The 142,305-nt window shown below is 37.9% G+C and overlaps 3 protein-coding genes, 2 long non-coding RNA genes and 1 pseudogene across 7 annotated transcripts; 4 read left to right on the top strand and 2 right to left on the bottom strand.

The window, feature by feature from the left end:
* Positions 1 to 9,545: 9,545 nt before the first annotated feature.
* On the top strand, positions 9,546 to 11,028 carry LOC149783836 (uncharacterized). The gene is made up of 2 exons (XM_089932919.1): positions 9,546 to 10,207; positions 10,431 to 11,028. The coding sequence occupies exons 1-2, from the start codon at positions 9,546 to 9,548 to the stop codon at positions 11,026 to 11,028; spliced, it is 1,260 nt and encodes a 419-aa protein (XP_089789045.1).
* A 449-nt stretch (positions 11,029 to 11,477) lies between these two features.
* On the top strand, positions 11,478 to 12,235 carry LOC149783837 (uncharacterized; annotated as a pseudogene).
* A 6,166-nt stretch (positions 12,236 to 18,401) lies between these two features.
* On the bottom strand, positions 18,402 to 18,851 carry LOC149783838 (general transcription factor II-I repeat domain-containing protein 2B-like). The gene has a single exon (XM_089932920.1). It carries the CDS (start codon positions 18,849 to 18,851, stop codon positions 18,402 to 18,404), a length of 450 nt encoding a protein of 149 aa, XP_089789046.1.
* Positions 18,852 to 41,172: 22,321 nt separating this feature from the next.
* LOC149783839 (uncharacterized) lies at positions 41,173 to 46,196 on the top strand. Its single transcript, XM_089932045.1, has one exon. It carries the CDS (start codon positions 42,037 to 42,039, stop codon positions 44,005 to 44,007), a length of 1,971 nt encoding a protein of 656 aa, XP_089788171.1. The 5' UTR covers positions 41,173 to 42,036; the 3' UTR covers positions 44,008 to 46,196.
* A 2,890-nt stretch (positions 46,197 to 49,086) lies between these two features.
* LOC149783840 (uncharacterized) lies at positions 49,087 to 95,711 on the bottom strand. Of its 3 annotated transcripts, XR_016413691.1 has the most exons (6): positions 95,612 to 95,711; positions 92,552 to 92,704; positions 66,755 to 66,908; positions 59,253 to 60,429; positions 51,506 to 51,571; positions 49,087 to 51,278 (listed from the first exon to the last, which is right to left on the bottom strand). It is a non-coding gene; the product is annotated as an uncharacterized LOC149783840 (long non-coding RNA). The 3 variants fall into 3 exon arrangements; XR_016413690.1 differs by lacking the exon at positions 92,552 to 92,704; XR_016413689.1 differs by lacking the exons at positions 92,552 to 92,704; positions 95,612 to 95,711 and having other exon boundaries at positions 66,755 to 67,195.
* A 46-nt stretch (positions 95,712 to 95,757) lies between these two features.
* On the top strand, positions 95,758 to 109,307 carry LOC149783841 (uncharacterized). Its single transcript, XR_016414075.1, has 2 exons — positions 95,758 to 95,870; positions 107,973 to 109,307. It is a non-coding gene; the product is annotated as an uncharacterized LOC149783841 (long non-coding RNA).
* Positions 109,308 to 142,305: the final 32,998 nt, after the last annotated feature.

A 142,305-nucleotide genomic window follows, 5' to 3' on the forward strand; every position in this document is an offset into this window, starting at 1 on the left:
CTCGCAGAAGCAATACGATTCTTTCAACATATGCAAAACAAATATAAAAAGTACATATATTCTTGTGAATGTGTGCATTACTTTGAAAGAGTCAAATAAAAACACATATTCCACCAAATAGAACATTATATCATCTCTAAATAACCCAAGTATATCCAAGGTCAATTGCAATTACAGAAATAATTAAATCTAAACTAAGCGCATACTGATGTTGTGCAATATATTTATGAGTTTAGAAAAGCATGTGTGATGGCAACACTAATCATTATTTTAACTCTCCAACATTAGCTCATAAAGTTAGTTCATCTCTAGGTATAATAAAAATTATTAACATATTATGATATGTTCCAGATGATTCAGAATGGAACATATACAACGTAAAAGTATCCATATTCCGCACATATGTGATGAAGCAATTCACGAATAATGTAACGATGGTAAAGTCAAATTTTTGTAAACATATGGTGAATACAAGTCTAAAGTCCTTCAGCATCTGCCTATACATTATCAAATGATATCAATGTGCTGTGTGTCATAATAACGCGTTTTAGAGTTTCGGGTGGAAAATGCGAACAAATTAAATGCGTGGAAAGAGATATAGTACATATACTGAAAGATAATTTATTGGTTTTATTTTACAAGTTGATTACAAGCTTGAAACAAAAGAATCAAATGAAAAGAATCTTAGTTAAAATATCTGAAGATGAAAGAGTCCACAGGATTTTTCTTTCACTACGAGAACGATAATGGATGATGATTTGGTTTCACCAAGAATGAAAAATAATCGAATTAACCGAGCCAATGTTCAGAGTTTACGAACGTGCTTTATCAACGTGACTGGTCTGTTGATTATGCTATAAGAAACAGAATTATACAACAGCAAACTATAAAACAACAACAAGTGTGTGATGATCGAGCCCAGTCAGAAGCTCAATACTCGGCTGTCGAATAGCAGAGAGCAAGTGTGAATGTCTTGAGTGTCGGAGTACTAGCGCCCAAGGTTGAGCCAGTCAGTTTGCGGAGTAGGTTGTTTCGAGTGCTAAGTTTCGCTGCAGTTTTCTTTAGGTGGTTGTAGAATGTAATTGATCTGTTCAGAGTCACACCAAGGTATGTTAGCGTCAGGTCGTGTTTTATTTGCTGCCCATTGAGGGGGATGCAAAGCTCACAGTTCACCTTTGCATTGTTAAAGTGGAAGACGCTGGAGGCTGTCTTTTCTGCGCTTGGCTGTAGACGCCATTTCTTGAAGAAGTCCGTCATATCCTCCATGTCCTTGTTCACTACCCACTCAAGCTCAGTAAATGAGCGACTTTGAGTTCCGAGAGCAATGTCATCTGCATACATGAACTGACACGATTGTGTTACATGTAAGTCATTGATATGGAAATTGAACAAACTTGGCGAGAAAACAGACCCTTATGGGAATCCATTACTCAGACGTCTCCACGAGCTGCTGGATATTTGAGACAAGTGAACTGTTCCTTCGCAACAGGCGCTTCAGAGTGCACATCAACAATAGCTGCTATTGTTGATGTGCACTCTGAAGCGCCTGTTGCAAAGGAACAGTTCACTTGTCTCAAATATCCAGCGCGGCAATACTCTGGATATTTTCAACAGCAGCCGTGCATGCCAGACCGTGTCTTATTCCGCTGTTAGATCCAGAAAAAACAACTCAAGTTTTCAGGTTCCTCTGAAACCCGTTTTCAACAAATGTACTCACAGCAAGTTACTTGATTGCGAGTTCTACGGCCATGCTTGAAGCCTTCCTGCTCAACAAACATGATATTCTCCAAGTCAGGAGACCTTGGAAAATCAAGCCCAGTACCTTAGAACAGACTGAAAGCAAGGAGATAGGCCGATAACTCGCCGCATTGTAAGGATCTTTGCCAGGCTTTGGAACCGCAATAATCTTTGCCTGGCGCCACACAATCGGCATCCACTTTTCCCTAACAACCCTGGTGTAAGAAGCGGCAAGCCATTCCTTTGCCTTTGGGCCAATGTGTTTCAGGAACTCAATCAGAATGTTGTCGTATCCTGCTGCTTTGTCTGGTTTGATGCTGCATAGCACCGTTTCAAGTTATGTTGTTGTAAATGCCTTTGGATTATCTTGATCTAGTTCATCTTACTTCCAACGATAGTATTGTCGCCACTCATCTCGTACTTGACGTCGGGGCCATTTCATGGCAGACATCACAAACAATGATAGCAAATTTTTAATTTAAAAAAAATACATTTTTTCTACCTGTGCAACATGGGCATGCATTCATAAACTACAGGTATCCCATTTTCCATAAATAGCATATGATCACAGTCCGTTAAATGAGGTAAAATGTTTAATTGTGTTACCTCAATGTTCCCTATGAAATTTAATTATTTTAGCGCAGGATTTAATTGCATCAATCAAGATTCTTGGTAATCCCCTTCTTTGCATGATAGTGGTGCCCCTGGTGGGCAAAACTCATTATTCTCCTGACATTGATGTTTATTTGTTTGCTGGATGCTGTAAGCAGAAGAAAAAAAGATTTTACTACAGGTTATCAATTAAAGAGTGCTGCAGCAAACATCTAGCAAATTCAGAAAAGGGCATCATGCTGCTATTAATTCTGGCATGTAATAAGGCCACAATTAGTATGAATACATTTTTAGTATAAATTACAGTATAGCTTGATTTTGTAAACCAATAAGTCCCTTTTCTGCAAGCAAGAACCACACTCAACTCACATCTGTGAGCTTTGTGACCAGGCCCCAGTTTCATCAAATTTTGTATTATCTTTGTTATTATACTTCAGAAAATATCAGCATTCTTATAAAAACTTGAGACTGAAAAATATGCAAAATCATCCTGTGGTTTTAAACAGAAATATAAGCCTGGAAAACAATTTTAGTCTTAAGAAAAAGAGGTGCAGAGTTCCTCAAATTTAATTAATCTTCAGATTATGCTAAAAGATTAAAGCAAGGCTTTATATGAAGAAATTAAGATGGTATGATTATCAATACACAAGCAGTATGTGTAGTGATCAGACCACAAGTTTAAATGTATAGAGGTCAATAAACAAACAATGTGTGTATTGGTTAATACATAAGCAGTATGTGTAGTGGTCAATACACAAGCAATGTGTAGTGATCAATATGAAATCAGTGTGAAATGGTCAGTACACAAGCAATATATGTAGTGGTCAATACACAAGCAGCAAGTGTAGTGGATAATAAGTAATAAATATTGGGCAATGTAACAAGAGAAGAAATGACTGGAGACTGATTTGTGAAAGAAATAATATGGAATTTCCATAGCATATGTCAGTCATAGAGCTGATGATCCTACTAAATCCTTGTCAGTAAGGCAGTCAACATTCCATAGTTCCGAATTCCAAGTAGGTCAATGACGTCTTTCTAGATCTGTCAGCTTGATGTAACCTTTACTTTTTTAAAATTAACATGGTGGCAGCTATCATCTCATCTGCTATAATCAACATTCAAAGTGACAAAATTGATATCTAATAACATTTAACTTAATACGGCTTATGAAAACTAGGATCAATGCCAAACTCAGATAAGAAAATATCCAAAATTACTCATAGCAATCATAGATTTTCTGCCATTCATTTTGATGAATTGCTTCATCTTTCAATGCTAATTCAGGGCCCTCAGCTGCACTGATTTCAGACTGGTCAATATGCATTTGTTTTTTAATTGTAGCATACACAAAAAAGGCAAAGATCACTCAGACTGAACTGCTTTTGTTGGGCAAGCATTCTAGTAGACTTTGATAAAATAAATACAGTTAATTGTAAATGGTCCAATAGTTATTGTAAATAGTCAAATACTTGATTGTAAAAGGTCCAATAGTTTTTTGTACATGGTCCAATATTTGATTGTAAATGGTCCAATAGTTGATTGCAAATGGTCCAATAGATGCTTGTAAATGGTCCAATAGTTGTTTGTAAATGGTCGAATAGTCAATTGTAAATGGTCCAATAGTTGATTGTAAATGGTCCAATAGTTGATTGTAAATAGTCCAATAGTTGATTGTAAATAGTCCAATAGTTGTTTGTAAATGGTCCAATAGTTGTTTGTAAATAGTCCAGTATAGTTGATTGCAAATAGTCCAATAGTTGATTGTAAATAGTCCAATAGTTGATTGTAAATGGTCCAATAGTTGATGGTAAATGGTCCAATACCATGTTGTTTAAGCTAAGTTTTGAGCAATAAGCATGACATACCTTCATAGAAAGAAATGTAGGATCTATTTTACAAAATGTGAACTTGAAAAAGATAAAAATGCTTGGCCCCTTTCTGTACGGACACACAGAGGTTTAAAATTGATTTAGCTGTGAGTTGTTTTATTATGATGATGATGGACACTCCTCCAGCAGCACTATCAGCATTTCCTGAAAAGTTGTTGTATTTAAAAATTTGGTTTCTTTTCACATAACTTTTTCATTTTCTATTATTATAAAATTACATACAGTACAAATACACCATGTAGTATTTTATATAAATGCATACATTAAAAAAGTACACCATATATTACTATGTAAGTCATACAGTACTAATGCACCATATATTGTTATATAAGTACATACAATACAAATACACCATATACTGGTACTATATAAATACATACTGTACAAATACACCATTTTGTACTATATAAGTACACAGCATATACAGTACAAATACACCAAATAGCATTATGTACGTATATACAGTACAAATACATGTTATAGCACTACATAAGTAAAACCTATATAAATACACCATATAATACTAAATAAATACATACAGTACAAATAGGCAATATAGTACTATATAAGTACACAGTACAAATCCACCATTCAGCATTATGTAAGTATATACAGTACAAATACACCATTTAGCACTATGTAAGTATATACAGTACAAATACACCATTTAGCACTATGTAAGTATATACAGTACAAATACACCATATAGCACTATGTAAGTATATACCGTACAAATACTCCATTTAGCACTATGTAAGTATATGCAGTACAAATACACCATATAGTACTATGTAAGTATATACCGTACAAATCCACCATTTAGCACTATGTAAGTATATACAGTACAAATACACCATATAGTACTATGTAAGTATATACCGTACAAATCCACCATTTAGCACTATGTAAGTATATACAGTACAAATGCACCATAGAGCACAATGTAAGTATATACAATACAAAAAATCCATATAGCACTAAGTACACACAGTACAAATACACTGTATAGTACTGTATATATAAATATATACAATACACATAGGCAATATAAAGTAAAACCCGTCTTGAGAGACCACTGCTATGAGAGACCGCCTGTCTTGAGAGACCAGATTCTCCATGTACAGATTTAGAGATTATATAGTGTTATAAACTGTTATGAGAGACCACCTGTTATGAGAGACCATTATGTTTTGGCAGAAGGGGTGGTCTTTCAAGACAGGTTCCACTGTAGTACTATATAAGTACACAGTACAAATACACCATACAGCACTATTTAAGTACACAGTACAAATACACCATATAGCACTATGTAAGTATATACAGTACAAATACACTGTATAGTACAGTGGATCCCCGCTATAACGCGATAATTGGGGTCCACAAAATTGGATCGCGTTAATGCGGGGTTTTGCAGTATTTTACTTTTTTAAGATAACAACTCATTGGCACATATACATGTATTCATGTCTACGGTATATGATGAATAGGGTATCAACACCGTTTACTATCGTGCCGTCGTGGCATTCAGTTCATCTATAATGCATGTAATTCCACTGAAAAATTGCACACAGATTTACAATATTCATATTTTTTCCCCTAACCATTGTATCTGAATTAAACGTCTAATATATAGCATAAACATAGTATCAACACCGTTTACTTGCTGTCTGATATCGTACCGTCGGGGTTTGAAATTAATCCATAAAATATGTAATTCCATTGCAAAAATTGCATACATATTTAAACTATTCAATAATTTTGTCACACATCATTATGTGTCTGAATTCAATGGAAAAAATTAACAGCAAAATTAGGTTAAGAAAGACGAAGCACGTGTACGGTTCATTACAGGATATATGAACGGTGTCTGTACAAATTTCATACTGCTAAAATTTTCTCATGCGTTTCCTTGTACATTTATCCATTGCAAATTTCCAATAATTATCGCTTGTACGCCTATTCTTTTGAACGACTACAACAGAATAAGTACAAATCAACACATGCTTTCAGCGTACATGTAACTTTTACTTCAGATTTTGTCAATATCGAAAGAAACGTGTGATAACTGCTGTACTAATCATGGTGCAAAAAGCAGAGAATGATTTGCATTTGTGAACTTGCTTTTCCATAATGGTAAAATATTTTTATAAAAAAATAGGAAATTAATAACTTGTTCATAAGCCAAACCCATGTACATGAAAAACCAGAGAACTAAGTGTAGTAGGCCTGCAAACGTCACGAGTTACTTTTATATATTTCTTTTAAACCTGAACGCATGTACAATTTCATACCCTTTCAATTTCCAGCTAATAAAGCGGACATTATTTACTGGTCAACTGATTGCGTCTAATAACACCACCAAACCCAACAAACATGCTGGAGGCTTTTTTTTTTTACTGGATCAGTAATAAGTAACATTTCCGATAATGTTTATTTTTGGCATAACACTTTAAGAACCTGGTAATATTGTTAAATTTCAGAAGCTACGCCACGATCGTATTATATTAAAATTTATACGCAAACTCTTCCCCCAAAATGATAATAAACATTTTACACCCTATTTCAGGAACCACGCCACGATCATATTAAATTGGAATCCATACGCGATCTCCTTTCCATAATGATACTAATAAAAAAATTAAAACTAACTAACAAACAATTAAATTAAGTCAAATATACAGTATTTACAGTACCAATATATGACATAACACCATATAAGTGCATACAGTACAAATATATAACCTAATACTATATAAGTACATATACATGACAATACCATATAAGTATATACAGTAAAACTAGAGGACATAATACCACATAAATACAGTACAAATACATGACATAATACCATATAAGTACATACAGTACAAATACATGACGGGGTCCCGAGTGGCCGAATGGTCTAAAGTGCTCTCCGTTACAGATCACTGCCATCTCACCTCTGTCTGCGTGGGTTTGAGTCTTGGATTCGGCTAATGTGGGTATGTGAGAAAGCTTGCCAGTTGCTTCTTGTGGGTCAGTGGTTCTTTCTGGGGTTTTCCCGGGTTCTTCCTCCATCATTAATACTGGCCGCCAATTATAGCCTATCGTGTGCTGAAAAATGGCATTAAACCCTACAACAACAAATACATGACATAATAACATTAAAGTACACAGAGTACAAATACATGACATAATACCATATAAGTACATACAGTACAAATACATGACATAATACCATATAAATACATACAGTACAAATACATGACATAATACCATATAAGTATATACAGTAAAAGGAGGTTAAAGCTGTCCAATTAAGTACGGTTAGTATGACCGAGTGACTTCATTACACAAATGGAACTATAAATAGAAAAATGTAAATAATTCCTATACAAATCACTTATATTAAATTTGATTTTGCTTTTGTATCATTATTCAAGAACAAATCTTAATACACTTATCTTCCAGAGCATTATGCTAAAAATATGTCTATTTCTGTGCGTATTTCGGTATTTTTCGGCTTTCTGAGTGTATTCGGTGTTTCTAGTAACCCCTTACAATTCATCTAAAGTCATACATGTAGTATATAATAATAGTATGGTGTAGTACAATTATAGTATGATTATATAGTATGATTGTTATTTTCTACACGAAAAGCAATTTTTAGATAAATAGTGAGCAACAATACGAGGAACTGTGTTTTCGTGGTGATTTTCTGCAGCATACCGTAACCCTTACAACTTCGTCGAAAATATTAACCAAAGATTTGGCGTAATTGGGAGAATGGTCAAACGTTCCTTTTAGGGAACCATCCCTTTTTTCCGTAAGAAGTCAAACTTATCAGTACATATATTAAATTTAGTAATATTTCAACTTTCAGTAAATAAAACTGATTTGACTAAAGTCTATTTCAGATAAATGACTGGGTAAGTTTTGCATATCGTTCAATCACATATAAAAATTGCTGGATATGTAATTTAATAAGTAAAATCATTACGTGAAAATTATTTTCTTACCATTATCAAAATGGCAGCTTTAATTACATAAAATATGGATTTAAATAAAGTTGAATTGCCTCTATTTTCATCTAGTTCCGTACCATTTTATGTATTTGAAATAGTGTAATTGAGATTTTAGTTTTCTACCCAAGTTTGATTTTTTTTCACTGCATTATTCACCAGGGTGTAAGTATGATCAGATGAAATGATAATTTAAATTATTTTGAGTCTAAAATATCGATACATATTGCATTTGTTATTGTTGAGCGAGATTACATTACTTTTGTAATAAACTGAAGAACCTAAATTCGGTGTTTAGTTTTTCAATTACTTTCAGGATATGTATGGACATACACACATTCGTTTGTAAATAATATAATTATAAATTATTGCATACATTCACAATGTTGACAGTCACATATACACACGCTACCGAAAGACATCACAATATACCCCACCCCTATCGACACAGGGCTATAATTAGTCAAATACTTCAGCAGCAAAGAAACAACAGAAATGGTTGATACAAATGAATACCAAACTCTTCAAGTAAACAATTGTATGCTAATCTGCTTTATGCAGATTCATAGTAGCCCAGATGGCTCTCGTCCGATTTAAGGATGTGTCTATCATTAATGTAATTAAAATTCATATACTAGACTCAAAGTGCCGTGTTTCTTAAATTTTACAGCTGCAATCAGCATTCAAGAATTTGGATTAATCTATAAATACGGTCTTTAGAGTGGCACCATGTTCACACACCCGGGTCCAAGAACCATCAAGTTTCCTTGCGGAGACTGCAACAAAGCCTGTAAATGGACGACACCTTGTGTGTGCTGTGACTCGTGCGAAGTATGGTATCATCAAGAGTGTATGGGTATGCCAGATGCCGTTTTCAAAACCCTCCACAGTGTAAGCTGGGATTGTACTCAGTGTGGTTTGCCAAACTTTTCCACTGGAATATTTGACACTTTTATCTTCGATACCAGTAATAGTTACCAATGCCTTAGTGAGAGTACCCAAGCAGACAGTGAGATAAGTTTTAACAACCCAACTGCTACTTCATCTCCACACAAGCAGAGAAGCACCTCTACAACACATGGTCCCAATGGAATTAGAACTGACTTACCCATGAGAATCCTAGTAATTAATTGTCAATCTATAAAGGGGCCTGGAAAGAAGGGACTACTAAGCAATATGATCTCCTCTACCAAAGCCACCATTGTTATTGGTACGAAATCATGGCTAGACAGCAGCATAAATTGATCTGAAGTATTCCCAGCAAACTTCAGGTCCTATCGCAAAGATCGCCCAGGGGGATCCCATGGGGGGAGGGGTATTTGTCCTATTATCAGACCAGTATTCCAGTTGCGAACCAGAAGAACTTAAGGCAGATAATAACTTTGAGTTAGTTTGGGCCAAAATCAAGGTTAAAGGGGCATCAGACCTATACGTTGGTGCCTTCTACAAACCTCCATCCTCAACCGAACCAAACTACTTAGATCAGCTTCACACCTGTCTTACCAGAATCCCACGAGGTGCGCATGTATGGCTAGGAGGAGACTTCAACCTGGCAGATATTGACTGGGAGAATGAGTGTCCACTACCACAAGCCACAAACAATGCCCAATGCCAACATCTACTAAATATCATAAAGGACTCATTCCTGGAACAGGTTGTAGATGCAGCAACACGTGTAACTGAATTTACTTCAAATCTGCTTGACCTGTTCTTCACAAACAACAAAGCACTAATCAACAAGTGTGATGTCATACCAGGAATTGCTGACCATGAAGCAGTTTACATAGAGTCCAGCCTACGACAAAAGAAAGCGAAGAAAGCAGCTCGTAAAGTCTTCCAATACAGGAATGCAGACTATGGCCAGTTACGTGAAGAATTTAAGTCATTACAAGAATCTTTCTTACGTGAAACAGATAACCTTTCTGCAAATGACACATGGAAAATATTTGAGGAGAACATCAAACGGTTAATAGATAAATTTATATCATCTAAGACCTTATCTGGAAACAAAACAAAAAACCTTGGATAGACAAATCCATAAGAGCCCAACACAGAAGACGGAACAAATTGTTTGCAAGACAAAAAACAACAGGAAAAACAAAAGATCGGAAACTATACAAAGAAGCAAAAGCAAGATCACAACGCTTAGAACGGCAGGCTTACTGGAGATATATTGAAAACTTGATAGAGTCGGTAACCCACATCAAGAACAACAACCAAACAAGCAGAAGAGATTTTGGAACTACATTAAGTCCTTACGTAGAGACAGCTGTGGTGTGGCACCACTCAAGGAACACGGGAAACTACATTCAGAGGCATCCGACAAGGTTAACATACTGAATCGTCAATACCAGTCAGTCTTCACACAAGGGGATAAGAGTTATCTACCAAGCCTACATGGAGATCGTTACCCACCAATGCCTGACATTCAAGTTACTGTAGAAGGTGTATACAGCTTGTTGCGGCAAATTAACCCACAGAAAGCTACAGGACCAGACATTATTCCAGCAAGGATCCTGAAAGATCTAGCAGAAGAGTGTGCACCATACCTGAGTTATATTTACCAGAAGTGCCTCTCAACAGGTCATGTCCCTGATGTCTGGAAAACAGCAAACGTTACAGCTATCTTCAAAAATGGAGACAGATTCAAGGCCAGCAATTATAGACCGGTCTCCCTTACATGTATCTGCTGCAAAATGCTTGAACACATCATAGTCAGCAAAATGATGCAACATCTAGATCGCTACAACATTCTAACAGACTGCCAGCATGGTTTCCGTGCCTGACGAAGCTGTGAAACACAGCTCATAACCCTAGTGGATGAGCTCGCCAAATCCTTAGACAGAGGAAAGCAATATGACCTTGCAATCCTTGACTTCAGTAAGGCTTTCGATCGTGTCCCCCATGAAAGACTCCTCAGTAAGTTGGACCACTATGGCATCAGGGGTAACACACAGAAATGGATCAGAGATTTCCTATCAGACAGATCGCAGAGAGTTATAGTAGATGGAGCAACATCAGACCCAGCACCAGTTGTTAGTGGGGTACCTCAGGGGAGTGTTTTGGGTCCCATACACTTCCTGGTGTTCATCAATGATCTACCTGCAAGCGTCAAATCCAACACAAGACTTTTGCAGATGACTGTATAGTCTACCGGGAAATAAATGTCTCCAAGGACTGTGAGATCCTTCAAGAAGACCTGAACCAACTGGCCCTCTGGGAAAGAACTTGGGGTATGTCGTTCCATCCAGAAAACTGCAGCATCCTAAGAGTTTACAGGAAAAAATCAGCAATCTTGTCCGAATATACTCTTAAGGGGCACAAGTTAGCCAATGAGCAGGCAACAAAATATTGTCTAGAGACCTCTCTTGGAAAAGACACATAGACAAGATAATGAAAAAAGGGAACAGTAACCTTGGTTTCCTGCGCCGCAACCTCCAAATCAACAATGAAGAAGTAAAACGTGCGGCATATTTCACTCTGGTTCTACCAGGTCTTGAGTATTGCTCGACTGTGTGGAACACACATAGTAAAGATCTAACAAATAAGATAGAGATGGTTCAGAGGAGAGCGGCTAGGTTTACCACAAATAAATATCGTAACACTAGCAGTGTCAGTGCAATGCTCAACCATCTCCAGTGGGAATCACTCGAATCCAGGCGAACCAAGGCCCAGCTAACCATGATGTACAAGATTGCAAACAACCTAGTGGACATACCAGCAGACAAATACCTGACCCTGGCATATAGCCAAACTAGGGCAAACCACAGGAAAAAGTTCCAATTAAAGTCAGCATCGACAAATTGTTTCAAGTTCAGCTTCTTCCCATGTACAATAGGGACTTGGAACAAATTACCATCAATAATTGCAGAAGCTCCTGACTTGGTATCTCACAAGCAGGAGCTTTCCAAAATCACATTCTAATGAACTAGTCAGCTACAAGCAAGACCTAGTGATTCTCAGGGCTATGCCGGTTGAGGTTCCATATCTCATTGCCGCTACGGTAGCCGAATTGGTCTGAGTATGAAGGGACGAAAACGTACACTGACACACTTTTACTTATCTCTGCCTTTCCTCTCATTACTCTTCTGACTGTCATATCACTCCCATCTTTACTTTATCTTTGACCACGTACCACCCGTTTATTAATAGTCAAGTGTGACTGTGTCAACGTATTTATAGATATATAGATAGAAAGATAGATATGTATAATCACATATTAAAATGTCATACACTTGCAAGATCTCGGTCATTAAAGTATATATGTCAAGGCTAAACGAAACTAAATCTAAAATATGAACCACCACCGAATGCAAGATCACCATGACAAGATGTCTGGTTATTCGTCATTATCAAAGAGTTATTACAGTTTGATGATATGACCGTGTATTTCATCATTGATCATCATAAATACGTCTATCATAAATATGTGTCTCATAAATATGGCCTCCAGAGAGGTAGCATGGTCGGTTAATCATGGTATAATGATACCTCACTATTATTATTGGTGGTTCTGATTTCTTATCAAACTTGTCAAGATCTAGATTATATAAGCTTATACCTCAAAGGTTGATCAAAAACTTGACTTTCATAGTTTAAGAATAGGCCCAAGTAAACACGATATCACTCATTTATTCGCCGAACTTCAGAGTTAACCATTTCACTAAATAGTCTTACATTGTAGCATTGGAAGAAAATAACCTGTGCAATATGTCACCCAATTCTAATATCATGTCTTATGTTACCTGTTTTACTATATTCTGCACATTATATCAATCTCATATGAGCTCCTGATCGTATAAGCCTATACTCAATCCAAATCATATAAATGATATTGATGCCAGAATTGTTGCAAACTTAGCCAGTCAGATGCAATGGCGTCTTATTATTATGTGTATATATATCCCAGTCTTGAACTTTTCAACATCTAGACGATATAAGCTTATATTTCATGTTTGATCAAAATCAGATCAGAAATGCGGATTCCACAATATCAGCCGATGAGACAGAAGATACTCTAACTGGTAGTTGTGGACCTTGAACATTACTGAAATTATCTGCGCTCTTTATGATATAACATTTTATTCAATCGTATCAGAAATACTGTTTCCAGAATGGCAAAAAGCACAGCCAATCAGATTCAAGATAACCTCATTAAGATGTATGTATCTTAATCCTTATCGCATTTGTCCATAAATTTGGTGATATAAGTATATATTCCAAGTTTTTGCCATATCATTTCAGAAATACAGAATCCAGAATCAAAGACAGCCAGTCAGATGTAGGGCAGCCTCATTATCAAAGTGCCAAGGGATATTGGTCATATAAGTATACACTGAAAGACTGATCAAACACGGATCAGATATATGGCCTTTAGAATGGTATCAAATTCACTCAATCAGATACATTATCATTTCGTTATTATAAATATATTTCACTCTAATTCGTGCTCTTCCGATATATTGATGCTACAATCCTACATTTCAAGTTTGATCATGATCAGGACCAAAATATGGCTTACATAGTGAAAACAACCAAATGTTCATGATTGATGCACGATATATGATGCACATATAGACATACAATAAGCTCATGTATCGCCAAGACAAGTCGAATGGACAGCTAATGAGATGGAAGATTGCCTGCTTAATATTTTTGAATTTTGTTTATTATGGAATTCGTCCTAGCTGATGATACGGAGATTTTCCAATCTGGCCTAAAATCATTGTTCCAGAATGCAAACAAGCCCAGCAAAATAGATGTAGCATCACATCAATAATACGCATGAATCTTGCTCTTACACGAGTCCATATCATACGTTAGACTCACTTGGCCTTACTTTCGGATAATGAATGGATGATATACACGGGATCAAATCATAAGATAGACTCACTTGGCCTTACATACGGATAATGAATGGATGACATACACGGTCCATATCATAAAATATACTCACTTGGCCTTTCATACGGATAATGAATGGATAACATGCACGAGTCCATATCAGAAGCTATACTCACTGGGTCTTACATACGAATAATGAATGGTTGACATACACGGGTCCATATCAGAAGCTAGACTCACTGGGCATCATATGCGGATAATGAATGGATAACATACACGAATCCATATCAGAAGCTAGACTCAACTGGCCTAACAGTGAATTTGTCAATATGTGCATCTTCAAGGAATGAACAAAGTTGTACTGATGATTATTCTGTGTGCCTGATGGAATGATGGACATGTGGATTCCTATATATCCTATCTACCGCCTCCACAGAGGCTGGGGTATAACAAGTCGAATAAATAGAGGAGATGGACATAAGGATGGACATATGGATTCCTATATATCCTATATACTGCCTCCACAGAGGCTGGGTTATAACTAGTCGAATAAATAGAAAGGATGACATGAAGGATGGACATGTGGATTCATATATATATATATCATATATACTGCCTCCACAGAGGTTAGGGTATAACTAGCAATAAGTAGATATGATTAGTGACAAGTAGAATATGTCACAGAATTAGGCAAAAAATTAATTGGTTTTGCCTTAGAACTATTTGACTATTTTTCGTTGTACATGAGTACAACGTTATCTAGGGTGAATAAGTGTTTTTTTTTCCAGGTAAGCGACTGTATTAACATGTACCTCGCCAGAAATTACTTGCGACGAGGGACATTAAAACATGATATGCACGGGTATTTTACCCTGACTATTGCTCAATCTCCTATGGATTTAAGGAAGATCAATTTCTAACCAACACACTGGTCGTTTTTTATTACGTCAAGGAGTGTACGCTCTCCATTATTCTCCAGTCATAGGGGTAAGTGTTAAATTTATATTTCTTTTGATATGCGAAACTTATTCGGTTTGTAATGTCTTATCGCGTAATAATGTATTTATTACAGCGCAGATTTGAACTTTGAGTTACAAGTCGCTATTAGAGGTTAATGTAGTAGCATATATCAAGAGATTTTACATAAACTATTATGACCAGTTTGGTTTAATTGTAGCTGACTGTGACTATGACTAGAGCTGACTAGAGTTGACTAGATCTGTCTAGAGCTATCTGAAGCTGTTTAAAGCTGTCTGTAGTTTGCAGAGTATTTAGGGCTGCGTGCTGTCGATACGTATGGGTGTATGTACGTATGCCTGTACATGTGGTGGAGCCACGGACGAAAGGCGTAGCTAATTAGAGGGTGCTGTATGCTGTCTGTACGTGTGTATACGTATGACTGTACATGTGATGGATCCATAAAGGGTGCCATCGGCCGATAAGAGTGTGTACCAACCCAATGAATCGTACGAATGTACAAGGGTCTAGAAGCATACGTTTGGTTCAACTGTTATTCCAATTGGGCGCATTGTTATGTTCATAATATTATTTTGAATCTTAGTTGTGTTCCAAGAGATTAAGTGAATATTTGAAACACATTTGAATATCATAAGATTATTTTGAATCTTCATCGGAGTCCATATTTGAGATGATGTGAATCTCTCTTGTAGTGTATAATATTACTTGAAACTTATCTGCAGTCGATGAGGTTTCTTGGATCTATTTCATATTGAATTCATATTCTTGGTTTAGTTTCAATGTGTTAATGTTTGTGTAGAGTGATTGGGTCAATCGTATGTTGAGAGCGTGAGAGAATCATTGTATTTTATATCATATATTTTTCTTGATTAATTCATTTCATAAACTTCCATCTTTCACACATTGTGTTTGTCTTATTCATTTAGTCCAAAAACCCACTCGGTTTCTATTCTGAGACAAGGTAGAATATAAATCTTCAAGCAAACAAAGTTTTTGTTAACATTCTTTATCTGACCTATTCGATTCAAGTTGGACTTCCATGCTCGTTTCCTGGTAGCCCAGTGGACAAGCGTGTATTTTAAAACTTGTCTGACCCTGGATCTATTTGTCACGAGTGTAACTAAACACTAAAAACATCAAGACCAGTAAATAATTATGTGAAAGCAATGTGCAACCTGACAAGACATTTCGCTTATGAAAGTAAGAACTTCCAGGAACATCTAAGATCTGCATATAAGCTGTAATTTTTCAACTGGAGAGGAAATATTAAGAAGTATGCATGTTTAGAATTATATGCATGTTTCATACTGTATTCTCCCGCCCCCCTTCTCCGATGTCTGACTTGAGATTATACAAAAATTTAAGATTGAGTCCATTGCAGACACTGGAAACGTGATATTCTCAAGTGTGATAACTGACCAAGCTGCTTTGCACACACACAAACAAGGATAACAAAATAAGACACAACTGACACGTGCAAATGGCACACTGATAAGTTAAATGTGGAAATGAAATATTACTAACTGATAAGCGTAATGTGACTGCAAGTGATGCTTTGAAGACAGTATAATATCCTAGACTAATCGAACTAGGATCCCCATGGAGTAAATGAAAGCAACAATCTATTTGAACCATATTGTTGTTAGTTTCCTTTGAGTGGCTGTAGTTTGCTTTACACCTGCTACTTTCAATGTTGCCCCACACCCCACCACTAGTCATGCACAGGAAGGGGAAAAACTACATATCATCATAGACAAAAATACATACTGCAGAGAAGGGTACACTATACATTTATTGCAACACATGTTTTTGTCTTGTGTGAAGGTGCAAAAGATAGTTCAATGTCAAAAACCAGTCTAATGATAAAGCAGACAGTCTATCATCCTCTGATAAGACGTGATTCTATTATAGAACAGTGTGGACAGTTTTGAGAGAAGGGGCGGTGAAGTAATAATGAAGATTGTATAATGCGTGCTGAAAATGTATGACAGCAGCATTACGGTATATTTGTAGTAGCATGGAAATTGTAAAGGATTCGTCTTCACACCCTAATAGTAATAATGTTTACTTTTTTTAAAGACAGATAAAAATTGCATTTTGCACATAGTGTCATGCCAAATATGGAACAAATATTTGCCTTGCGTGTTTGGGAATTAGCACAGTGGTAATATTTATAATCCCAATCGAAATATACAGGAATAGAATTGTTATCACGGAGTATGTGATTACATTATTGCATGAAACCTGAATTCAATTCAAATGAAAGATCCCTTCTCCTCCTTAATATTTTTAATTGGACAAAAATTTGAAGGACTGTGGTAATAACGTGCCAATATAAATAAAGTCTCTTGAATGATGTGTCGCCTGCATTGCCTGTAGAGTACATAACCCGGAAACATATGAAAGCCAGTTGAGCAAAAAATGTAAGTCGCAACAAACACATTTAGTTTTTTATCAGTGTGAACATGAGGTAAATGCACACATGAAATTGCATGACCACGCATGGCACAGTCTCTAGAAATGTACATTTTTCTATTTACATCATATTTGTCTCTGGTACAAAATTCTGATATTATGAGAACTTTTCTTTATGAAAATATGAATGACAAGCTAACAAGGAACTATTCTTTTACTTTAGATAATAATAACAGCATATAATACACGTATAGACTAAGGTCACAATTATCAGTTTTAGATCAATGCCGAAGACTGTTCTCCCAGTCTGTGTAGAGCAGTGGTTCCCAAGCTTTTCAAGCAGAGGGCCATATCTACTATTTTTGGTAATTAAGCGGGCCACAACGTTATAAAATTATAAATGTTTATCAATGTTTATAAAATAATAAAATTCGTGTAATATCATTCTTAAATTTATCAACTATCAGCAACCAAATTCTAAAACTTTAAAAGCAGTCAGTGTCAGTCCTACCCTACAGTCATTTTCGGTTTTAAATCAAATGTTCATTTAACAATTTTAAATCAGTTTCGAAAACCGATATTAATATAATTAATTTACAATTGAAACTGTTCTTCACAACCAGTTACTGAAGTTCATATGCCAGTTTATCAATATCTGGGCACAAAGCTGTCGTGCCCAAAGAAAGGTTACTGTCAGTGAGTCTGGAACGTTGCTTGGTTTTTTTATAATTGTCATTGCGGAAAATGACTGCTCGCATCTGTAAGTCGAAACAAAACGACAAAAATATATCTCTGTGCGAATGAACGCAAGCGTTCAAATTGTTCGACAGGCAATAGTCGCCAGAATGAGATCATATGATCAGCTGAGGGTGAAGCAGGCAGCTCCAGGAATTTGCATTTCAGTACAGAATTGCATTTCAAATCAATTACTTCCTGCTGAAGGTTTTGCTGTAATTGGCAGATCTTGAAATACGAACGGATTTATGAAGAGGGCAACATTATCCTCCTCTGTTGTCAGCTCTTGAAATCTCGACTGAAAGGTATCCAGAAGACTTTCCACTTTAACCTTGTACTGTAACAGATCAAATTTCTTTTCCACCACAAGTGTCTTCATAGTTGGAAACGCCTCTAAAGTCCCTTCTGTCAGCTGTCTGATAAACAGGTGCAGTTTCATTTTAAATGCAGAAATGTCGTCGTACAAATTTGTGAACAGTTTGTCTTTTCCCTGAAGCCTCGCATTTAAAGAGCTTAAATGAGACGTGATGTCCACCAAAAATGCCAGGTCATTAAGCCAGTCATCACTCTGCAGACATTCCCGTTCTGTAGGCAATTCATCTATTTCAGACAAAAACAGATAGACAATATTTTTCATTGCCCAGAAACGTGACAGCACTTTCCCTTTCAACAGCCATCTGACTTCGCAGTGTATAAGTAGTACACCGTATTCCTCGTTCAGGGCTGATAGAAACTGTCTGAACTCACGCCTGTTCTGCGCCTTGCTTCAAATTTTGTTTACACATTTCAGAACAACATCCATGATATGTTTCAGATTTAATGTCTTTCCACACAGTGCTTCCAGGTGAATGATACAATGATATTTTAATACAGTGCGGTCAAGAAACTGTTCCAATAACGCCAGACATTTATATTTTTTACCCGTCAAAGCCGGAGCACCGTCGGTGCATAAGCTATCCAATTTTGTCCATTCTATGTTGTTTTTCTCTACACACAACTTCAGAGTTTCAAACCCTTTCAATTCCTTTGGTAGTCGCATGCATCGATTCAAGTCCTAGAAGTTCTTCAATGACTTCAGACCTTTTACGTCTATTTTTAAACCAGAGCGGGAATACTGCATTACACTGACTGCATACAGTTGTCTTTGAAATGAGAGGATGTACACGTTTATAAAGAACATATACCTATAACGAACAAATGGAAACACAATCATTTTATTATTCGTTTTGCAAATGCTATTTCCAGCACTTAGAGTCGGAAAAGATGGTGATTTACATCGTGCAAGATTCGGGAATTCACAGAATAAATGCAACTTTAAAGAATTTTTAGGAACAAGTTTGCACATAAACTTCGATGAAAAAGGAGTCAAAGTAAGTATTTTCCAACCTTTTCATTGTTTAAAATAACTCTATATGACTATACTCTCTCTCTCTCTCTCTCTCTCTCTCTCTCTCTCTCTCTCTCTCTCATCCTACTCCTCCTCCTTGATGGGAGCAATAAAGAAATTCAAAAACGTATAGAAACATTTTAACGAATAAAATAACGTTATATGAATATTTGTTCATATATACCATTTAAGGAAAGCTAGTCACATTATTACATTGACTTTTATAAGTTGACAAAAATTGGCGAAAATCACACGTTTCGGAGCCAGTAACTTCAGTTTGGTACAACGCAGAAAAGGCAAAGATGGCTTGATGGATAGTAAAATATCTCAGGAGTAAAACAATCCATACAGAGAGGGTCCTATGTCAGAACGGGTCATGGTGGTAATCTAAGGTATTTTGTCACTCTGTATGATTTTTTCCTTTACATTATTGTTTTCTTTTTCAACATCAAGGTCGCGTCGAACACCTGTGAAGAAAAATCATTGTTATTAATGCAATTTAGATAGAATGAAGAAAGAGAGAAATGAATGAATAACATTGTTTTTAAAATATCTGAATCGTTATTATTCCCGGAATTTTTCTAATATACTAATGAAGGAAATAATATAGCGCACTCTAGAAATGGGGTCTAATTGCTCACGCGTAGCGATACGTCGGCAGGTACGGTGCAACAGGAGTAGTGAATGGGGCCACCCTAGGGACAATGGGAATTACCATTAAAAACACCCCTGGGCCACTCTGGGGACTATGTAAATTTAACATGGGGAAAATTGCTGGGCCACTCTAGGGACAAGGGGAATTGAACATGGGGAATAGAGTTTAGGCTTGTCTAGGGACAATGGGAATTTAACATGGGGAATAGAGTTTGGGCCTGTCTAGGGACTATGTAAATTTAACATGGGCGATATTGTCGTGCCACTCTAGGGACAAGGGGAATTGAACAGGGGAATAGAGTTTGGGCTTGTCTAGGGACAAGGGGAATTTAACATGGGAGAAAAAAACTACTTAAGGGACAAGGGGAATTTAACATGGTTTTTTTTTTTAAAAAATAAAAAAAAAATGGGCTAGGCAATTGAAAGTCAAGATCTTTTCGAGACCTATGAGTGGCCCTGAAAAGGGCCTTTGGGTTTCTTCTTCTAATTTCTTCTATTTCTCTACCAGCTTCTTATTTTCTGTCCTACACTTTTCTATTCTTTTCTTTCTTTTTTTCCTCCTTTTTCTTCTTTTTCTCTTCTTTCTGCTTTTCCTCCTCTTCTTTCTTCCTCTTCTCATTTTCTTCTTCTTTTTCAATTTTTTCCTTCCATGCTCTCATCCTTATCCTTTCCTCTTCATCCTCCTTCTCCTCCTTCTCCTCCTTTATTTCTTTCAACAGATCACTGACGATTTCCTTTAGTTTTCGTAAGTTGTTAATCTCCATCTTCACTCGATGGGGACTATAAGAATAGTGATCCTCGTTTAGCCTAACTAACATTTGCTCCATCATACCCAAATTGTCCAGGACGTCTTGCAATGTTTTCATTTTATCATGGTGGTTCGAAGCCATCTTCTTTTTCATTCTTTGCAGAATGGTGTGAATGACGAACTTTGTGGGTTCTTATAGTTAAAGTGCGGACGTGAAGGAAAACATCCCACTAAGACACAAAATTTATATTACCTAGATCATTACTTAAAGCGCGCAGACGTGAAGGAAAACATCCCCTACTTTTCTCATCTCATATTATCTACTATTCACATACGCGAAGCAGTAATAAACAAACCCAAAATCTACCATTCACACACGGAAAGCATTAAAATCAAACCCAAATCTACTATCCACACAAACCAACTTAAGCTCTTACAAAACCAAATAATCTACTATCCACACAAACGTACGTGAGCGCTTACAAACACAAACACATACACTCACACTAGGAAGAAAAGAGTCAGTGTTTATATTCACACTACTCTACATACACACATTGGCAAATAGATTACTATATCTTTTCTAAAGGTTTGGGTAGCCCTGAAAAGGGCTGTTTTTTTTTCAAGAACTCCAGGGCACCTGGTTAATGATGGCACCTTCCAGGCCTGGCACCATACACACATCTCCGACTCTAATCTCCTTTCACTCTTCTTTTGACTGGGAGCGCAGAGGGAGGATGATTGGCTTCAGCACCCCAATCCTCTGTCTCTGGAATTTTATACAACATCCTCTCTCCTATTTTCTTTTCCTCCTCTTCTCTCGGTCTTCTCTCCTCCTCTTGTTTCTTTATCCTTGCCTCTTCTACTATGGCCTCTGCAGCCAGCTCATTCACTATACGCCTGGCATATTCCAGGTGCATCTGGAGTTCTAGAAGCTTTACAATTCTTGTATTCATTGTCTTGCTATTAACAGGTCGACGATGGGTAGCCCAACTGACGATTAGTTTTTAATTTATACTAAAAGCGCGGACGTGAAGGAAAACATCCCCTAAAGCAAAATTTATTTTATCTAGATCATAACCAAACAACGCGCTTATCTAAAAGAAACACTCACTCACTTTTTTTTTTACTACCCATTACTATTTAAAAAATTTCATTAATAATATACTATCCACATACGCGGAGCAGCAATAAACAAACCCCAAATCTACTATTCCCACACGTCAAACATAAAATAACATTATCTACTATCCACACAAACGTACCTGAGTGCTTACAAACACTAACACATACAGTTACACCAGAAAAGAGTCAGTGTTTATATTCACACTACTCTTCATATACACATTGGCAAATCGATTGTTATTTCTTTTCTAGAGATTGGGGTAGCCCTGAAAAGGGCTGTTTTTTGTGTGCGAAGTTGAAGCTAGGGCGATCTTTTATATTCTAAGAATGCGACGTCCTCTGACGATAGACTTTCTGACGATAGGTCTGCTTCTTCGGAAAGAGAAGAAGAACTCTTTGGTGTCGATACGACAATCGACAAAGCCTCTGTCAGGTTCAGGTTGCTGCTGCTGCTGCTGCTGTTGTTGTTGCTGTTGCTGCTCTCTCTGCTGTTTCTGAAGTCTGTACTTCTCTGTCCATTCTTCTTTCTCCCTGTTCACTTCTTCTCTGAAGAGCTCTTCTATCAGGTCTTCAGTGACTTTTAACATTCTCACATTCTCTATCTCTTCTGGCTTCGGTATCAGACTGTGTCTGACCCTATGCAAATTCACGTAGGCTTCGTTTAGCTTAGCTAGTTTGGAGCACATCTTCGTAGGCGGATGAGTCGACAATGGATGGTTAGACTGGAAAATACCCCGGTTTTTAAAGTCAAAGCGCGGACGTGAAGGAAAACATCCCTACACGGTTTTAGAGTCGGAACGTTCAATGAGTGTCATGAGAGGGATAGTAAGAAGTCAAAGAGCATGAATCAACATTCTTATAGCCAAACAAAAAGACAAAGGCATTTTTTTTTCAAAACAACATTTTTTATTCAAAATCACTTAACACTAACAAACAACACTAACATTTTTAACAATAATCTAACAATATAACATCAAACTTTTTTTTCTTCAAATGACAAACATTTTTTTCCAACTAATACATTATTTTGGACAAGGCTGACAACGTTGTGAATGAAATTGTGATTTCCACTGTTGCAAGTCATTAGGCCATTGATGGACACTACGTTTCCTAGCTTGAGACAAAAGATAAGCATAATGGTCACAAAACCATTGATCTACTTTCACATCGTTTCTAGAAGAAGAACGAGGATTAAAATGAGTCACTAAATGTTCTAAGGAATAGCCCAGGCTGCGATGATGCAGAAAATACACACAATATTGTCCACACACCAAGGAATCTGTGCCTTGTAATTTCACATTATTGAGTCGGGTGGTCTGAGCATTTCTTCTCATAAAGTCAATGATATCGTCTTCCAAAGGAGGCAACCCATACGAATCGAAATATTCCACACATCCTTCTTGAGGAAAGTAGACGGCTACCCAGTGGGTTCCTGGGAGATGACTGTCGTCCGTGTTGATCACATAAGCTAGATGGTATTGAGGTTTTCGATGAGGGAGTTCATCTTTAGCACAGACGACAGGATTCCAAGAAGCCGTGTACGAGCTGTGGTTCAAAAGGTAATAAGGTTCCCAGGTATCCATTGATTTGTGTGTTTTTTTCTTCACAGGTAATGATAAGTGATCAATTCGATCCTGACTTTTTGCTTGAAAATGTCTGACAAGTAAAAGGCGTTTAGCTCCGACTTCTTACTCTGGTCCAAGAGAGATTCGATGCGACGGCACTCCAGAGACGTTAATGGAGGAGAAGAATGTTTATCCAGGCCTTTATACCACTCTTTCAACACGAATTCTATTTCGATGTGATCCCAAGCTTTGTCCAGATATTCGTCCAATTTTTCTTCTTGACTTAACATCAGACATTTGTCGTGTTGAATTTGACTGGGATGATCGTTGTGACATCCATAACACTCTTCATTGGTCAATTCTTTCATTATATCTGCGAGGAATGTAGCAAAACAGGAGACTAAATGGGCTTCTTGTTCTGGCCATCTCGACTTCATCATGATAACTTCTTCGTCATTGTCTTGAGATTCTTCTTCCCCGGTCTCCTCACATTCCATCTTCAAAGTTTCTCCACTAGGTAAAGAGGGATAACAGTCTTCCATGGCTTCTAATAGTCTAGAATGACTTCTCTCAAACTGTTGATTTCTATGGTATTGTCAAATTCTGCATACAGGAGGACGTTCACTGTGTGATCTGGAGGTGGATTTGCAAACTGAATTCCACACGAATCTGACCGGATTTTATAGGGTGGAAATGTCCCTCGTCGCTGCCTTGGTCTGGAGTGAAATCAAAACCCACAAAGTATAGCCTCCTGCATAATTGTCGCACGTAATACCGTGACTGGTGTTGGTTCCTAACTGTCCCGTGGCTTCGTACAGGGACAAGTACGATCTCAAATAATTCTTTGCGACACCAAAGTTAGGCTCAAAGGGTCGGGTACACAAGGTCTTGCCGTCGCGACTGACTTCGATCTTGGACACATTGTAATGTTGAAACTCAAAAGGATTTTGATCGTGGGTTCCGTTGAAGGCTGAATTCCTGACGATAACAACAATCAAACGCTTGGGTAACTGTCCTTGGAACAGATGATCTTCGATCATAGATCGCTGTCCAGCGGGAATGGTGAACGTTTTCACTTCTACGCGTCGTATCGGATACTTGGCGGTCGTTCTGCTTAACGTGTGACTGACGTCGTTTCCCACTTTAGGCAACACTTCCACACGACGCACGTAAAGTCGGGCTTCTTGAATGATAGTTTTGTATTCATTGGCATGGGCCATCAAATGGAAAGCGGCACTGCTACGATTCAGTCTCAGACGGATATCCACCCCGTTGAGCAAATACTTTTCTTGTAACCACATGTCCAAATGCAAACGATCCATCAGTTCTAAACTTCGCCCTTGCAGAATTTTCTTACGACGGTCGTTAAACCCCACATTGTGAGGATTGTCATCTTCTGTTAGGACTGTGTCGTTAAACGTGGCTACACCTGCCGTGTCAGGTTTCCATACCACGCAAGCATCCAGATGAGTATTCTTGGCTTCTTTTCCGTACGTCAAGAGATTTTCCAGGTAGGCACGATATGGGTAAGTATCCATGCTGCTGCTGACCAGTTTGTTATTCAAGTACAAGTCCATTTCGCTGAACAATGAAAACATGAAATTGTTGACAGGAGCTACTCTAGCATCGACTCCTGGATTGGTGTTGTCCGTTTTGATCACTTTCACTTTCAAGTACAGGTAACTGCTATTCAGATCGATGTAATCTTCGGGTTGTCCTTTGATTTCAAACTCGATGGGAGCGAAATCCGTCAAAGAGGAGACGGGATGAAATTCTACCCACTGGGATTCTTGAATGGTCATCATGGTGGGGGGCATGGCAAACAGATCCAGTTCCGACTTGGAACAGGCGCAAGACTCTCGGTGCATCATTTTTTTCTGTTTTTTCAATAATCGAAAACGTCTAAGTCTCGAACGGTTTTTCTTTTCTTTGCCTTTCTAGCTTTAGACGTGTGAAGTCTGGTGAAAGGGTGTTTTCTTCGTCGTCTCTTTCTGCCTTGTCTTTGCTGAATGCCTGATTCGGTAGCGTGCAGGGCATTTATAGGTGTTTCTCGTCGGCCCAAAAGGTTTTTACCCGTTTGCAACAAGACATTTTTGCCTGCCCTCATGAAGGCTTCTTTGGGGTTTTGTTTGTCGATGATGACATTTTGGAGAAATTCTTAGCCTTGCGTCAATGCCGCATCTTTCAAGGCGTGCAATCCGCATGTCACCATCGGTTTCAACACCGGGGCCACCGAACGAAAGGAAGATTTTAACATGTCTCCTAAACCGTGTCCTCGCTGTTGAGCAACCCCTCGGTACACTGGATACATGACTTACTTACTTACGAGTCGTGAGAGAACCGTTTTCGAAAATGGAGTTTCACCGTGACTTTTCCTTTGGTGAATGGAATATTTTGTCCCAGATCTTTTATAGCAATGTTGACCGTGTCCAAATACGACTTACTGACAGGTAAATAGTGAGGATGTACAAATTCGCGGTGAACGTGGTCAGTGTTTCCACCTTCCTCGTCAGCGGTCGTGGCAGAATCCACTTTGAAAGGAATGACACGCAGTAACGGCACAGTGGTGTGTCCCACCACGTTATACTCCACCACATCGGAGTACACAAACATCAAATTCAGTCCTTGGTTTAGTTCTACCGGGGCACGAAATAACTTGCTAAAAGACTCGTTGTCGTAAATGATTGGTAATTCTTTTTTCTTGATCATGGCCATTGTAATGTCCATGTCGCCGCCCAACATGTCAAATAATTCAGGACAAAATAAAATGGACACGATTTTACTCCCGTCAAATTTTATCAAGAAGCGATGAGCTGCTTTGTGGTATTCCATGGTGACACTTTTTTTGACACTTTCCAAAACTGTCATAAACACGACATTAAACCTGGAGGCTATGGTGCTCACCTAATGTTGACCACTAAAATAATAGCCTGGGGGAATGAACAAGTGATTGGTGGTGTACTTTTGATTTTTTGTGCCAGGGGTTTTCTTGTCATATTTGCCATAGGTATCCAAGTACTGTTGCAATGGTTCGTCATGAACTTCCGCATCAAAAAAATTTTGATTGGGAAGGACATTGAGGACTTGGGTCGGGTGAATGATTTCTACTAAAGCCACTTCCCAATGGGCTTCGTGATCTAATTGGATGGCCTGAGGTAATTTGGCCGTGTCACAGCACAACGTGTTGTTGGGAAACACCTCTATGGAACTGTCACTGGGTAAGGTTAAGTAAAATTGGTTGTTATTGTTCATAATTCCAGAGTTCTGTGGCTGTCCGAGGGGTTACTGGACGTCAGAGGAGTGTCTCCGCCCAAAATGGGGTTGTTATTTTTATTGGAGTGGTGACTAACGCTGGCACTGGACACAAGGTTCCCGTGGTTCCCGTTCGAGGTGAACTTCAGGGAGGGATTAAGAAGCAGGTAACCGATGCAACTGCTCAATAAAATGGTCCACAATTGTTTGTCTCCTTGTTGCAAACTCAAATTGGAAATGGCTGCCCCGATGACACAATACACCACAAAGATTTGGCAGAAAAAGACGATTTGCGTTTTAGGCACACGTTCTCCACACCACACCGTCAAGGGTTGTTTCTGTAAATCTTGCAGAGAAGAACTGGGTGAAGGCATGGTCGACGTAGCTGCGTCTGTGTGAAAGGGCATGATGGTCACTTCTTTTTATAGTCGATGACTTGCGAAGCGTCGATCCAAGAATCAAAACTGGGCGGATATCCTTTCCAACGTACTTTGATTTCTTTGACACGTCGTTTGCCCACTTTACGGGTTCTGCGTTCGAGAATGCTTTCGATGTCGTACACGTCGTCTTCTTTTTTGGTGACACGTTGTAACTCGGGCAAATAAAACGTTCCTTTGAGCACTTCTCCGTTCATGTCTTCCAATTTATAGACGGCAGGATGACGACCATGCACCCGTCCAGTTACAAGAAACAATTCGGTGGTCCAGTTAGGTACGTAACCTTTGTCGAAAGTGCGTTTGGTTTTGCCAATGCGTACCCAATCTCCCACGTCCAACACTCCACTTTTCTTGGGGACAGCCCTCGTCGGGGACGCACCAAACAGGCGCTCAAACACCAGCACTTCGTTTTCGGGAGTCACTTCTTGCGGGGCACGTCCAATGCTTCGATGGTAAGATTGGTTGTACGCTTGCACCAGGTGTGGTAAGATGTCGATGTACTTCAGAGTGTGGTGATGCGTAAAATATTTCCACATGCGTTCTTTCAAAGTGCGTTGAAAACGTTCCACGATGCTGGCTTTGGTTTCAGGATTCTCGGTGGCAAAAAAGTGAATGTCACGTTTCTTTAATTCTTTTTGGAAAGCTTGGTTCAGAAATTCGGTGCCTTTGTCCGTTTGCCATCGAAGAGGGTGACGACCGCTTTGTTTCAACACCCGTTGCAGGGCTCGCACTAACTCTCTGCTCGATTTGGAAGTCAAGGGCACGACCCAGGCAAATTTGGAAAAGACGTCGATGACACAAAACAAATATTTGTACCCACGATTGTAGCTGGCCAAATGAGAGACATCGGCTAAATCGGCTTGCCATTGATGATCGATGCCTTCCACTCTGTTGCGACTTCTGGAAAACTTGCATCGAATGGGTTTGTGTAAAGTGTAGGTAGCTTGTTCTTGTAACCATCGTTGTACTTGAGGTATACGGCGACTTTTCAGTCGAGTTTTGGCAGCACAATACAATTTTTGAACTCCTGCGTAACCTGCAGGATGGGAGGGATCGTAGTAAATGCTGGCTAAGACTTTTTCCATTTGTTGGTTTGTGTGTTAATAAGGCACCCACTCTTGGAAGATGCTACTCTTTTTCTCTTGGGGTACTTTCTTGGATTGTAATGCTTTGCGTGTGCGGCCGGCAATAGGTGTCGAGGAGGAGGAGGAGGATATCTGAACAGGGGATATTTTTTCTTGTTTCACTTCTGTCTTCACCTTCTTTTTCTCTTCTGATGAAGAAGGGGTGGTCATCATCTTTTTAATCCATCCAATTCTGGAGGTAGGTGGTGTTGTTAACTTGCGTACTTTTTCTGGTGGAGTTTGAAACCCTTCCTCTTCTTCTCCTTTTTCTGTCTTGGTCACCGGTAGTGGTGGTAGTGGTACTGGTGATGGTGCTGGACTTTTCATCAAGGTCTTAAAATCTTTCAGAGTGGGTAGATCTGTTTCGTCTAAAGCTTTCTGGTGAAAGAGTTGCAGTCGTTGCAAGAGTTGACCGTACTTTTGCGATTTTTCTGTTTCGGACAAATCTTGGCGATCCATCAAGGACTGCAATTCGTGTTGTAACTGGGACATTTCGCTCAAATTGGGATTGGGAGGTAAATGTGGGGTGCGTTGTTCTTGCCAACGATGGTATTCCATCCATCGTTTGTAAGGTACTAAAGCTAGTTTTCGTCCTTCCATGGGATGTCAGGGGTCGATTCTGAGATCTTAGGACTTCAGAGGGCCTTTTTATCTTGCTCCCATCAGTCCTCCCAAGATGGTTCCCAAGACTCCTTTCAGCAATGGGCCTAGCAAGAGGGGTAAAATTCCTCCACGTTGGACCAACATCTTCTTTTTTTGACGAAGGGGGGTTTTCTTTTGAACCATTTGGCGAAGAACGTGACGATGTTTGCTTAAGCATTGTTTCTGGTGTTTGGACAAAGGGATCGTGCCTTTCAAGACGTTCAAACAACATTCGCACACGGTATCGATGACCTCTTTGGAGGCTGATTGAATGAGTTTTTTTCGTAGGGGTGGAGAAGCTTTGGAAAGGACAGATAACATGTCCCCATGTTTGACTAAACGAGGAGGCAGCCCTTTCCTTTTCTTTCCTTGGGTTTTAGAAGAGGGATGTTTTCTGGAGGGTGACATCTTTGAGTCTTCAGCACCAAAAACACTGATACCCCTACTTAGTCACAGACCTTTTTTATACTGGAACGCGTCGCCACTGATTGTCTTTACGTCGTATCAACTTCAGGACAGGCATGACACGTCGTGCAGGGGTACGCAACGACAATTCCAGTAAACTTTGTAACATGCCCGATCTCTCTTGGACTTTGATTTTGGGAGAAGGTACTTTGTCAGCAGCGGCCACTGCCGCTAAATTGGAGGGTCCTGCGACTGGGGAAGTTCTTGGGGTCATCAACGGAGACGTGCTTGGTGTGATCAACGTCTCCAAGTACTTTTCAGTTCTTGGTGTCATCAACGGAGAAGTGACTGAACCTGAGGCTACCGGAGACGCAGTCACCGTCGTGACAGGTCGTGGTTTGCGAGTGTAATGTTGCGTCCTAGTTGAAGTGCCCCTCTTGCGACTAGTTTTCTTCTGTGGGCTTTTCTTTTTCTGGGGACTTTTTCTCTGTTTCTTTTTCTGGGGGCTTCTTTTCTTTTTGCGGGGTGGTGTCTGGTAAGAGGAGGGTCCCGCCACTGGAGAAGTTCTTGGAGACACGTTTCTCCTTGGGGACCTGGTCTTGCCACCGTGGCTCTTTTTCTTCTTCTTCGAGCTTCGTTTGACTTCTTTTTTCTTGGGAAGAACTTTGGGAGCATTAGGATCCCATCTTAAGAGAGAGCGAATGATGACCCCTCCTAGAGTACCGCTCCCTCCAGGTTTCAAAATGATTTGTTTTCTGGTTTGAATGTCGATGCGGGGATCGGCCAGTTGGGTCAAAGCGACTTTGTTTCGATCAAAAAAGCGTTTGGTTTGATGAGGAATCTGAATGATCCCTTGGAGTAATTGACGTGCCGTCACCGTGAACCATCGTAAGACTTCTCTGAGACTAAATTCTAAGACACGAGCTCGTATTTGGGGACTTTTTTCTCGACTGATGCCATACAAGGCACGAATCAATTTGACTGGAATATGTGACTGAAGGGACGTTATGTTCAAACTGTGTAAGACAGACGAAAAGTGTCTGAGGTTTTTATAGATTTTTCTTTTTTTTTTTGGAGTGAAATTAAGTCGAGGACGGAGACGTGTACAGGACAGGCCCTCCGTCTTGGCATCAGTGGTGAAACAAGTGGGTACGAAATCGCAAACCATCGGGGGTCGTAGGTTTCAAATCGACGAGTAAATAGGCGTGTGGTGTTTGGGTGGCATCGTCGTACGCCTGAGTCAGCCAAGGCGTTCCTAACTGTTTGGCTAAGACTTGCACTTGCGATTGATCTCGAGGGCTTTTAAACAAGACCACGTAATGCGCATTGAGACTGATGGTGCGATGGGCTTTACTTTGTTCAAACAAATTTTGGGTGATGTAAACGACACTGGCATTACGATGATGCCCTTTGCGCGTGAACCACAGTTTAATTTTTTCTTCGTCTTCTCCTAACATGTCGTCGAAAATGACCAAATGGGTTTGACGGGAGTCAGAGACGATGCCGTCGTCTTCTTTAGGAATGCCTTCCACAAACACGATGGAATCGCCTTGACTTTCTCGCAAGAGGCTGTACGCCGATTGCCACTCTTTGTAACACCACACGATGCGTTGAGGTGGACGATCGATCAAATGATGTTTATGTTCGATCAAACGTTTGACGAATTCGGTTTTGCCTGAACCGCTAAGTCCGGCAATGAGCATGTTAAAGGGATGGCGAAGATACAAAGCCTCCCAACTGGCACGATCTAAGTGTTCATCGATGACTTTGACAGTGGAGGAAGAGGGAGCAGAGAGAGCAGAGGTAGCCATAGTGTTAGGAATGTCACTTGTGACACGAAAACAAACAAGACAAGAGTTTATATACTTTTTTCAGGACACGTTTATTGAATGTTTTAAACATGAACACGAAAGACAAAAATACATAAAGGCCAAAGGTCTAAGTACAACGATAAAAGGCACATGATAACCATCAACGTGGAATAAAAACAAGTGTTTGTACAACATGTTTTGTGTAATGTTCTGACCAGTTCTATAGGGGGTAAGGTCACACAAGTGTCCTCCCGAAAGGGTGTTTCAGGCATGTCCACGACAGTCCTGTCCTGGGTGACGGGTTCTTCTTCTGGCACCGTCACTAACACAGGTTGAAAAGTAATATTTTTCTTTGAACGTTGAAAGGAAGGATCACAACTCTCGTGTATACTGGGCCACTTCTTGGGTCCAAGCCTCAAAATCCCATTTTTTCCAGGCACGGACATCTGTCCAGTGGGGGTGTAAGTCACAAGCTACACAGACATCGTCATACACGTCTTGGGTAGCTAAAAGTTGACGAATCTTTTTTTCCCGTAGAGGTCGAGAAGTATCCAGATGAAAACGCAAGGCTTTGAGCAAAACGAGTCTCTCGTGAACATTTAAAGGCACCACTTTCATGTTGAATGGGGTGGTAAATACTGTTCGTAAAGGGTCCATAAGGAATCGGCTGGTAACGAAATCCCAGAAAACAAGTCACTAAGACACACACTATGCGTCGTCCCAAATTGAACAGATACAGTTCTCGTAATAATTGATGGTAATGATCCACGGTTTGAATATGGTCATAGAGTTCCTTCCACGGAATCTGTTCAATCACTTGTGACATAAGCCGTGGCATGGATTCCTGATTTTATAGTCTCTTTATTTCGGAAGCAATAAAGGTACTTTCTAACTAGACATCTTCGTTCTCCAGTGGGGAATCTAAATCTTGCATACTGTAACCTACACTTCAGAGTTTGTTTAGATGTTTCGTCTTCCGCTAAGCAGATTCCACGTAAAATATGTTGGTAATCCTTTAACTCGTCTTCTTCAATGCGTTGCTCTAGGTGAATCTCGAAGTAACCAAAATGATGAACATTTAGTTCATTCACTAACTGAAAGTGTTGAACAAGGTCTGACCACTGAAACAATTTCTCACGAATCATTCCTCTTATACCATTCAGACACCAGTGGTTAAAGATCTGGTGACGTAACGGATGCAATTGTTCTTCACGTTTGACTTGTATTTTGACCAGCTCTCGGTAAATGCGTTCTCTCAACTCCACAGGCAAAGCACGAATGTTCTCTTGAAAAGCATCCATGAATAGGTCAGTCCGTACAATTCAAAATCTTCTCCTAGAGCAAAACTAATCCACATAGTGAGTAATTTCTGACCACTGCCATTCAGGGTAACGTCCAAGAATGTCATTGAACTCTTTTGATGTAAACGGTTTAGAGTAATATAATAGGATGAATGCACCCTTGACCCAGAGAAATCTAAATCATTGATTGACTTCTTTCACTTTCCTCTTGTGAATTTCTCGGCACCAAAGTTCTACAGTCACCCATTGAGATTTCACTCTGGCAAGCCCCTGACAAACTTGCTTGTAAATCTTCTCTTGCAGTTCTTTAGGTAATGATTCAATATCGTTTTTCAAATGGAGTTTAAATACTGGTCTCGGTGATGTCCAACATTTGACTCCTAACCAGTCTGGTTTCTTCTTCTTCGAGGACATGGTAAGTTACTTCAATGTCTCGCTCCCACTAAGGGTAAGTAATGACAATTCGGTGAACAACGAGCATGTTCTAGGTAGGCCGAATCTTGTGGTTCCATGTGGTGAAGTGACACACCGCAACTAAAGCACCTGACTTTATCCCTTTCGCCCAAGTAGAAAAATCCGGCTCTGGCTAATTCTTCAGGGGTCGGTCCTCCCAGATATTTAGGCCATTTTCCTTTGAACGATTGAAGACGATTTTCAAAGTCGCAGTATTCCTACAAACGCACAGGAAACGAATATTCGTCTTTCACAGGTTCGTTTCGATGAGGGTTGGGTGACATGGACAGGAGTTTGCTCAGGGCTGGATGACATCCGTGGGGGGGGGGTAGACTTGAAGGCGGACATTCACCTTTCAAACGAAAGCCAGTAAAGTGTCCAAGAGGACAAGCGGCATCGCTTTCGCATCCCTCAGGTTTGACACGCACAGCATCACTTTCCATGATAGGGGTAGTGAGAACAAAGTTTCCATGATGCTTTACGGCATCACTAAGGTCACAACGTACAGCATCGTTCCCATCGCAAGGCTCACAGTCGCAATCCACTTCAGAAGCCCCACACTTGAATTGTGCTTTTCTGAACTTGTTTTGTGTTTCTCTGAAACTATTCATGTTGTTCGCTTGGTCTTGGTAGTCACAATGAACTATCGATCTTGCCTAGGGTTCCTTTTTATATACAGACCAATACCGACGTGTCCATACGGTAAGGTGAAATGATTGGGAAGTCGCACTCGCTTCTGGTACACGATTTGATAGACTTTTTCCAAGGGTCGACTGACGATGTGGTGAGTGGGTAAACGTACAGTCTTGTTGGGTTGATAGGTGGTCACTTTAAAGTGTTCATCTTCTCTAGACTGCAAGGCTTCTTTCAATACCCCAAAGTTCACCACTCGACTGGTACGATAATTCAGAGTCAGTCCTTTCACTTTGCACTTCGTGTGCACTTCTCCTTGTTTGTCCCGGTATTCGTAGCCGTAATTTTTAGGACCGCCACTGACGAAACTTAGAATCTTGTCGTCGGGGTGCTCATCTGTCCAGGCTCCTAAACGGGCTCCTTCGATGTCAGGGTGCTGTTGACTCGGGGGATGGATGTAAATGCAACTGTCCGTGTCAAAGTACAGGACACGTTCCCCTAACAGTTCTAAAGCTTCGAAAAGTTTTAAACGAGCATGAGCTGTCACGTAAGCCGCAATGATGACATTTCCAAAGGGGTCGTCTTCTACAAAGTCCAGATCTTCTTCGTAATTGATCAAGATCAAAATCTCGCGAACGACGTCCACCTGTTTGATGAATTTGGTTTTGTCGTGAATCATCTGGAAGTAGCGGGAAGGTTCTGTCAAATACTCAGTCTTGGGTAAACACGGAGGTTGTGCCATTTTACCCCACACGCAATTTAAGATAACTTTGGCAAACGATCGCCTGCCTTCGTTTTTCTCGATGTGATCTAAAGTGATACCTTCTTGTGCCCAGTATTTCTCTTTGAATGTCTTTTGGTCTTCAGGAGTGTGACACCAGGAAGGATAGCCACTGGCTTCTTGCTTCAGTTTCAAAAAGGCATCCACGTAGTCGGCGAAAATGCCTTTCTGCGTGGGGTCACCCTTGTGGTATTGTTGTGTCTTGGGAAAGTGGCAAATTTCGTACACTTCTAACAGTTGGTATCCCATGTCCAGAGCTTTGAACAATTCTACGCTGACACACGTCCCCGTCAAGGCACGTTCTTCCTGGGTGTGCTGACAAGGCTGGTCTTGGTTGCACGTTTCGGCACAAGTACGGCACAAAGGAAACATCAGTTTCCCTTGACAATGGTGAGGTAACACGGGATGGCACAAGTCGGTGGGAGGCAAAACTTTGCACTTGATCAAACCTTCGTATTGTCGAATGTTTTTCAGGTCGATGTGTTCCGTTAACAATTGTGGGTGCCCTGCAGGAAAGCGACAATATTTGCATACGTAGGGATACAGCGAACACACGTCCAAGCATTTGATTTCTTCTCCTTTCTCTTCGTCGGCTTGGTACAGTAAACAGGTGGCATTGGTCCTTCCTCCGTACAAACTATCCCTCGGGTTCAGGGGGTCCATGAACTGGTAACTTTCCACGAGGCGTTTAAATTCGGGATCAGTTTTCAAAAGGTGATCGTATTCGTGCTCCCACATTTCAACCACTTGGTATCCTTCCTGTTCTAACTTTAGACGTCGCTGACAAGTGGCCTGGTACAAGTCTTCCATGGTAAAAACTGATTTTTAGTGCCACGGTCAGGGTAACAGACGGGCATCCGTGAAATAAGCAACCGTTAAACTCGTACACAATCTTCGGGTTTTCTAAGTCCCAGCCATCGACCGAATGCGTTCCAATGGTCTTTTCGCCCCCTCCGTTGCGGGCATGATGAATCCATTTGTCTTCCTTGTCGCACAAGTAATGTAACCAGCGTAGGGCTTTGACCGAGTATTGACGTTTGACATAGTTGGTCGTTTGAGGACTGATGACAGCCACGGTGTTTTCAGGCATGAATCGTTGTCGGTAGACTAAGGAACACGCTTTGGCAATGGTGCAAGCTTCTTTCAAAGGATCGACCCCTCCGTGTTCCATGAACAGTTCTCGAAATTTTCCACAGCATTGTCGTAAAATGTCCACGTCGGAACGACAATACTTTAACATTTCTTCCTGAAAGTCGAAAGGGTCCGAGGCATGGACCTGGTACCAAGCGTAGAAAGCTTCTCGTTGTTCGGTACGCATGTTGTCAGGGTCGTAACAGTGAGCCTCAGGTAAATGGGGTAGAACGGCGTGTTGATTGGCTTCCGTATTGAAAAAGTGAGGAAAATACCCTTTAGCCATTTCTGTCATTCCAAATGTTTTAAGCATTCGGCTCAAAGGCATGGCCAAGTAGCTCATCGAATCTTTAAACTGTACTTGTCCCACTTGCATGAAAATTATTTTGGCTCCGTTCAAAGTGACTTTAGGACGCTCGGTGCCTTGTTCCGTATAGTATCTCAAAAGAAACTGTCCATCGTATCCAGAGAAATTGTGAGCCATCAGCGTGGCATGACGATGACAATCTCCGTAACGTTCGATGTCCTCTTGGCTCCACGTCTTGTCGATGGGGTCTAAGACCCATCGGGCGAAATCGGCTAGCGTGTTCGGTCCCCGAAAGATTTTTTCTCGCCCTCCGGGAATTTTACTGCAGTGAGGGCAATGACTGAAGATAGGTTCTTGAATGCACTTCTCGCACGCTCGATGAGGCACGCAGAAATTAGGAATGTGAATACCGGTCTCTTGCATGCATTCGAAATCGGAAAAGATGAAATTGCCTTTCTTCTTGTGTCCATCCTCTTTCTCTGGTTGGGATTGGTATTTTTGCACGTAGCATTGGTGTTCCAAGTCCACGATGTGGTGTCAAATGTGACATCTTTTCTTTCCTGAACATACGTGTGCCTTGGCACTATTGGTACGTATCCCTTGGCCACACGTAGGGCACAATCTTAGCAGTTGGCAAGCACATTTCTTCTGTGAACCTTGCGTCTTCAAATGTTGTTGGTAACAGGCAGGGCTGACAAACGTGCGCTGACAAGTTGAACAATGCACTGGTTCTTGCCCTTCGTTCAGACAGGGTGGAGAGGCCAAACATCCTGAGCATTTCGATCCACAATGCTTGTGTTGTTCTCGATTGTTATAACCATAGTCACATTTCTCACAATAATATCTGTATCATAGGAATCCAGTGATACTGGTAATGGTATCGAAATGTTCATCGTGATAATAGACATGAATGTATTTTCCGTCCTTAAAGTCTTGGCCTGGAAACAACAGAGGTCCGCGCACTTCTTGTGGGTACACTTTCAAGGTGTAGCGTGCAGCTAGGGCATCTTGCAATTTTTGCATCTCAGGAATGCCACAGGGTTTGTCTTTGGGCAAGTCGGTTTGTTGCAACAGGAGTTATGCTTCGTTTCGTTGTTTGGCTCGGTCCCATTTTCGAATGTTCTCCCAGGCTCTTTTCCATTCTACCGTGTCGTTTTTGTCGACATAGGTTCGTCCCACCACGGTAGCCCTGGCTAAACACATCTGGTCTTGAGTGTTGTTAATTCGGACGAGACTTGTTTTGGTGCTGAGAAGCTCGTCCACCAATAACATCTTTTTGCGTCCAGTCCCTTGAGGAGGAGAGACGTGGGTCATGTCCAGTGTGGCTTTTCCATCGGTGATGTCAAACTGGTCATTGGATTGTTGCACATGTTGAATTTTGTCCATGACTTTGGAAGCGGTCAATTCTGCAGGGGTACTAAACTCGATCCAAACAGGGGATTTCAAACCGTCGTGTTGTATGGAAAGTCTCAAGCGATCGTCTTCTTTGGGTTGACATTGTCGCTCGAGTGTGGTGAGCAAAGAATCCCACATGTCGGTGATGAACCCTTCTGCTTTCTCTAACGGTACTTCGGACTTGAAATCTTTAAACTTCACCGTGTATTTGTAAGCCGTGGTACTAAATTTTCTAGAGGGTCGCTTTTCCGTCTCTTGAATGAAATAGTAGTTTTCAGGGTTGACTAAGGGTGGTGAACTTTGTTTAGAGGGTTTGGATTCTGGTTCACTCATGTCCTCTTCAAAATCACTGGCATGAATTTGTACCAAGACTTCAGCCCTGGTACGAGGCGATAGATCACGTTTCTGCCTCTTACTTTCTTCTTCTTTCTTCTTGAATGAATTGGATCGTTTCATCTTGATAGCAAAACGTCAAATGATTAAAGTTTAAACACCATGGACTAATTTATAGTCATGGCAGACCAGCGTATATAAAAGGGTGTGTGTCTTGTCCTTTCACTATTCATTTCACTCTCAAACCGAGCACAACGATGGAAGAGACTACACAAATGGAACGTTTCATCAGAGCTTTGCGAGGGGTCATTAGAAAATTCTCTTCGGACCAGCCGACAGACTACTCTCCTTCCCTGCAGGATAAAAGTCAAGATACTTGCTATATCTGCCAGAAGAAAGGGCATTGGTCTTCAGAGTGTCCAGACCGTCAAAAAAGAAAAAAAGGGGTTAGAAAAGACACAAGTCAAGATACCTGTTATTATTGTCAAGAAAAAGGACATTGGTCTCCAGATTGCCCAAAAAAGAAACAAGAGCAGTCAGAAGACGAGAGGGATTCTTCAGAGGAAAAAAGAGGAGAAGAAAAGGAGGAAGAAAGCAGACAGGTGAAGAAAAAGAAACAGGAGAAGAAAAGAAGAAGGGAAGAAAGTGAGGAGGAAAAGACTGTGAGGGTGAAGAAATTCAAAAAACAGAGAGACTAAACAATGAGACAGAAGAAGTCTATGAACTTTTTAAAGTGCTCTGTTGTGAATTGTGAATTGGATTGTAAATATTTATAAAAGAATAAATTAGGTATAAAAAGGTAAGTGTCTTTGTTTTTTTATTTTAAAATAAGAACGTACACTCACACACTCATACACAAGTACTATAGGGGTAAAATGGGTTGTTTTCTTTAGTTTGAATGGATGTTGGCAAATGAAAGTCTATCTCTTTTCGAGAGACGTGGGTGGCCCTTTTTTGGTGTAGGGGTGAGTTTAAGCAATCAACTTTATCTGTCTTAAGCCTTTGCCACGGCCAAGGCCTACTTCTGGACTGCGTACTGTTGATGATGATGATGATTTGGTTGAAATCACTAAGGGTGGCACGGTAGGCTTAGTCACAGGGTTGGAGTGTTTAGCTCGGGAAGGTCGTATTCTCTTCGGTCGTAATAAAGAAGTCTGATACATTTGTTTCAGACTTCTTAACTCCGCTAAAATGTATAACAGTACCGTGACCGTTTGATTTTCACACCCTTGTTTCTTTGCTGCTGCTTCTTCTTGTTATTTTTTTTCTTACCTCTTCTTCTTGCTGTTGTTGCTGTAGGAGAAAAGCTTGTTCCGCTTCCTTTTGCTGTTGTATAAATTTCTCCAATTCTTCTTTCTGTCTCTGTCTAAAATTCTCCACGTGCGGTAATGAAGGAGACGAAAGTTCCGGAACAAATTCTTGCGAGGTAAGAAAATCCACAAAATCCCAATTCACCTCTTTTGAAAGTAAGTCAGGGTTCCCTTCGGCGGTCTCCAATGCTGGTGCACCACCATTTATCGTTTTCTGAGTTTCCGTCATGTTTAAAAACTGTCACATGGATTGACTACACACAGGCGCTAGCGAATCTATATAGACCACGTGACGTCACAGACTGCTCTCTTCCGATTGGACGTGGGCTGACTGAATTTTGTAACGCGTGTTTGGATTGGTCAATGAACTCAATCCGTTTCAATCCTTCCTCTACCTATAAATAAGCGCAGTTCACTGTATTGATTCACCTGTTCTCGGCGCCTCAACATGTGGACCGACGTTCAATCTTCAACCCTTGTATCTTCGATGATGTTCAGGACGAACATACCGATGTATGTCCGATCCAAGTGGACAGTTGTCCACAGGACAGACACCAGTCTGTGGATGCGAAGAGTATATGTGGAGCGTCAAGGATGTCTCAAAAGAGCCCTGATTTACGGTACTGCAGTCAGGCGCAGCCTAAGGACAAGAAGAAGACCAATGCAGTGCCCTTTATGTTAATATATCTTAATATTAACATAAAACCCAAAGGCCCTTTTCAGGGCCACTCATAGGTCTCGAAAAGATGTTGACTTTCAATTGCCTAGCCCATTTTTTTTTAAATCCCATGTTAAATTCCCCTTGTCCCTAAAGTAGTATTTTTTTCCCATGTTAAATTCCCCTTGTCCCTAGACAAGCCCAAACTCTATTCCCCTGTTCAATTCCCCTTGTCCCTAGAGTGGCACGACAATATCGCCCATGTTAAATTTACATAGTCCCTAGACAGGCCCAAACTCTATTCCCCATGTTAAATTCCCATTGTCCCTAGACAAGCCCAAACTCTATTCCCCATGTTCAATTCCCCTTGTCCCTAGATTGGCCCAGCAATTTTCCCCATGTTAAATTTACATAGTCTCCAGAGTGGCCCAGGGGTGTTTTTAATGGTAATTCCCATTGTCCCTAGGGTGGCCCCATTCACTACTAACAGGGAAAACAACGACAATGATACATAGACAGCAAAATTCAAGAATTTTTTAATATTTAGTGATTAGCACGAATGTGAATACATAAGTTAATATGAGAACCTAAAAATTTTAATAAAAATTAATCAGTGTAAATACCTTGTCTGATCAAGCCAGCGCTTATATCTTATTTCTAGTTTCAAGTTGCTTAAATGTAGCATTTGCTCTTAAATTTCCCATACCAGACCATGTTCAAAGGTCATGTTTTGGTATGAAAAAGAAATGTATGTGCATATTTAATGCAGAATAGGGTGATTTATACATCGAATAATACAATAAGGCACATAGTTGTGATATTTACAAGAAATGTTTTCCCCATAAAAACGGGGGCAGAAAATGGCCCTTATTCAATATAGTCCTTTTTTCTGAATGAACTAAAACAGATGTTTCGTGGACTGCCACATATCAGCTGCTTTGGCACATTCTGCGTTGATACAATGTTTCGGATTTAGGCTAGCTACAGTATACAACAGACGCAAGAAAAGGTTCTTACAAATAACATACAAGTGACAAGTCATATACTGTCTTCTTTAGCTGGTGATAAGAATGGCAAAAAAATATACTTACAGTTTTACATCCTTAATTTCCTCAAAATGTACTTTCTTAATTCTGCAAATCCAAATTACATGAGCCATGTCATAGGTTCTCAATCTTGATTACACATTTCGAAATTGTACTGTAATTTCGATGACAAGTGCAATTACATCCTACTTACTGCACTCAAATTGAAATAAGCATTAAATTCCATAGCGTCTTTTTGATAATTGCTGTTGAAAGACTTTATATTTTCCACAAATTATGATTTCAAACATTCAAAGACAGAACAGAAACACATTTGCAGATGTCAACACGTTTCTCCCTAGCTTCTTCAATCCCATGTATTTCATGTGGAATTGTCACATATAAATCCAGTCCATAACCACGAAATTTCGTAGAATCGAAAAAAAAAATTCTATTAATTCCAGATCAAAGGGAAAAGTTGTTGCAATGCACATATTCACAATATGACTAAAAAATTTCAATTTTAACAAGAAACGCCATTTTCTTTCGAAAGTTATGTCGAGCGCTCGACTAAGTTCAAATTTATCTGGGCGGAGTTATGTGCGCTGTAATAATGTTGTGTAACGATGAATATGCGCTTGTGTATTTAGTTTGGAATACGGCATACATTCATTTACGTTGTTTCCTGTAGTGTATTTCGCTTATTTAATTAAGCCTTAAGTAGAATATAAAAAATGAGCATATAATAAAAAGGTTGCTGCATTTGTATGGGAAAATATGAACTCGTTTTGATCGTGCAGTATTCCATCCAAAAAACTTGTTCATATTTTCCCATACAAATGCAGTAACCTATAACTATTCTTTAGAGGCATTTATGCATACCTGTGAGTGGAATATGTGACTCACTGCACGCTGATTTCTTTAAAACTGCTGGATAAACTGTAACATGAACTTCATCATGAACTCATCTTTGAAGCTGTAATCGATTACGGTGTGATAGTGTTAGACACACTGGACAGTTCAGTACTGATAATCAATGCAGATAATGTATGGGGATAATTGCTAGAGTTTATTTTGCTTAAAAAGCAACATAATAAAGATATAGATTGGGTCCTCTACAACATATCTTTTGGAACAGTGAGGAAGGTAAACTCGGAAGATCTGGAGCACATCTAAACTTAGTCGTCACTGACAAATCGAGCATGCCTATGTTCAACAGGTTCAAACTAGGAAGTAGCAACAAACGTTATTCAAGCGAAGAGGTATTTATAAATTTGTTTTCCAAATATTTTCATGCAGGAGAACATTTAGATATTTTCCAACCAGGGGGTTATAATACGGTTTAATGTTAAAGATGGCGGCTGCTAAAATAGAGACTGACGAGGGACCTTGTTGTCCAATTTGTTTGGAACAGTTCAACATACCCAGACAGCTGCCGTGCGCCCACTCTTTTTGTGAGAAATGTTTACAATCTCACATAACAACTGAGGCTGCCAAGCATGAGAAGCTGAGATATGTTAAGTGTCCAGTATGTAGAAATTCTGCGAGTCCCTCCATTAAGGATAGACCGACAAGTGAATGGGCTTCCCTATTTCCTGTCAACACAGTCTTACAGTCAATATTGCCAGCAAAATCGAAAGTAGATCGTTTGTGTGACGCTTGTAAGAATGAGGGTGTCGATGCCCCGGCTGAAGGGTTTTGTGTAGTGTGCAAAGAGGCCATGTGTGGAGATTGTTTGAAAGTACATAGGAAGCAGAAAATATCAAAGGATCATTCCATTATTAGTGTGGATGAATTAGCTTGTAACCCAAGAAATGTGATGAAACTAGCAGAAGGCTTTACATGTTCAGAGCATCATGGAGAAGACATAAAATACTATTGCAAAGATCACAGCGTTCCTTGCTGTGGAACGTGCTTCTTCGATAGCCATAAAATTTGTTCCAAAGTGATAGACTTAAAAAACGAACTCCCTGCTCTACTATGTAACAGCAATCCAGAACAAATAATTGCAGATATGAAGAAAATCGAGATGCATTTAAATAGGTTTATGGAGATTAATGAGGCCTGTGTTAATACTCTTGAGCCCCAAGTTAACAGGATGAGCGACCAAATCAGTGACTTCAGAAAGAAAATCAATTCAATTCTAGACGAGTTAGAGAAGTGTGTGAAGATGGAGGGAAACCGAATTTACAAAGAAGAGGTTATCAGGAAACAGGACGAAAATCATCAGTGTTTGTCACTAATGCATTCTGTGAGAAATTCTCACTACCTCCTTGAAACAGTAAATAAATATGGGAGCAATTTGCAAAAATTTCTTACAGTGGAAACGATGAGGTCTCAGTTATATTTCTATTGCCATCTTGTCAGAGAAAAATACGAGAAAACTAACACATTATCAGTAACAGTGCAATTCTCTCCTAGGATACAATCCATTTTCTCCAAGTCTTTGTCTGAATTGGGGAAGGTTGTGACCACCACCAGCTCCAACACTCTGCCCCTAACATGTTTGCAGAGGCCAACAAAGGACTGTCAGGTGGAGAGAGTTGATGTAATTGATATTAAAGTCCATACTGGTAATACCCCATTGTATACTGGTGTCACGCTTCTCCCTGGAGACAGAGTAATGCTTGCTGATCACTTTAATAGCCAATGCATTCTACTAAGCTCTTCCTATCAGTTCATCACAAGTTATACACTAACAGGTATTCCGTGGAATATATGTGTACTGGATGACCAGGAGGTGGCTGTGTCATTGTATAATCATAATACTATCCTGATCCTGTCAGTGATTGGTGATGTCATCAGGCCAGTCAGAACGATAACAACCAAATATAATTCTGATGGAATAGCAGCTGCTGGGAAAGGGGAGATGGTTGTGAATGGTTACTGTGGTAATGACAAGAGTCAATGGAGTTTGATCAGCTTGAGAGGAGATGTAAAGTGTACTCATCAGTATGACTCTCTAGATTACTACTTAAACTATGTAGCTCTGAATAACACGAAAACACGAGTGTATGTTAGTGTGTATGGTATGCATTCACTTCTCTGTTTTGACCTGGATGGTAGAAAGCAGTTTACTTACAGTCCTGACAATCTCAGATGCCCCTGTGGAGTAGCTGTGGACATTTATGACAACATCTATGTTATTGGAAACAGTTCTAACAACATTCATCAGCTATCTCCAGATGGTTCTGCCATACAGGTCATAAGTTCAGGGGTCCCGAAATCGCTGTGGGCAATTTGCATTCACAAGAGTATCTTAATCATCACGAATGATTCAGAGAAAACAAAACTACACATTTATCAGCTGAAATAAAATTATACGGGTCACTATAGTGCCCCATTCTTGTAAAGTTACATAAACAGTATGAAAAATGTACATCATAGTTATTTGGTAAAACAATCCATTTAAATATGTAAATAAATGCTGAGTAAATTTTTAGTGTTACATTCTTGTAAAAATATACATGTGTGCCATTTTAAAACAATGCATAATGAATATCTGATGTACAAAGCAATCAGTTTTAAAAGGAAAATAAATGCTGAGGACATTTTTAATCATTTGAAACATTGTTGCACTTACTTCCATATGAAGGACATTCAATGTGTAGGCTGTTATATTGTGTAAATATGGCTGACAGTATTGCTGATTGTTATTATTATTATTATTAATGGTAGACTATTCAAAAAATCTTGTCTGAAAATGAATGTTATCTCGTGTTTCTTAAGTTAAATGAATAAAATAGAGAATTGACAAATCAAGTATTTTAATTTGATGACTGTTTATACATATTTACATGAATTAAATTAGGGGCCATCAATTTAGTACATACGCAAAAATCTAGCAGAGCTTGACCCCTTCCCCCCTCCTGTACGCATGCATACTTTTTTAAACACACACTCACCTGCACATGTACGCTTGGCACACCCCCACCCCGAATTATATAGAACGGCCTATATTTAAACCACGCAGAAACGATCAAGAATTAAAAATATTAACGTGTTTAATCAAACATAGTCCACCGACGTTTATGTCTGGCTGCATCAAAGAAATAAGCTGCATAACTTTAGAAAGTTTGTCTAGTGTCCGCTAAAATTTAAACTCCAAGACCGCTCCAGTGGCCTAGTGGTTTTGATCCCCAGCTGAGTCATAGCAAAGACTTACAAAAATGGTACTAACAGATGTCTCACTTGGAGCTCAGCATTAAAAGGTTAGTGTTAGGACTGGTCGGCCTGGCGTCAGGATAATGACTGGGTGGGACATCATACTTCATGTCTGCGGCATAACGCCCCAGTGCTAGACATCACTATAAACTGTCACACTGCATATATCGTAGGGATATGACTGAAAACTTGTTAAAGCTACGTTAAAAATCCAAATCTCACACACACACTCAAACTCCGACTGAAACCAGTCGAACAGGTTACATATTAAACAAATTATTATCAAGGTTTCACACACACACACACCCATTTATATGCATACGTACAGTATCAATAGACCTCCCCCCATACGCAAGTTTATGCATTTGGGTCAACCCCCTCTCCCCCTCCATGCGTACGTACTAAGTGGATGGCCCCTTACTGGATTAGTGTGCATGATTTACAAGTCAAGTGTGTTTATGGACAAATAAAATTTCTCACTATGATTCTAAAAAGTAATCAATAGCGATTAAAATTTGCAGTTAATTTTAATCTGGTGATTGAGATATTGAGATATATTCAGATGTCTGGAATGTATTATTATTAACCAACAACCTTGCAGATATGCAGAGTTTAACATTATATCCATGAATTGTTGATTTGAAAAGAAAACACAGTTCAGAGAACGACCTGCACACTCTTTAAGTACTTCCAGTCCTGGTGACTAAGCTTTCCTTATGTCAGCATTATAAGGATTTACTGGTTTCATAATAGTAAACAGTATAGTTGCCACGAAAGATAAGTAATAGAAAGGGAAAATAAGAATTGGTATATATATATATATATTTTGAATATGAAGGCAATTTTAGTATTACATTTCTCTAAAGACAAAAACATCATGTAGAAAATGTCTATCAATCTTTAATGGAACAAGTGAAATCTATTTATAATGATTAACATGTTTAGAATTGTTTTTATTATTTGTTGCATTTACTTAAATGGTATAAGTATTATATATGTAGACTTTAAAATTGTGAGTAAATCACTTGCAAGGCTTAATACTGCTACTGCTGATTATTATTGTTATTATTATTAGTATTATTATCCTGATGGTGCTGATCACTATGTTAATTATTATTGATTATTACTATGTTAATTATTGGTACATACTATTAACCAGGAGTATGAAACAATTACTTCAAAACATAGGCATCCCAAAATAGAAATTATTATCATGAGGATATTTAGAATGTCCAATGTATATAGTGTTAACATTGAGTATAATGCAATGAACTAGACTTTATAAAATCTTCAGTATTTTAAATATTAGGGAATCTAGAAATAAAGCATGTCTTGCCTTCATTGCTTTTTTTTTCTTTCATCTTCATTTTGAGTCTCATCAGCATTTATCTGTTAATCACTATGTGTCTGACTGTTTGTCTCAGTCTCTCTCCATGTAATTGTGTAAGCGCAATATAAAAATGGGCAAAGCAGATACCAGATGCATTTAGTAGCATTATAGTTGAAGTATGATTTGACACTTTCAAATCTGGCACACATGACACAAATATTTCATGTAATTAACTACATGTACTTATATACTTATAGTTTAAAGTTTATTCACATATTGTTATAAGTCATATAAAACATTCGATCAGTGTTTATAGGCAATATATACATGTACATATGTATGAATTTATGAATGTGTAGGTTTTTGGTTCATCCAGGGGGGTTTCCAGGTTCTTCCTGCACTGTTTATACTAGCCACCATTTATATCCTTCATGTACTGAAAACATGGTGTTAAACCCTACAATAGCAACAAAAGCAACAACTTTTTGTTGAAGTCAGTGACCTTGACCTTTACACCCAAATCTATAAAAAAAACAATCACCTTATCCCTAATGTAAGATATTCAAAAACTTTAACAGAACTAATCTTCATATGTAGAAATCATTTTTCTTTTTTGAGAAATGTGGAATTGATGTTTATGTTTTGGTTAGAAATTCAATAGGGTTCTTCCATTCACCAAACAAAAGCCAGCCACAAAGTTTGGTAAGCGATGATGGATATTTCTGTTACTGGTTTTAATGGCACTTTAACATTATATTGACTATATCATGACAAGTAAAATGCCCTTCCCGTGTCAGGCTAGCCCAGTCAAGATTACCTTGGATTACAAATCTGATGCCATGGCAACTGAGTTATTATGACAATACTTCAACTTACTATGCAGAAACCAAGTGTCTTTTCCAGTTAGGGACACTAACCTTTGACCTTTTCACCCCAATTTTAATTTTTTATTATAATATGTTTATTTGGTACAAGTTAATACTAAAGTTGTAATCTGCATTACAGATATAATAAATGCAGGGTAGACTTCCATTACAAGATGTTATAGATTTAACATTACTTGTAACTTAAGAGTATGTAATTGCTATGTCACGGATTTAACATTACTTGTAACCTAAGTGTGTGTAATAGCCATGTCATGGATTTAACATTACTTCTAAGTGTATATAATGGCCATGTCATGGATTTAACATTATTTGTAACTTAAGTGTATATAATGGCCATGTCATGGATTTAACATGAATTCTAATGTGAGTGTATATAATGGCTATGTCATGGATTTAACATTATTTGTAACCTGTGTGTATGTAATTCTTATGAACTCTTCCATATCAAGATTTTTATAAGAGGTGGAGAAGATAAAAAGGATTTAAAATCACACTTTAGTTTTAAAAGTGAACGCCTTGAAACCTTATTATCTTAGAAAACAAAGAAAAAGGAAAGATATCCAAAAATCTCAATTTGTGGAAGAAAGTTTTGTATGTTCTGTAAAACTGAAGCCAGATTTCTGATTTTTTTTTAGCCAGACCTTCAAGCCTCCAACATAGAACTGTTGACATTCTGTAACTAGAAAATAATGAACTTAGAATTCCATCCTGGATTTGTTGAAATTCTGTAACTAAATAATAACAAACTTAGAATTCCAGCCAGGAGACAGGTACACTTAGAGTTTGGCATGACTAGCCAATTATTCATATTCATAGAACGCCCTTCTCCCCATCCTTCTAGCCTTCTGTTGAAGGTAAAGTAGTCTGTGGCATTGAGGAACAAACTGACCTCTCCTCCACTCACCAACAAGGATCCTCTACTCTAATGGCAGGGGATGTAACAAACACAAAATATATGCCAGTATCTGGGCTGCCACTTTAATTGCTAAATATTAAGTCCCATTTTGATATGACCTCAACTACTGCAAAACCTGAAAAAATAATATTTTATATCATATTTAACTACTGATATCTTGCACTCAAACATAAACAGTGTCAACACATACCTGCATTATCACACCTCTAAAACAGGGTATATGATCTTTGTTGTAGTTACGATCTTATGCAAGCAGTATAGACTCTGATCCAACAATAATATACACCTGGCAATTTGTTCAAATTAGAAATATAAAAATAAGAACACAATCTGCTGTGCCAACACAATTAGCTATGAAGTCTGCATTCTGTTTAGTGTTATGTGGATAATACTAACTTGGTAACACTTTTCTGGACAAGAAAAGTGTCAAGATAACATGGATATGCAATTTAAGGGAAGAAAGAAATTAAAGACAGGGAACATAACTCTGTTCTGGACTAGAAATGTGTTACAGTATAATGGATACCTCTAACAACATGATACAGTTGAAGGGTAAAGTGCCAAGTTAAAAACCTGCCATAAATCTGTTCCAGATTGGAAATATGTCCTAATTGTGGAAGCTCCCACCAAAATGATTGAATTGAATAGAAAAAATGCCAAGTTAAATAGGGGCTATAACTCTGTTCTGGCCTAAAAATGAGTCCTAATATTGTGATGCCCCTGCTAATATGATGCAATGGAAGGGCACTGTGCCAAGCTAAACAGGGGCCATAACTCTGCTTGGGACTATAAATGTGTCAAACAACAAAATGTGCTGTAAAGCAATTAAAATTGAATTAAAATCAAATCTGACATAGATGTTTGTAGATATTAACTTCTAAATACAGAAATGGGAAGTTAAATTCAGAAAAACACATGCACTGGGCCTTAAAACTTTCACTTTTGTCTCACTGGTCCAGGACCAGTAGAACCCTAAATTACTTAGGTCTGTATTAGCCAAAGACCTGTCCAACCACAAAGTCTGACGTGCAAATATTTTCTACAGTGCATTACAATAATAAAACAGGAAAAATAACAAAATTAATGCAAACTCAGTCAACTAATTTATTATTTATTAAGTCCTAGAAATATTTTACTAAACATCATGGTCAGTGGTTCTTCCCAGGATTTTCCAGGGTTCTTCCTCCACCACTTATACTGGCTGCCATGTATAGCCTATCTTCTGCTGACAAATGGCACTAAACCCTACAACAGACACAACTTAACATCATAATTTTAAATTTTCAAATTTCATGATTAATACATCTATTGTTGGATCCTCTTTGAATCTCAGTTATGAAGTTAGCTAAAACTTCAAATCTAAATTTTCCAAAAGTAAAAGATATCAAACACCCGAACAAAATAGAACACATTTTCCACTTAAAACTCATTATAATTATTTCTTCTTATTCTCCTGATGCCAAATTACCCACCCCACGCACAAAAAAATGTAGGGAAAAATATTGTTAGTTGGGTAACCTGAACCACACAATTGTTTATTTGGCCTAAAGTTTTTATATGTTCAGCACAAGTTTCAACCATCTAGTACATTACCCTGAAAATGGTAATTTTACCAGTAAAACAAAACAGGATGATGTGCAAATTAAAAAAAGAATGCACTATGAATGCAAATCTAATGAAAAATGATGCGAACCAAATGATGATTACACTTTGAAGAACATGGAGTGCAAATGCAAATTACAGAAAAATACTTAAAAATCATAAATGGAAGAAAACAGGAATGGTTTTCATAAAACATTTAAAAATTATTTTAAAAGCTTTTACCAAAATTCCATGGTTTGAGGCCCTTTACCATGATAATCATGGTAAAGATTATTTACAATGGCAGGCAATGTTCAAACTAGACTCTATAAAAAGTCTTCTGTTGAAAACCTCATACCAATATGACTTTCCTTTTAGGATTGGCAAAATGAAGATTTTCAAAATGGTTGTCATGGCAGCCATATATCAAATCAGATAGGCACCATTTTCATTCAAGACCAACAAGATATCATATTTTTATATGGCCTTCCATTTAGAAGGAGTAATGAATACATGATTCTCAAGAGGGCTGCCATGGTGGCCTCAATGAATGTGTGACATGCACTATTTTCACTTATTGCCATCTAAACATCATGAAGTCTACTAAGTTTACTGACTATAGACATGATCCAGGAAATTGCAATCTCTTCATGCAAATTTGTGATAACCCTGTGCAAACCGATATTGTGCAAGCTAGCATTTGGAATCTTGTGGCAAGCTTGCACTAGCCTGATCTGAATAAACTGCCGAGCCTTGTGTACTGCAAACTTGCGCAAACTACATAACATAAATATTACAATCTTGCACAAAGCCTAAATTATGCAAACAACAAGTTTTCACTGAAAAACAAGCTTGTGTATGTCATAGTTAAGTAGAATACAAGCTTAATTTGTGCAAGCTATTACATTCAGCACAAGCTTAGGTCCATTGCTATACAAATATTCCATGCAAAATTAACATTACATACAGACCATTCAAGAATACTCTTTATAAAGGAGGTTATATGTGATATAAATCTGAAATAAATGGAAAACATTACAACCATTTCTTAAGTAGAATTATTTACAAATGTACAACTATTTTGAAGTGCATTCTTTCAAGTAAAAAGTTTATAGAACTTTGTTAAGAAAATTAAATTCTTCATGGAGAATTAAATTAGTAACGAAACTGTAAAACTCAAATAATATACACATTCTCTCACTGGTTTACAAAACCCATTTTGAATCACCATTCAATCTGCAAAGGTGCTACAAACATTTTTCATTGACACTTAAGCGAATCTCTTTCAGTTTCACATTTTTTATTGATGACATTGTTGAACATGGCATCAGTCTGGCAATGTTTGCCATTTGGTTTATTGTAAATGCACAGAATATACTGCTTCACAGCAGACAAAACTACAGCTGGCAGTGGAATTGATGCTTTGTCATCATTCATTTTATGTGCAGACTTTGCACCAAGTGTGCTAGATCTTGCAAGCAATTCTCTGGTGAAAAACGTATCCAGAAGAACAATAACACTTTTCCTATGGTTTCCAAATGCTCTAGGCTTGGCTTGGGACTACTGGGCCTGAATTAGATAAACATCAAAATCTGCCACAAGCTTGATCTTGGGATTTCAAATGCTTTATGATTGGCTTGGGACAACTGGGCTTGGATTAGATAGACATCAAATTCTGCCACAAGCTTGATCTTGGGATTTCCATTGCTCTGAAAAATAAGAGATGTAATAAAATGTAAACTTAATAATTGCAAAATAAATCACAAGATTTTTACTTTACTTTAACATGTAATGAAAAAATTACAAAGTTGTATATAAACTTTGGCCTGTCAGTTTTAAAGATGATTATACCAGTAGCATCGCATTCTATAATTTCATTTGTTACATTGATTTAATTTAACTAAGGTATTACAATTATTGCATTTGTATGTTTCACCTTGTACCATCTCAGCCTGCAGTTGTTGCCTGTCTTTCATCTTTTTTTCAAGATCTTTCTTCGACTCTAAATGAAACAAAAGAATCTTATATCATCAACAATGAAAGTCATTCATTTCTTCTACTCTTGTTAGTATTGTTTTCTGGGTAACAGATATGGTCATAAACTGTCAACACAATTATGTACTGGAATATTTGGGTCTGCACTTTTTACACTTTGCTTATTGTGACATGGTGAAATAATATCCTGGCAATATTGTACTGACTAGAAATGTGTGCACAAGATATTCATGCACACAACAATGCCAAGTCAACAGGGGCCATTAACTCAGTACAATGCAGCTGGAAAACAATTAAAATCAAGGGGCCCTGAGTGCCTGATTGGTCTGAGACACTAGTCTTTACAGCTCATAAAAGGGCTCATTGTATATATTGATAATATAAGCCTATTTACTAAGTTTGATCATAAATGGATCGGAAATAATCACCAGTGTTCTCAGCCAATCATATCCAGTATCACATCTTCAATAATTGCGGATACAAGTCATGTCACAGATTGTCATGATTTAAATCATCTTACATGCTGATGTTGTAGAGTCTGAGATATGAATCTATGCAGACAGAGGTGACATGTGTGAGTGATCTATAAAGTCGAGTACCTTAGACAACTCGGCTCTTGCTCTTTATGAAACAGGTCAAAATTTTGATCATAAACCATATAGTCCAGGTCTCATCAATGTCAGATGATACACCATATAGTCTTGGTCTCATCAATGTCAGATCATACACCATATAGTCCAAGTCTCATCAATGACAGATCACACACCATATAGTCCAGGTCTCATCAATGACAGATCACACACCATATAGTCCAGGTCTCATCAATGTCAGATCACACACCATATAGTCCAGGTCTCATCAATGACAGATCACACACCATATAGTCCAGGTCTCATCAATGTCAGATCACACACCATATAGTCCAGGTCTCATCAATGACAGATCATACACCATATAGTCCAAGCCTCATCAATGTCAGATCATACACCATATAGTCCAAGTCTCATCAATGTCAGATCATACACCATATACATGTATAGTCCAGGTCTCATCAATGTCAGATCATACACCATATAGTCTAGGTCTCATCAATGTCAGATCATACACCATACAGTCCAAGTCTCATCAATGTCAGATCACACACCATATAGTCCAGGTCTCATCAATGTCAGATCACACACCATATAGTCCAGGTTTCATCAATGACAGATCACACACCATATAGTCCAGGTCTCATCAATGACAGATCACACACCATATAGTCCAGGTCTCATCAATGACAGATCACACACCATATAGTCCAAGTCTCATCAATGACAGATCACACACCATATAGTCCAGGTCTCATCAATGACAGATCACACACCATATAGTCCAGGTCTCATCAATGTCAGATCACACACCATATAGTCCAGGTCTCATCAATGACAGATCATACACCATATAGTCCAAGCCTCATCAATGTCAGATCATACACCATATAGTCCAAGCCTCATCAATGTCAGATCATACACCATATAGTCCAAGTCTCATCAATGTCAGATCATACACCATATACATGTATAGTCCAGGTCTCATCAATGTCAGATCATACACCATATAGTCTAGGTCTCATCAATGTCAGATCATACACCATACAGTCCAAGTCTCATCAATGTCAGATCACACACCATATAGTCCAGGTCTCATCAATGACAGATCACACACCATATAGTCCAGGTCTCATCAATGACAGATCACACACCATATAGTCCAGGTCTCATCAATGACAGATCACACACCATATAGTCCAAGTCTCATCAATAACAGATCACACACCATATAGTCCAGGTCTCATCAATGTCAGATCATACACCATATAGTCCAGGTCTCATCAATGTCAGATCATACACCATAAAGTCCAGGTCTCATCAACGTCAGATCATACACCATACAGTCCAGGTCTCATCAATGTCAGATCAGAAATAATCTTCCAGAGTGGCAAAATGCTCAGCTAATCAAATAAAATTTTATCACATTGTGTGTGGATCTCACTTCTGCTTGAATCTATGTAAGGTCCCAATAATATAAGCTTATATTCCAAGTTTGATCAAAAGTTGAAAACAATTGGCCTCTATAGTGGTAACAAGAGACCCAAGTAGACCTGATATCATTCAACTTCTTACACAACAAATGAACATTTCACTAACCAGGCTTATGTACACATCATATATAAGCAATCTTCCTAATTTTACATCATGCTGAGTTTACTTTTTCTGATTTTTACTGAATTCATGTGAGATCTGTATTAAAGAAGCCTATATTAAAAGTTTGATTAAAACAATCTGACTGGAAATATAGCATTCAAGGTGGTAACGAGTTCAATCAGTTAAAAGCAAGATCAAATCATTATTATACAAAGATCTCACTCACATTTGTACTATTCTGGGATATTGACAATACAAGTCTATATTCAAACTGAACTGAACTAAAAGACATGGCCACCATTGTGGCAGCTAACAAGTGTTGATAGCTTTTTTTCTTTTGTGGGATTTAATCTCATTTTTCAGCACAAGATATGCTACTTATGTCAGCTAGTACATTTAGTGGTAGAAGAACCCAGGAATACCTTGGAATGAACCACCAACTCATAGGAAGTTACTGGCATTAGCTTTTTCACATATCCAAAAAAATTCAACCCAAGATGCACACAGACAGATAGAGGTCTATAAAGACAAGCACCATTTACCGGTACCACTCAATCATCTGGAATGCCAGATGTTGACGGAGAAACAATGGTATCACTGACATACAGCAAACATATTACCATAACCTGACTTATTGCTAGGTGCACTAGTTAGCACAGGAAATCAATTACAAAGCCATCTCATCTATATGCTTGGATCTCACTCATTATGAAACTCATCTGAGATCAAGATATAATCAAATATTCCAAGCTGATCAAACCTGAATCAAATATAATGTTTTCCAGAATGGTAACAAGCTCCAACCAGATGCAAGATCAAACCATTAATACAACTGAAACCATAAAAAGTAAATATCTCATAATTGCATATCCCGTAGCTCTTCCCAATGACTGCATATAAAGATTGCATGCTACTAATCCCACCTCCCACCCCTAAGACAGTGAACTTAGGGTCAGATTGCAAACTCTGTAACACACATTAATGTTTCTTCTTGCAATGACTGCATACATGTATATAAAGCTAGGTGAGACACTTCTGCACATTTGACCTTCAATCACCCCACATGAGGGGCTCCAAATGCAAGAAGCAATGAAGCCTCCCCTCTCCCCTGCCTACATCAGAGCTCTGGGTAATTAACAGATTCATATATCTTTTGCAGACAATTTGACTAATAATGTTACTTTTAAATGAGTATAAATTATGCAAAACAATTTAAATTTTAGCATTTTGGCAAAACTTGTCAATGTATTGTGACCTTCCATAATCCTATATGTAACCTTTTATATGGTGCTAAATAGCCTAACAGTACTGGTGTGCTGCAGAAATACAATCAATCAATCAACCTTCCATGTTCACAGTATATGTCCATGTTATATGATGGTTTATTTAATCATTATACAGTAAATTATGGTGTCAGTTAAAATTCAAGATTTTACTTGTACATTTTATGCTCTACAACTGTGAGAACCCTCTCTCATAGTCTTATAATCAAATGCATCTTGAAGTAGTCCTGGTCACTAGGCTGCTTGATATATTCATAGAGGCATGGTTACCATCTAGATGATTAAGACTCAGACCTTTAGTACAACTTATATTTACCTATGCTTAGAAAATACCCAATTTATTCTATTATTATTATTATTATTATTAATTTTATTATTATTATTATTATATAAAAATCTGAGAAGTTGTGACTGATGGAAGGATGGACAAGCTCCTTCACCACACTGTAGTACATTTCTATAAGAATCCTATTTAAATTCCTATAGGAAATTGATAGGATTCCTGTGATAATTTTCTATGGTTAGCCTATAAGTAATTTATATGCAAATTAGAAGTAATATTCCAGGAAATTTATATATTAGTATAAGATTCCTTTATGATCCCTATAGGATTTCTTGAAGATTCCTATAGGATTTCTGTATTTTCAAGTAGCAATTTAGTAAATGTAATTGAGATCCCAGTAGATAGTAAAATCCTGTAAAATATAATATCCACAAATATGTCAGGAGTAATAATTGCTGGTATGGGACAGGATTTCAACATTTTAAACCACATTGTTCATTATTAGCAGAAAGTACATCTAACACTTAATACCAATTATGGTTTAAAAACTTCTGATACAGCATTAAAATGCATGACTACAAAAAACATTTTTGTTAGTTTTGTTACTTTTAATCCATAACCAATCTTCACTTATTCTATTGTCATTCATTCTGGAATTCGCAATGATTAAACAGAGTATGATTGCAGCTGCTTTATACAATTGTTAATTTCCCTGAGTCTGCAATTTTTTCATCATCATCTTTCTCATGACCACACATTTTTCATTGACCTATTTTTGGCTGTTTTGATAAAAACTAAGAGAGGTTGGTTCACTCTGAAGTACTGAAGTATCTATTCAACTCCTACAGGTTTTGGTGACTGAAAAATCCAGAGGGATGTTGTAATAATATTCATAATAGTAACAGTCATCTTTCTTTGTGTAGGAGTTTGAACACTACTGTGAATGTATGAAGGACTGTGCCACTTGCTCCAGGGTGGTACAATGAATCAGTACCCTGACAAAGTTCTTTCACAGAGTTAATGAAGGTCTTTGTGCCAGGAAGCCTCGTTGCTCAAAGCAGTCCTTTAACCAGTGTTCACTTTGTGAGAAGGTAATTGTATGTGTTGCCAATTGGCCTTCTCTAATTCTGCAATTTCCTCGTCTCTCAAAAAACCCACTCAAAATGTGCTATATAAATTGTATTCCCTTAAAAAACCTTACATTAAAATTCTTACTGCATCGTACTGTAAAAGTGACTGCTTTGTTTTGCTATAGTACCTTTAGTCTGGGCATAACAGGAAAAAACATGTAGTCACAGAACATGCATAACCCATCATGGTGCTTGAAAATTTACTTAGTAGCACAACCTAACCAAGGTATAACAGAATAACAAGGGTAACACTACATGCCCCTATTACAGTTGTAGTGGGGCATGAAAACCTAACCAAGGTATGACAGATGGCAAGGGTAACACTACATACCCCTATTACTATTGGCACTATTTTTCTTTGGACCAACTAGATATAATTGCTGTCAAATTGGCACTAGTTTTACTTTGGACTAACTAGATATAATATAATGGCTGTCAAATTGGCACTATTTTTACTTTGGACCAACTAGAAATCATATAATGGCTGTCAAATTGGCACTGTTTTTACTTTGGTCCAACTAGATATAATATAATGGTTGTCAAATTGGCACTATTTTTACTTTGGTCCAACTAGATATAATATAATGGTTGTCAAATGCACTATTTTTGCTCTGGACCAACTAGACATCATAAGAACTCTTCTGATAAAAGGTCCATATCATTGTGACTTATGTTCATGCAGAGTATCAATAACACGATTTTCAAGATGGATGCTGTGGTGGCCATATTGGATGTCAGATCACCATTATTATTGAAGGCTAACAAGATATCATGAGAAGCCTTTTATTGAAAACCCCATGTTGATATGACCAGCCATTCTGAAGACATGGCGATAATATTTTCAAGATGACTGCTGAAAACTCAGATGGGGTTTGTGGTGGAGATAAGGGGATGTTGACCACAGTATGTATGAAATAAAGTCAATTTTACTATGTCTCAAAGCATACTTTGCTAGATCCTATCCAACAATACCACAGATCCTATCCAACAGTTCCACAGATCCTATCCAACAATACCATAGAGCCTATCCAAGGGTACTACAGATCCTATCAAAAAGTACCACAGATCCTATCCAACAATACCACAGATCTTATCCAACAGTACCACAGATCCTATCAAAGAGTACTAGAGATCCTATCAAACAGTACCACAGATCCTATCCAACTATCCAACAGTACCATAGATCCTATCCAACAGTACCACAGATAAGATGTAAGCTGAGCCTGCAAAACTGCACTCAACTAATAAGTAGGAATTAGAATAATATTACTTATAGGCGTGTTGCTATTTTCTTTTATAACATTGATGTAATGTTATACATATAATAATTCTAATGTAATATAAGCTTCAGTGTAAGTTAAAGCTAAGAAAACAACATTATGTACATTTCCTGAGTGGGACAATTAAATTAAATACTAATAATATTTAAAAGGTATAACAAACCTGATACTTAAGTAAAAAAACTGAAAAATTCACATATATATATTTGTGTGTGAATGTGTGTTGATGTATATATGTATCTGTGTGTATTTAATGTATGTGTGTTTGTTGTGCAATATGTCCTTGATATGTAGTGTCCACTTAGACAGATTTTTGTATTTCCCTAATCACATGTATTTTGTGCCTTTTTTACATCAGACATAAGGCTTTACTAAATTTAGTGATAGTCTCTCACTCATAAAATCTGTATGAATTAGACCAAAATGCAGTCATGAGGAAAATTCAAAACATTACCTAAACTAGATTTACATAACTCCAAAGTTGAGATATCATATGTGAGTAGGAATTTCTGGCCATCCCAGGAAACTGATGATCTAGCAGTATATGTCCCAAAATAGTTTCCACATGTGCAATTTTCATTGTGTGCAGTTTTAACAATAGAATTCCAAACACTGATGTAAATCTAAAATGCAGATAACTGAATTTTTGTGTTAAAACATTTCTTTTTTATTGTATGTTTGTGAGGCTAATAATGGAAAAAGCTGTCCCTGATTGCAAACTCAATCAAAGCTGGAGATATAAGCCCTTTTATATGTGTTTCATTGTTTCCTATTTCAAGGAGTTTCACTCAAACCAAAACACAGGTGTCATAATGCCTTTAACATGACATACCCTGGAGACATAAGACCTTTAACATGACCTGCCCTAATTGCTCTTTCAATGACCTTCATGGTTACTGTAATATTTAATTGATAATTGAAATAGTTACTGCATGTAATGTTCTTAAAATATTATTAAGCCTTTGTATAATAATATAATTGTGTTTGCTTGGAAAAAGCTAAACTAGATTTGTCATCTGTGCTACAAAACTTAAACTTCAATCTCACATCAGTGGAGTTTGTATAATCAAGTAACTACTGGATAGTCTCTGACTTTACACATACTCTTTAAAACACACACACACACACACACACAGATGATAATGGGAGGCTATGTCAGATATCTAGCAGAAAACCTTAAAAAGAAGTTATACAATTTTATCTGTCAACAACACAATACTAGTTACACTCGACAGAATATCCATCATTTCATTTGTGAAAAAAATCAACATATACCAATATTAAACATATTTTACACACACACACACATACAAACACCCCCTACAATCACTCAAAATGCACAAATATACATACAAAAATAAAATTATTTAAAACAACAGATATGAATTGATTTTAATGGGAATTTTATAATCATAATACCTCTTAAATAAAAAAATAACAAAATATTTAATATTTTTATTTACATATCACGTTAGCAGAGCTATGAATTTTAATTGAATGATTTCCTTTGGAACTAAACGTCTTACTCAAGACTATTGATTTTGAAGTTGAACAATGATGGGTTTTCTAAAGCAGTTATGTCCCTTGATTGAACAATAAAGTTTGTCTCCCTTGATCACCCAATATAGTGCCAGATATGGACTGTAATATAAAGTTTATGAGAGTGATGTCTGATGTTGACTGTAATGTCGACTTCCCTGACAACAAAGTCTGATGTTGACTGTATTGTAGACTTCTCTGACAATGAAGTCTGATGTAGACTGTAATGTAGATAAAAGAATTTTCTAAACAGGAATAATGATTATTCATCCAAAAATTACAAGACAGTAGGTTACAGGCATAAAAGTTCCATTATTCCAATGGATATAAATGACTGCTGTTGTAGGATAAATAAAACATCCTTGGAGATGTATCTTTTTACATGTTCTATATTATGTCCTCATGAACTAAATAGTTAAATATCCAATATATATTATGTCCTCTTGAACTGAATAGTTAAATATCCAATATATATTATGTCCTCTTGAACTGAATAGTTAAATATCCAATATATATTATGTCCTCTTGAACTGAATAGTTAAATATCCAATATATATTATGTCCTCATGAACTGAATAGTTAAATATCCAATATATATTTGGTAAAGAATATGCCTGTGTCCCATTTTTCTATACAATAGATGGTCATAATCAGTTTAAGAAGAGATAAAAATGTTTCATAATTTCTGATTTTTTTTCTTCATATTTCCTGAGAAATTTAATCACATAGCCAAGAAGTTCTTTTTTCTGTCTCTAAAACCATTTTCGCGGCACCCTGTATGAAAAAATAGAAAACAAAAGTTTTAAAAGTTATCAATTAAAAGGTGCCTTATTTATTGCGAATATTATTTATGTCATTTAAGTAACAGATATATGTACTTTGATGAATATAAAACAAACAAGAGTATTAATTGTGATTCTTCTGATTTTTCTTCTTTTCTTTTATTTAGCAGACATGTGATTTCTGATTTCTTTTCTTCATATTCCCTGAGAAATTTTTTTCTGTGATTCCAGTTCACTTGTTTTTAAAATGGCTGCTCTTGGGGTCCCCCCCTTCTCCGGAACATGCATGGCAGTGGTAGTGGTGCCTCTTGGAGAACAAACTGATCCTTCAAAGATGATCTAGATGTTCTTTTTTTGTCTCTAAAACCATTTTCACTGCACCCTATATGAAAAAAGAGAAAAACAAATGTTTTATAACAGTTATCAGTTAAAAGCTGCCTTATTTATTGTGAATATTTTTCATGTCATTTACATAACAGATACATGTACATAATATGAATATAAAACAAACAAGAGTCCCTTGCTGGAACTTACATTCAACTGTTTGACAGTTAATAAGTACTATATTTATTGTGTTTTGTCTGATTCTTCTTCTTGTCTTTTATTTAGCAGAAACCTATTCCTTAATATCAAATGAACAGGAGTCCCTAGAAGGGTATGATGCTCTACTGGCTAACAACTAATAAGTGCTAACATTCTTCTTCTTGTGGTCTGAGTGCAGATACCAATTAATATCAAACAATTAATAGTCCTTCAAAGTGACTTTCTCTCTTACTTATATAATTATTCATAATTAGCTCACAGCAGAATTAATGCATTCGCCATTCAAATCTATGGTAATGGTTGACTGACACATCCAGGCTATGACCAAAGGGTAAAATAGATAAATTACATTTAAAGCTGAGCACATTTCTTTTTGATTTTACTGTGTTTTTTGGTGGATAAATTACTTTTCTTTCATATCATAAGCAAAATGGATAATATTAAATAACCTGTCCGATATATGAAAATCAGATTTTATGCAGTGTATTTGACAAATTCATTTATGAATAAAATGTGTATGTTTGAATAGTGTAACTAACCAACACAGTGCAAAGGTCTATCAAGCTCTAATCAGTCTAACTTTGACATAATTAAAGCCTAACTTTCCCTCTTTCATTTAATGATAATCAGATAGAAATCTTCCTTTTAAATTTTTTAATTTCTGATTTCCATGTAGTTAACAATCAATGTCAATTTAAAAACTAAAGGAAATGTCCTAAATAATGTGTATCAAAATGTATTAAATGTATGTGACAGACAGAATTGGGCAAAAAAAATTGGATCATTACTTTACACAGAGACCTAACATAATTTTCATAACTGATTTAAAAGTTAATAATCAAATCAAACTATGACATAAAAGTACACTGATAATGATTTAAATGCATTATAAATTTCTAGATCAGCCATATCTACAATGAAAAACTACATTTAAAAATAAAAATTTGAAAATAACACTTAAAAAATACAAACTAGTATAACATTAATACTATATGCCTGCCCCATGTGTAATAATGCTCTATACTGATCACTGAAATTTCCATCCAGAAATATGACAGCTCCGGTAGTCTAGTGGTTAGACCATCCGTCTTGGATGCGGGAGGTCATGGGTTCAAACCCTAGCCAAATTATACCAAAGACTTACAAAAATGTATCACAGCTGGCTTGCTAGGCACTCAGCATTAAGAGGTTAGTGTGAAGATTGGTCGGCCTGGTGTCAGGATAATGTGACTGGGTGGGACATCATGCTATATGTCTGTGGCATGATGCCCCAGTGCTAGACATCCCTATAAACTGCCACATTGCAGACACTGTCGCGATTATGACTGAAGAATTGTTAAAGCTACAATAAAAATCCAAATCACACAAACACACACTCCATGCAGAAATAATCTTTCCTCTTTAGAGTGACTTTGGTCTATGAGCAGCAGTCCCCCAAATCAACAGGTTTTATTGTCACCCTGTGTGCAAGCCCTTTCCAAAGCTTGAGATATAAGACTATTGTTATTCTACAGAAATCATTATAGTTGCAGTCAGTGAACCTTTAGGCCCAAAACCTGAAAGCCTTTTTCTTTATCCCTAGTGCAAAACATTTATAAAGATTGATTGAAATAATGTTAATATGCGGAAATTATATTTCTTCATTCAGAGAAGTGACATTGAGCTTTACCTTTTGACTCCAAAATTAACAGCTTTCTTCCTCACACCAAATAAAAGCCAGCCACAAAGTTTGGTAAGCAATGATGGATGTGTCTGTATGTTTCCTTCATCCAGTATGCGCATGTTTCCTACATCTGTTATGTGCCACTTTACTCATCTGGTGTGTGCATGTTTTCCTCATTTAGAATGTGTATGTTTCCCTCATCAGGTATGTGTTGCCTCCTTCCTCTAGTATGTCCATGTTTCCTTCCTATGGTATGACTGCTTCCCTCTTCTAGTATATGCTTGTTTCCCTCATCTGGTATGTACTCCTTCTCTCATCTAATATGTGTATGTGTCCCTGATCTAGAAGGTGAATAATTCTCTCATCTAGTATGTGCATGATTCCCTAATCTAGTATATGCACGTTTCCATCATCTGGTATGTATTGCTTTCATCATCTAGAATGTGCATGTTTTCCTTGTCTGCTTCCCTCATCTAGTATGTGCATGTTTCCTGCATCTAGTATGTGCTGCCTCCCTCATCTATTATGTGTATGTATCCCTCATCTAGAATGTGCATGTGTCTGTTATCTAGTATGTGCTACTTTGCTCATCTGGTATGTGCCTGTTTCCCTCATCTAAAATGTGCATGTTTGCCTATCTAGAATGTGCATCCCATCATCATCAAGTATGTGCATTTCCTCATCTAGTATGTGGATATTCCCAAAAATCCAGTATGTGTATGACTCATGTTTTCCTCACGCAGTATATGCATGTTTCCCTCATCTGGCATGTATTGCTTCCCTCATCAAGTACGTACATGTTTCCCTCATCTGGCAAGTATTGCTTCCCTCATCAAATATGTGCATGTTTCCCTCATCTAGTATGTGGATATTCCCCATAATCCAGTATGTGCATGTTTTCCTCATGTAGTATATGCATGTGTCCCTCATCTGGCATGTATTGCTTTCCCTCATCAAGTATGTGCATGTTTCCCTCATCTAGTATGTGTTGCTTCCCTCAACTAGTTTAGGAATGTTTTTCCCTCATCTAGTATGCACATGTTTCCCACATCTGGTATGTGCCACTTCCCTCATCTAGTATGTGCATGTTTGCCTCATCTGGTATGTGCCTGTTTGCCTCATCTAAAATATTTATGCTGTATTCATCTAATAAGTGCATGTTTTCTCATCTAGTGTCTGGATATTCCCATCATCTAGTATGTGTATGTTTCCCTCATCTAGTATGTGTTGCTTACCTCTTCTAGTATATATATATATATATATATATATATATACACACACACACACACACACACACACACACACACACACACACACACATCTGGAATGTCCATGTTTCCCTCATCTGGAATGTCCATGTTTCCCTCATCTAGAATGTGCATGTTTACCTCATCTGGAATGTCCATGTTTACATCATCTGGTATGTGTGCCTCATCTAGTATGTTCATGCTGTCCTCATCTAATATATGCATGTTTCCTCATCAGGTATGAGGATATTCCCATCATATAGTGGGACCACTCTGGTGGCCTAGTGGTTAGAGCATACACCTCAGATGTGGGAGGTTGTGGGTTCAATCCCCGGCCGAGTCATACCAAACACTTATGAAAATGGTATTAACAGCCGCCTTGCTTGGCTCTCACCATTAAGAAGTTAGTGTTTGGACTAGTTGGCCGGGTGTCAGGATAATGTGACTGGGTTGGATATCATGCTACATGTCTGCAGCATGATGCCCCAGTGCTAAATATCACAATAAGCTGCCACAATGCAGCCATTGTAGTGATATGACTGAAGCATTGGTAAAGCTACATTAAAAATCTAAATCTCACACACACACACACTCACTCCATGCAGAAATAATCTTTCTTCTTTAGAGTGGCTTTGATCTATAAGCAGCAGTCCCCTAAATCAACAGGCTTTATTGTCAACCTATGTGGAAACCCTTTCCAAAGCTTGAGATATAAAACTATTGTTATTCTACAGATTTTTTTTTGTTGCAGCCAGCGAACATAACCTTTAGGCCCCAAACCCAAAAGCCTTTTTCTTTATCCCAAGTGCAAAACATTCATAAAGATCGATTGAAATAATGTTAATATGCTGAAATCATTTTTCTTCATTCAGAGAAGTGACACTGACCTTTACCTTTCGAATACAAAATCAACGGCTTTGTTCCTTACACCAAACAAAAGTGAGCCATAAAGTTTGGTAAACAATGAGGGATCCTTTATGTTGTTGGTTTTAATGATGCTTTAAGATTATATTGGCCTAATGCCTGTCTGACGGTCAAACTCAGGCTGCCAACCTGGGATGGCATGGTCAGGTATCAAACTCGCTACTCTTGGATGATGAGTCTGATATCCATACAATTGAGATACCATGGCAACAACTCAAGTTATTATGCAGAAACCAAGTTTCTTTTACAGTTAAGGACCTTGACCTTTGACCTTTTTATCCTCAATTTAATAATGCTTTTCCTTGCTTCAAGTGAAGCCATCCACAAAGAATGATAACTGTACTAGATTTAGGACAACTGAAACTATTGTGAAGATATCAAACTGGCGACAGATGGATTTAATGACAATATATGCTCTGCCTTTTGGCAGGTATGTAAAAATTAGAGAGATTCCAAATCAAAGTTTTGTGCCCATTCCTCTACCTGTATATACTGTACCTAATCAATAACTGCTACAAGAATTGGTAACACACACTCATAGTGTCTACCAGATAATCTGAAAACAAAGCAAACACTAGTTTGACTCAAGACAGTAACCAACATTTCAGTAGTAAAAAGAAACAGTCCCCATACACCAATGTTATATACACCACAAATACATCCCTATTCTCAAACAGTCCCCATTCACCAGTGTTATATGTACACAAATACTTCCCCATTCTAAAAAGGTCCCCATACACCAGTATTAAATATGTGCACAAATACAGCTCTCTATACTCAAACAGTCTCCATACATCAATGTTATGTACACAAATACCTTCATATGGTCACAATGAATGAATCAATTTACATACACAATCACAGATGCATGTACATAAACATATACAGTAATACCTCAAACATTCGCAAGGTTAGGTTCCAGAACCAGTCGCGGATCAGGAGGAATCGCGAATGTTTGGTATGAGTCACTAAAAATGCTAATAAATGCTTATTTCTAGGGTTTAAACCCTAAATATGACCCAAATCATGCTCCCAAAGCACTTTAATTTCATTTAAAAGTTAGCTTAATACATTACCCTTAAAAAGAGAAATAAATGGTTGACGTAAAAATAGAGTACAGCCTTCTCCCGAATCACGTTGCCCTGCAAGGGGATGTCCTTTTTACGGCAGTCTTCAATCCATAATGAATGGGCAGATTCCATCTTAACAATGTATGGGTCTGTTTTGGTCGCAACCTGCTTTGCTTCATGCAGGTAGCTCTTGGAGACCAATTTTCTAATTTCGGCCTCTTTACTCTTTACAGAGCGTACAGTGTTTTCATTCACGCCATATTGGCATCCTACGCTTGTAGCAGTCTCACCAGATTTCAACAAATCTAAAACTTTTACTTTTTCCTCTAGTGTCATCACCTTCTTCTGATGCTTAGGAACACTGCTAGGAACCTTAGAATGCACAGAATGTTTAGGCATCTTGAGGGTTTTTAGAATTAAGTAAAAACCAAGGAAAAATGCACTGAAAACACTTATCACACTTGTACGGAATACGCACATGTTGAACTGAGATGCGGGAAGATGAACCGCGGCTTCACTCATATACATGTACTAGTGACAGTACGTACACAAAGCATCCGAGCTACAAGCCAATCAGCAACGAGGTAAGCTGGTACCCTGCTGTGTGATTGGCTACTTCCAACCCTTCCAGCAGTTAGTTAGGTTCCAATGAAAATTTTGCGAATCCGTGAATTCGCGAATCCAGAAACGCGAATGCAAGAGGTATTACTGTATTCAAAACAACAGATGAGGATAGGTTTAAATGGAATTTTAACACATTACTCATATAAAAGATCTAATATAAAACATAATATTTTATTTTACTTATTAAAATAGCAGAGCTATTAATGTTCAAGAGTCCAGTTATTTGGGGTTTTCAAGCAAAGTGCAGGAACCCTATACATTTTATTGTTCAATCACAACTAAAATTCCAAATGATGTTGCTAAGTATTTGCAGTTGTCTCCCTTGATTTGTCAATATTAGCACTGATGCTAAATATACAAGACAACAGGTAGCATGGTTATATTTTCTCAATGGATATGAAAAAATATTTTAAGATACAAAAAGTGTTATAGAAAAATATATCATTCCTCATTCTTCCTCATCCCAGGAACTGAATAAATAAACATGCAATATATATTTGGTCCTTTCAATATTATGCAACTGTTCCATTTTTCATACATAACAGATGATCCTAGTCAGATAACTGGTGAGAAAAATGTTTCACATTTGCAGCAATATTAACTGAAAAATAAAATCTTTTATCCTGGTTCTCTTACTTTTAAAGTGGCCGTTTCCACTGCATCATTCAATGCTTCTTGAATATAACCTCAAAAACATCCATGGCAGTGGCTGTAGTGCCTCCTAGACAGCAAACCTCATCCTTCAGCTGTCTTGGTTTTGTTTCTTCTCTAAAAGCATTTCTGTTACACCCTGTTAGAAAAAGAGAGAAATGTTTTATGGTGGCAAAAATTAATAAGTGCTATGTTTATTGTGATTATTCTTCTTCTTCTTGTCTTTAAATTTTTGCAGATGCCTATACCTTGATATTAAATAAACAAGAGTCACTGGAAGGGATTATTGACACTCTACTGGTTAACAATTCATAAGTGCCATATTTACTGTTATTCTTTTCATTTTCCTTTAATCAGCAGATTTATGTTCCTTTACATGAAAGAAAAAAATCATCTGCATTAAGGATGCCTGCTTTTGTAAAATCAACACCAGCAGCAGAGGGGGCGAATCGGACATTTTGTCCAATCGTTATTTTGCTTAATTATTACTTTCTGCACTCAACGATCTAGTGTCGTCAGCGCCTGGTAAAAAAAAAAACGACGTCGTCGTTGGGGGATCGTCCAAACGTCATTTGGTTTAATTAACACCTTCTGCGCGTCGATCCCCAGCGTCGTCAGCGTCCGGTAAGCACGTCGACGACCGCGTCGATGTCATTGCCCCCTCTGCTGCTAAGTGGTTATTTACAATGAAAATCTTTATGATCTTACAAACAGAGTGATCACTAACTCCTCCTCTTGCAGATCAATTAGGTTATTTGACTGATCGGTAATTCTAAAATTAATTCTCGTTAAAAACCGATCATGGCATCGCATATAGACCGGATTAATCGGACTCTCAACGATTAAAAATCCCGGAGGGGCTGTTGGTGAAAACGAATAAAGGATATATCCCTGTTGAGCCTGATTTGATTGCTTGGTATCTACCTGGTAACTTCCTTCGATAGCATCACACACTAGATTAATCGCTATCACCGATGCAATATTTACGTTGTATGGAGCAATATGCCTACCACCATCTCCGTTATCGTGTCTGAGGATAGTTGATGGGGGGGTGTCCGCGGGTGGATTCTCAGGCCATCCTAGTATGGTTCTTATTGAACTGTTATAAATATCAACCATATACCCCGGTGTGCTTATTTCAATCGTCGACGATAACGTCGGTTCATGAACCGTAATAGCGATTTTTGATTCCTTTCCTGTGATCAATTTTATCCTGCGTTGAAATTCTTTATTGATTTGCTCTATTTGGTATGACCCAGTTGGTATTGTAACCTCCTCCCAGTCTGGGGTCCCATCGGGTTTATTTGTCCGTGCAAAAACCAGCGAGTTATTAGGTTGTTGTCCGTTAAATGCGTCCGCTCGAATATTAGGCCAACTGTGATATACTCGCAATTTTGCCAGCGCTATTTCCTTCACTGGAACCGGCGACGGGAAGTTCACACTGAATTCGGGTTTCGTTGACGTTATTGATATCATATTTGTTTGTACCGGAGTGGTGTTCTCCGCGATCCGCTGAAGTAATTGAAACCCTTCGGGGTTCAGCGACATTATTATTATTCGTTGTTTTTAGTGTCTAATTTTAACAACCAGGTGGTTTCGGCTTCCAGTTGAAAATCCTCGATTTTTGACATCGCGGAGCTATATAACTGGACCATCGTGGAGAATTCAACATCGGATACGAACAAATTATCAATCGATAACGAGATCAACCCGGATAATTTCGAGTATGCGTCGGATACTATTTGATGTTTTACTGTATACTCGTTGAGTTTTTTCTGAAAACACGATGATATCTTCCTAGTGATTGCGTTGGCAACTCCAGCAACTGTTGTCATTGCGGAGACAGCGATTGGAACAGCGATCGGGGCTATCGTGGTCACCGTGGATAAAATAACACCGGCGCCAGCTACTATACCCGACACCGAGTACACGACCGCGTCGATGGCGGTTATTTTTCGGCGGTATTTTTTTATTTTTGCACGGTATTGTTCGGAAAGCGTTTTCAAGTTCGCGGAAAATTCTTTTGCGGTATCGAATCGATATTGATGTGACGTCGGTGATACCTCTGATTCAATTTCCTTGGTGGTCATTTTTATTTTAAAAGAGCTAGTGTTTTTAATTACTTAGATTCGCTGCAAATTCCACATACCATGTAATGTTTGCCCGGGCTAGATTTCTATCAACGGCATAAATTGTAAACTGTTCAGTTGCGTTCCTGTCTATAATTGTTGATATTGTATTGTTAAACCCGGATGAACTCGACGATAATATATTAAACTGCATCATTGAAACCAGTGTCAATCGATAAATACCCTTGACAGTTGCGGTAATATTTACTGTATTCTGTGTAGGAGTCCAATCGAATGATCCATGCCGAATTGTGTATACTGTGTTGATGATGTTCTCATGAGGGATTTTTATTTTTTCGAATTGCTCTGCTACTCTCGGTAGTCCGTCTTTAATCGCTTCAACATCAGTTTTAATCGTTCCTATTTCCTGTATATGCGTGTCCACATCTTTTTTGTTCGCTGCAACCCTAGTAATGAGTGTATTTATTTCCTGTATATGCGTGTCTATACTTTTTTTGTTCGCTATAACATTAATTTTGAGTACTTCTATTTCCCCTTCATGCACGTCTATACTTTTTTTGCTCGCTATAGCATTAGTGTTAATTGTTTCTATTCTCTGTCCATGCGCGTCTACATTATTTATGATCGTTACAACATTAGTTTTGATTGTTTCTATTTCCCGTGTATTCTCGGTCATACTTTTTTTGTTCGCCGCAACATCAAGTATGATTGTTTCTATTTCATATGTATGCACGTCTATACCTTTTTTGTTCGCTGCAACATCAGTTTTGATTAATCCTATTCCCCGCCAATACGCGTCTACATTTTTTTTGTTCGCTTCAACATCAGTTTTGATTGTTCCTATTTCCTGTGTATGCGCGTCCACACTCTTTTTGCTCGCTTCAATATCAGTTTTGATTGTTCCTATTTCTTGTGTATGCGTGTCCATATTATTTATGATCGTTGTAACATCAGTTTTGATTGTTTCTATTTTCCGTCCATGCGAGTCTACATTATTTATGATCGTTGCAACATTAGCGCCGATTATTTCTATTTCCCGTTCATGCGAGTCTACACTCTTTTTGTTCGTTGCAACATCAGTTTTCATTGTTTCTATTTCCTGTCTATACGCAGTGATATCATTTATAGTTATTGTGATCTCGTCCGGCTTGGTATTTTTTTTACCAAAGAATTTATCAAAGTTGTCATCGATCCTGTTAACATTTTTTCGTAACGAGGTAAATTGGCCCGGCAGCGTCATAAGATCCGAAATAGCATTTTTTATCATTACAAAATTCGGTTCGGTTGCCGTCGGGGGTCCACGAAAAAAACTATCGACAATGTGTTGCACATCGGCGAAATGCGTTAGCGTCAACCTGATCCGTTCTTCATACAAGTTAATTTCACTACGTAAACCTTTTAACGAATTTGACATGGTTATATAATTGTCGCCAAGTGTACTTATTTTTCCATTTATCGTCAAGATGGATTCACCCGGTTTGAGTCGTCCGTCGCTGGTATACAGCGCGATAGCGTTCTCGGCGGCATCACGCTGTCGTGTTAAAACGTCATCCAGCGACACATTACTGGATTTCAATTTACCCTGGCGGTCTTGAAATACAACTATTTCGCCCGGGTCAACACTTGTCAGATTCAACGTATCAGCGATTTCATTCTCGATTAGTTTTTTTATGTCATCGGCGGCGAGCGTTTCCGTGGATTCCTTCAGCGCCGAAACCGGTCGTCCCCAGATATCAATCATCGTTATTGTAAAAAAAAAACGGCGTTTCTAATTAACCCGCCGGGCCTCTACGACCCCACTAGTGTATTCGTTTACAACCACATGAGGTGGTTTTCGCGATGATGAAATCGCCGCGAGTACGTTCAATACCTCACGGCCGCATATCGGCGGGTCGCTTAACTGCTGTGTTGGCAGCGTGGAATAAAAAGCCCGGGCTGAACACGCCCGGATATACCGCATGAACTCGTTCGGCGGAGCTAACCTGTATGAATCAAAATAGACGATTGCACGCGGATCAATCGCGTACGCAACCCAATGAGTTCCCGCTCCGGAGGACCCATCGAGGTTAATTATGCCTGTTTCAGTATTCCTTGGGGCCGCCGGTAATTGATCCCTCATAAAAACACCTCTGAAGTTTTTTATCGCTAGCGCGTTTGCGGCGTCTATTAAATCAAAATTAGACATGGGAGTCATTGACTCCTGCGTTAATAAACGGTTCCCGGTAGTCTTAGACCCTTTCCCGAGTACCATGAATACGGGGTCCCCGGTAGTCTTAGACCCTTTCCGGCCACGGGTCGTTTTTTTTTGTAGCCTTTCCCGGTTGCCTTCTTTAATGCCATTCCCGCCGCGGTACCAACGGCCCCCAACGCCGCCGCCTTAGCCACTGCTGGTGCGGCCGCGGCAATCAACGCTGGAATCGCAGCTAACAGCGGAAATATCCCACCGGTCTTTTCTATGTTTTTAATTGCTGCGGCTGAAAAATCTATTTGAACACCCTTTTTATTCTTCATCGCATCATTGAAATGTTTTATTTGACGCGCCGTCAACGATATCTTATGATTACCACCTGCCATCTGTGACGGCTTCAGCGTTATTGTGGTTCCGCATTGTTTAGCTGACTTTGATCGTAATTTCTTGACTTGACCATCAGTCAACTCTACACTGACGACACTATACGACATTTATTGTAAACGCGTTTTGTGCTTTCAATTACATGTTTTCCACTGGCGCATCAACGATTCTCATTCGTCCACCAACGCCTTCTAGCAGCATTGATTTATCGCTGAGAATGACAGCAACCGCTCTATAATTAACACCACCCGGGGCTATACGAGCTCGGAAGTGTATATCAACGACGGATTGTCTCGTTAAATCAAGATGTTCCAGCGAAAAATAATAAATCGGATACAGGTTTTTAAAATCAAGTTGTGATATTTGCAAACCAGTGTCGACGTTTTGATCACGACCCATATATGACAGCAATCGATGATACACACGTGCGATATGGTTGTCGCCGTAATTAAGCTGTATATCCTCGGATGGTTCCTGTTGTCCGTTTATTCTCAGCGAAACATCCCTGACTCCTAATTGATCAAATATCATATGGCTGCGTTCTTGACTGCCCAATCGTTCCCTATTCTGCAGCGCTATGAATATATGACGCGGGGCTGAAACACCTTGTTTTGATGCCAGGTGCCATGTAAACGTATCGGCGACGTTATCCTCTTTAGCATCAGTTGTTACCGCTAGCCAACTCAACAACGATTTTCCCCCCTGTTCCATAAATGCTAACAATCGTGCTTCCGTGGTAACTGATGGAGTCAGCACCGGCATCCACAATGCCATTTTAGTTAAAATGACTTTACCGGCAGCGACGCCAGCAGCACGCCATATTGCATTGTTATCATCGCCCCTTCGCGTCAGCGCGATTGTATGCTTAGCCCCATAGATAACCTTCCTGACATTTCTGCAGAATCCAAATATGTGATGGAGTGGAATCGCGCATGAAAACTGTCGGCGTGGTCCTTGCAACATCCCTACTCGTGTTGCGAATCCCATATTGTAATTATCGTTAAGACTTTTTATAATATTGAAATTAGCGCCTGGTCTTGCTCTGCGATCTGGATTGGCTGCTTCAGCCTGTGGGTCAGTTGCGGTATCTCTTTCCACCAGCACGTTGATGTACTGAAGATGATCAGCGTTATCGGTGGTGTCCTTCGCAAACATCATAGATGGGCCCGCCGATCTTGTATAATCATCCGAGTATCTCGCTAACCCAATTATCGTCGTTGCAACATCAACCTCGCGTTCTATTGATTCAATTTCTCGCCCGTCAATAAGATATCTGGCGCTCTCAAATAACGCCATGATACCGTTGTTGACGAAGCCAACTCGAACACGATGGTCATCTGCGTATGGTGCATTATCGGCGGCATTTGTCACGAGTTCTCCCTCGATTTCGATAAACGCTTCACACGGCAGAAAGTATTTACTGGTATCTTGGACCTGAAGTTCAATTCGCGATCGTAGGTCAGGTTGCGCTGCATAATAAGAATAAAATTGATAATCACGGACAGAATCATCCCTGCGCACTGGGGCGTCCATATCAAACGCGGGATCAGCGGTTCGCGCAAACATTCTATTATTTATCATGTTGATGTTTTCAATTGCGATTTTTTCGTCGTAGACCACTTCCCGCTATCGCGTTCATGAGCGCGTTGGTTGCCGCATCGGCGGATGGCGAAGTCGCCAACGACGGAGTCGTCGCCAACGACTGAGTCGTCGCCAACGACTCTAATTTTTCTTCCACGGCGTTATTTATTACTTTACTGACATTTGCAGGCATCACTGTCGTTGATGGCGTCTGTTTTCTTTTTGAGAATCTCTTGGATTTCACCAATGACATTAGTTTGTTCCGCGCGGCTGAAAGCGCCTTTCCGGCAACATCTCCAATGGCACTAATACCCTTATCACGAATAACATCAATAGCCTTCATTCCTAATTGTTTGGCTAACGGCGCTACTTTTGGAGCCATTCTTGTAAATAACCCCGCAATGGTGCTACCGAGACCATCTCCATAGTACGCGCGGTAAACAGGCAATCGCGAGTTTACCACGTAGACGAGTACTGGTTTATCGTGGTTGTAGTGTATGATCATCCTTATTAAAAACACCAGTTTTCCAATTAATCATCCACGAGTTCGTCTATGAGCATTCGATATGCATTAATGTCCATAATACCGCCTGCAAATAACCGCTTGCAAATATCAGCGGCCTCATTGATTATTTCCGGAGAGTTATTTCCGGCTCGTTTTCCTCCGATTAGTACTTCCAGCCGTGATATATCACTGAGAACACTATTAGGACAGGTAACGCCGTAGGATTCTTTACCAACAGAGTATCCTTTTCCTTTTTTTGGTGTTATACTCTTAACTTCCTTGTGGAATGCGTCGTAATCGGATTTACTACGATGTGGTAATGCATCTTTATGTTTACTTGCTAAATACACTATTCTTGCCCAGTCCTTTAACGACTTTATATTTTTCTCGTAACCGCTATTGATATGCTTCTTATCTCGTATGCTCTTAGCAAAATTGTTGGCAGTAAAATTAATTAATTCTTCCCTGTTGCTGAAGTCTCTAATTTGATCTATTGTGCTCTTCTTGAGTACAATACGGGGTATATTCCCCTCTTTTTCTTCCGGTATTTCTTCTTCTGGTATTTCTTCTTCTGGTTCTTTCGCAGTAGCGCCTAGTTCTTCCTCGTCGGCCATTGTAACATAAGGTTCTTGTGGTTCGGTTATAGCGAGTGGTGGTGACCTCCGTGTTGTAGCAGCCGCTATTTTTGCAGGGAGTGTTTCTAAAGACCTTTTTGTTTGTTTTGTCTCTGCCGCTATCTTTTCAAGTGCACCAAGAACGGGTACAGTTGCCGGCGTAACATCCTTAGTCGCTTTAGTTACCGGGGCAAATAACTGTTCACTTCCAACAGCAAAATCAGTTTGCATTTGTTGTCGCGTTTGAAGTTTCTCTCTCACTCTGTCTCGTAACGGTATAAACTTTTTAAGCGCTGCTAGTCGCTCTCTGGCTAGCCGAGTAGTAAGTGATTCACCTACCATTATTGCAAATTGCTCCGCAAATTTCTAATTTTCCGCCGAGTGTACCATCGGGGGCTCCACGGAGTTTTCGTCTATAATCCTTCTAATGGTTTTGATCTTACTAGAAATCTCCCGGCGTCGTTCATAAACACGTCCGAGTTTTTTTCGTATTATTTCAACGGCAGTGAATAGTCCAATGAATGCATTTGCGTCATTGTGGTACAGGTTCTCATTAATCGTATGTTGTAATCGTTTTATAAAAAAGTACTCGCGGGCCAGGGTAAAACGCCCCCGTTTCGACTGTTCGTTAATAATCTCATAATCGGATAATATTTTTTCACTGTCGAGACCATCAGATAATACAATTCCTTGATTTTTTAATTTTGAAATTTCAGTTAATATATTATTGATGTCTTGGGAATCCATATTCTTATAAACATCTTATTTCTAATATCAAAAATTTTAATAAAATTTAAGTTTAAAGTTTAATAAAATTATTGGGGGTCATTTTTGACCCCGTTTTTTGTATGGACAGTACAATACCGTAAATCTCCACTCGAGTGTTGTGGCAGATTACAGGCATACATGGACAGTACAATACCGTAAATCTCCACTCGAGTGTTGTGGCAGATTACATGCATACATGGACAGTACAATACCGCAAATCTCCACTCGAGTGTTGTGGCAGATTACAGGCATACATGGACAGTACAATACCGTAAATCTCCACTCGAGTGTTGTGGCAGATTACAGGCATATACATATACTTAATTAAGGACATTCACATCTTGGAACCCCAAAGCATACATCTCCGGGAGGGAGGCCTAGGGTGACAAACGTCATCGTAGACCGCCCAGAAGATATGCTTGGGGGACATCACTACATGTACTTAATTAAGGATGAATATATTTACAATGAAATGATTGATGGATGATGGGACGGCACAAGACAGCACAAACATAAAACGGCGGGGCGGAACTCTACGGCCAATTCAACCAATCAAAAGCAACCCAATTAAATTAACCCGGTTGCATGATTGTGAACAAAAGACAACCACACGCCCGGGTCAAGAGCGTGGGTTAGTTTTGATTAGTTGAATTGGCTTTCGAAAGCCCCAGGCTTATAACGAGTCATCTTATATATAAGGTGACTAATACAGCGGCGTCAGTCACAAGGTGTGTGTTAATTTGAATTCCCTTGAATCGTTAAACCATTAAATACTTATTAATGGTGTTTCACGGCATTTAAATGAAACCAAATACTCAAATAAAACACTAAAAAAAAGAATACAGCTGTTAGATAACAGCGTGTATTTCATTAGTTTTCATCGTAAAATGATTAATTAATCGCAACATTAATTGGACTTCAAGGGACGTAACTCTTGTCATGCGACGCTATCACAAAACGAGTTATCTCCCTTTGATGTTATATATGAAAATCGAATTCTGTGACCCGTCTTTTTTGAGATCGCTGTTTGATATACTCGTTCTGCAACAAATTGTATTGAGGCTCTACAAATATCGAAATATTTTCCTGCCTCATTCATCGACTGAAATATTTTTTCCTCGTGAGTTGTTGTATCAAATGATTTTACGCTTTTTGCTTTTTTTGAGCATTTACCAGTTTGGCCTTTTTTACTATTTTCACTCTGAGAGATGGCTTGCAGATTACACAGTCTGTTATTTTGAGGACATCCATCAATATGATCAATAACGAGACCGTCCTCGATTAATCCGTTGAATGCTTCAAATACCACCCTATGAACATAATACTTCTTCTTTCCGGCACCAAACATCAAGTATCCGTGATTATTTTTCCATCCAACCGGCTTCTTCAGTCTACAATTTCTAACAACGCCGTCGCGAGATGTCTCGTAATTAACGAGCACAGGATGCGGCAGAAATTCTTGGTTCATTTGTATAATAATACTACTTGTCTAATTCATTATTTGGTTTAATTATAAACCTTGCTATGTAGTCCTGAGGAGTTTTGATGACGAAGTCTGCGGTGGGGTCAATGACGGCGTTTTTTATTCGTTTATCATAATAGCGTTTTAACTCTCTGTATCGCTTTCCGCCACAATTGATACACAACTGCGATTTTCCTCTTACACCAACGTGACAAACCAAGCACGGGAGGGGGCCAAGAGAACCATTACGAACGCTTTGTAAATGATACCCGCAGAATTCACCTCTGCATGATTTATTGCACGGGGTTGTCGACCCAATCATCAACCATTTGCAGTGATTCATTATACTATATTCTTTCATTTAAATACTTGTTTTAATTATATGGATGAGTTTGAGAGATTAGCAGTAATTAAGCCCTGGAAAAATATTAAGTTCAATCTCGATAGAGTCCTCAAGGACACACCAAAAGCGTTAATAAACGATAAAACCCTGTTGAGTAAAATACGCGATTGTATCAATGAATTCAAACGTGATGGTGCATCTCATAGTTGGTCAACATTTCGAATTGATGGTGTTGTTGATGCTACCATGAACGACAACCGCGCAGCAACGATAATATCACAACTTGACGGTAAAAGGTATTTCTTCAGAGTAAAATTCATTGTCCGGGTGGAATCAGGCGATTGGATCATACGTGATAAATTTGAACCGGTTCTCAGCGATAAGAAAACAGTCACTGTCAGCCGCGACTCCAAGCCAGGGCTGTTAACCGGAGTTGACAGACCATACTATGAACGAGCGTATCCTGAAACAGCAGTTGTCTATGGAATATACCCGTTAAATAAGAAACCTGATATCGGAAAACTAGCGCCGATGAAACAGTCAACTGGGATAAATTGTGTAGCAGAACGAATAATAGAGCATTTTACAAATGCATGTCGAGGAAACAAATTGACCGATTTACGACGTAGCAAAATCAACCAGTGGGAACTAACCGTAAAAGAGCGTGGAGCAACCATCAGCGACATAGCGAGATTAGAAACATCGCTGAGATTTCCAATAACCGTTACAACGATAACCGGTGAAGTATTATACGAATCGAAGTATAAATCGAAGGGAGCCCCAATCAAAATTATTGATCATAACGAACACGCATGGACGCCCGCGATCACAATATTTCCACGGGATAGAACAGTAAAGTATATACCCGAAGAATTCTCCCGGGATGGTTTTCTCGCGGAGAGGAAACTATTTGATGCTATTGCCTACTTGTGTAAAAACGACCCTGTATCAGTGTGGTTACTTCGCAGCGCTGAAAACGATGCGGATACCTTTGATCAGTTTGTAAGACCAAACGGCGAATTATATCGCACTGAAGCGTTTCACAACAGGATGAAAAAAACCGCCATAGAATTTGAAGAGCATGATGAACAACTGCTAACAAATTGTTTTACGATTCCATCGGTTGTAGCTCATGTTGCAGCAAGGAAAAATGCGTGGAGACCAACGCGCAGGGAATTTCTACCGGATGTACAATCCAGTTGTTTGGAATACTATCACGGTGGACTATGGAACACTGAATACAACCGCGACGCTATGATCTCGGTTGATATGGTTGCCTGTTATCCAGCGAGTTTTCTCGGGTATGGATCCGCCGCTGAGTACTTTAGACGATTTGGACACCCCAGTCATGAAATGACTCGTGTTGCTATTAATGGACCACTGCCTGATTTTGATTTAACCGGATTCGCTCGCATAGTATCATTTGAATTCGCGGCAGGACTCCATCGCTGTTGCTATATTTGGATCGGTAGACACATGAATGAAAAGAAGTGGCTGCCAATAGCGCTGCTACGGTATATGATTGATTGTAGCATGCTAGTTTCGTTGATTGTCAGTGACGCGATTATATCATACCGGGCGCAGACTGAAGTCTGGTTACCAGAACCGGAGCGTCTAGATAGCATAATTGACGAGTCCAGAAAAAACATTGACGCCGACGAGGAATATATCATCGAATGGTCCAGGAGGATATTTAACCAACGAAACCGCGAGGCAAAAGATCTCGGTAGAAGAATAATTGGTAAGTTCACACAAGGTGGAAAAAACCACGACTACAAACGATATTGCTCACGGCTGATTATAGATGACGCAGAATATGATTTCGTAATCAAGGACGCAGTGGCGAAAAATAGATACGTGAACTGCAAAACAGCTTTCTTGTCCAATGGAACGAGGTTGGGTACAGTTGTTACCTACAGCGATGGAGACAGCCCGGCGTATCCACATTTGAGGGCGTCTATGCTGGGTTATGCCGCTATCAATTTATTCTCGATGATAAATAGATTCCCCGATACCGCGGTTAGAGTAGCCGTTGATTCATTTTATATTGACGTAGCGTATAAGGGAAATGTAGCCGAGTTTACTAGTCCGGACGAGAGTTGGGGTACATGGAGAATTAAAAATGAAATACGACGCGATTATTCCCCGCCAGCAGATGTCACCGTTGAGAACAACTACTTACGCGGTGATAAATTGTCAGAATGGTCTAATGCACCATCGTGTTCTGATCCAATTTGTAGACACAAGACGGTTTATTTAAGCGGCTGTGGCGGGTCAGGAAAGACGACTCTGGCAATTGAATTATTTCGAACGCGGGCAAGTATAATCGTGCTTACACCGACCCATAGACTAGCGCGAGAGATAAAACAACGAAATGTTGACGCCGTTACTTATCACAGCTTTTTTCGATACAGCGGCGGTGAGTGGACTCCTGATCGAATGGGTGAAAAATTTATTCCCGACATTATCATCTGGGATGAGATATGTACTGTTTCGTTAGATACTTTACAAATGTTTCTTGAGTGGTTGTTGCGCGCGAATACAGCGGTAATCATGTGTGGGGACCATGGCCAACCACCACCATTTGTCGGCGAGGGTCCACATGATTGGTTGAGCGGGTTCGTGGACTATTATGAAAAAACCGATACTGATTACCGAGCACTTGATGAACAACTGCGCGAGGTTAAAAAACTAATCAGATTACAGCCGGATAGAGTTCAGTGTGAAATAATCCGCGAGGTGATTCCGGAAACGCCGTTGAATGAATTCTGGGAAACATGGAGACCAAACGATTTGATTGTAGCGAGTAGAAAGATAGTCAGAGACACACTTCAGCGGAAGTTGTTTACGTTGCATAAGGAAAAGTTTCCAACGCGTCCAGTGCCGTTATGTTATAGACCCGCGGACACACGGCGGCAGAACATTGAAGTTGAAATTCCAGGCCGGACAGAAAAACAAATTCTCGTGCTGAATGATATCGTGCTCGTTGATATCGGTGTCGTCGAGGACGCGCTACGTGCTGATAAATCCCCGTGGACGCTAGGATACGCAACAACAATACATTCCTCGCAGGGACTAACCATCACGGACACAATTGTTTGGATAGTTGATAATCGCATCGAATGGTCGAATCTAGTCTATCTTGCAGTGTCCAGAGTACGAAGGATAAATCAGCTTCGAAGAATTGTTATTGACGAAGCCACCGACGAAGCCGGCGACAAAGTCACCATCGATGCAAGCGTCATTGATAGAAAACTCTCGGGTTACCGCCAACAGGATAAAAAAAACAGCGGCGTTTTGATATTGATGCCGAATTAATAATCTCGCTACGACAACAACAGAATAATCACTGCGCGAGTTGCAATTGTATAATGAGTTGGCGTTATTCGGATAAAGACACTCGCCAATTTACCGTGGATAGGATCGATAACAGTCTCGGTCATGTCAAAAACAATGTGAGGTTGACCTGTCTTGAGTGCAATAGACGCAACGGCGCTAGTTAAGACCACTTGGGGGCAATTGAGTATCGTTAGGTATCACTTGTAGTTGCTCGCGTGTAAATCCGCGCTGAGGAGCAGTTGAATCCAGTCTATAGATCGGTGGTCTACCAGTTGATCGTGTTATCGTTGATATGTTATGTGTGGTAACACTCCAAATAGGATCAGTAGCTCTTTTTTACCGCCTTCAAGCTCTCCTGGTTCATATAGATATCTAACAGTGACATCGCCAAGAATCGGCTTGGAAACGCTATTTATTTTTGATTTTCCGGGTATATACTCGTATTTAATCGCGTCGCTGGGCTTCATGTTGATTGCTCGGGTAATCTCGTTATTTAACGCTGCAATTACACCTGGCAACCTTTTAACCCATTCATGAGATCGTTTTTCTTGGATGAATTCCTTCGCGTATTGATATCCAAATAACCGTTCAGCGAGAGTCCGATTGAATCGTTCAACAATTGCCTGATCACGATGTAGCGCAGTATGACCTCGTCGTATCGCGACGCTATGATGTTTCAGCGTTGATAAAACAGCGCCGCGAAATTCACTACCGGGATCAACTTGTAATAGATTTGGCCAGCGCAGAGGGCCTCTTCGATAAATTCTTTCAAACGCAGCGGCTACTTCAGTTGCCGACTTTGTTTTTAACGGCTCCGCTTGTTTGTATCGACTCGCAACATCAACTACGGTTAGCGCGTATTTGTAACCGTTGTCATGCGGCAAAAATAGTATATCAGCCTGATGAACTTCATTAGGTACGCTGACATCAAAGCGCGAGAAGTTGATTTGTTTAGGCGGTGGTAGATAGATTTGCCATATAGCCTGTTTGGATAACCAATTAGCCGCAGTGGTCTTTGTTACCTTTGCAGCGCTTGCAAGCTTACCAATTGCGGCCTTCCCCTTCCAGTATCCTCTCGGAGAATAATAGATGGATTCCATGTTGTTATTATAAACGCTATCGTTTTCAATTACCAGCGCCAGAAGCTCCGCTTCCAATCATTAATTTACCTTTCATAGCCGATTTTACCAACCATGAGGCCAATTTTTCTTTGACGGATTTATCAGGAATAGCATTTAATGCGTGAATTAATTTTACATCCGCGATATGACGCTGTTGCAGATCGCTACTTTTGTAAGCAACATCATGAGCATGACACGCCTTATCGATAGCGTTTATTGGGTACTCACCGGGTTTGGGTTGATTTTGATCATCGAGTCTGATATCTAATCGTGTTCCGGGGCCACAGTAGCTATATCCTATATTAGAATTACCGATCAGTCAAATAACCTAATTGATCTGCAAGAGGAGGAGTTAGTGATCACTCTGTTTGTAAGATCATAAAGATTTTCATTGTAAATAACCACTTAGCAGCAGAGGGGGCAATGACATCGACGCGGTCGTCGACGTGCTTACCGGACGCTGACGACGCTGGGGATCGACGCGCAGAAGGTGTTAATTAAACCAAATGACGTTTGGACGATCCCCCAACGACGACGTCGTTTTTTTTTTTACCAGGCGCTGACGACACTAGATCGTTGAGTGCAGAAAGTAATAATTAAGCAAAATAACGATTGGACAAAATGTCCGATTCGCCCCCTCTGCTGCTACACCAAAATGGCCATAGTGGATGTAAAACTGGAACAAATGTATGAAAGGTCAACCTGATATCATAAAAACCCTGTTAGTGAACACCCCATATCAATATGACCAGTTACTCACAAGGTGCAGCAATTAGAAGATTCTAAAAATTTCCCCTTCATTGTAAATTATAATGGATGTCCAATCAAAACCATTTTTGCTTAGGACTAATTAGAAAGCACAAGTTGCACAAGTCTTTTGGTGAAAACCCCATGGTGATATAACCATCCATCCAGATGGACTAGCAATGTCAGTACCATGGCTGCCATATCTGAGGTCAGATCAGCACTATATTCAGTTAGTAGAAAATATACACATGATAGGTTAAAACCCCATGTCAACATGAATATCAATAACAGTACCATGGCTGCCATATCTGAGGTCAGATCAGCACTATATTCAGTTAGTAGAAACTATACTCATGATAGGTTAAAACCCCATGTCAACATGAATAGCAATGACAAGATTTTCAAGATGGCTGATATGACAACCATATTGGGTGCCCAAGAGCCACCTTTTTTATTTATGATGAACTGGACATGTTAAGACATCTTTTTATTATGCTTTATCTGTGCTGAAAATTAAAAGCAATGGTTTCTGGTTTGGCATCAGCATCATGAATGAGTGACTAGTGTGTAAGGCCAAATTAATGAATGTGGTTCTGGTTAAAATGATTTTAAAAAATGTAGGGTACACACTTTTTCAGCTGAATTTAAATAAAAAATAAGCTAGAAAATAAACATAGTTTATATTCTGAATTTAAATTTGATTGTAGTTACATACTTTTATTATTTATGTTCTCCTTACTTTACTTCTTTTTACCTACTCCCCCCCCCCATGTAGATTCATCAAGAAAACCTAAGGTTGATAGAGTAATCAGAATCATGCAAGTTTTTATTTGGCCTAAACGAAGACCAACAAGATCTCATATTTAGTCTTCTGGTGAAAATCTCATGTTAATATGGCTTTCCTTCTAGAAGATGTAGAAATGAAAAGATTTCCTAGAGGGTAGTCATGGTAGCCATACTGGATGTGAGACGGACACCGTTTTATTTAGTACCAGATAAATTTCAAGTGTAACAAGATCCAAGATTCTATATAGGACATAGTATATGCATGCTTCCCTCATCTACCATGTTCATGTTTCCTCATCTAGTGTCTGGATATTGCCAACATCCTTCATCTGGTAAGTACTCTTTCCCTCATCTAATATGTGTATGTTTCCATCATCTAGAAGGTGCATGTTTCCCTCACATTGTATATCTGTGTTTCTCTCATCTAGAATGTGCATGTTTCCCTCATCTGAAATGTACATATTCTCTTCATCTAGTATGTGCATGATTCCCAAATCTGGTATGAGCATGTTTCCCTCATTTGGTATGTGATGCCTCCCTCATATAGTATGTGCATATTTTCTCATCTAGAATGTATTGCTTTCAGAATCTAGTATATGTGTAATTTCTCTCTTTTAGTATATTCATATTTCTCTCATCTCATATGTGCTGCTTCCCTCATCTAAAATGTATATGTTTCCCTAATTTAGTATGTGCATGTTTCCCTCATTTGGTATATATTGCAGCATCTAGTATATTTGTTTCTCTCATCTATTGTATTGATATTTATCTAATCTGGTATGTGCCACTTCCCTGATCTAGAATGTATATGCTTCTCTCATTTTAAATGTGCATGTTTTCCTCATAAGGCTTTGTTCTGCTTCCCTCATCTAGTATGTGCATGTTTCCCTCATGCAGAATGTGCATGTTTCCCTCATCTGCTATGTGCTGCCTCCCTCATCTAGCATGTGTATGTTTTCCTCATCTAGTATGTGTATGTTTTCCTCATCTAGTATGTGTATGTGTCCCTTATCTAGTATGTGTATGTTTCCCTCATCTAGAGTGTGCATGTTTGCCTATTATCTAGAATTTGCATCCTGTCATCATCAAGTATGTGCATGTTTCCTCATCTAGTATGTGGATATTCCCCAAAATCCAGTATGTTCATGTTTCCCCATCTAGTATGTGGATATTACCCAAATCCAGTATGTGCATGGTTCCTCATCTATTATATGAATGTTTCCCTCATCTGGCATGTATTGCTTCCCTCATCGATTATGTGCATATTTCCCTCTTCTGGTATGCACATGTTTCCCACATCTGGTATGTGCCTGTTTCTCTAATCTACAGTCTGTACAGGTTTCCCTCATCTAGAATGTGCATGTTTGCCTCATCTAGAATGTTTATGCTGTCCTCATCTCATATGTGTGTTTTCTCATCTAGCATGTGAATATTCACCTAACCTAGTATGTGCATGCTTCTCTATCTAGACTGTGCATGTTTCCCTCATCTGGTATGTGATGCCTCCCTCATCTAGTATGTGCATATTTCCCAAACCTGGTATGTGCATGTTTCCCTCATTTGGTATGTGATGCCTCATCTAGTATGTGCATATTTTCTCATCTGGTATGCATTGCTTTCAGCATCTATTATATGTATGTTTCTCTCATCTAGTGTATATATATGTATATATATATATATATATATATATATATATATATATATATATATATATATATATATATATATATATATATATATATATATATATATATATATTTATGTTTCTGTCATCAAGCATGTGCATATCTCCTCATCTAGATGTGCATGTTTACCTCATCTGGTACGAATTCCTTCCCTCATTTAATATGTGTATGTTTCCTTCATTTAGAATGCACAAGTCTCCATCATCTGGTATGTGTATGCTTCCCTCATCTAGTATGTGTGCCTCTTCTAGTATGTTAATGCTGTCCTCATCTAGTATTTGCATGTTTCCTCATCAGGTATGTGGATATGTCCATCATATAATATGTGAATCTTTGCCACAATCAGTATGACTTGTGCATGTTTCCCTCATCTGGTATGTGTTGCTTCCCTCATCTAGTAATTATATGTTTCCATCATCTATTGTGTGCATGATTCCTTCATCTGGTATGTGTATGATTCCCTCATCTGGTATGTGATTATTTCCCTCATCTAGTATGTGCATGTTCCCTCATCTAGTAAGTTCTCATTCATTCATCTATTATGTATATGTTTCCCTCATCTAGAAGGTGCATGTTTCCCTCCTCTGGTATGTGTCTGTTTCTCATATCTAGAATGTGCATGCTGTCCTCATGTAGTATATGCATGTTTGCTTAACCAGTATGTAGATATTCCCCTCACACAGTATGTGCATGTTTCCCTTATCTAGTATGTGCATGTTCCTGCCAGCTACTATGTGCAGCTTCACTCATCTATTATGTACTTCTTTAATCTACAATGTGCATGTTTACTTCATCTAGTCTGTGCATGTTTCCCTCATTAAGTATATGCATATTTCCCTCATGTAGTATAACATGTTTCCACAATGCTTTTGGTTACCCATATAGTACTAACTGAGATGCATATAGCATGAGTTTGCTTACCCAGGTTGTACTAATAGAGATCCATAGTACAACCTTTTATTTTCAGTCTTCAGAAAAAAATATCAACACAAGATCTGATAAAATCGCTTAATTTTCTATATCATTCTGTCTTGTATTTCTGGATGACAGATCATTTTGTCTGCATTTGTGTAATTGGCATTTTATTTTTTCCATTTGCTGTAACTGCTATGCAATTGTAAATACATTATATCCATCTTTCTCAATAACCTAATATCATCTATTAACATCTCTCTTTTTATCTCTCTCTCTCTCTCTCTCTCTCTCTCTCTCTGTGGAAACTAATACACATCTTGGTAAATTAGGCTGATAATGGACTTTGTCATTAAAATAAAATCATTTCATTGAGTAACATAAATTATCACGAAAAAATATAATCAAAATAATTAAACAAATTATTATCAATAGCAGAATATATCAAAACTAATGTTCATGACTTGCAATCTAATAAATTGTCTTTTAAATTGATTAATGACAGTCCAAAAAATGCATCCATCAAAATTAGGTTCATGCAATCATGGTTTTGGTTTGCTTTTGTGTTTCATGACACCACAGGTTAGTCATTTAGGGCTGATGCTACTGATTGATATAAAGTGCCTTGCCCATGTGCATATTAGTTATTCAACCCAGGTTGATCTTATGGAAGGCTCTGTACCTGTACCTTTTTCATGACATATCCAGCACTCCAACTACTCAGCCACATGTATTCCTGCCTCCATTAATTGCCTCTCATGACATTTGAAAGGCTGCTTCAGGCTCAGTTTGCATCATTGATCATGCTGGGGAAGCAATTATGAATTGGCTTCAGCAATGTACAGTTTCAAATGAACATAAAGTGTGTAAAGTATATTGACTGTGTTTCTCTGGAGCTGGTGTAGATGGCACCAAGCTGCATACTACACTAGTGTAACATCCAATTGTCACATAAAGTGTGTAAAGTATATTGACTGTGTTTCTCTGGAGCTGGTGTAGATGGCACCAAGCTGCATACTACACTAGTGTAACATCCAATTGTCACAGGATATGACAGGCAAGTGCTCCACTATAGTGAGTTTCATTTGTGATTGATGGATGACATCCTGGATTATGACCTGCTATGGGGCCTATTAATATGATGACATTAGTAAACATGATAATCTAGCAACTCACCCTGTGGGTCTAATCCCGGTCAGTAAAAATAAATGAATTGAGTACCAGATAAGTTATGTGCAACAATTGCCTGAATTTGACCAATATAGTCCCAGTCTCTTACTATAAAGTGTCTCAGCATAATGGTCTCTCACTATAAATTGTTTCAGTATAAGTCTCTCACTATGAAGTGTCCTAGTATAACAGTCTTTCACTATAAAGTGTCTCAGTATAAACCTCTCACTATAAAGTGACCCAGTATAACAGTCTCTCACTATAAAGTGTCTCAGTATAAATCTCTCACTATAAGGTGTCCCAGTATAAATCTCTCACTATAAAGTGTCTCAGTATAACAGTCCCTCACTAAAAATATATCACAGCATAATATTCTCTCACTATAAGGTATCTCAGTATAAGTCTCTCACTACAAAGTCTCTATATAACAGTCTTACTAAAAGAAGTCTCAATATAAGTCTCTCACCAGTTTCTTAGTAAAACAGTTTCTCACTATAAAGTGTCTCAGTATAAGTTACTCAATATAAAGTTCCTCTCAGTATAACATTCTCTCACCATAGTTTCTCAGTAAAACAGTCTCTTACTATAAAGTGTCTCAGTATATGTCTCTCATTATATAGTGCATCTCAGTAAAACACAGTCTCTAACAATATACTATAGAGATTCTCACTATATAGTGTCTCAGTATAAGTTTCTCTCTGTAATGTTTCTCTCAGTATAACAGCCTCTCAACACAGTTGCTCAGTAAAACAGTCTCTCACTGTAATGTGTCTCAGTACAAGTCTCTCACTGTAAAGTGCATCTCAGTATAACATAATCTCTAACTATATAGTGTATCAGTGTAAAAGTCTCTCACTATAAAGTATCTCAGTAGAAGTCTCTCACTGTAAAGTGCATCTCAGTATAACATAATCTCTAACTATATATTGTATCAGTGTAAAAGTCTCTCACTTTAAAGTATCTCAGTAGAAGTCTCTCACTATAAAGTGCATCTAAGTACACTGTATAACATAATCTCTAACTACAAAGTATATCACTGTAAAAGTCTCTCACTATAAGGTGTCTCAGTATAAGTCTCTCACTATAAAGTTTCTCTCAATATAATAGTCTCTCGCCATAGTTTCTCGGTAAAACAGTCTCTCACTATAAAATGTCTCAGTATAAATCTTTTGCTATAAAGTGTCCCACAGTATAACACAGTCTCTAACTATAGAGTGTATCAGTGTAAAAGTGTCTCACTTTAAAGTGTCTTAGTATAAGTTTCTCACTATAAGGTTTTTCTCAGTATAAAAGTCTCTCACCATAGTTTCTCAGTATTGAAGTCTCTCACTATAAAGTGTCTCAGCATAAGTCTCTTGCTATAATGTGTCTCTCAGTATAATAAAGTCTCTAACTATAGAGTATATCAGTGTAAAAGTCTCTCACTTTAAAGTGTGTCAGTATAAGTCTTTAACTACAAAGAGTTGAAGTATAACACAACCTGTCACTATAAAATTTCTCAGTTGAATAATCTCTCACCGTAAATTGTTAAGACTCCAGGTCTTAAACTATATAACAGAAAGGTATGAATGAAATAAAAAAGTCATGAATGTACTGATTTACCATTGTCCTGCACTGATATACCATTGACTCCAGGTCTTAAACTATATAGCAGAAAGGTATGAATGAATTAAAAAAGTCATGAATGTACTGATTTACCATTGTCTTGCACTGAGGTACCATTGACTCCAGGTCTTTAAACTATATAGCAGAAAGGTATGAATGAATTAAAAAAGTCATGAATGTACTGATTTACCATTGTCCTGCACTGATGTACCATTGACTCCAGGTCTTAAACTATATAGCAGAAAGGTATGAATGAATTAAAAAAGTCATGAATGTACTGATTTACCATTGTCCTGCACTGATGTACCATTGACTCCAGGTCTTAAACTATATAGCAGAAAGAAGCAAAAGCAGCAACTGAAGGAAAATTAAGAAACAATTTATTCCTCAAAGTTACAAAGTTAAAGTTGTGAATTAAATCTTAAATAATCCTAAATCTTCTTATCTTGAGTCCAAAATATAGAATGTTATGAATGAATTAAAATAGTCATGAATGTACTGATGTACCATTGTTTTGTACTAAGGGTCTTGATTGTCTTGGTCTACCACAATGATATAATTCAGAATGTCTTTGAATGTGTTCTTCATGATTGCATGTAGTGTTTTAGTGCAAAAGGTCAATAAGTACTTTGTAATTCCAATGAGTAATTTTAAAAATTTCTTTCAAATTATTCTGAATACAAAAGTAAATTATTTCACAGACTGAACTCAAGGTAGACATGAAGACTTATATATATATATATATATATATATATATATATATATATATATATATATATATATATATATATATATAACCTATGTTGCAATATCATTTTCTCATGCAATAATGGAAACTTCAAAACAGTGTCAATATGTTCACTTCAAGAACATACCAAACTGATAAACAAAATCAGGCCTTGAACTCAACTTTTAGTAAAAATCTTAAAAACAAGATACAAACCAGGTAGGCCTAACCACTACCCTTAGTCCTAGAGTGATGTCAAGCACACATTATAAATATAACTAACAAAAGGGTCTTACTATAACAGTCTCTCCATATGATATATTTCAGTATAACAGTCTCTCACTATAAAGTGTCTCTAAATAACAGTGTAACTATAACAGTTTCTCACCATAAAGTGTCTCAGTATAACATGGTCTATCATAATAAATTGTCTCAGTATAACAGTAATATAAGAGCTGGTCAAGTGGAACCCAAAATTGAAAGCTTCTTCTTTACCTAAATGCAAACCATCCACAAGGACTGGTTTATCTCTGATGTAGAATGATGAAGATGTAGAATGTAATGTAGAATGTATATACTGTACAGAACCAATTTTTTTCTTAAAGTGGCCTTAACTTTTCACCTCAAAATCAGTAGGATCCCTTCATATACCAAATGCATACTATTTCCTAAGTTTGTTAATGGTAGCTGGTGGAAAACAAGAATTATTGAATGGAAATAAAATGGGAAACAGATGGATGCATGCAATGGAAGATGGATGTAATAACATGATATGCTCTGCCTTATGGCAGATGTATAAAAATTGCTCTTACGATGGCATGAAAATTTATTCAAGTCATCTACATATTCAAATATATCTAAAAGGGGTAGCTCCTCCCTTGTCCAAACAATAAGGAGAGGGGTAGTAGAAGAAAAGAAGAAGGCAGGAAAGAGCCATCATTTAATATTTATCTAACACTTCAATATCCATCTCTCTTTCTTCCTGCTCCATATATATATATATATATATATATATATATATATATATATATATATATATATATATATATATATATATATATAATAAAAATTCTATACTGCACAGAGTACATTTATATACGTACAACTTTAAACTCATTTGCAGGAGTTGTCATGCAACACAGCTCTTGAAGTCTGCAAATTCATATAAATTTCACATCATTACTGCATTCACAGGTTCTGGAACATCCCTGATGAAACATCAAGGTTAAAAAGAATATAGTGGTGCATGGATATGAAATGGCAGATTTCCCTAATTCTAGAGTCCAGGTATGACAGCTTTGTATCCCTACATGGTTTCCTATATATTATCTTATAGAAAAAATCAAAACATTAACCATTGAAAATAAGTAACAAAATAAAGCAGGAAAGATAAAGATGAAAGAAACTTAGCTTTTGTTTTATTCTGAATATTCAAGAGTGGGAGAATCACTGTGAAAAATTGTGGAAAATGTAAGTGTTCCATACGAAGTATGCCCTGAAGTACCTCACTGTATATACACAATGTATGCCATGAAGTACCCCACTGAAAACACTCAAAGTATGCCTTGAAGTAACCAGTGTATATACACAAATATGACCTGAAGTACCCCACTGTATATACACAATGTATGTCCTGAAGTACTTCACTGAATACACTCAAAGTATGCCTTGAAGTACCCCAATGTATATACACAAAGTATGCCCTAAAGTACTTCACTGTGTATGCACAAAGCATGCCATGAAGTACCCAACTGTGTATACACAATGTATGCCATGAAGTACTTCACTGAAAACACTCAAAGTATGCCTTGAAGTACCCCAATGTATATACACAAAATATGCCCTAAAGTACTTCACTGTGTATGCACAAAGCATGCCATGAAGTACCCCACTGTGTATACACAATGTATGACCTGAAGTACTTCACTGAATACACTCAAAGTATGCCTTCAAGTACCCCAATGTATTTACACAAAGTATGCCCTAAAGTACTTCACTGTGTATGCAGAAAGCATGCCATGAAGTACCGCACTGTGTATACACAATGTATGCCATGAAGTACTTCACTGAATATACTCAAAATATGCCCTGAAGTACTTCACTGAAAACACTCAAAGTATGCCTTGAAGTAACCAATGTATTTACACACATATGACCTGAAGTACCCCACTGTATCTACACAATGTATGACCTAAAGTACCTCACTGTATATACACAATGTATGCCCTAAAGCATTTCACTGGATACACTCAAAGTGTGCCTTGAAGTATCCCACTGTATATACACAATGTATGACCTGAAGTATTTCACTGAACACACTCAAAGTATCAAAGTATACCCTGAAGTACCCCTATGTATATACACAATGTGTGACCTGAAGTACTTCACTGAATTCACACAATGTATGTCCCGAAGTACTTCACTGAACACACTCAAAGTATACCCTGAAGTACCCCTATGTATATACACAATGTGTGACCTGCAGTACTTCACTAAACACACTCAAAGTATGCCCTGAAGTACCCCTATGTATATAGACAATGTGTGACCTGAAGTACTTCACTAAACACACTCAAAGTATGCCCTGAAGTACCCCTATGTATATACACAATGTGTGACCTGAAGTACTTCACTGAATTCACACAATGTATGCCTTGAAGAACCCCACTGTATATACACAATGTATGCCCTGAAGTACCCCTCCGTATATACACAATGTACACCCTGAAATACCCCTCCATATATACACAATGTACGCCTGAAGAACTTCAGTGAATACACACAAAGTATGCCCTGAAGTACCCACTGAATATACACAATGTATGCCCTGAAGTACTTCACTGAATACACACAAAGTATACTCTGAAGTACTGCAATGTAAACACATAAATTAAGCCGTGAAGAACTGCATGGTATAAACAAAAAGTATGCCCTGAAGTACCATATTTTATACACACAAATTATGCTTTTTAATTCCCCACTGTATAAACTCAAAGTGGATTGACAATACCACACTCCTCCTGGTTAAGAGTGATGTTAAATGTAGCTCATTGATATCAACATGTACTACTGAAATATGATCTGTGTTGCAACAACAATGTCTAAACTTAGGATAGCATCTAACTGTTAAAGAAATTCACATATCTCACTATTACAGAAATTCACATATCTCACTATGACAGAAATTCACATATCTCAGTGTTAAGGACATTCACATATCTCACTGTTGAAAACATTCACATGTATCACTGTTAATTTTTTTTACATGTATCAATGTTAAAGAAATGCACATATCCCACTATTAAAGAAATGCACATATCTCACTGTTAAAGAAATTCACATATCTCTCACTGTTGAAAACATTCACATATATCGCTGTTAAACATATTCACATGTATCACTGATAAAGAAATTCAGTTACCTGGCTTCATGTAACACCATAGGTGCATTCAAGACAAGGATTTTGTCTAATGCTGACTCTCACATTTGTTTTAGTTAAGGGCCTGCATACAAATATCTAAAACTGAGCTGTCAAAGATGACTCTGCTTCCAATTACATTATCATCTTCACGCAATCACACTTTCTCACTGAGAAAACAATTACAGCAATAATTAGAGACCAACATACTACATTTAACAAATGCTTTCCTCACTCTGGTTTTATTAAATTTATGTATCATATTCCTCAAACTTAGTGGACCCTGAGTGGCCAAGTGGTCTAAAGTGCTCATCATTATAGTTCACTGATATCTCACCTCTGTCTGTGTGTGTTTGAATGTCAGGCTCAACCAATATATGTACATAAGAAAGCTTGCCAGTAGCATTCTGTGGGTCGGTGGTTCTTCCTGGGGTTTTCCTGGTTCTTCCTTCACCAGTTATACTGACCACTATTTATAGCCTATCTTGTGCTGAAAAACAGCATTAAATCCCATAAGAACATCATCAAACTGAGCTTCCTTTGGGTTCTTCTTTACTTCAAATACAAATCATTCACAACGGTTTTATAACTATACATGGTAGAAAACTCAAGTCATTGTGTTAAAGCCATTTTCCTTCTTTGAGTCAGTAACCATGACAATTGGCCTTTTGATTCTTGCTGACACTAATTACAAAAGGTATGATAACTCTACTATGACTCTATGGTCTTAAACTCAATACCAGAAAAGAGCAAAACCATCAAGTTTAGACAAATTAAAAATATAAATGATTTCCCTAAAATACAAATTGAAAATTTAAGAAGAACTTACAGTATAATGAATTAAATCACAAATGGTCCTAAAAGTTGTATTACCTATCCAAAAGCATAGACTATTCTAAATGAATACTAGTTGTGTTCCAAATGATTTCCAATCTTGAAAGTGTTGATGGAATAGTCTGAAATAGTGCTGATGTGCTAACAGTCTCGATGTATCACAAAACTATCTCTAAATGAATTAATAATAATCCCAACATAGTGATTTACACTATGCAATTCCAGCGAATGCTTAATTAAAACTAAAAGACTGATTCCACTTTGGATGCTAAGATATGAATAAAGAATTTCAATTTCATTCTCCCCATACAAAAACCTAAAACACAATATGAAGACCATGACCGGGGTCAACAGTTCATTTTCAGAATATTTTACGTTGTAAACAAGATTAGGTTAAATACTAAAAGTGTAGTAACAAAAAAACATGGCAAACAACAGGTAGACCATGAATACCCAATCAGAAAACCAATCTCCTGAACTCAAATCCATGTAAACATGTTTACCTACAAATAATAATAATAATCTTAATATATAATCTACAAATATAGTCACATACTAGCTATGTAATATATTCTCTTTACTCTCTATGTATTGCTGCCAATACTATATATCTGACTGAAGAGTGATGTCTACGAACAAATAAGATCAATGTAGTTGAAGGAAATTATTGTTAGTTGACTTAGATGGCATATATTTTATTTTAAATTTATGTCTTTCAACGTTTACACCGATCTCTCTGCCTCACATACAGGAAATGAAAATGGGACATGATATCATCAATATAAGCTGCTGATTTCCCTCGTTAGAGATGGGTTCACTATTCTTTTAAAATATAATTTTTTTCTGCATTGAAGTGTGAAATACAATTCGATATTGTCGGGCATACCATAACATTTACATTGGACCTACCTCTATTGCACAATTTTGTTATTATGGTAAATCATTCTTTATGAAATTCAGAAACTTTAAAGGCAGTGCTACACATCTTCGCTAGCCATGGTTTTGATATGTTAACCCTAACTAAACTTTGGTGGATCAATCAGATGTTTCAGTGCTTCAGGTCTGTTAATTTCATTGGATGCGGCAGCAAGCATCTGCATCCAATCAAAATCAAGTTGATCAAATTTGAATACCATACCTGTATGACTGAGAGAAGGAGAGTGCACAACTGGAATAGACTCATAAATAAGCAATTTTCTACTGCTGGTCCATGTTTGTACAAATAGATCCTTTCCTTCAAATAAACTTGTAACGGCTTCTTTCTTATGTAGTCATACTTTCGATGTTAAACTTACAAAGTATCCTTTTAAAGTCAATTGCCTGCACCATTTTCTGCTGATGCACAAAGCACCGCTTTTACACACTGTTGATTAATTGGCATTACATAATAAGGGAGGTTACTATGAAATCCAATAGATGTCGCTTTCACAAAGCACTGAGATATCTGATCGATCCTCCAACATATAGATACAGTTAACATATCGGAACCTTGGCTAACGCAGAGCAGTGCAACAAGAAAGTATATTTCCACTTCAAAAAATAAAAGCATCTCAAAACACCGGTATAGACTCAGGTCGCAATTATCACTTTTGGGTCTCTACCCACGAATATAGTCCAAGTCTATTTTTATAGCAACTTTTCCTTATTTGTTTTGGTGGTGATACTTGACTTTGATTTCGGCTTTCATGGTCCTGATTCAAAGAAAAATGTCTATTTATTTACAGAAATTGCTACATGACCGGAAATGAAATTTCTGGCCCAATACACTTTGAATTGTTTACAGTTGAATACGTTATAACCTGTTGCATCAGAACTTCACTGTGAGTTCTTTTTTGAAAAGATTATAGATTAATATGTGATTTAGTAAGATTTGAACACACTGGAATGTTCTTTGCTGACAAACAAATTCATGGAGCATATAGGGAAAATAATTATCCTCAATCCAGTATTACAATAAGAAAAAAAAGATATTCTAATAACCATTAAGGTTTAGTATCCTCTAGAAATGAATTCTGGAACAGTACAAATTGGCTGGAAGAAAAACTAGGAACACAGAGAATTTCCTATGAAGGAATTGACTAATCAAGCATGACTATGCTTTACAAATACAAACTTTGAACTTTTAACACCGTTTATTCAAGGGAAGTATCTGTTATTAGGTTGCACAAATAGATTGACAGTGGATTTGTCATGGTTTCTTTGCAAGTTTATGTAATGGTTTCTTGTTAAAAATGGCGGCTGCTAAAATAGAGACTGAAGATGTGCCTTGTTGTCCAATATGTTTGGAACAGTTCAACCTACCCAGACAGCTGCCGTGCGCCCACTCCTTTTGTGAGAAGTGTTTACAGTCTCACATAACAACTGAGGCAACGAAGCATACGAAGTTGTGTTTTGTTCAGTGTCCAGTATGTAGACATTCTGCAAGTCCCTCGATAAAGGATAGACCGACAAGTGAATGGGCGTCTTTGTTTCCAACCAACACAGTATTACAATGGGTCTCGCTAAACACCCCAAGACACCCCAATACTCTCCAAGAACACCTTAAACTTTACATAATACCTACTTTAAATTTCAACAAAAGCACAAAAACCCCAAAAACAAACAAACAAACAAAAACTGCGAATATTTAGCGATATTTTGTGCAACAGGAAAAGTAGTGGGGTCAAGAGTTGCCAAGAGAAATAACTCCTGTTTTGATGAAGTGTGTTCCGGTACAGTAACGTGAATATTTATCAACATTTATAAATAATTAGCAATACCACAAATAAGTCGTTAACTCAGTACTTACGAAGTTTAACGCCTATGCGTATGGAGTCGAATAGGTAACAGGTGTTCTATTTATAGTGTGCTGCACTTTGTAACTTTTGTAACTAAGTGTTTGATTTATGTAGACTTCCTGAGAAAATGTGCCCGATTATAACAGTTTTGTCCCCCGAAGCCAGATAAACAATGGTGGCCATTTAAATAAGAAAGGAGTTATATTAAAGGCGCCAGGTAAATAACAAAGGCCTAACAAACTTGCCTGGTAGTAACAAAGGCGTGATAATCCCACCTCATTCATTGTTGGTACTTTAGAATCATGGGTTGCTGGTTTAAGGAAATGAAAGGATGAAATCAAATGTTTTTGTTTTGTGCTTTTTGATAAAATAATTTGAAATACTATTAAAACTCTATGGTCTTATTGCACCAACAGTGTTTTCTTGGATCACAGTAATATAATTCCAGGCTTGAATTCACTACAAATCCAAGTGACTGTCTCTGGCCAAGAATACTATTTTTTAATGAGCACTCTGTTTCCCAGAGAAAAATCACTTGAATTAAATAATTTAACAAAATAAATTCAAGTCCACTATGAATCTCTTAACACAACAGTGATTCTGCTCGATCTTAAGGCACGAATGATTCCAGTAACAAGATTATAAAGTCCTCTACTTGACCTCATGTCACAATTAGCATTTCCTATATATAAAAAAACTTACCTAATGAAAATAACCTTCTAGAAACTTCATAATGTTTACAAAATAAAATATAAGTTATAAATAGAAAATTATCACTAAAACTATAATATGTGTAGACCCAGCAATTCATAGGAATTTCCAAAGTTCTAGTCTCAGATTTAGATAAACATATTTACCACAAATCTAACATCAACAATTCACGTCAAGAATAAAATGATCTTGATTTTGAACAAGGTCAGACCCAACATACATTGCAACTTTATCAATGGCATATAATCAAACATAAAAAAAAATATAAAAATAACTAACAAACAATGCGAATTAAATATACATAGCAATACTCTTTAGCATCATTATATGCATGTATGCCATGTAATTGATACAGCTTGAAGCAAGTATCTCTCGTGTTAATTTTGGTCCTAAATGTTGTAAATTGGCTGAAAATTCACCAGTCAAAATCTTGCTTTAGACATGAAATTACAAATAATATGGGGAACAGAGGGCATTCAGAAAACTTTGAGTGTGAACTAAATATATTGTGTAACAACTCTAGGTCATAAACTAAGTAACAGAAAGAAGCAAAACCAACAAATTTAGTAAAGTAATAAGAAAAAATGTTTTTCTCTAAGTTACAAAATGAAAATTTAAGAGACACTTATAGTATTGAAAATTAAATTACAAATAATCCTAAATGTCCATTCAAGTCCAAAAGTATAGAATATTCCAAAATAATTCCAATAGTCATGAATGTCCTTATGTACCACAATGATGCAATCCAGAATGTCCTTGAATGAGTTCTCTATACTTCCAAAAAAATGTACTAAATCCAAAGTCGATTCACACTTCGTAATTCCAATGAAAATTTTAAATTAACAATTCCTCTCAAATTATATCTGAACACAACTGTTGATTCTACAGACTGATATTAGAACATTAATGAAAAATGTGCTTACCAAGCCATTATATATACAATCACCACTTGACTCATGATGCAGAAAAACTAATGGAAACTATCACTATCTCTTAAACAAGATTGGACCTTGAACCCAAATTCTAATAAATGTCTTGTTTACAAATTACACTCACGACAATTTTATTGATGACATTGTTACATCAGTTTAGCAAGTTTCGCCATTTGGTTTGTTGTAAATGCTCAGAACATACTTCTTCACAGCAGACAAAACTATTGCTGGCAGTGGAATGGATGCTTTGTCATCCTTTTTATTATGTGCATACTTTGCACCAAGTGCACTGGATCTTGCAAGCATTTCTCTGGTGAAAAAAGTATCCAGAAGAGCAATAACACATTTCCTAGGATTTCCAAATGCTTTATCATTGGCTTGGGACAGCTGGGCCTGGGTTAGATAAACATCAAAATCTGCCACAAGCTTGATCTTGGAATTCCAAATGTTTTATGATTGGCTTGGGACAGCTGGGCCTGGGTTAGATAAACATCAAAATCTGCCACAAGCTTGATCTTGGGATTCCAAATGTTTTATGATTGGCTTTGGACAGCTGGACCTGGATTAGATAAACATCAAAATCTGCCACAATCTTGATCTTGGTATTCCAAATGTTTTATGATTGGCTTGGGACAGCTGGGCCTGGATTAGATAAACATCAAAATCTGCCACAATCTTGATCTTGGTATTCCAAATATTTTATGATTGACTTGGGACAGCTGGGCCTGGATTAGATAAACATCAAAATCTGCCACAATCTTGATCTTGGTATTCCAAATATTTTATGATTGACTTGGGACAGCTGGGCCTGGGTTAGATAAACATCAAAATCTGCCACAAGCTTGATCTTGGGATTCCAAATGTTTTATGATTGGCTTTGGACAGCTGGACCTGGATTAGATAAACATCAAAATCTGCCACAATCTTGATCTTGGTATTCCAAATGTTTTATGATTGGCTTAGGACAGCTGGGCCTGGATTAGATAAACATCAAAATCTGCCACAATCTTGATCTTGGTATTCCAAATATTTTATGATTGACTTGGGACAGCTGGGCCTGGATTAGATAAACATCAAAATCTGCCACAATCTTGATCTTGGTATTCCAAATATTTTATGATTGACTTGGGACAGCTGGGCCTGGATTAGATAAACATCAAAATCTGCCACAATCTTGATCTTGGTATTCCAAATATTTTATGATTGATTTGGGACAGCTGGGCCTGGATTAGATAAACATCAAAATCTGCCACAATCTTGATCTTGGTATTCCAAATATTTTATGATTGACTTGGGACAGCTGGACCTGGATTAGATAAACATCAAAATCTGCCACAATCTTGATCTTGGTATTCCAAATATTTTATGATTGACTTGGGACAGCTGGGCCTGGATTAGATAAACATCAAAATCTGCCACAAGCTTGATCTTGGGATTCCAAATGTTTTATGATTGGCTTGGGACAGCTGGGCCTGGATTAGATAAACATCAAAATCTGCCACAATCTTGATCTTGGTATTCCAAATATTTTATGATTGATTTGGGACAGCTGGGCCTGGATTAGATAAACATCAAAATCTGCCACAATCTTGATCTTGGTATTCCAAATATTTTATGATTGACTTGGGACAGCTGGGCCTGGATTAGATAAACATCAAAATCTGCCACAAGCTTGATCTTGGGATTCCAAATGTTTTATGATTGGCTTGGGACAACTGGGCCTGGATTAGATAAACATCAAAATCTGCCACAAGCTTAATCTTGGGATTTCCATTGCTCTGACAAATAAGAGATTTAATAAAATGTAAACTTAATAATCACAAGTTAAATCACTGGATATTTACTTTCCTATTACATGTAATGAAGAAATTACATAATGCAAAGTTGTATATAACTTTGGTCTGTCAGTCTTAAAGATAATTATACCAGTAGCATTGTATTCTAGAATTTCATTTGTTACATTGATTTAATCTAACTAAAGTATTATGCTTACTGCATTTGTATGTTTCACCTTGTACCATCTCAGCCTGCAGTTGTTGCCTGTATTTCATCTTTCTTTTCAAAATCTTTCTTCGACTCGAAAAGAAACCAAAAAATATTATATCATCAACAATGAAATTCTTTTGGTTTCTCCAAGTCTTGTTAGTATTGTTTTCTGGGCATCTGATTTGGATCTAAACTGTCAATACAATTATGTACTGGAATATCTGGGTCTGCACTTTTTACACTTTGCTTATTGTGACATGGTGAAATAATATCCTGGCAAGATTGTACCGACTAGAAATCTGTCCGCAAGACATGCATGCACACAACAATACCAAGTCAACAGGGGCCATTAACTCAGTACAATGCAGCTGGAAAACAGTTAAAATCAAGGGGTCCTGAGCGCCTGATTGGTCTGAGACACTAGTCTTTACAGCTCATAAAAGGGCTCACTGTATATCTTGATAATATAAGCCTATTTACTAAGTTTGATCATAATTGGATTGGAAATAATCACCAGTGTTCTCAACCAATCAGATCCAATATCACATCATCAATAATTGCGGATACAAGTCATGTCACAGATCTTCATGATTTAAGTCATCTCACTTGCTGATGTTGTCAAGTCTGAGATATGAATCTATACAGACAGAGGTGACATGTGAGTGATCTATAAGGATGAGCACCTTAGACCACTCGACTCTTGTACTTTATGAAACATGTCAAAATTTTGATTATACACCATATAGTCCAGGTCTCATCAATGACAGATCACACACCATATAGTCCAGGTCTCATCAATGTCAGATCACACACCATATAGTCCAGGTCTCATCAATGACAGATCACACACCATATAGTCCAGGTCTCATCAATGACAGATCACACACCATATAGTCCAGGTCTCATCAATGACAGATCACACACCATATAGTCCAGGTCTCATCAATGACAGATCACACACCATATAGTCCAGGTCTCATCAATGACAGATCACACACCATATAGTCCAGGTCTCATCAATGACAGATCACACACCATATAGTCCAAGTCTCATCAATGTCAGATCATACACCATATAGTCAAGGTCTCATCAATGTCAGATCATACACCATATAGTCCAAGTCTCATCAATGTCAGATCATACACCATACAGTCCAGGTCTCATCAATGACAGATCACACACCATATAGTCCAGGTCTCATCAATGACAGATCACACACCATATAGTCCAGGTCTCATCAATGACAGATCACACACCATACAGTCCAGGTCTCATCAATGTCAGATCAGAAATAATCTTCCAGAGTGGCAAAATGCTCAGCTAACCAAATAAAATTTTATCACATTGTGTGTGGATCTCACTTCTGCTTGAATCTATGTAAGGTCCCAATAATATAAGTTTATATTCCAAGTTTGATCAAAAGTTGAAAACAATTGGCCTCTATAGTGGTAACAAGAGGCCCAAGTAGACCTGATATCATTCAACTTCTTACACAACAGCTGACCATTTCACTAACCAGGCTTATGTACACATTATATATAAACATTGTCCCTAATTTTACATCATGCTGAGTTTACTTTTTCTGACTTTTACTGAATTCATACAAGATCTATATTAAAGAAGCCTATATTGAACGCTTGATAAAAAAAATCTGACTGGAAATATGGCATTTAAACTGGTAACAAGTTCAATCAGTTAAAAGCAAGATCATTCATTATTATACAAAGATCTCACTCACATTTGTACTATTCTGGGATATTGAAAATACAAATCTATATTCGGGGCCCCGAGTGGCCGAGTGGTCTAAAGCGCTCACCATTCCGGATCACTGCCATCTCACCTCTGTCTGCGTGGGTTCGAGTCCAAGGCTCGGCTAGCGTGGCTATGTGGGAAAGCCTGCCAGTAGCTTCTCGTGGGTCGGTGGTTCTTCCCTGTGTTTTCCAGTGTTCTCCCTCGACCAGTTATACTGGCTGCCATGTATAGCCTATCTTGTGCTGAAAAATGGCATCAAATCCTAGAACAACAACAACAACAACAACAACAAATCTATATTCAAATTGAATAGAACTGGACTAAAAGACATGGCCACCATACAGTAAATTACAGTTTCAGTTAAAATTCCAGATGTTCCTTGTATATTTTATGCCTGATCACTGTGAGAACACTCACTCAGAGTCTTATAATCAAATGCATCTTGAAGTAGTCCTGGTCACTAAGCTGCTTGATATATTCATAGAGGTATGGTTACCATCTTGATGATTAAGACTCAGTCCTTTAGTGCAGTTATAGTTACCTATGCATAGAAAATACCCAATTTATTCAATGATTATTATTATTGATTTTATTATTATTATTATTATTATTATTAAAATCTAAGAAGGTGTGACTGCTGGAAGGATGGACAAGCTCCCTCACCAAACTGTTCTATAGGAATCCTATTTAAATTCCTATAGAAAACTGAAAGGATTCCTGTGATAATTCCTATGGGAAGCCTATAGGTATTTATATGGAAATTAGTAGGAATATTTCCAGGAAATTTATAGGAATATCATAGGAACTTTCCCTATAAGATTCCTTTATGATCCCTATAGGTTTTCTATATTTTCAAGTAGTGATTTAGTAAATGTACTGGAGATGCCACAGTAGATAGTAAAAGTAAAATATAATATTCACAAATACATCACGAGTAATAATTGCTGGTATGGGATTGGATTTCAACATTTTAAACAGCTTTCTTCATTATTAGCAGAAAGTACATATAACATTTAATACCAATGGTTAAACTTCTAATACAAAATTAGGAAGCATGACAAAAAAATAACAAATCTATTTTGTTAGTTTTGTCACTTTTAATCCATAACCAATCTTCACTTATTCTATTGTTAAAGCTACATTAAAAAGCCAAATCACACACACACACACACACACACACACACACACACACCTATTCTAATTTGATCTGGAATTGGCAACAATTAAACAGAGTCTGAATATTGCAGCTGCCTTGTATAATTGTAAATTTCCCTGAGTCTGCAACTTTTTCGTCATCTTCTTTCTCATGTTAACACATTTTTCATTGACTTATTTTTGGCTGCTGTAATAAAAACTAGGAGAGGTTGCTTCACTCTGGTATTGAAGTATTGATTCAGCTCCTACAGGTTTTGATGACAGAAAAATCCTGGGGGAGATTGTAATATTCATTACGGTCATCTTTCTTAGTGTAGCTTGAACACTACTGTGAATGTATGAAGGACTGTGCCACTTGCTCCAGGGCGGTACGATGAATCAGTACCCTCACAAAGTGCCATCAGGGTGTTAATGAAGGTCTCTGTGCCAGAAAGCCTCATTACTTCAAGCAGTTCTTTAACCTATTCACTTTTTGAGGAGGTAATTGTATGTGATTGACCTTCTCGAATTGTGCAATTCTCTCATCTCTCAAAATACACTCAAAATTGTATTCACTCAAAAAGCCTTAAATCAATATCCTTACTGTACCTAACTGTAAAAATGACTGCTTTGTTTTGCTATTCCTTTAGTCAGGGCTTAACAGGAAAATATATGTAGTCACATAACATGGACAATCTATCATGGTGCTTGAAAATCTACCTAGATGCATAACCTAACCAAGGTATGACAGATTAACAAGGGTAACACTACATACCCCTATCACTGCCATGTAAGCCATACTGGATATCAGACTGGCACCATTTTCATTCATGACCAACTAAACAATGTAAGAAGTCTATTGAAATTGATATAATTGAATACATAAAATAATTCTAATGTAATATAAGCGTTGATGTAAGCTAAAGCTAAGAAACAACATTATTACATTTCCAGACTGGGGCAATTAAATTAAATACTAATAATATTCATAATAAAAAGGTCTAACAAACCTGATACTTCAGTAAAAATACTGAAATATATATGTGTGTGTGTGTTATACAAGATGTCCTTGATATGTAGTGTCCGCTTAAACAGTTTTTTCTTGTATTTTCCTAATCACATGTATTTTGTGCCTTTTTATCATCAGCACAAAGGCTTTACTAAATTTAGTGAAACTCTCTCACTCATAAAATCTGTAGGAATTAGACAAAAATACATGGGGGTGGGTGGGGTGGAATGAACTCATGAGTCCAATTCAAAACATTAACTAAACTAGATTAATATACTCTAAAGTTGACATTCATGTGTGAAGGAGTTTCTGGACATCCCAGGAAACCAATGATCTAGCAGTATTTGTCCCAAAAATGTTTTCGACAGATGCAAATTTCATTGTGTCCAGTTTTAACAATATGATTCCAAACACTGATGTAAAACTCTAACTGAACTTTTGTGTTAAAACATTCTTTATTATTGTATGTTTGTGAGGTTAATAATGGGATACAATGTTCTTGATTGCAAACTCAATCAAAATTGGAGATATAAGCACTTTTACACGTGTTTCCTGTTTCCCATTTCAAGAAGTTTCACTCAACCAAAATTATGGGTGACATAAGACTTTTAACATGACATGCCCTTGAGGCATAAGACCTTTATCATGACATGCCCTGGAGACAAGACTTTTAACATGACATGCCCTGGAGACATAAGACCTATAACATGACATGCCCTGGAGACATAAGACTTTTAACATGACATGCCCTGGAGACATAAGACCTTTCACATGACATGCCTTTGAGACATAAGACTTTTAACATGACGTGTCCTAGAGATATAAGACCAATAACATGACATGCCCTGGAGACATCAGACCTTTAACATGACATGCCTTTGAGACATAAGACTTTTAACATGACATGCCCTGGAGACATAAGACCTTTAACATGACATGCCCTGGAGACATAAGACCTTTAACATGACATGCCCTAATTGCTCTTTTAATGACCTTTGTAGTTGCTGTAGTATGTAATTGATAATTGAAATAGTTACTGCATGTAATGTTCTTATAATATAAAAAAGTCTTTTTATTATAATTGTGTTTACTTGGAAAGAGTTAAACTAGACTTGCCACCTGTGCTACAAATCTAAAACTTTCAATCCCATATCAGTTAAGCTTTTGTAATCAGTAAAGGTTACTGGGTAATTTCTGATTTTACACATACAATTTATTGCACACACACACACACACAAACACATATACACACATGGACAATAATTGGAGGAAACTGTAGAGGAGATGTACATGGTAACATTTAAAATAACATTTTCATCTGTGCTATAGACCTAGAACTTAAATCATACATCAATGGAGTTTGTATAATCGATAACGGCAACTGAATGGTCTCTGACTTTACACATACTCTTTAAAACACACACACACACACAAGCATGCAAGCATGCATACACAAAGAGATGATAATAGGAGGAAACAATGCTAGTTACACTCGACATTTGTGAAAAAGTCCACATATACAAATATTATACATATTACACTACATATTATACACACACACATAAAGTTTATGAGAATGATGTCTGATTTGACTTTAATGTAGTCTTCCCTGACAATGATGTCCAATGTTGACTGTAATGTAGACTTCCATGACAATGATGTCTGATGTAATGTAGACTTCCCTGACAATGAAGTCTAACGTAGATTGTACAGTAGACTTCCATGACAATAATGTATGATGTAATGTAGACTTCCCTGACAATGAAGTCTAATGTAGACTGTAATGTAGACTTCCATGACAGTAATGTATGGTGTAATGTAGACTTCCATGACAATGATGTCTAATGTAGACTATAATGTAGACTTCCCTGACAATAATGTCTGATGATGACTGTAATGTAGACTTCCCTGAGAATTACATCTGATGTAATGTAGACTTCCCTGACAGTGATGTCTGATACAGTCTGTAATGTAGACCTCCATGACAATGATGTCTGATGTTTACTGTAATGTAGACTTCCCTGACAATGATAGCTGATGTAATGTACACTTCCCCGACAATGACGTCTGATGTAGTCTGTAATGTAGACTTCCCTGAAAGTGATGTCTAATGTATACTGTAATGTAGACTTCCCTGACAATGATGTCTGATGTAGAATGTAATGTAGACTTCCCTGACAATGATGTAAGATGTAGACTGTAATGCAGACTTCCATGACAATGATGTCTGATGTTTACTGTAATGTAGACTTTCCTGACAATGATAGCTAATGTAATGTACACTTCTCCGACAATGACGTCTGATGTAGTCTGTAATGTAGACTTCCCTGACGATGATTTCTGATGTAGACTGTAATTTAGACTTCCCTGAAAATGATGTCTGATGTAGACTGTAATGTAGACATCCCTGACAGTGATGTCTGATGTAATGTAGACTTCCCTGACAATGATGTCTGATGTAGACTGTAATGTAGACATTCCTGACAATGATGTCTGATGTTGACTGTAATGTAGACTTCCCTGACGATGATTTCTGATGTAGACTGTAATTTAGACTTCTCTTAAAATAATGTCTGATGTAGACTGTAATGTAGACATCCCTGACAATGATGTCTGATGTAATGTAGACTTCCCTGACAATGATGTCTGATGCAGACTGTAATGTAGACCTGACAATGATGTCTGATGTAGACTGTAATGTAGACATTCCTGACAATGATGTCTGATGTTGACTGTAATGTAGACTTCCCTGACAATGATGTCTGATGTAATGTAGACTTTCCTGATGATTATATTTGATGCAATGTAGACTTCCTGACAATGATATGTGATGTCTGATGTAATGTAGACTTCCCTGACAATGATGTGTGATGTAGACTGTAATGTAGATAAAAGAATCTTCTAAACAGGCATCATGATCATTCATCCAATTTACAAGACAGTAGGTTACATGCATTAAAATTCCATTATCCCAATATATATGACAGATTGCTGTGGTAGGATAGGAAAAATGGCCTCTGAGATGTATCTTTTAACATGTGCTATATTGTCTCCTCATGAACTGAATAATTATATATCGACTATATATTTGGTCAATTCAAGAATATGACTGTGTCCTATTTTTCATATACAGTAGATGGTCATTCTCAGTTTAAGAAGATATAAAAATGTTTTAAAATTTCTGATTTTTTTTTCTTCATATTTCCTGAGAAATTGAATTATGTGATTCCAGTTCACTTGTTTTTAAAGTGGCTACTTTTGCCCCCCCCCCCCCCCCCCCCCCCGCCTTTCTCCAGCACATGCAGGCAGTATGTGCCTTTGGAGAGCAAACATATTCTTCATATGGCCTAGATGTTCTTTTTGTCTCTAAAACCATATTTGCTGCACCCTGTATGAAAAAAGAGAAGACAAAAGTTGAATATAAATGGTGTGTTCGCTGTCAAGAGGGAGAGAGTTTTGGTGAATAATATACTTGTAATACATACCTTGAATATAAATGGTGTGTTCGCTGTCAAGAGGGAGATAGCTTTGGTGAGTAATATACTTGTAATACATACCTTGAATATAAATGGTGTGTTCGCTGTCAAGAGGGAGACAGCTTTAGTGAATAATATACTTGTAATATATACCTTGAATATAAATGGTGTGTTCGCTGCAAAGATGGAGACAGCTTTAGTGAATAATTCTGACATGGAATGAAACTCCAAGGAGACAACTGAAAAAAAAATCAAAGACTAAGTTATCTTAGCGTTTTTCATAACCTTCGATTCAATTTTGAATTTTGTCACTCTTTTGTTGAAGTGTAAAGAAACCGGTACCATATGTACTCACTTATAAGTCAAGTCAAACTGCAAACAACAAAGATCATGATCTGCTGTAACACAATGTGTCAGGATGTCAGGGTTTGTGTTGTTTGTTCTACCAATTATACCTAACAAACTGTACAGATCTAGACCTGCTGGCACATTATGCAATGGTAGATGTGGATCTGTCCATTTTGCTGTTGGACTCGTCTTATAAGTGAGTAAATACAGATAGTACATATATTTGACTTTCTTCCTAATTTTAATTCTAGACATTTGATAACGATAAAATAACACCATTTGAACTGTCTGTAAAATACTTAATTACACAAACTCAATTATACATTGGGATACAAATAATTCATTTCATAAATATTTTATTGTTGGAAAGAGAAACATTCTGATCTAAATTTAAAACAGTATTAATCATGATTTTGAAAGTATTAGTTCTTAATTAAAATTTAGAAAACTTCCAACTCAGTGCAACTTCATATCTTTCACCTGTTCCAGTTAAGTACAGCTCAAGAAAAAAATTCACCTGTCCCAATTACTTATGATTCAATCACATAACTTCAAACATGAACAATTTAAACAAAAATCAAAATGTATTGTGTGTGTGTTAAGAACACTGTTACATCTAAATTTGCCTCTGAAAGATAGAGTGGATGAATGCAGTGAATGGCCAAGGCTTTCGCCCTTGTTTTGTCTGAGACAGATCTTATCCAGATACATTTTGCAAAGTAAAATTATAAATTAATCCATGTGACAGATAATGACAAATGAAATTTCTAACTAAACATGTGCTTTTTGCCTTCTTAGGACAGATCAGGGTTGGATCAAAGACCATTCCAAGAGAGTGTTCAGCCATCAGATTATCAGATACATTGCTGACTTTGTGTAGAAGGTCAAGCAAACATTCCAGAAGAATGGCTCTATGATGTGTGATCAGGAACAAAACAGTTGAAGTTCTTTTACCTGCTTGTCCTTCATCGTGGATCTGTCTTCACCCAATGTCAAATAGTTACTCATACCTGAAAAGGGTGAAATGTTAAACATGTGAAATTAACGATTCGTCTCTTCTGTATATGTATGATTATGTCTGACTTAAAGCACAAAACCTGAACACCGATGTTGCTACTAATGAAATTATGCTGGAATAATGTTATTCAGGAGCCATCAAAGTAATGTTTTGTATTGTATTCTGTTTATAAGAAATGTAGGTTGTTACAACAATTATTTTACCGGTCACCTCTAAATTACATCAATTATGTTCCACTTTCTTGTCAATTCTGAATGTATCATGAATCTAGTTTTAATTACATACGTTAATTTATATTTTTATATGATGTGAATTTGTTAGCTAAATAGGCACCATTTTCAGTATAAGCACCTAAATTTATAATAGAATTTTGTCTTATACAAAGTGTTGACATCCGTTCTATTGAAAGCTATAGGAAACACACCAACAATCTAATACTACGTGTTGTCATTGTTTCCAATGAAAGTTATGGGAAACTTTATAATAATCTCATACTACGTGTTGTCATCATTTCCCATGAAAGCTATGGGAAACATACCAACAATCTCATACGTGTTGTCATCCTTACCCATGAAAGTTATGGGAAACTTGACAATAATCTCATGCTATGTGTTGTCATCATTTCCCACGAAAGTTATGGGAAACTTGCCAACAATCTTGCAGTGGACTTCAAGCTGTTTTTCTGTCACAAGTGGCTCCGGAAGATTCATGTGGATAAAATGTTCCATCATCTAGATGAAGATCAGCACCCTGGTTCACACATTTATTCCGACTGGCCACATTACCAGTTTTTTTTCTGAATATAGACCCTCCACTCTGATATCAGAAATTATTGTTATTATTGTATAATTTTCAGTATTATTGGTTAGCAAAAGAATGAGTGCAGAATTATTATCTCAGTACTTTTAAAATTATTTAGTCCTTTTATATTCTTTGTTATTATTAAGTGTAATTATTTTTGCAAAAATAAGTGTTAACTATTTAAACTGTTTAATGGTAACATTTTAACCTCAGAGCTGGTAAATGCTGTAAATGTTGCATTTAATTGTTGGGTCTAATGTTGGGACCATTATTTATGCACTTTAAAACGCACGTAATAAAACTTTCCAACTTCAGCCTGTTTAATTTCTGCAGCTCATTACACATCCCAATTTGTACTGACTCTGTATAACCTACCATAACCCCTATTTCCTGTACGTTGTAGACTGATGTATTTCCGACCTAAACAATGTCATAATTAATACTGTATTTTATTTAACCTTAATGGTTCATTTGTATTATTGTTTAAAATCAACTTTAATGATACATTTGTATTATTGTTTTAAATTAACCTTAATGATACATTTGTATCATTATTTTTAGGTTAACTTAATTATACATTTGTATAATTGCATCATTGAAATGCACAGCCCAAAAAATTCCATAATAATACTGACAGACGACTTGAATGATGAAAACTTTTTAACTTACTTTCTGGTTGCTGTAACAATTCTGACAACTGATAAATCTGTGCAACCAGATCCCGAGACAAGAATATGTTACCCGTCTGCGGCAGGGATTCTGTGAATATCATAGATATAAACTTACATCTTGCTGTAAATTTGTTCAAAAATCCATCACCCTTGTTATGTTATAATTTTGGAGCAAGGAAAACTATTTTTAGAGGTTATAAAGTAAATCTAGCCTCTAAAGACTACACACTTTTTTAAAAAAAAAAAGACAATGCGGAAATTGGTTATGTATCACCTGTATACTTCATTGAATATTGCCAAATTATTTTATAGTTAACTTCATTATAAGGCTGTTATGTTAGAATAATATTGATTCGCCTTATAGAAACCAAGACTGGTATCTTAGAATAATGTTGATTCGCTTTATAGTAAACAAGGCTGTTATCCAAGAATAATATTGTATCACCTTTTAGTAAACTAAGCCAAGCTTGGTATCCTAGGAGAGGTAGAGCGTAAAACTAGAAATTTGTCAAAAGCGTTATTTAATGCAGGGTCTAATTTTTTTCTCTGTAAAGGTCAATGAGGTGACACTATTTTTGTTAAAGTATTATTGAAATATTTTAGTAGAACTGTGTAGTATTATTAATCATATCTGACAATGTTTAATCTGTGTATTGCTATACACAAACAGTATGGAGAAAGCTAACCTGAAGCTTTCATCCTCACACTAAGGACTTCATCAGCAGACTTATTTAATTTATATTGACTGTTAGCATCACTTGATGGAATGGTCTGCTAATGAAGTCCTTAGTGTGAGGATGGTAGCATCAGATTTAGCTTTCTCTATGACGTTTGTGTCTGTGATTTAACAGTTAAAACTGTGTCAAATATTAAGATAGGCTACATATGGCAGCCAGTATAACTGATGGAGAAACAAGGCAAAACCCTGCTAAGAGCCACCAATTCATGCAAGCTACTGGAAGTTTTCATATCAACACACATTGGATGAGCTGGGGCATACAAAAATCAACACAATTTACTTTGAAATGATTGATGATAAACAAATACAAGTTAATATAACATGATCCCTTCTCAAAAGCAGCATTACTAAAAACAAAGGGCATTGTATATGTTCATATTTATCGCATATAAATATTATCCTTTCTAGTAATAAATTTTTAAATCTAAAAAAATAATTAACTATGTCAATAAATAAATAAATAAGCGGCAAAGTAAGCTTGAATAATGAAATACATAAAAAAAAGATAAACTGGAAAGTAAGTTTGAATAAATAAATAAACAAAAATAAATAAGTTGAAAATAGGTTTCAATAAATGAATTTAAAGATAAGTTTCAATAAATGAATTGAAAGTTAAGTTTCAACAAATTAATTGAAAGATAAGTTTAAAACAATTAGTTAAAAGGTAGATTTAAATAAATAAATATATAAATAAATAAATAAATAAATAAATTGAACAATAAGTTTGAATAAATAAATAAATAAATTGAAAGATAGTTTTGAATAAATAAATCAAATTACTTAATTAATCGAAAATTAAGTTTGGATAAATAAATAAATAAATTGAAAATAGGTTTCAATAAATTAATTGAAATATATTTTTATTAAATGAATTGAAAGATAAGTTTCAATATACTAATTGAAATATACGTTTGAATGAAAAAATAAATCAGTACTTACATGGAGAAGAAATATCTTCCAAGAATGCAGTGTTCCTGATGTCCATAAGATATTTTTCTCTATTTTTCAAAGTAAGTACTTATGAGACTGACCTCCAATATCCGAAGAACCGTTCTTCAATGTATTTTCACCAGTATAACATAGAAGCTCTCCTCAGCAAGGAATAATGAACTGCAAGCAGACAAACCCCTTACATACTCATTCCCTATTGAACTGAACGCACTGATTGGCCACTCATTAAGTACAAGGCTTGACAACTGTAATGTCGTAAACACCTATCCCAGACAAAGGGTACTCCTAGGAAAAAAACAAAGCTTGGGATGTCTAAGGTATACTGGGGACTCATTAACTGGGATGTCTAAGGTATAATGGGACTCATTAATTGGGATGTCTAAGGTATAATGGGACTCATTAATTGGGATGTCTAAGGTATAATGGGACTCATTAATTGGGATGTCTAAGGTATACTGGGGACTCATTAATTGGGATGTCTAAGGTATACTGGGGACTCATTAATTGGGATGTCTAAGGTATACTGGGGACTCATTAACTGGGATGTCAAAGATATACTGGGGACTCATTAATTACTGCTAAGAGTTGCTTCGTGATTGTTCCAGAGCTAAACAAATAGACCGCAAAAAAAAAAAACAAGCGCTTAATGTTGAAAGGGACAGTAAATGAAAATTATAGATTTTCATCATCGAATTGGACACAAGACATGCATATACATTAGGTACCTATATTACTGAAATTTTATATGAAATTGGAATTGCTTATCAATTAACAATTTCCATTGGACATTTAGATTCTTTATTATTATTATTATTATTATTATTATTAATTTCTTTTCAATAAATATTTTTAAACAAGATATTTAACAGTGACTAGAAGGACGGCTATTTTAAGTTCTTAATATCAAGGCTAAAACATGCATTTATCACAAGTAACGGGAATTCTAACATTTAACGTTGTAATTATTAGCTAGAGATTGCAATATTCAGGGGTTCCGTTTTAAGAATAGCTTGATTTTATAAGCACACAACACCAATGGGACATTATTCTAATGTCTATTATACATTCTGTATAATAGATCAATGATCATTAAATATGTCAATAATAATGTTCGACTTCTTGCAAGAATCATGCATCATTATAAATCAAAATCTAACGTGGACCACGTTTCTTGCTTGAAGCAGAACTGTCTTAAAAATGAATATTTACTATTTCTTAAGAGGACTGATCATAATGTATCAGCAATGACCGTAACTATCGTTTATGAAATGTAATGCTGATGTTGATTGATTTGCTTATATTAAAATGCAGTGTGTTAAAAAAATGTATATTTCACAATAATTGAGTAGTTTTACCATTTATGGAAAAGAGTAATAAAGCAATGTTTATTTTCTAGATAATGCCACGTTAAATGCATTTACTGCTGAAATGCCATAGAAGCCTGGGAAAGTATATGCAAGGCAACATTGAGAAGGAAACAACATAGAATATATCGTGTATGCATAGTAGTATATAAAAGGAATATATCATACATACAAATTAATTAATATGTGCAAATGCATGTATCCTTTATACATAATAATCTGCATATATATATATATATATATATATATATATATATATATATATATATATATATATATATATATATTGTATACAGAGTAATTTGTATATTAATCTTTTACATATATATAGTAATTAATATACGAAATACTGTATACAGTATATTGTAATGTATAAATGGAAAATATCTTGTATGCATAGTAATCTATATATATATATATATATATATATATATATATATATATATATATATATATATATATATATATAGATATATATATACATATTTATATATATATATATATATATATATATATATATATATATATATATATATATATATATATATATATATATATATATATATATATATATAATATGTTTTATGCATAGTAATTTACATATAGAATATATCTTGTACAAAAACTAATGTATATATGGACCATACCAGGCATTTAAATGCATGATTGCTTGGTAGATTCTTTAAAAGTTTACTTTTTGGGCCAAGAGTGGTTAATTTTAATTTTGAATTTCATGACAAAGCTTCAGTATTATTAAACATTTAAAGATCTGCTCCACCAAATAGTTGCATGGTTGATTTAGCGGGTATATAAACTAATGAAACCAAGATTTGCCAGTAGGCAGAAGTTCACAAGTTCAGCGAAAAGTATGTTTATTTTATTCCAACTGAGTCTGTATAAGTAGAAAACTGAAAAAAGTCCTCAAGCTTTTAATCGACACAAAAAACAGGCACTTACAATAAAAAAGTATGAATTACTAAAATACAACAAACGATACAATATGGTATTACAATATAAATGAAGTGTCGTTCGGTGTTCTCAATGCGTTTCAGTGATTCGGTGCGTTTCGGTGTTTCTATGTGCTGTTGTATATGTGGTTTACTTGGAGCATGCAGGTCAAAACTTACCCAAGCTAAACCGTACCCAAGTAAACAATTTCTCAAAACTTAACAAGTCATAACATACACAAATTAAAGGAAGCCCCAAAGTCTTGAGGTCCGGAGATTTGCCGTTTTTTTTTTATATGTTGAAAGTTCCGTATGCCACTAAATCCAACTTCGTAAGTTGTGAACATGGACGGCTGGTTTCAGCTTGCTTCGGTTTCATCGATATAGAAAAGATGCTTTGAATAATGCTAGAACACACTGGCCTTTGAATTTCATTTGGTATTGAGACCCCTTTATTTAATTTAATTTGGTATAAGCCTAATTAGATAGATAGATAGATAAATAGATAGATAGATAGATAGATAGATAGATAGATAGATAGATAGATAGACAGACAGACAGACATATAGCTAGATAGATAGATAGGACATTAGATCTGGCATATGAAAAGGCCAAATACAAATCAACGCTTTTATTGCATCAAGCACCATAAGTGAATAACATCATGTAATCGCTGCTCATAATCAAAGTTGCCGAAAACCAATTTTGATTTTGATGGATTATTGTAGGTTTGCAATTTATTTATTTTTTAGTTCATTTTCTCGCTATGTGCTGATGTGGGTAATGTAACAGTTTAATGTTAAATGAAATTTGTATATAGTTAGATATTTTATATTGCTATTTAAAATCACTAGCATTTAACAAAAAGTGACTCAGAAGATAATTATCATCGATGATTCAAGCTGATCAGCTGTATAGATGATCATGTAAACGCTTAATTGTCCCAACTTATAATTTATTAGCTTTATGCCTGTGATAATATACTTTTCTTTTCTTTTTACTTTTGTTGGTGAACTGCAAATAATATTATAAATTATTTGTAATTATCTCATAAATCGGTTACATTGGGGTTTGATAACACTTTGATTTTTTGAGTAAGTTTTCACTTTGGTATGTTTCGGCGTTCATATGTACCTTTGAATTGCTGCATTTTGAACTAAGTACGTTTTGACTTGGGTATGTTTCAGTCAAGGTAAGTATTGACTTGGGTATGTTTCGCCTTTCACTCCTCATGACACAACCATCCATGTACCCTGGGCCATCGGCCAGAAAACCGACGACTCAAGCTACAGGATGTAAATTGTACACATTGTCAATAAAGTATTTTCCCCTTCCGCCAGTTATCCAATATGTCCATTTAGTTGTAATAAAGTATCCTGTTTCCATAGGTTTCTAGAGTAAGTATGATGTAGAGCTTTCTAACAATTTTCAATGTTTTCCAATATCAAACACTTTTCAAACAATCATCAGACTTACAACAGTTTTCCAAATAAGATACGACGATAAGGTCATGGATTTTTTTCGTGCCTGCATCCAGCAATCCAGTTTACAAGCCACAAGACTCCAGATCGTCTGAAACCTAAACCCCTTTGGTGTGAATAGCAACATGTAACATACAGGTTTAAAATATGACCTCAAAGTAGCGCAATAAAAACAAAGAACCAGCAACATTGCCTCCCCTCCCCCCAAAAAACAAACACAACAAAATACAGATGTTAATATCACATATAGATTTCTTAAACTTCTGTAATTCATTTAATAGTTATTCCTGAAAATGTGTTCAGTAAGTTGCAATTCAGAATGCTTTTATTTTATTTAACTAATATACGCTTTGATTTCATTTATTTTATTTATCAATTGAACTTAGGACTTCTTTTTTTGGTAACATTATGAAAATTTTGTTAAAAAAAAATTCTTGTACAATTTATCTGAGATATGCTTCCATAAGTTTGAAATATTTACCTATACAAATTTTAATTCGTTTACTTTGAGAAGATTTGCGGCTGCTATGTGTATAAATGTAAATGAGGTCACCTTTACGTTGGAAATAAAAAATAATCTATTTCCAAAAAGTAATGAAAAAAGAATCGAACATTTAGAAATAATATTATAAACTTGCATATAAATATCTCAAAATGCACTTTTGAAAATTAATAAAAGTGTGCCCTCACGGGGATTGGAACACATAACCACTGACACATATGGTTTAATTAATAATACGCCTAACCGTCTAAGATATCGATCATTCACCAACTTTCGACCAAATGTTGTGTGTGTGTATGTGATTTAGAATTTTAACATAGCTTTAACAATTTGTCAGTCATATTGCTACGTTGTCTGCAATGTGGCATGATGTCCCACCCAGTTATATTATCCCGACACCAGGCCGACAAGTCCTAACACTAACCTCTTAATGCTGAGCACCAAGCGAGGCAGCTGTTAGTATCAATTTTATAAGTGTTTGGTATGGCTCGGCCGGGGTTCAAACCCGTGACCTCAAACGAATATTAATGCATCCATGTAAGGAACATCTATATAACCTGCCACTGAATTCAACAACATTCTTATTTTACCCACATTAATAAAAAGACCTAGTCATTCATTAGTATGCATTTTTATACCGACAGTAGATGGTTTATTCAGTATTCACGGATACTTATTTACTGTTATATGTATATTATCATCAAGGGCGTTGCTAGGATATAATTGACGTACAGGCAGCTGAGTGTCAAGCTGAGCGGCAAAGGGGAGTGGGGGTTTACGGGGTAAGATTGCTTAAATCTAGAGGCTCTGGGAAAGTATATCATGAGTTTCATATTATTATTATATGCTCATTCATTTCTCCATTAACATTACATTGTCAGAATCGTGCAATATTTAACGATATTGAACTCACGTGCAACTTCATATTGAACTCACGTGTGCCCAATAGTGTATTAGGAACTGCTTTGTAAACAAATCGTGTACACTCTCGTTGTAGACACTTTACGTTTTTGTTGATTAAATTTGTTTGTGAATGAACTAAGGCAGATGTTTCTTGGACTGCCACATACCAGCTGTTTCGGCACATTCCGCGTTAACTTTTTTGATACAATGTTTCGGATTTAGGCTAGCTATAAAAACGAGACAGGGTCCTTACAAATGACATGCAAGTCACAAGACATACACTGTCTTCTTTAGCTGGTAATAAGAATGCCAAAAAATGTACTTACAGTTTTACATCCTTAATTTCCTCAAAATTTACTTTGTTAGTTCTGCAAATCCGAATTACATGAGCCATGTCATGGGTTCTCCAGCTTGATTACACATTTCGAAATTGTACTGTAATTTGGACTACATTCCAATTGCAATCACATCCTCCTTACTGCACTCAAAATGAAAAAAAAATTCATTATATTCCATAGCGTCTTTTTGATAATTGCAATTGAAAGACTTCATATTATTCCCACATTATGATATCAACCATTCAATGACAGAACCGAAACACACTAGCAGATCTCAACAAGCTTTACACTCGCTGCTTCAATCAGTGTATTTCACGTAGAATTGGCACAGATAATCCAGTCCATAATCACGAAATTTCGTAGAATAGACAAAAGTATCAAACTCTATTCATTCCAGATCAAATGGAAAAGCTGTTGCAATGCGCTTTCATTCACAATATGACTCCAAATTTCAATTTTAAGTAAACCAAAACGAAAGTTATGTCGAGCGCGCGACTAAATTCTAATTTATCTGGGAGGAGTTATGTGTGCATTAATAATTTTGTTTTTGTGTAATGACGAATCTCCGCTTGTGTATTTAGTTTGGAATACGGCATATATTCAGTTACTTTGTTTGTAGTGTATTTTTGTTTATATAATTAAGCCTTTGTTTATACAATTAGGACTTAGAAAAAGAAAAAAAGCATATAATAAAAAGGTTATTGCATGGGAAAAAATGAACTCGTTTTGTCGTATGGATATTTCCATTCGAAACAATCGTTTATATTTTTCCATACAAATGCAGATAACTGTTGAGAACATTTATAGGTTACTAAGCCAGGTCGAACACATTTTAGATACCATACAGTACTAGTCGCCGAATGAACGTATGTAGCATTAAGGGACGAAATTCTTTTCAGTGTCGGAAGCTCATATATTAAGTTATCTCCCCTGGTCAGTTGCAATCTTAAAATTCCATTGATCATAATAACAATTTCAAATAATGAAAGAGATCTCAGACCAAGATTACCGATTGTACTAATACAGAGAATCTTTACAACAATGCCCCACCCCGATGGCCCACATGCTTTAAACAGGGAAAGATTAGCTGAGTAGGAACCGAGTCACATAGCTACTGAAAGTTGCTGGTATATTTCCCTGCAGATGTCGAGTGCAAGCAAGTGCAAACATTGACCCTACAAAAACAAAACGACCGAATATTAGTCCCGAGCTCAAATATTGCATTTCCGCCACCATGACCAATTCCCACGAATCCAGACGATTACTGATTATTTGATTTGTCGCTACACACACACACACACACACACACACACACACACACACACACACACGATCATGTGCGTATTTTGCTCTGATTTTCCTTGCAGATATGGGGTTTTCTTCGTTTTCTTCTCCTCTTATGCTACTTCTGAAGGTTCCTCGTTTTTCTCTGTTTTATTTGTAGACCTTGATGATGACTGTAGGTATTTTCATTTGTCTCTCTTTTCTTTAGTCTTTCCTTTTCTTTGACGTTGTTGATATTATGGAGCCCAATGTCCTATCTCTTGACAGATAAAGCAAGTGTCTTGACTTTTTTCATGACGAATAGTCCGTAGTCTTGTTGGAAGTGTACTATTGAACGACTCTTTGTCAACCTCCTACCAGAAGGGTCATCTGTTGTGGCTCTTATCTGCTATCGATCGATCGATCGCGTACTCGCGGGCCCGGGTTCGAATCTCTATAGACAGCGAATTAAAATTGTCCACCCTATATGATAATGCTTTTTGCTTGTATTTATAAAACGTTATGCTAGTATCACTAAGCAATCTTTTGTAGACTTCAGAGATAGCACTTTCCTTTCTATTTTGTGCATTTTTGTAATCTTCAATAATTATTTATATATACGTTACTCCCTGAATTATGAATCTAGAATGACTGTGTACAGATGAGAATTAGTTACTAGGCTAACTTATATATATATATATATATATATATATATATATATATATATATATATATATATATATATATATATATATATATATATATATATATATATATATATATATACATTGCTGCGTTCCATCAGTAACTGTTCGAGGTATGGGGGCCTATTGCACTTGTAATTATACCATTTATTCCAGTTGTCACTCTCTGCAGTTTGTTGCCTTTGACAATACCGAAACAAAAATATAATAATGACGATGACAAGGGTACTGGCACAGTACAACACGGGCAAATACATTTTATTACAGCAGTTTTCCAAGATATATGTATTGAACGGATCATAGTTTATAATTTGAGTATAATTGTATTGAAACTATATGTATGAAATCTTTCTTTTTTCTTGTATACCCCACCGATAAATGTGTTATTTTCATAGATTTAAGTCTACGCTCAGGAATATCACCAGGCCTCATATAATCTACATATAGTAAATGGTCAAAGACATCCATATGCTTTCACAATAGTGCGAAAATAAGTCTGGTCAACATTTTGTCACAAATGAAAGTAAGAGAAACAGTCTGAGCCATTTTCTAAATAGTACGTTATTTTTATCAGTTTTTACAATTATTATTTTCCTTTCGTTTCCCATGTAATAATACAAAATCGCATTAATATTATTTCATAGTTTCGGCTTGATTCACGCTGTGGCAATATATTTTGGTGAACTTGCTGAAACGTTGCTTGTACGTCGATATTTAGAGACATTAGCAGCTCCATAATCAGTTTTGACAGATTCTGAGAAGAAAATTAGAAATCATTTTGATTTTATACGACACAATTAATAATTACAGCCTGATCTGTATTCTCCCATTTACATCGAGATATTGCAAAATGTCCTTTAATAAGGTCAAGGTTTCACAAGTCACCATCGGGAAGGATCCTAAATATAAATGCGCCAAACGGTGGATGACTGGATGCAACTTTAAGTTTAGTAGTGAGTAATTTACCAGAATCTATTAAATTTCTTTTTCTGAACATCTGAAACGAAATGAGAATGTACTAGAAAAATAAATCTTACATCGTATTCCGACAATTTACATCTTTAATTTTCGTGAGCTTAACAGCCGATGTCATTTTTCTCTTTGACATAACGATCTAGGATATCTTGTTAAGTGCATTCTCGAAACATATCAGAAATAACAAAATGTGATATATTCTGGTTGATTTGAACCTGCAAACCTAAATTGTATTCCACTCAGTTACTTTTATAAATATACATTTCTAGTCTATTTCCCACGTTTCCATTCGGGGATTTCGAATACCTCTCTACCATGTTGTGAATTGTGTGTGTGTGTGTGTGTGTGTGTGTGTGTCAGGTAGGAGGGACTCTTACACTAATTATGCGAAACTCTATTTTACATTTGAATATTTGAACAAGAACAAAATATATGTTGTTATGACATATAGGCAAATAATGCATTACAATAAATTGGTTTTTCGTTATAATAACAAAACCTTATATATATATATATATATATATATATATATATATATATATATATATATATATATATATATATATATATATATATATATATATATATATATATATATATATATATATAAGAACATTGTACATACAAGTAGGCCCTGTGATTTTTTATTGATTAGATAATTCACTATGATGAATATTTTAACATTCAAAACGTATCGACTTAAAGATCCTAGGTGTTACTTATAAAATTAAATAAAATAGTACACATTTAAGAAAATGGTCGAAGCACATGTATCATATATGATATTCATTTCTCCTCTATTATATCTAATACAAGTAGATGATTGTATTGATCCATGAATATTTATAATATTATATTGACCAATGAAAATTCAAATGACTATATTGACCAATGAAAATTCAAATGATTATATTCTAAATAAACAATTAGATGATTATATTGACCAATGAACATTCCGAACTTGTATTGACCAATGAACATGATTATATTCATCAATGAACAATCAGATGATTATATTGACCAATGAAAATTCACATGATTATATTGACCAATGAAAATTCATGTCTTTATATTGACCAATGAAAATTCATGTCTTTATATTGACCAATGAACATTTACATGATATTATTGACCAAATAACATTCCTAGATTATATTGTCCGATGAACGTGTTAATATTGATCAATGGACAATCAGTTGATTATATGGGACAATAAATATTTAAATGATTATACTCTCCTGCAAAATACAGTTCTGACTAATGAATAAAATGTCTGTAGAACTGTAGTGTGACTGTTTATGTTTTAGAAATGCATAATTCTTTAATTTATGGCCATTCTGGACGATATTTGGGGCACGTATCAGTTCTGAACATAAACATTCATTTTAAAAAAATCCTTAAAGTTATATCACAATTCTAAACATATTGAATGTTCCGAATGAAAGCCAATAACGTTGAAAGTTCTGATGGACCAATAGTCTTAAATGACTTGATGTACCAGTACTGAACATACACGTAAGTTAACGTATTAATAAAAACGAAAACAGGTGTCGACGGTAATCGACCATATTGAGGGCAATATTTTCGTCAGTCACCTAAAAAGTGGCTGATTAGCCATAATGTTTCACGAATATATGTGCAATAATAGTGGAGAACACCACTTGCTTTTTAATGGTTTCTTTTTCTTATTAAAAATGCTCCTAGATAAGACGAAAATGCATATTTTAGGAAGAGAACAGGATCTCTTTTATCTCTACGAGTTTCTTTGTAATCTAATTGGTGGTCAAAATCAGCCTTTATCGAACCTTGTCCTTTCTGCGCAGGCTCTATATCTTTATGGCTATACATTTTTAGCTTAGATTGTGAGGCTCTAATTGTAGAGTTTCGCTGCAGTTTGCAAATAATGTTACTTTGCATGTAGTTAAGTGGGATACCCTAGCGACAATGTAAATTAGCATTACAGACCCCCTTGGGACAATCTGGCGACAATGGAAAATTAACATGGAGAAAAATCGTGGGACAATCTGGCGACAAGGGAAATTAACATGGAGAAAAATCGTGGGACTGTTGAGCGACAAAGGAAATTAACATGGAGAAAAATCGTGGGACTGTTGAGCGACAAGGGAAATTAACATGGAGAAAAATCGTGGGACTGTTTAACGACAAGGGAAATTGAACATGGGATCTTTTATTTTTTTTAAAAAAAAAATAAAAAATAAAAAATAAAAAAAGGGTAGGCAATCGAAAGTCATTCTCTTTTCGAGAAATGTGGGTGGCCCTGAAAAGGGCCTTTGGGTTTATGTTAATATTGATATTAACATAGATGGCATCTGTCACATCTTCTTCTTCTTAAACTCATTCTAACTGCAGGTCCATACACAAGTACCCTCTTGAGACATCCTTGTCTTTCTATGTAAACTCTTCTCATCCATAGACTAGTATCTGTCCTATAAACAACAGTCCACTTGGACCGGACATACATGAGCATGTCCGTCCTAAACATCATTGAAGACACAAGGGTGGATGATTCAGCTGTGGTCCATATCTTGAAGCGACGAGAACAGGTGAATCAATGCAGTGAACTGCGCTTATTTATAGGTAGAGGAAGGATTGAAACGGATTGAGTTCATTCACCAATCCGAACACGCGTTACAAAATTCAGTCAGCCCGCATCCAATCCGAAGAGAGCAGTTTGTGACGTCACGTGGTCTCTATAGATTCGCTAGCGCCTGTGTGCAGTCAATCTATGCGACAGTGATTCAACATGACGGAAACTCAGAAAACGATCCATTGGGGTGCACCAGCAGGGGAGACCGCCCAAGGGAACCCTGACTTACTTTCAGAAGAGGTACATTGGGATTTTGTGGATTTTCTTACCTCGCAAGAATTTGTTCCGGACCTTCGTTACCTTCTTCATTACCGCAAGTGGAGAATTTTAGACAGAGACAGAAAGAAGAATTGGAGAAATTTATACAACGACAAAAGGAAGCGGAACAAGCTTTTCTCCTACAGCAACAGCAGCAAGAAGAAGAAGAGGTAAGAAAAAAAAACAAGAAGAAGAAGAAGTAGCAGCAAAGAAACAAGAGGGTGAAAATCAAACGGTCACGGTACTGTTGGACATTTTAGCGGAGTTAAGAAGTCTGAAACAAATGTATCAGACTTCTTTATTACGACCGAAAAGAGTACGACCTTCCCGAGCTAAACACGTCAACCCTGTGACTAAGCCTACCGTACCACCCTTAGTGATTTCAACCCAATCATCATGATCATCAACATTACGCAGTCCAGAAGTAGGCCTTGGCCGTGGCAAAGGCTTAAGACAGTTAAAGTTGATTGCTTAAACTCACCCCTACACCAAAAAAGGCCCTTTTCAGGGCCACCCACATTTCTCGAAAAGAGATACAATTTCATTTGCCAATAACTCAAAAAAAAAAACATTTTACCCCTATAGTACGTGTCTTTGTATGCGTGCGTGAGTGTACGTTCTTATTTTAAAATAAAAACTCAAAGACACTTAACTTATATAATTAATTTATTCTTTTATCGATTGTTACAATTCAATTCACAATTCACAACAGAACACTTTAAAAAGTTCATTGCCTTCTTCTTTCTCCTTGTTTACTCTCTCTGTTTTTTAAATTTCTTCACCGTCTTTTCCTCTTCTTCCTCACTTTCTTCCCTTCTTCTTTTCTTCTCCTGTTTCTTTTTCTTTGCCTCTTGTAAATAGAATTGTCTTCTTTCTTCCTCTTCTTCCTCTGAAGAATCCCTCTCTTCCTCTGAAGAATCCCTCTCTTCTTCTGAAGAATCCCTCTTTTCTTCTGACTCCTCTTGTTTCTTTTTTGGGCAATCTGGAGACGAATGTCCTTTTTCTTGACAATAATAACAGGTATCTTTACTTTTGTCTTTTCTAGCCTCTTTTTTTTTTTCTGACGGTCTGGACACTCTGAAGACCAATGCCCTTTCTTCTGACAGATATAGCAAGTATCTTGACTTTTATCTCGAAAGGAAGGAGAGTAGTCCGTCGGCTGGTCTGAAAAGAATTTTCTAATGACCCCTCGCAAAGCTCTGATGAAACGTTCGATTTGGCTAGTCTCTTCCATCGTTGTGCTCGGTTAGAGAGTGAAATGAATAGTGAAAGGACAAGACACACACCCTTTTATATACGTTGGTCTGCCATGACTATAAATTAGTCCATAGTGTTTAAACATGAGTCATTTGACGTTTTTTACTCAAGATGAAACGATCCTATTCATTCGAGAAGAAAGAAGAAGAAAGTAAGAGGCAGAAACGTGATCTATCGCCTCGTACCAGGGCTGAAGTCTTGGCACAAATTCATGCCAGTGATTTTGAAGAGGACATGAGTGAACCAGAATCCGAACCCTCTAAACCAAGTTCGCCACCCTTAGTCAACCCTGAAAAATACTATTCCATTCGAGAGACGGAAAAGCGCTCCTCTAGAAAATTTAGAACCACGGTTTACAAATACACAGTGAAGTTTAAAGATTTCAAGGTTGAAGTACCGTTAGAGAAAGCAGAAGTGTTCATCACTGGGGTGTGGGATTCTTTGCTCACCGCACTCAAGCGACAATGTCAACCCAAAGAAGACGATCGCTTGAGACTTTCCATACAACACGACGGTTTGAAATCCCCTGTTTGGATCGAGTTTAGCACCCCTGCAGAATTGACCGCTTCCAAAGTCATGGACAAAATTCAACACGTGCAACAATCCAATGACCAGTTTGACATCATCGATGGAAAAGCCACATTGGACATGACCCACGTCTCTCCTCCTCAAGGGACTGAACGCAAAAAGATGTTATTGGTGGACGACCTTCGCAACACCAAAACAAGTCTCGTCCGAATTAACAACCCTCAAGACCAGATGTGTTTAGCCCGTGCCATCGTGGTGGGACGAACCTATGCCAAAAAGAACGACACGGTAGAATGGAAAAGAACCTGGAAAACTATTTAACGATCCGACCGAGCCAAACAACGAAATGAAGCAGAACTCCTGTTACAACAAGCCGGACTGTCCAAAGACACACCCTGTGGCATTCCTGAGATGCAAAAATTGCAAGATGCCCTAGCTCCACGATACACCTTGAAAGTGTACCCTCAAGAAATGCGCGGGCCTCTGTTGTTTCGAGGGAAAGACTTTAAGGACGGAAAATACATTCATGTCTATTATCACGATGACCATTTCGATACCATTACCAGTATCACTGCATTCCTGGGATACGGTTATTACTGTGAGAAACGTGACCATGGTTATAATAATCGAGAGCAACACAAACATTGCGGATTGAAATGCTCAGGATGTTTGGCCTCTTCACCCTGTCTGAGCGAAGGACAAGAAAGAGTACATTGACCTGCTTGTCTGCGCACGTTTGTCAGCCCTGCCTCCTGTTACCAACAACATCTGAAGAAGCAAGGTTCACAGAAGAAATGTTCTTGTCAACTCCTGAGATTGTGCCCTACGTGTGGACAAGGCATATGTACCAATACTGCCATGGCACACGTATGTCGAGGAAAGAAAAAATGTCACATTTGTCACCACATCGTGGACTTGGAACACCAATGCTACGTGCAAAAATACCAACCTCCACCAGAGAAAGAGGACGGTCACAAGAAGAAAGGCAATTTCATCTTTTTCGATTTCGAATGCATGCAAGAGACCGGCATTCACATTCCTAATTTCTGCGTGGCTCATCGAGCGTGCGAGAAGTGCATTCAAGAACCTATTTTCAGTCATTGCCCTCACTGCAGCAAGATTCCTGGAGGGCGTGAAAAAATCTTTCGAGGACCGAACACGTTAGCCGATTTTGCCCAATGGGTTTTAGACCCCATCGACAAGACGTGGAGCCAAGAGGACATCGAACGTTACGGAGATTGTCATCGTCATGCCACGGTGATGGCTCACAATTTTTCCGGATACGATGGACAGTTTCTTTTGAGATACTATACGGAACAAGGCACCGAGTGTCCTAAAGTCACTTTGAACGGAGCCAAAATCATTTTCATGCAAGTGGGACAAGTACAGTTTAAAGATTCAATGAGCTATTTGGCCATGCCTTTGAGCCGAATGCCTAAAACGTTTGGAATGACAGAAATGGCTAAAGGGTACTTTCCACACTTTTTCAATACGGAAGCCAATCAACACGCCGTTCTACCCCATTTACCTGAGGCTCACTATTACGACCCCGACAACATGCGTACCGAACAACGAAAAGCTTTCTACGCTTGGTACCAGGCTCACGCCTCGGACCCTTCCGACTTTCAGGAAGAAATGCTAAAGTATTGTCGTTCCGACGTGGACATTTTACGACGTTGCTGTGGAAAATTTCGAGAACTGTTCATGGAACACGGAGGGGTCGATCCTTTGAAAGAAGCTTGCACCATTGCCAAAGCGTGTTCCTTAGTGTACCGGCAACGATTCATGCCTAAAACCACCGTAGCTGTCATCAGTCCTCAAACGACCCACTATGTCAAACTCGGTCAAAGCCCTACGTTGGTTACATTACTTGTGCGACAAGGAAGACAAGTGGATTCAGCATGCTTACAACGGAGGGGGTGAAAAGACCATCGGAACGTATTCGGTAGATGGCTGGGACTTAGAAAACCCCAAGATCGTGTACGAGTTTAACGGTTGCTTATTTCACGGATGTCCCGTCTGTTACCCTGACCGTGGCACTAAAAATCAGTTTTTACAACGAACCATGGAAGACTTGTACCAGGCCACTTGTCAGCGACGCCTAAAGTTAGAACAGCAAGGATACCAAGTGGTGGAAATGTGGGAACACGAGTACGATCACCGTATGAAAACCGATCCCGAGCTTAACGCCTCGTGGAAAGTTACCAGTTCATGGACCCACTGAACCCGAGGGATAGTTTGTACGGAGGAAGGACCAATGCCACCTGTTTACTGTACCAAGCCGACGAAGAGAAAGGAGAAGAAATGAAATACTTGGACGTGTGTTCGCTGTATCCCTACGTGTGCAAATATTGTCGCTTTCCTGTAGGGCACCCGCAATTGTTCACGGAACACATCGACCTGAAAAACATTCGACAATACGAAGGCTTGATCAAGTGTAAAGTTTTGCCTCCCACCAACCTATACCATCCCGTGTTACCTCACCATTGTCAAGGAAAACTGATGTTTCCATTGTGCCGTACTTGTGCCGAAACGTGCAACCAAGACCAACCTTGTCAGCACACCCAGGAAGAACGGGCCTTGACGGGAACCTGGGTCAGCGTAGAATTGTTCAAAGCTCTGGACATGGGATACCAACTGTTAGAAGTGTACAAAATTTGCCACTTTCCCAAGACACAACAATACCACAAGGATGACCCCACTCAGAAAGGCATTTTCGCCGACTACGTGGATGCCTTTTTGAAACTGAAGCAAATAGTCAGCGGCTATCCGTCCTGGTGTCACACTCCCGAAGACCAAATACAATTCAAAGAGAAATACTATGAACAAGAAGGCATCTCTTTAGACCACATCGAGAAAAATGAAGGCAGGCGATCGTTTGCCAAAGTGATGTTTAATTGCTTGTGGGGTAAAATGGCACAACGACCGTGTTTACCCAAGACGGAATATTTGACAGAATCTTCCCGCTACTTCCAGATGATTCACGACAAAACCAAATACATGAAACACGTGGACGTCATTCGCGAGGATTTGATCTTGGTCAATTACGAAGAAGATCTGGACTTTGTACAAGACGACCCTTTTGGAAATGTCATCATTGCGGCTTACGTGACAGCTCATGCTCGCTTAAAATTGTACGAAGCTTTAGAACTGTTAGGGGAACCCGTCCTATACTTTGACACGGACAGTTGCATTTACATCGATCACCCGAGTCAACAGCACCCTGACATCGAAGGAGACCGTTTAGGAGCCTGGACAGACGAGCATCCCGACGACAAGATTCTAAGTTTCGTCAGTGGCGGTCCCAAAAATTGCGGCTACGAATACCGGGACCCACAAGGAGAAGTGCACACGACGTGCAAAGTGAAAGGACTGACTCTGAATTATCGTACCAGTCGTGTGGTCAACTTTGGGGTATTGAAAGAAGCCTTGCAATTGGGAGAGGATGCAAACTTTAAAGTGACCACCTATCAACCGAACAAGATTGTACGTTTACCCACTCACCACATCGTCAGTCGGCCCTTGGAAAAAGTCTATCAAATCGTGTACCAGAAGAGAGTTCGACTTCCCAATCATTTCACCTCACCGTATGGACACGTCGGTATTGGTCTGTATATAAAAAGGAACCCTAGGCAAGATCGATAGTTCATTGTGACTACCAAGACCGAGCGAACAAGATGAATACTTTCAGAGAAACACAAAACAAGTTGTTTAGAAAGGCACAATTCAAGTGTGGGGCTTCTGAAGTGGAATGTGATTGTGAGCCTTGCGATGGGTACGATGCTGTACGTTGTGACCTTAGCGATGCTGTAAAGCATCATGGGAACTTTAGTGTCACTACCCCATTATGGAAAGTGATGCTGTGCGTGTCAAACCTGAGGGATGCGAAAGTGATGCCGCTCGTCCTCTTGGACATTTTACTGGGTTTCGTTTTAAAGGGGAATGTTCACCTTCACGTCTACCCCCCCTACGGATGTCATCCAGCCCTGAGTAAACTCCTGTTCATGTCACCCAACCCTCATCGAAACGAACCTGTGAAAGACGAATATTCGTTTCCTGTGCGTTTGTCGGAATACTGCGACTTTGAAAATCGTCTTCAATCGTTCAAAGGAAAATGGCCTAAGTATCTGGGAGGACCGACCCCCGAAGAATTAGCCAGAGCCGGATTTTTCTACTTGGGCGAAGGAGATAAAGTCAAGTGCTTCAGTTGCGGTGTGTCACTTCACCACTGGGAACCGCAAGATTCGGCCTACGTAAAACATGCTCGATGGTCACCGAATTGTCATTACTTACCCTTAGTGGGACCGAGACATTGAAGTAACTTACCATAATCTGTTCATGGATACTTTACACGAAAACATTCGTGCTTTGCCTGTGGAGTTGAGAGAACGCGTTTACCGAGAGCTGGTCAAAATACAAGTGAAACGTAAAGAACAATTGCATCCGTTACGTCACCGGTGTTTGAACCACTGGTACCTGAATGCTATACAAGGACTGATTCAGTTGAAAGTGTTCCATTGGACAGACATTGATCAACGATCCCCTACTTTTAAAAAAGGATTGGTTTGCTCTGGATGATTCTATCTACTACATTGTAAACTTACTGCATCGAATTCCAGAGGAAGAGTTAACGAATTACCAACATCTTGTTCACAATGTCAACTTAGTGAAAGAGGAAACTTCTGAACGAATTGTAATGTGTAAATTAGAAACTAAACGATTTAAATTCGACACTGAAGTAAAACCATGTCTGTGCAAACGATACATTTCTTGTGTCAGACAAAAGAGGATTTAGTATGACCTATTCATGGATACTTTGCTAGAGAACATTCGTGCCTTGCCTGTGGAGTTGAGAGAACGCATTTACCGAGAACTGATCAAAATACAAGTGAAACGCAAACACAAAGTTATTGAACCGTTTTTAAATTATGCTCTGTTCCAAAGTATAAGAAGACTGATTATGAGTGGATATTACATCAGGCACAAAGGTAAACGAGGCTATTGGCCACCACCCAAGGATTCCAAAAACAGTGTATATACTTATGGATACTTTACAAGAGAACATTTTGGGCTTGCCTGAGGAGTTGAGAGAAAGGATTTACCGAGAGCTGGTGAAAATACAAGTCAAACGTAAAGAACAATTGCATCCGTTACGTCACCAGATCTTTAACCACTGGTACCTGAATGGTATAAGAGGACTGATTCGTCAGAAATTCTTTCAGTGGTCAGACCTTGTTGAACACTTTCAGTTTGTGAATGATGAACTAGACGTTCGTAATTTTGGTTACTTCGAGATTCACCTACTGCAACGTATTGAGGAAGACGAGTTAAAGGATTACCAACATTTGTTATGTGGAATCTGCTTAGCGAAAGACGAAACATCTAGACAAACTCTGACGTTTCGGTTACAGTATGTAACATTTAAATTCCCTACTGGAGAACGAACAAATCTAGTTAGAAATTACCTTTATTGATTCCGAAACAAAGAGACTATAAAATCAGGCTGCCATGCCACGGATTATGTCACATATCATTGAACAGATTCCGTGGAAGGAACTCAATGACCATATTCAAACCGTGGATCATTACCATCGATTATTACAAGAACTGTATCCATTCAATTTGGGTCGACAAGTGGTGTGTGTCTTAGTGACTTGTTTTCTGGATTTCGTTTACCAGCCGATTCTTTGTGGACACTTTACGATCAGTACTTACCACATCCCCCATGGCCTTAAATGGTCACGAAAAACTCCTTTTGCTCAAAGCCTTGCGTTTTCATCTGGATACTTCTCGACCTCAACAGGAAAAAAAGATTCGTCAACTTTTAGCTACCCAAGACGTGTATGACGATGTGTGTGTAGCTTGTGACACATCCCCCATTGGACAGATGTCCGTGCCTGGAAAGAATGGGATTTTGAGGCTTGGACCCAAGAAGTGGCCCAGTATGCACGAGAGTTGTTCAAAGAAAAAAGTTACTTTTCAACCCGTGTTAGTGACGGTGCCAGAAGAACCCGTCACCCAGGACAGGACTGTCGTGGACAGGCCTGAAAGACCCTTTCGGGAGGACACTTGTGTGACCTTACCCCCTACTATAGAACTGGTTAGAACATTACCCAAAACATGTTGTACAGACACTTGTGTTTATTCCACGTTAATGGTTATCATGTGCCTTTTATCCTTGTACTTAAGCCTTTGGCTTTTATGTATCTTTGTCTTTCGTATTCATGTTTAAAACATTCAATAAACGTGTTCTGAAAAAAGTATATAAACTCTTGTCTTGTTTGTTTTCGTGTCACAAGTGACATTTCTCACACTATGGCTACCTCTGCTGTCTCTGCTCCCTCTTCCTCTACTGTCAAAGTCATCGACGAACACTTAGATCGTGCCAGTTGGGAGGCTTTGTATCTTCGCCATCCCTTTAACATGCTCATTGCTGGACCTAGCGGTTCAGGCAAAACCGAATTCGTCAAACGTTTGATCGAACATAAACATCATTTGATCGATCGGCCACCTCAGCGGATCGTGTGGTGTTACAAAGAGTGGCAATCGGCGTACAGCCTCTTGCGAGAAAGTCAAGGCGATTCCATCGTGTTTGTGGAAGGCATTCCTAAAGAAGACGATGGCATCGTCTCTGACTCCCGTCAAACCCATTTGGTCATTTTCGACGACATGTTAGGAGAAGACGAAGAAGAAATTAAACTGTGGTTTACGCGCAAAGGGCATCACCGTAATGCCAGTGTCGTTTACATCACCCAAAATTTGTTTCAACAAAGTAAAGCCCATCGCACCATCAGTCTCAATGCGCATTACGTGGTCTTGTTTAAAAGCCCTCGACATAAATCGCAAGTGCAAGTCTTAGCCAAACAGTTAGGAACGCCTTGGCTGACTCAGGCGTACGACGATGCCACTCAAACTCCACACGCCTATTTACTCGTCGATTTGAAACCTACGACCCCCGAGGATTTGCGATTTCGTACCCACTTGTTTCACCACTGGTGCCAAGACGGAGGGCCTGTCCTGTACACGTCTCAGTCCTCGACTTAATTTCACTCCACACAAAAAAAATCTATAAAAACCTCAGACCCTTTTCGTCTGTCTCACACACATTTTGAACATGACGTCCCTTCAGTCGCATCTTCCCGTCAAATTGATTCGTGCCTTGTATGGCATCAGTCGAGAAAAAAATCCACAAATACGAGCTCGTGTCTTAGAAGCTAGTCTCAAAGAAGTCTTACGATGGTTCACGGTGACGGCACGTCAATTACTCCAAGGAATCATTCAGATTCCTCATCAAACCAAACGCTTTTTTGATCGAAACAAAGTCGCTTTGACCCAACTGGCCGATCCCCGCATCGACACTCAAACCAAAAAACAAATCATTTTGAAACCTGGAGGGAGCGGTACTCTAGGAGGGGTCATCATTCGCTCTCTCTTAAGATGGGATCCTAATTCCCCCAAACTTCTCCCCAAGAAAAAGGTCCAACGAAGCCCCAAGAAGAAGAAAAAGACCAGGTCCCCAAGGAGAACTTCTCCAGTGGCGGGACCCTCCTCTTACCAGACACCACCCCGGAAAAAGAAAAGAAGCCCCCAGAAAAAGAAACAGAGAAAAAGTCCCCAGAAAAAGAAAAGCCCACAGAAGAAAACTAGTCGCAAGAGAGGCACTTCGGCCAGGACGCAACCTTACACTCGCAAACCACGACCTGCAACGGCGGTGACTGCGTCTCCGGCAGCCTCACGTTCATCCACTTCTCCGTTGATGACACCAAGAACTGAAGAGTACTTGGAGACGTTGATCACACCAAGAACATCTCCGTTGATGACCCCAAGAACTTCCCCAGTGGCAGGACCCTCCAATTTAGTGATAGTGGCTCCTGCTCACAAAGTACCTTCTCCCAAAATCAAAGTCCAAGAAAGATCGGGCATGTTACAAAGTTTACTGGATTTGTCCAAGCAAGAACTGGCTCGATTTAGTCCGTTGCGTACCCCTGCACGACGTGTCATGCCTGTCCTGAAGATGATACGCCGTAAAGACAACCAGTGGAGACGCGTTCCAGTATAAAAAAGGCCTGTGACCAAGTCGGGGTATCAGTGTTTTTGGTGCTGAAGACTCAAAGATGTCACCCTCCAGAAAACATCCCTCTTTTAAACAACCCCAAGGAAAGAAAAGGAAAGGACTACCTCCTCGTTTAGTCAAACATGGGGACATGTTATCTGTCCTGTCCAAAGCTTCTCCACCCCTACGAAAAAAACTCATTCAATCGGCCTCCAAAGAGGTCATCGATACCGTGTGCGAATGTTGTTTGAACTTCTTGAAAGGCACGATCCCTTTGTCCAAACACCAGAAACAACGCTTAGGCAAACATCGTCACGTTCTTCGCCAAATGGTTCAAAAGAAAATTCCCATTCGTCAAGAGAAGAAGATGTTGGTCCAACGTGGAGGCATTTTACCCCTCTTGTTAGGTCCCTTACTGAAAGGAGTCTTGGGAACCATGTTGGGAGGTCTGGTGGGAGCAAGATAAAAAGGCCCTCTGAAGTCCCAAGGTCTCAGAATTGACCCCTGACAACCCCATGGAAGAACGAAAACTAGCTTTAGTGCCTTACAAACGATGGATGGAATACCATCGTTGGCAAGAACAACGCACCCCGCATTTACCTCCCAATCCCCATTTGAGCGAGATGTCCCAGTTACAACACGAATTGCAGTCCTTGATGGATCGCCAAGATTTGTCCGAAACAGAAAAATCGCAAAAGTACGGTCAACTCTTGCAACGACTGCAACTCTTTCACCAGAAAGCTTTAGACGAAACAGTTCTACCCACTCTGAAAGATTTTAAGACCTTGATGAAAAGTCCAGCACCATCACCAGTACCAGTACCACCACTACCAGTGACCAAGACAGAAAAAGGAGAAGAAGAAGAAGAAGAAGGGTTTCAATCTCCATCAGAAAAAGAACGCAAGTTAACAACACCACCTACCTTCAGAATTTGATGGATTAAAAAGATGATTACCACCCCTTCTTCATCACAAGAGAAAAAGAAAGTGAAGACAGAAGTGAAGACAGAAGTGAAACAAGAACCGATATCCCCCGCTCAGACATCCTCCTCTTCAACACCTATTGCCGGTCGCACACGCAAAGCATTGCAATCCAAGAAAATACCCCAAGAGAAAAAGAGTAGTATCCTCCAAGAGTGGGTGTCTTATTAACACAAAAAAAATGGAAAAAGTCTTAGCCAGCATTTACTACGATCCCTCCCATCCTGCAGGTTATGCAGGAGTTCAAAAATTATATCGTGCTGCCAAAACTCGACTGAAAAGTCTCCGTTTACCTCAAGTGCAACGATGGTTACAAGAACAAGCTACCTACACTTTACACAAACCCATTCGACGCAAGTTTGCCAGAAGTCGCACCCGAGTGGAAGGCATCGATCATCAATGGCAAGCCGATTTAGCCGATGTCTCTCATTTGGCCAGCTACAATCGTGGCTACAAATATTTGTTTTGTGTCATCGACGTCTTTTCCAAATTTCCCTGGGTCGTACCCTTGACTTCCAAATCCAGCAGCGAGTTAGTGCGAGCCCTGCAACGGGTGTTGAAACAAAGCGGTCGTCACAAGCTTCGATGGCAAACGGACAAAGGTACCGAATTTCTGAACCAAGCTTTCCAAAAAGAATTAAAGAAACGTGACATTCATTTTTTTACCACCGAGAATCCCGAAACCAAAGCCAGCATCGTGGAACGTTTTCAACGCACTTTGAAAGAACGCATGTGGAAATATTTTACGCATCACCACACTCTGAAGTACATCGACATCTTACCGCACCTGGCGCAAGCGTACAACCAATCTTACCATCGAAGCATCGGACGTGCCCCGCAAGAAGTGACTCCCGACAACGAAATGCTGGTGTTTGAGCGTCTGTTTGGTACGTCCCCGACGAGGGCTGTCCCCAAGAAAAGTGGAGAGTTGACCGTAGGAGATTGGGTGCGCATTGGCAAAACCAAACGCACTTTCGACAAAGGTTACTTACCTAACTGGACGACCGAATTGTTTCGTGTCACTGGACGAGTGCATGGTCGTCATCCTGCCGTCTATAAATTGGAAGACATGAACGGAGAAGTGCTCAAAGGAACGTTTTATTTGCCCGAGTTACAACGTATGACCAAAAAAGAAGACGACGTGTACGACATCGAAAGCATTCTCGAACGCAGAACCCGTAAAGTAGGCAAACGACGTGTCAAAGAAGTCAAAGTACGTTGGAAAGGATATCCACCCAGTTTTGATTCTTGGATCGACGCTTCGCAAGTCATCGACTATAAAAAGAAGTGAACATCATGCCCTTTCACACAGACGCAGCTACGTCGACCACTCCTTCACCTAGTTCTTCTGTGCAAGATTTACAAAAACAACCCTTGTGGGTGTGGTGTGGAGAACGTGTGCCTAAAACGCAAATCGTCTTTTTCTGCCAAATCTTCGTGGTGTATTGTGTCATCGGGGCAGCCATCGCCAATTTGAGTTTGCAACAAGGAGACAAACAATTGTGGACCATTTTATTGAGCAGTTGCATCGGTTACCTGCTTCCCAATCCCTCCCTGAAATTCTCTTCGAACGGGAACCACGGGAACCTTGTGTCCAGTGCCAGTGCCAGTCACCACTCCAACAACAACAACAACCCTATTTTTGGCGGAGACACGCCTTTGACGTCCAGTAACCCCTCGGACAGCCACAGAACTCTGGAATTATGAGTTACCAAAACCAATTTTACTTAACCTTACCCAGTGACAGTTCCATGGAGGTGTTTCCCCACAACACGTTGTGCTGTTACACGGCCAAATTACCTCAGGCCATCCAGTTAGATCACGAAGCCCATTGGGAAGTGGCTTTAGTGGAAATCATTCACCCGACCCAAGTCCTCAATGTCCTTCCCAATCAAAATTTTTTTGATGTGGAAGTTTATGACGAGCAAGTGCAACAGTACTTGGATACCCATGGCAAATATGACAAGAAAACCCGTACACAAAATCAAAAGTGGACCTACCACTTGTTTGTTCCCCCAGGCTATTATTTTAGTGGTCAACATTTGGTCAGCACCATTACCTCCAGATTTAATGTCGTGTTTCTGAAAGCTTTGGAAAGTGTCAAAAAAGTGTCACCATGGAATACCACAAAACAGCTCGTCGCTTCTTGATGAAATTTGACGGGAGTAAAATCCTGTCCATTTTATTTTGTCCTGAATTGTTTGACATGTTGGGCGGAGACATGGACCTGAGAATGACCATGATCAAGAAAAACGAATTACCCATCATTTACGACAACGAGTCTTTTAGCAAGTTATTTCGTGCCCCGGTAGAACTGAACCAAGGACTGAATTTGATGTTTGTGTACTCCGATGTGGTGGAGTACAACGTGGTGGGACACACCTCTGTGCCGTTACTGAGTGTCATTCCTTTCAAAGTGGATTCTGCCACGAACGCTTACGAGGAAGGTGGAAACACTTATCACGTCCACCGCGAATTTGTACATCCTCACTATTTGCCTGTCAGCAAGTCGTATTTGGACACGGTCAACATTGCTATAAAAGGAGATTTGGGACAAAATATTACATTCACCAAAGGAAAAGTCACGGTGAAACTCCATTTTCGAAAACGGTTCTCTCACGATTCGTAAGTCATGTATCCAGTGTACCGAGGGGTTGCTCGACAGCGAGGACACGGTTTAGGAGATATGTTAAAATTGGCCTTTCGTTCGGTGGCCCCGGTGTTGAAACCGATGGTGACACGCGGATTGCACGCCTTGAAAGATGCGGCACTGACGCAAGGCAAAGAATTTCTCCATAATGTCATCATCGACAAACAAAACCCTAAAGAAGCCTTCATGAGGGCTGGCAAAAATGTCTTGCTGCAAACGGGCAAAGACATTTTGGGTCGCCGAGAAACACCTATAAATGCCCTGCACGCTACCGAGTCAGGCATTCAGCAAGGACAAGGCAGAAAGAGACGACGAAGAAAACACCCTTTCACCAGACTTCACACGTTAAAAAGAGAAAGACAAAGAAAAGAAGAACCGTTCGAGACTTAGACGTTTTCGATTATTGAGACACAGATAAAAAAATGATACACCGAGAATCTTGCGCTTGTTCCAAGACGGAACTGGACCTGTTTGTCATGCCCCCCACGATGATGACGATGCAAGAATCCCAATGGGTGGAATTTCACCCCGTCTCCTCTTTGACGGATTCCGCTCCCATCGAGTTTGAAATCAAAGGACAGCCCGAATAGCAGTTACTTGTACTTGAAAGTCAAAGTTCTAGATAAGGATAATGGTGCAGTAGAAGACACTGAGAATATATCTCCCGTCAACAATTTCATGCATTCCTTGTTCAGCTCAGTGGACTTGTACTTGAATAACAAACTGGTCAGCAGCAGCATGGATACTTACCCTTATCGTGCCTACCTGGAAAATCTCTTGACGTACGGAATAGATGCCAAGAACACTCATCTCAATGCTTGTGTGCTACGGGAACCTGACGAAGTTGACAAGTTCGACACATTAAATAAAGACAATGACGGCTTTGAGGAAAGACGAAACAAAATCTTAAATAAGAAGAGTTTAGAACTGATGGATCGTTTGCATTTGGACATGTGGTTGCAAGAGAAATATTTGCTGAACGGGGTAAATATCCGCTTGAGACTGAATCGCAGCAGTGCCGCTTTCCATTTGTTGGCTGATGATGATGATACTAAGACTGGCACTCCTAAAAGCAAAATCGAGTAGGCCAAACTCTACGTACGACGCGTGGAAGTGTTACCCAAAGTGGGAAACGACATCAGTCAGACGTTGAGCAGAACGACCGCCAAGTATCCGATACGTCGCGTGGAAGTGAAAACCTTCACCATTCCCAATTTACAGCGATCCATGATCGAAGATCATCTGTTTCAAGGACAGTTACCCAAACGTTTAATCCTTGGTATGGTCGAGAATTCAGCCTTCAACGGAGCCTTCGCTGAAAATCCTTTCCACTTTCGACACTTTGACGTGTCCGAGATCGAAGTCAGTCGCGATGGCAAGACCTTGTGTACCCGACCTTTCGAACCTGACTTTGACAATAAGAATTACTTGAGATCGTACTTGTCCCTCTACGAAGCCACTGGACAATTAGGGACCAACACCAGTCACTTCATTACGTACGAAGATTACGCAGGAGGTTATGCTTTGTGGGCTTTCGATTTCACTCCAGACCAAGGCAGCGACGAGGGACATTTCCACCCTATAAAATCCGGCCAGATTCGAGTGGAACTTCAATTTACTAATGATCTACCAGACACGGTGAACGTCATCCTGTATGTAGAATTCGATAATACCATAGAAATCAACAGTTTGAGAGAAGTCATTCTAGATTATTAGAAACCATGGAAGACTGTTATCCCTCTTTACAAAGTGGAGAAACTTTAGAGACGGAATGTGAGGAGATCGTGGAAGAAGAATCCCAAGACAAAGACGAAGAAGTTGTCATGATGAAGTCAAGATGGCCAGAACAAGAAGCCCATTTAGTCTCCTGTTTTGCCAAACACTTGGTCGAAAAAATGACGGAATTGATCAGGAAAAATTGCTATGGATGTCAAAACGATCATACCAGTCAAATTCAACACGATAAATACCTGATGTTGAGTCAAGAAGAAAAATTGGACGAGTATCTGGACGATGCTTGGAGTCTCATATCGGACGAAGACGTGTTGCACCAGTGGTATAAAGACTTGCGTGAACATTCTTGTCCACCATTAACCACTCAAGAGATCGATCGCATCGAAGCTCTCCTTAATCAAAGTGAGGAGACGAAACGAAGAAACGGTTATTTGTCAGACATTTTCAAGCAAAAAGTCAGGATCGAATTGATGACTTATTATTACCTGTGAAGAAGAAAAAAACAACACAAATGGATACCTGGGAACTTTATTACCTTTTGAACCACAGTTCGTATACGGCTTCTTGGAATCCTGTCGTCTGTGCTAAAGATGAACTCCCTCATCGCAAACCTCAAGACCATCTAGCTTACGTGATCAACACGGACGACAGTCATCTCCCAGGAACCCACTGGGTAGCAGTTTACTTTCCTCAAGAAGGATGTGTGGAATATTTCGATTCGTACGGATTGCCCCCTTTGGAAGACGATATCATTGACTTTATGAGAAGAAATGCTCAGACCACCCGATTCAATAATGTGAAATTACAAGGCACAGATTCCTTGGTGTGTGGACAATATTGTGTGTATTTTCTGCATCATCGCAGCCTGGGCTATTCCTTAGAACATTTAGTGACTCATTTTGATCCTCGTTCTTCTTCTAGAAATGATGTGAAAGTAGATCGATGGTTTTGTGACCATTATGCTTATCTTTTGTCTCAAGCTAGGAAACGTAGTGTCCATCAATGGCCTAATGACTTCCAACAATGGAAATCACAATTTCATTCACAACGTTGTCAGCCCTGTTTAAAGTAGAGTGTGAATTGAAAAAAATGTTTGTGATTTGAAAAAAAATGTTTGATATTATAGGGTTGAATTATTGTTAAAAAAATGTTAGAGTTGTTGGTTAGTGTTAAGTGATTTTTGAATAAAAAAATGTTGTGTTTTGAAAAAAAATGCTTTGTCGTTTGTTTGGCTATAAGAATGTTGATTCACGCTCTTTAACTTCTTACTATCCCTCTCATGACACTCATTGAACGTTGCGGCTCGAAAACCGTGGAGGGATGTTTTCCTTCACGTCCGCGCTTTGACTTTAAGAACCGGGGAAGTTTCCAGTCTAACCATCCATTGTCGACTCATCCTCCTACGAAGATGTGCTCCAAACTAGCTAAGCTAAACGAAGCCTACGTGAATTTGCATAGGGTCAGACACAGTCTGATACCGAAAGCTGAAGAGATAGAGAATGTGAGAATGTTAAAAGTCACTGAAGACCTGATAGAAGAGCTCTTCAGAGAAGAAGCGAACAGGGAGAAAGAAGAATGGACAGAGAAGTACAGACTTCAGAGACAGCAGCAACAGCAACAACAGCAGCAGCAGCAGCAGGAACCTGAACCTGACAGAGGCTTTGTCGATTGTCGTATCGACACCAAAGAGTTCTTCTTCTCTTTCCGAAGAAGCAGACCTATCGTCAGAAAGTCTATCCTCAGAGGACGTCGCATTCTTAGAAACTAAAAGATTGCCATAGCAAACAAAAAAACAGCCCTTTTCAGGGCTACCCAATACTCTAGAAAAGAAATAACAATCGATTTGCCAATGAGTGTAGGTAGAGTAGTGTGAATATAAACACTAACTCTTTTTAATAGTGTGAGTGTATGTGTTTGTGTATAAGATTGTGTGTTTGTAAGTGCTCACGTACGTTGGTGTGGATAGTAGATTAAGATCATGTCTTCTTTTTTTTTTTTTGCTGTTTGAGGTGTGGGGAGAGTAGATTTGGGGGTTTGATTGGATTTTTTGCGTATGTGGATAGTATATTGAAGTGATTAATGTAAATGTTTTAGAATAGGAATGGGTAGTATAAAAAAGTGAGTGAGTGTTTCTTTTAGGTCCGCGCGTTGTTTTTGGTCATGATCTAGGTAAGATCAATTTTATGTTTTTTAGGGGGATGTTTTCCTTCACGTCCGCGCTTTTACTATAAATTGAAACTCGTTCGGCAATCTAGCTACCCTTGTTGATTGATCAACACCACCAGAATGAACACCAGAATTGTGAAACTGCTAGAACTCCAGATGCACCTGGAATATGCCAGGCGCCTGTTGAACGAACTGGCCGCGGAGGCCATTGTCGAAGAGGGAAGGATGAAAGAGGAGGAGGAAAGAAGAAGAAAAGAAGAGGAGGAAAAGGAGAGAGAAAATTTCAGAATCCCAGAGACAGAAAATTGGGATTCTGAAGCCACATATCCCGCCTCTGCTCTTCCCCCAAAACGAGTGAAAGGAGTCTGGGGAAGAAGATGTGTGTGTGGCGCCAGGCCAGGAAGGTGACAGCATTAGATAGGTGCATCTGGAGTTAAAAAAAACCAACAGCCCTTTTCAGGGCTACCCAATACTCTAGAAAAGAAATAACAATCGATTTGCCAATGTGTGTAGGTAGTGTAGTGTGAATATAAACACTGGCTCTTTTTTGTGTGAGGGTATGTGTTTGTGTGTTTGTGTTTGTAAGCACTCACGTACGTTTGTTTATTGTTTCTTAGCGTATGTGGAGAGTATAGTTCGGGTTCTGTAACAGCTCAAGTACGATTGTGTGGATAGTAGATTATGGATTTAGTTTTAATGATTTGCGTGTGTAAATAGTAGATTTGGGGTTTGTTAAATGTTGCTTCACTTATGTGGATAGTATATTATATGACATGAGAAAGTAGGGGGATGTTTTCCTTCACGTCCGCGCGTTGTTTGGTCATGAACTAGGTAATATCAATTTTATGTCTTAGGGGGATGTTTTCCATCACGTCCGCGCTTTTCGTATAAGAACCCACAGTATTCGTCGTTCAAACCATTCTACAGAGAAGATGGCTTCAAACCACCTGGATAAAATGCAAACATTACAAGACGTTCTGGACAATTTGGGCATGATGGAACAAATACTAGTGAGACTAAATGAAGACCACTATTCGTATAGTCCCCATCGAGTAAAGATGGAGATTAATAACTTAAGAAAAGTAAAGGACATAATAAGTGGTGTGATGAAAGAAATAAAGGAGGAGAAGGAGGATGAAGAGGAAAGGATAAGGATAAGAGAATGGAATGAAAAAATTGAAAAAGAAGAAGAAAATGAGAAGAGAAAGAAAGAAGAGGAGAAGAAGAAAGAAGAGGAGGAGAAAAAAAAGAAAGAAAAGAAGAGAAAGAGTGTAGGAGAGAAAATAAGAAGTTGGTGGAGAAATAGAAAAAATTAGAAGCAGAAGAAACCCAAAGTCCCTTTTCAGGGCCACCCACATTTCTCGAAAAGAGAATGACTTTCTTTGCCTACCCTTTTTTATTTTATATTTTTTATTATTTTTTTTAAAAAAAAAAAAATTCCCATGTTCAATTTCCCTTGTCGCTAAACAGTCCCACGATTTTTCTCCATGTTAATTTCCCTTGTCGCTCAACAGTCCCACGATTTTTCTCCATGTTAATTTCCCTTGTCGCTCAACAGTCCCTCGATTTTTCTCCATGTTAATTTCCCTTGTCGCTCAACAGTCCCACGATTTGTCTCCATGTTAATTTTCCATTGTCGCCAGATTGTCCCAAAGGGGTCTGTAATGCTAATTTACATTGTCGCTAGGGTATCCCACTTAACTACTTTTGCATTCAAACACATTTACTAATTCAAAATCGCTTTTTAAATCCACCTGACCAAGAGTTGTCTACTTTATCTGATTCCAGTGCACATTAAAGAAGAGCAGTCCATACCATACCCTGATACTCCTCTCTCTCTCTGACTCTCCATATATATATATATATATATATATATATATATATATATATATATATATATATATATATATATATATATATAATAGTTTGTATATGATAGAAACAAAGACATTACAGCAGGATATTTAATAAGATATATCAAGTTAAACTTATGCAATAATCTCTCCATGAGAAGATTCAGCTGATTAATTTTATTTATATCTGTTGTGTCATAGTAAGGTGACTTACCTCAGCTTGACTTGAATGAGAGAATTACAGTTTAAATAAATGTAGTATTATTTTTAGGTCAATCTTTGAGAAAGAGAAAGGAATAATACGGTACACCTGGATATCCTCGATTAAGTAGAGATAGCTGTTTCCAGTGAGCAATTGCAACACTTTATAAAAGTCGCTTGACTTAA

The sequence above is a fragment of the Sinohyriopsis cumingii genome, chromosome 14 (assembly GCF_028554795.1).
Source record: "Sinohyriopsis cumingii isolate HCF-2022 chromosome 14, ASM2855479v2, whole genome shotgun sequence".
Classification (NCBI taxonomy): Eukaryota; Metazoa; Mollusca; class Bivalvia; order Unionida; family Unionidae; genus Sinohyriopsis; species Sinohyriopsis cumingii.

Excerpts from the sequence above, each read along its gene's own strand:
- LOC149783839 (XM_089932045.1), top strand. The coding sequence starts at position 42,037 with ATGTTAAAGATGGCGGCTGCTAAAATAGAGACTGACGAGGGACCTTGT.
- LOC149783838 (XM_089932920.1), bottom strand. The coding sequence starts at position 18,851 with ATGAAAAATATTGTCTATCTGTTTTTGTCTGAAATAGATGAATTGCCT.
- LOC149783836 (XM_089932919.1), top strand. The coding sequence starts at position 9,546 with ATGGGGGGAGGGGTATTTGTCCTATTATCAGACCAGTATTCCAGTTGC. Across the intron at positions 10,208-10,430 it reads TTTGAGGAGAACATCAAACG|AGTCGGTAACCCACATCAAG; the intron begins GTTAATAGATAA and ends AAAACTTGATAG.